The sequence below is a fragment of the Phocoena sinus genome, chromosome 1, assembly GCF_008692025.1.
Source record: "Phocoena sinus isolate mPhoSin1 chromosome 1, mPhoSin1.pri, whole genome shotgun sequence".
NCBI lineage: Eukaryota > Metazoa > Chordata > Mammalia > Artiodactyla > Phocoenidae > Phocoena > Phocoena sinus.
In genome coordinates, this window is record NC_045763.1 from 18,806,061 (window position 1) to 18,947,583 (window position 141,523).

The following is a 141,523-nucleotide window of genomic DNA, read 5'->3' on the forward strand; positions in this document are numbered from 1 at the left end:
AGCATGGGTCATGGAGTTGCTTCTTTAAGTTTTGGCTTCTTGTGAGGAAAATGGGATCATTGAGTAACTTTGGTCACTTTGTTAATGTGTGTGTCTGAAGCTTTCACTCATAGCGATATTGCATAGAGAGGGGTTTGGTGCACTCATTTTATCAATATTACCAGTGTTGCTATATCTACTAAACGCTTTAAGAAAAGAGTCTGGTTCACTGGGTGTTTGCATGGGGTAGATATCTTCTTAGAGACCGACTTGTGAACCTACACTGAGAAACCCCAATGCTTCCCAGCAGTTTATGAGCTCAGTGGAACAAGGTAAGGTCTTTTCCAGCATGAATCTAAAGAAGTTTTCCTTTGTTGGTCTTGAAAGTGGATCCACCAACCCAGGTGCAAATTGATGGCAGAAACAGGGAAGTGTACTGCCCTGCTGTGAATGATAAGATTTCACAAAACCCATAAGAGCTTGGCAGAAACTTACAGCTTTATGAGTGCTTTTGAAGATCTTTTTCGGGCTTGTTTTCTTTCTTTCTCTTTTTTCAATAATAGGGGTAAATCAGGATTATTTTTTATGCATCTTCTCCTGACAAGACAGTAGGAGTTCAGATTAGTTTACCTGTTGGAATTTCTGCAATGTTTATTAGCCAAAGGGGAGCGATTCAGGCCGCTTAATGTTTGTAGTGGCACGTATTTTAGCTAAATTTGTCTTTTATTGATAGAAAAAAAAGTTTCAATGCTTCTGAACTCTGGGGATCACTGAGACAATATAAACGGTCTTGAATTGGGAAGAATTTGGAGGTTTTTAAAAACAATCTTTCAAGTGAAATGAGCACCTCTGTTGTTTGACATAGAGAGGGTTGGTCTCCAGTGGGGATTAATATCACAAAGGAGTTTTTTAGCAACAGTGGCAGAAACAATATTTATGCATAGGAAGGCCTTAATTCTTCCAGGAAAAAACCCCACAAGACACTTTATTTAATTATGAAAGAGGACTGATAGAAATCAGCCCTGGGAAACTGACTGAACATCATTTGGAGGTGTGGGAGGGCTTACCTCATCATTCACCATCTTTATGGGCTGGCCTCATGGTGGAATAAGTTGGACGAAGTGAACTTCCTTGAATGGGTCATCCAGGAATCTACCTTATGCAGAAACAATATTACCTCTTTGTATATAAAACAAAAGTTAAAAAACTTAAAAAAAAACCACAACGGTGGGTTTGGCAGACAGGGTAATAAAAAGCCCCAGTCCAGTCTGATGTAAAACCTTCATACTTTCATCCAATTTAAAGTTTCCCTTTTTCCCAGGCTCAGAAGCCTGCAGAGTGGGGAGGACACATGTTTGGCATCTTCTCTTTTTCTCCTTTCCCTCCATCCCCACTCCCTGGGCCCTGTTTTGGGTCCCTCTAGGGCTGGGGCAGGGGGAGGGAAAGATTGTTTTTGGTGACTTCACTACTAATGACGTTGGTGCCAGATTACTACTGAAGTAGTGGAAATCTAAGGATGACTGTCCTGTGAGGTGATTTTGTGGATTTTTTTTTTTGCGATCCTCTCTCTGGGGACCCCCCTGCAGTTCCACAGAGTGGGGGATGCGGCCTCCGCTTGGCCACCCCATCTCAGTTCTGTGTTTGATGCTCTGAAATCCAACCTTTTATAGGTGATGTATCTGACCTCTGGCAGATGACATCTGACTCTCTGGGGTAGACTTCTTTGTGGGCGTCTCATTCCTGGCAGTTCCCCTGGGGTCTGCCCATGGAAAGCACGCACCTTTACCTTGCTGTCAGTCAGACTTCTCCCTGGAGATAGGTATTTTACTAGTTTCTTTTCTATCCTTCTAAGGATAGTCTGCGTTGTTTGTTTGTGGTGTCAGTTAACAATTTATTGTGTCTCAGCATTAAAGCCACTATTCATTGCCCTGCGTTTGACAGTTAAGATGGACCCCTGTAAATATTTCCCCTTTGCCAGCTGGCATGATAATCAGCCTTGTCTGTAGAGCATGCTTGGGGGAAACTGCAGGAGGAAGGGGGCTTCTCTTCAGGACCTCCGTGTCCTTTTCGTGCTCCTGTGATGCGCGGTGGCTAGCAATGTTCAGTGACCAGTGGTATGTGGGACAAACAGTCGTGCTCACGCTACTGAGTTTTAGAGTCACCCCTGTGGGCAGCTTCCCAGTGAGTTTCAGGGGCACCACGTGGGCATCTTCTAAGTGAGTTCTGTTGGCACCCACTGGGTGGCTTCCCAGCTATTCTTCTCCATTAAGTAGTTCCCTAGTGAGTTTTGTTCTCACCCAAGTGGGCAGTTTTCTGCTTGTCAGCCCTGGCCTATGGCATCTCAGCAAACCTCTCCCCCATCTAGTGGAGCAGCATCTTCTCTCATGAGGTCTGAATCTCTTCCAGATTTGTTCTTTCCTTGGGCGCTCTGCCTCAGTCCTATAGGTAAGGCCTGTTCCCTATATCAGCTATTGCTTCATTCTTGGGCATTCTCTTTACACCTTAGTCATTAATTACTCTAAAAGTCCTCTATTATTAGATAACAATACTTTACATTATGCTTTCCCAGTTCAAATTACTGTGTGGTTTCTGTCACCTGACTGGACCTTGACTAATACATTTGTCTTTTTCTTATTGATTTTTGGTAATTCTTTGTATCTGAATCTTAATACTATGTTATGTATTTGTTACATATCTTTCCCCAGACTCTTACTTATATAAAAAGTATGCATCTGGGGACTTCCTTGGTGGTCCAGGGGTTAACACTCCGGGCTCCCAATGCGGGGTGGGGGTGGGGGTGGGTGGGGCCGGGTTGGATCCCTGGTTGGGGAACTAGATCCTGCATGCATTCAACAACTAAGAGTCCGCATGCCACAGCTAAAAGATCCCGCCTGCCGTGACTAAAACCCGGTGCAGCCAAAATAAATAAATAATAAAAATTTAAAAGTACACATATGTATAATTTAACTAATTATAAAGAGCACACCTATGTATTATCCCTCCCAAGGTCAAGAAGTAGCACATTGTAAACACCCTGCAAGTCCCAGCCCACCCACCCCCCAACTGCCAATCACAATTCCATCTTCATCTCCCCTCCTCCCACTCCAGATAACTACTATCCTGGCTTTTTTTTTTTTTTTTTTTTTTTTGGTACGCGGGCCTGTCACTGTTGTGGCCTCTCCCGTTGCGGAGCACAGGCTCCGAACGTGCAGGCGGCCATGGCTCACGGGCCCAGCCGCTCCGCGGCATGTGTGATCTTCCCGGACCAGGGCATGAACCTGCGTCACCTGCATCGGCAGGCGGACTCTCAACCACTAAGCCACCAGGGAAACCCTATCCTGGCTTTTATAATAATACTATCCTTGCTTTACTCTAGACTTTTAGTACATCTCTGTGTGTCTGGATGTTAGCATAACTGACACAATCTTGGGCCCGTTTGGTTCCTCCTGTCCTTCCACTGACCCTACCTTGGGCTGTACTATGTAGCAAATCTCTTCTCTGTCGAGGGCTTTGTAGTTAATAGATAATGTTTAATGATTGTTAGGTCTGGGTGGCCTCTATGTGCCTAGTTCCCAAACAATGATGAAGACCTTGGCTGACTTACTCCAATGCTCAGCAGACTAGTTACTCATTCATAAATCTTGACTCAGGAGAGCACTCTGTGTTTCCAAGCATGTGCCCCCGTTCGCTAGGTTAACAATAAAATTGTCCCAGTGGCCCCTCTGTGCTGTAGAGCGCAGCCGTGAATGCTTCCGGCTGTCATCTGCCTGATCCCACTCTGTGAGCAAGTCAGCCTATAATACACTGACCCCCTGAGTGTATGCAGGGCCTGCTTCGTTTTTCAGTCTCAAGATACGCTCAGTTCAGTGGGCACTTCTCATTCTCTTTGTCCTCCAACAGTATGCATCCTCAAACAATGTAATTATGTTTATTTTTAGTTCTATATGAATACAGTCTTACTGGATGTGTTCTTTTTTTTTTTTTTGGCTGCCCCCGCGAGGTTTACAGAATCTTAGTTTCCCAACCAGAGGTTGGACCCGCGCCCTCAGCGGTGAAAGTGCCAAGTCCTAACCACTGGACCTCCAGGAAATTCCCTGAATGTGTTCTTTTTTTTTTGCGGTACGCGGGCCTCCCACTGCCGTGGCCTCTCCCGCCGGGAGCACACGCTCCGGACGCACAGCCCCAGAGGCCATGGCTCACGGGCCCAGCCGCTCCGCGGCACTTGGGATCCTCCCGGACCGGGGCACGAACCCGCGTCCCCCGCATCGGCAGGCGGACTCCCAACCACTGCGCCACCAGGGAAGCCCCGGATGTGTTCTTTTCTAACTTATGTTTGTGAGATTCATCCATGTCATTGTGTATAGTCCTAACTTATTGCTGTATAGCACTTCATTGTGTGAACATATAACATCTAGTGTATCCATCTTACTGGTGATGGACAACAGAGTTGTTCAAAGTTTTTAGCTATAATGAGCCATGTAGATATGAATGTTTTTGAACAAGTCTGCTACACTGGGCTCCTTCAACTGCTGGAGAGCCCCTCCCTGGCTGTTGTCTCTGCCTGCAGCATCCTTCCCCTGGGACATTCTCTACATGGCTGGCCCCTTCTCACATTTCAAGTCTCAGTTCAAATGTCAGCTTCTCAAAGAGACTTGCCTTGATAATGCCCCCTAAAATAGCTCCATCTTCACCCTTAATCTCTATCACCTCACCCCATTTACATGCTGCTATCTGAAATTGTTAGTTTTTTAAATTGATTTTTTTATTGTGGTAAAAATATGCATAATGTAAAATTTACCATTTTAACCACTTTTAAGTGTAGGATGCAGTGCCATTGTACATTCACAGTGTTGTGTAACCGTCACCACTATCTATTTCCAGAACTTTTCGTCATCCCACACAGAAACTCTACACCCATTAAATAATAACTCCCCCTTCCCTCCTCCTCTCAGCCCTGGGTAACCTCTATCCCACCTTTTCTTTTCTGGCCGCGCCATTCGGCATGCAGGATCTTAGTTTCCTGACCAGGGATTGAACCCATGGGCCCTGCAGTGGAAGCGCAGAGTCTTAACTACTGGGCCGCTAGGGAAGTCCATCTATCCCACTTTTTCTTTCTATGAATTTGCCTATTTCTAGGTTCCTCATATAAGTGGAATCATATAACATTTGTCCTTTTGTGTCTGGCTTTCAGGATACATTTATGTTGCAGCATGTGTCAGAATTCCGTTCTTTTTAAAGGATAAATAACATACCATTGTACGTAGGTACTACATTTTGCTTATCCATTCATTGGTTGATGGACACTTCAGAGTCGTTTCTACCATTTGGCTATCGTGAATAGTACTGCTGTGAAGTGTACAAGTTTCTGTTTGGGTCCTTGTTTTCTCTTGTTTTGGGTATATATCTAGGAGTGGAATTGATATTGTTTTTTTGTTCATTTGTTTATTATCTCCCTTTCATTAGACTATAGACCCCAATGCCTAGAAGTGTCTTACAGTAGGAGCTCAAAACACATTTTTGAAATGAACGAACTTCCCAGGTAAACTGAACAGGGCATTATAATAGTAACCTGCGTCATGGTTAAGAGGATTAAATGCCACATGTCCTAGCCCGGGGTGCTAGCATTTGGTCACAGTTCAGTTTACATTAACTCTAAATGAAGACTTCACTCAGCCCAAGTTCCTGAAGTTGATGACGGCTTCTATTTAACTCTCTGTTGCCAAAAAGATTTTTTTTTTTTTTTTTGACATTCTCCAATTTGCCCAGTGCCATGAGGGCATCAAATATCAAGATGCTCAAGGCCCTGCACCTGTTCTCAGGCAATTCACAATCTAACTAAATTCAGAACATAGTCTTAAAAGCAGAAACTAGAGGAACTGCTCAGGAAGTGAATTGACTTGCGTTTTAATGTTAATCAAATTAGTTTCATAATTAACAATGTGACTTGGGAGGCCTATTCAACATGGGTGAAAACAGACTCAGAACAAAAAGTTGTCCACTGTTTGTATTCTGCAACCTCTGATGATCCTAGTAGGATCCCAAGCCCTGGGCTGGAAGGTGACACCCGCCCTTCAGCTTTACACTTTGCCGATGCATATAGGGTGACAAGAAGTTGCTTAAACTTTTGCCAAACTACACTCTTATTTCACGCTCCTTGGAATTGTAATATGTGAATCTTTGGGGAAATCCTGGGTGGCAGGGGGAGGGGGAATGGAGAGATGAAGGAAAAGGAAGCAGGGACTGTTAATAATAGACTTTAAATGTTTCAAACCAACAAGTTATGATTAAGTGCCTGCTGTGTGCTTGCTACAGTGCAGTGAGACTGGGGTTGGGGGACAGAGAGGTGATAGTTTACTGCTGTTCTATCCTCAAGGAGTTTATGACCAAGATGGGGCAGATAGAACTCCTGGCTGAGAAATTCCCACAAGACAAAGATGTTAGTAAGTGCCGAGAGCTGAGAGATTTGCTGGTACAAACTTAGACTGTCAGGGTGGAAGGGCTCATTGAAATAATCTGATCTAGTCCCTCATTTTAGAGAGGAGAAACTGAGGCTCAGAGAGGGTGAGGGGTTTGCTTAAGACCACACAGCTAGACGATGTCAAAGGTAGGACTTGAACCCAGGTTTTCTGACTTCTCCACCAGTGTTTTTTCTATTGATCCACAGATGTCTCTGTTAATTGAACAGTCTAGCTTGGCTCTGTCCAATAGAGAGATAAAATTCTGTAACATGAACCATATATAGAATTAAAATATTTCTAATAGTCACACTGAAAAAAGAAACAGGTGAAATTAATTCTAACAACATTGTATTCAACTCCGTATATCTGGAATATTATGACTTCACCATGTAGTCAATATAAAAATTATTAATGAGCTATTTCATATTTTTCCCATTGTACTAAGTCTTAGAAATTGGTGTATATTTTATACTTCAGCACATTTCAATTTGGACCGGCTACATTTCAAGGGTTCACTGGTCACATGTGGTTGTTGGCTGCTGTATTGACCAGGGCCAGCTAGCCCTTTGAATTGAATGATTTATGTGCCAGACGTTCAGGGGAAATCTTGAAGAATGTTAAAGGTGTCATACGGACATCATGGTTTACAGTCAAAAGAGTCTTAGAGTTGGCATCCTGGGCTTTGAATCTTGGTTCAACCATTTGCTAACTGTGTAGTTTCTGGCTAATCAACTAATCTCCTTGATCTTCCTTTGGTTTACATCTACCAAAGGGCAGTTGTAGAGATCAGTTGAGCAGAATATATTAAAATATTTATGAATTATATGTAAATATATATGGATGTGTATATGTACATGTATGTATGTATGAAAATGATTTGCTAGTATAGCATCTGGTACTCAAAGTATTATTTTATTTCCTGAGAATACAAATGATTTGGAAATATTGTCATGTGCTGAGCACCAGATGGGTGAGACAACTTTATTAAGCATGTTTAGTATCCTGTGAGATTGGTACAAAAGCAAGTGGGAAGCCACTAAGGATGTCACAGGATGTTAGAGCTGGGAAAGCCAGCTCATCTGGTCAAAGTCAGGAGGAACAAATCTTGCTGAGTGGCCAGTCCCTTTGCCCATGGGGCCCAACCCCAGCTGACAGCCGCTGGAGAGATCTGAGCTCTTTGGCCAGCAAGCAGCATGCTTTTGTAATCTGCTCTGTTAACATATTCACTTCAATTTCGGATTCAGAATTAAATAGGCAAAGGCTTTGCTGGAAGCTGAATTGCCTCAAAACCCAGCTCCAACCAATCCTTTGAGAATGGAGAGGCTCACAATCACCCCGGTAGGTAGGCACACTTGTTTTCATCACTTGGCAGATGAAAAAACTGAATTCTGGAAAGGTGAAGTGATTGGACCAAGATAAGTGAGCTGAGATTTGAACCCACATAGCCTGCCCCCTGAGGCTGCTTTAGGGACTAGAGATTGTTATTGGAAAAATACCAAGTAAACTAAATGGTGTTAATTGCCTTCCCGTCTTTGGCAAGCAATCTGGAATCTACCACTTGAAGTGGTTCTGTTTTTAGTTCTTCTGGTGGTCACCCTACACCTCTAAAGATAGATTTGTGTGGTTACTTCTCAATGCATTGATTTTAGACATTTCTACTGACTTCTCGTTGTGGGTTATACAACCTCCAACCTCTTCCTGTTCTCATTTTTTTTTTAACATCTTTATTGGAGTATAATTGCTTTACAATGTTGTGTTAGTTTCTGCTGTATAACAAAGTTTGGATACAGTTATGTGCATTTGAGCTTCACAAACATCTTTTCTTTTCTGTCAACTTTCCACAGTTATCGTTTGATCTCCAAGAAACAGAGTTTACATATTTATCATTATGTAAATAGAGCCAAGTAATGTGCTAGGATGGCATTTTCTCCTCTGCTAGTTCAATGGCATTCAAGGAAAATACCCGCAGAGTCAATTTCAAATGGATTCTTCTTTAATACACATCACTGTTTAAAATCATGACATATTTTATTTTTGGATTATGTCTTTCCCATACAATTCCTCCCCCTCCCCTGATATTTCTGAGCCTCGAAGTTGGGAGAAGCTAATAAAAATTGCTAATCTTTTTTGAGCAACTGCCACACGCTGGGCACATTACAGAGTGCTTTACACATAATAATTAATTTAATCCTTACAGATACCCAAAGAGGAAAGTACAAGAGTATCTCCATTTTATGGACGAGGAAATTGAACCACAGAGAGGTTAGGTGGTGGAGTTGGGTTTTAATGCAGACTCTGCCTGGTGCCCATGTCCATATGCTTAACTACTATACTCTTCTCAAAAGGGACGTGAGTCATCTTCACCACATTCCTAATCCATTCTAGCTCCCTACGCACTCTGTGTATTGCTCCCCTGTTCTAATTTAGATCTGTTTCTTTAAATTTTTTTTTTTTTTTTTTTTTTTGCGGTACGCGAGCCTCTCACTGTTGTGGCCTCTCCCACTGTGGAGCACAGGCTCCAGACGGGCAGGCTCAGTGGCCATGGCTCACGGGCCCAGCCGCTCCGCGGCATGTGGGATCTTCCCGGACTGGAGCACGAACCCGCGCCCCCTGCATCGGCAGGCGGACTCTCAACCACTGCGCCACCAGGGAAGCCCTGTTTCTTTACATTTTGACCACGTCTTTCTTGTCCAACTATTAACATTTATTTTATTTTATTTTTATTTATTTATTTATTTTTTTTAACATTTATTTTAAATGGGCATGTTTGAAGGGCCATTATTTTGCCTTCCACATCTGTGGAAGAGGTCCATGCAGGTCCTAGAAGTGAGTTGGGACCATTTGGTCAGAGAGTTCTGGGTGCTGGGTATAGCATGCATAGTTTGGAAAGGGGAGATGTCACAGACTGTGTTACCATGTTCCCTTGGTTCCAAAGACTCCTTGGCCCATGGAGAGCGGTGCAGCCAGCAGAGGGTCACAGTGCCCACTAAAGCATGGGGCCCAGAGAAGAAGACCCTCTGGCCTGGGTCTAAGGCCAATACTGTTTTCTCCAAGTGGTTTTTGTTTTATTTTATTTATTTATTTTTATTTCTGGCTGTGTTGGGTCTTTGTTGCTGCGCTCGGGCTTTCTCTAGTTGCGGTGATTGGCGGCTACTCTTCGTTGCGGTGCTCGGACTTCTCATTGCAGTGGCTTCTCTTGTTGTGGCGCACGGGCTTAGTTGCTCCATAGCATGTGGGATCTTCCTGGGCCAGGGATTGAACCCATTCCCCTGCATTGGCAGGCGGATTCTTAACTACTGTGCCACCAGGGAAGTCCCTCCAGGTGGCTTTTAACAGCTTTTGAAAGTAAACTCATCCTCAAAGCTCAGTGATTTGCTACCACTGAGATGATTCAAAAAAATGTAACTTGAGTTCTGACTGTCCGGTTGCGGGCAACCACTTAAGGGTCAAACCTGCTGGACAGCCTCTGGAGTGCCAAGGCAAAGGGTGCCCAACCCTATCCAAAATCTGATCAGAGGCAGATGCCAGAAATCGCTGAGGCATTTCCCAGGAGGAAGGGATGCTCTGAGCAGCACATCCTCTTGGCCATGGGGACTCCTCACCTAGAAAAAAAAAAAAAAACCAACCAAACAAACAAAAAAAACCAAACAAAAAAACCCTAAAAATCTTACCTGAAGCACTGGAGAATAAACAAAGGCAGACAGATTCCAGAGAGGAGTCAACACCTGGAGGAAGGGAATGGCACAGGATGAGTTTCTCATTTTCTAAATGCCTTTCAGTATACTGCAGTCAGCACCATTTGAGGTGTTCAGTAGAACACCTGAAGTATTTCTGGCCTGAAAACTCAGAGGACAGAGTTGAGGGCAATCATAGCCACTGGAAAGTGAGGCGGAAATCTTGGAAAGGTGAGAGTCACAGGGAAGACTTCTTTTTTTTTTTTTTGCGGTACGCGGGCCTCTCACTGTTGTGGCCTCTCCCGTTGCGGAGCACAGGCTCCGGACGCGCAGGCTCAGCGGCCATGGCTCACAGGCCCAGCCGCTCCGCGGCTTGTGGGATCTTCCCAGACTGGGGCACGAACCTGTGTGCCCTGCATCGGCAGGCGGACTCTCAACCACTGCACCACCAGGGAAGCCCGAGGGAAGACTTCTTTATAAACTCTGTACAAATCTCTGGCCAACCTCTAAATTACACATACATAGGACAGACTACAAGCAGATCAGCTAAGGATAAAAGAAGTGAAATGACATTTGAGCACCTTGCCAAAAGACAATGTTTGTATTTTTAGTCCAACCAAGTTAATTACCTGACAAAATGAGCACAAAAACCAACACTCTGTAGTGGAAATATAACATAATCCAGGGTCTTCATAACATAATATTCAAAACGAAATCCAGAGTTATTTGACATACAAAGAAAAGGAAGACGTGATCCTTTTTCAAGAGAAAAGATAGTCAAAAGAGACTGACCCTGAGGTGACTGGTTAATGATTTTAAAGTAGCTATTATAGCTGTGCTTTTTGCTGTAAAGGAAAGTATGCTCATAATGAAAGAAAAGATAGGAAAAGCTTGATAGAGAAATAGAAACTATAAAAAAAGAACCAAATGGAAATTCCAAAACTGTAAAATTCAATATCTGAAATTTAAAAAGGCATTGGGTAGGCTTAAGTCTCAAAGGATCATGAAGTGAGGGTGTTAAGTAACATTGATGAGTGAATTACAAAAGCAAAATAAACAGGATCTTTGAACAAGGAAAACAGAGAATAAGGAGAGGGTAGTTCGGCAGAGACAGGGTGCATATCTGTGGTAGCTTTTAAAACATTCAAAAATTTTTTTTCTCTCTTCTGTTTAAAATGTAATGCAAGTTTATAGAGATTTTGAAAATGCAGATGAGAAAATAAACATCAATTATAATCCCACCACTAGAGAATTCACTGTCAACATTTTGATGTTTACCTTCTAGTCTTCTAAAATATATACAATTTTAATTTTCATTAAATAAGCTTACACTTTATATACTGTTTGAAATCTGCCTTTTGATTTTTTAAAAAGTTAATTCAATTTAATTTATTTATTTTTGGCTGCTTTGAGTCTTCGTTGCTGCCCACAGGCTTTCTCTAGTTGAGGCGAACGGGGGCTCTCTTTGTTGCAGTTCTTGGGCTTCTCATTGCGGTGGCTTCTCTTGTTGCAGAGCACGGACTCTAGGCAGGCGAGTTTCAGTAGTTGTGGCACATGGGCTTCAGTAGTTGTGGCTCGTGGGCTCTAGAGTGCAGGCTCAGTAGTTGTAGTGCACAGGCTTAGTTGCTCTGTGGCATGTGGGATCTTCCCAGACCACGGCTCGAACCCACGTCCCCTGCGTTTGCAGGTGGATTCTTAACCACTGTGCCACCAGGGAAGCCCTGCCTTTTGATTTTTAAAACCTATCCTGAACATCTTTTCATGCCTCTAAATATTTTTTTGCATCATTTTTGATGATGGCATACCAGTCATGATATGATCGGATTGTAATTGTATATAAAGCATATTAGCCTTATATTTTCCATAGAGATCACAAAAAGTTTTCTCATTTGGTTTTTGCTTTTTAGCTTTATGGTGAGCCTCTCCTTTCATCAGTTGGCCATGGCTCAATAAAAACCAGTCACCATCTTTCTGGGTGGCCATCTGAGAAATGGTATTTCCCATGTGGGCAGGGCCCATGTCTGTTTCAGTCGTCATTGTATTGCCAGCATCTAGCATAGTGCCTGGAGTGAAATAGCTACTCAATAAATATGTGTTGGATGATTGACTAACTTCTGATTTGTGTCCCTGAGGGGAAGGCCAGGGTACTATCAGTTAGTTCCCTTCCACTCCTGCCACGTAGCTAGTATGCTTTTGACCTAGTAATTCATGTCCTTTGACTCAGTAATTCCTCTTCTAGAATCTACACAAGAGAATTTTTCAGAGATGCAAGCAAAGATTTATATATGAGGATGTTCATCCCAGTCTCATTGACTAGTGAAAAATTGGAAACTATTTCTGGGAACATGGAAATGATGTAAGTTACATGATAGATAAACACTGACATAGGGTTTTGGAATGCTTTTTGGCGATGTGAGAAAATTTTTATGACGTCATAACATAGGAAAAAAACTCAGAATGTAAAATTATGTGTAAGACTTCTCATTCTGTTAAGACTGGTAGGAAATACATCAAAAAAAATGTTAACAAGTGGTGTGTGAATTGGGAATGCTTTTAGCTCACAGGATGGGAAAACCTGACTTATGGTGCCTTAGGCATAGAGGGATTTATTTTTCTCTCATAAGTTGCCTGGGGTCTGAAGGCCTGGCGTCAGCAGCATGGTGATGTTGGGCTGGCATCTCTGCAATCTGCTTTTTATGGTCACAAGATGGCTGCCCAGCTTCAGGCACCGTGTCCACATTTGAGGCAGGAAGGAGGAAGGGGGGTTGTCTGGTGCTTGCAGTGTCTGTCCCTTCTATTGAGAACATGAGCCTACCAAAGAGCCCCAGCAGATTTCTGTTTATGTCTCTTTGACCAGAACTGTGTCCTGTGGCTGCCCCCAGCTACAAGGGAGCCCGGGAAAGTGAATATCTCGTTTTCCAGTCTTGAGAGTGGAGGTGGCAATGGGGAAGGGTTGGAAATATCTGTTAGGCTAGTTAATAAACAGTGTCTTCCATTGCATTCATTTCTGGTTGGAGGGCTTATGGATATATTTTCTTAAAATTTGATTGAAGTATAGTTGACTTACAATGTGTGTTAATTTCTGCTGTACAGAAAAGTGATTCAGTTATACATATATATATTATTTTTCACATTCTTTTCCATTATGGTTTATCACGGGATATTGAATATAGTTCCCTGTGCTATACAGCAGGACCTTGTTGTTTATCCATCCTATATATAATGGTTTCTGTCTGCTAATCCCAAACTCCCAGTCCTTTCCTCCCCTCCCTGGCAACCACAAGTCTGTTCAGTTTATGAATATTTTTACTTTTCTTCTTTGTTCTCTTCTGTCTCGTCCAATTTTTCTACAGCAGCCATTTATCATTTCTATCATTGGAAGAATACAACAGATGCTACTTTAAAAATCCCTTGTGAGGCTGTGGACTCCTGTCTCTGGAAGTGTCTGTACTGTCATCAGTCAAAAAAGTGCGGAAGGAACTGTTGAATTCTGTGGGAGCTGGCTTAGTCCGTCTATCTTCCCCAGCAACTGAGACTACAGGGAATGGGTGGGTGGGGAAATCTGTCATTTTATTTCAATCCTCTCAGGCGCCACGCTAGCTACTCGGCAAGCGTCCCCTCATTTAATTCTCACAGCAGCCCTCCTTTACAGACGAGACACAGAAACTTTAAATTACTTAATTAAGGCACACATCAAGTAAAGCAAAGCTGGGTCTCAGATTATAGCACCAAGCGTTAAATCTGTATATTTCTGCCACATAGTAAGCTCATGAAACTTGTGCTGAACGAATGGTCAGCGAATCAATTGGATGTATAACGTTTTTTTTTAACTACAGCCATGACTTGATGATTATTTCTTGTAGAACATCTCTGTTACCATTAATTTTAATTAGTGTGATTGAAAAATAGCTGGCTGTATACATTGCCTGCCAGAGAGGAACCCTGTGCTCACTCGTCTGTAACTAATGTCCTTGACTAATTGCTGGATAAGTAACTCATATGACTTCAGATGAAAAGACTGCCAAGGGTTTGTCTCCCTTGGCAATGGAGTCTTTAAATATTTTTATTACGAAAAAAATTCCAAACATATACGAAAGTAGAGAGCATGGTACCCATATACCCATCACCAGCTTCAAGAATCATCAATGTTTTGCTAACTTTTTCATTTATTTCTCTTTATTTCGTTTATTTCTCTTCCTCTTACTTTTTTTTTTCTTCTTTTTTTAAACTGGAGTGTTTTCAAGCAAACCCAAAGTCTCATTTCGCCATGAACATTTCTATAATTGGAATGAAAAGGCTTTTGTGTGGCCCCGAGTTTCTCTTTCTTTAGATCTGCTATAGCACAGGAAGCGGTGATATAAAAGTCAGCCCAGGGGCACAAGGGTTTCTGGGAGGCCCAGGAGAGGAGGGGCACATTCCTCACGGGCTGTGCAATTTGTTTTGCTCTCAACCCAGGGCACTTCTTGGCTGAAACTCCTCCCGCCTCAGAATTGAAACTTTTCTCAAATGCTGAAAATAAACTATCTGGCTTCCTCTAGCTAGAGACATCTGGGAAGTGATGCTTCTGAAACTATTTTTGGCATGAAAATGTCACCCTGAGCTGCTGGAAGTGATTTGGAAGTTTTGAGGTATTGAAAGCATCTGATGAGAAGTGGCGGAGGCCAAGTGGGTAGAGGTTAATTATTACATAGGCCAGGCGTTTCCCATCAGGGTTCTTATTCCTCATGCTCTTCCTGTTTACGGCTCTCAGTTCTTTAGGCCAAGGATGGCACTGGGGTTGGTATGTGAAAGGTGGCAGAACAGGTGTGGGGAGGGGCGGCAGGTATGATAAAGGGGGAACACACTGGCTGGCTGGCCTTCCTTCAGCCTGCACGCCCTGCCTGGCTCCCTGGAAGTCCAGCGTGCCAGGAGATCCACGGAGGGTTCCTGGAGAATGCCAGGACCATGCGTTCGCTGATGGGTTTCACGAGATAAGAGACAAAGTTTCTGACTTTCTGAGTCCCATGCAGGGTACCAGGGATCAGGCTGGACCAGCTGAGATGCTTCCCAGGATGAGCCAGTAAAGAATAACACAAGGAGCAAGTGGGAATTGTAAATATGGAAGAATCAGAGGGGTCCAGAAATCGGGATGCTGGAAGTGGCCCAGGCCAGGGGCAGGAGTGGAGGCCACTGGGAACAGGCTAAGGAGAGGAGAATAAAGTCAAGGCCAGTGGTTCAGGCTGCAGAGGGTGAAAGACGTGAAGCTGTGGAGTCTGGCTTTGTCGGATGACGGTGTGCCCCCGCTACCTACCCTGGGATCAGGAAATATAGAATAGATGAAGATGGGAAAGACCCCTGGGGAGGTGGTTGATTCACAACTCTGAGCTGGTTTGGCTTACAACACTTCGGACACCAAATGCGTGGGTAATTTTAACACCAACAACCAGTTCTCCAAATATCCAGATACCAACTGGGTGTCCTACAATTCAATTCAATTTTTTTTTTTTTTTTTTTTTGCTGTACGCGGGCCTCTCACTGTTGTGGCCTCTCCTGTTGCGGAGCACAGACTCCGGACGCGCAGGCTCGGCGGCCATGGCTCATGGGCTCAGCCGCCCCGCGGCATGTGGGATCCTCCCGGACCAGGACACGAACCCGTGTCCCCTGCATCGGCAGGCGGACTCTCAACCACTGCGCCACCAGGGAAGCCCTTCAATTCAATTTTGACACTAACCACCCACAGGTAGAGTCAGACTCCACAAGGCTGTCACCTGTACTTCTAACCAACCGGCAATAAGTCGAGGGGTTCCCATGACTCCCTCCTCAGTCGATAATTTGCTGGAATGGCTCACAAAACTCAGGGAAACATTTTACTTACAGTTTCTGGTTTATTATGAAGGATACAAATGGACAGTCAGATGAATAGGTCGACAGGGCAAGGACTCGGGGAGTGTGGAGGGAGATCCTCTCTAAGTGCACACACCCTCTCTAAGCGCACCACGCTCCCAGCACCTTGATGTGTACACAAACCCAGAAGCCCTAGGAATCCTGTTGCTTAGCAATTTTTAATGGAGCTTTCAGTACTTAGGCATGATTCTTTAAATCATTGGCCAGTGGTGATTAACTCAACCTCTAGTCTCTCTCCCCTCTCCAGAGGGAAGTGGAGGTGGCTGGGGGCAGAAAGTTCCAACCCTCTAGTCCTGCCTTGGCCTTTCTGGTGACCAGCTCCCATCCTGAAGCTATCTAAGGGCCCCCAGTCACCAGCCATCTTATTAGTATACAAAAGACGCTCTTTTCACCCTGGAGATCCGAAGGGTTTTAGGAGCTGTGTGTCCCAAACCAAGAGCAAAGACGAGATATAAAATTTTTTAATTTTATCACAATGTCCTTTAGCAAGGTCCTTTCTTCCACCTGAGTGGCTCTTGGGGTTTACTTGGGATTAAGTGGGAGGAGCTAAGACAGAGAACAGCGAAAGGTCTCAGGGACCTCCATCCCCACTGCCCCACCCTAGACCTGCCCTGTCCACAGTCTTCCTAGGTAGGAGGTAGTGTCAGCTGAAAGGACCCTCAAAAATGACCTTTTAGACTTCTTGCTTTATAGATGGGAAATTGAGGCCCAGACAAAGGAAAAAAAAAAAAATGCCCAAGATCACACAGTGAGTGCTTGGCTTCAAGCCTGGGTATGTTTGCCTCCAAGACCTGCATAATCCTCCATACTCCTTCCCAGCCAGGGCACGGCAGGACACCTGGCCCCCTCGCCCCCCCCTCACTGAACACCTGGCCTGACTGCACCTGTAGCTGCTGGGGGTATAAGTTACCCATCATGCCTTGATGCGCGTGTAGGTGGTAAATGTAGGAGTGATTCATTCTACCTTTAAATTCAGAAATCATTTCAGAAATCAGAGGTGGGTGTTATATTTTGATGTTGGGAGTACAGATGAGTTTTATTTTCTCCTTCAACATTTTTAAGGTTTTCTGAAATTTTACAACAAACATCTCTAACTTTATAAACCCCACCCCTCCCAATCTGATTTTAAAAAAGAAGGAAACTGGAGGGTGGTGAAATGCCCAGCTCCGTACAGAGGTCCAGCAAGCAAGGCCAACCAGTATCTGTCCCGCCAGGCAGAGGCCCTGAGCTGGAAGTACTGAAGGTCATCCAACTCTCCAGCCTGGCATTCAAGGCCACCCAGGCAGCATCACCCCTACGCCTCACCTTTGCTCTCACCATCCCCTGCTCCTGAAATCTCTTCCCATGACCATCACCAAATCCAACTTATTTTTTCAGGGCCCAACAACCAATTCTGCTAGTTCCATGAAGGTGTTTTAAAGCTCACCTTCCCTCGTTGGGATGAACACCTCTCTCCCTCCTCTGACCACCAGTGGAACTTTATGTGGACCTGTTTTATAATCCTGATCATCTGACTTGTCCTGGAGTCATTTGCACCCAGGTCTGACTCTCCTCCTGGGCTGAGGTGTCCTTGGGGGCGGGGCCTGCATATTATGTATCTTTGTGCTCCCAATGCCATCCGCAGCCTGGCACAGGCTAGACTTCAAATGAATGTTCGTTGAACTTAAGTGAATTGAAAAACTTAAGTGAATTGAAAATCCAAAAGGGGGTATTGTGATAAATCCGTTTACGGGGGCGGGGTACATCAACCTCGGCACTATTGTCATTTAGGGTTGAATTCTATGCGGTGAGGAGCTGTTGTGTTTAGCAGCATCCCTGGCTGCTACCTACTAGACGCCAGTTGTGACAACCCAAAATTTGGACACCGCCAAATGCCCCCTGGGGGACAAAACCGCCTCCTGTTGAGTATCACTGGTGTACGGTTTCAAGGGTTTTCATAAACAATCCCTAGGAGGAGGAATTCCCACTTGATAGATGAGAAAGGCAAGGCTCATGGAGAGTTTAGAGTTGAAACAGTTTTGCACGTAGGTCTCCCATTCCAAGTCCAGTGCTGAGGCCTGGAGGCCTCCCAGAGCCCCAGCAAGGTCTATGCTTCTCCACTTTGGTGTAGCTACTCCCCTCCCATGTCCCGGGTCCCGCAATGTCCAATCCCCCTGCCCCGCCTCCGTGGCTTGTGCCAGGCTGTGAGCCACTGGTTGACCCTTGTAGTCCATGCAGACCAGACCTCAGGCTGTGCCTGAATCCAACCGTCACATCTTCAGCACCTTGTCCTCCTCCCCGTGCTTGAACACGCTGATGGTGACCTGGCCCTTCTCGGAGCCATACTTGTTCTTGACGAAGACACCGTAGCGCCCGCTGTCCTCACTGTTGACCCTCTCGATGGTGATGGTGACCTCCGACCCCTTCACCTCCATGTGGTAGCGGTCAAGGAAGGTGACGGGCTGGTCATTCTTCAGCCAAGAGACTTCAGGGATAGGATCTCCTGAGATAACGCAGGTCAGGCACAGGGTCTGTTTGAAAGGACAGGAAGGGAACGCTCAGTCCACCCGCTTGGAATAACCCTTGGTAAAGTGTGAAGGTTATAAACCTTCACACTTCCAGGGAGCTCCCAGTACAAGCTGCTCCTTGTGGTAAGTTCATTATGTGTGTTTTATTGTGACCCATAAAGTAATAACAGTAAAGGGAGATGTTTTACTCTAACCCCACATCCTCCATTCTCAACATTTCTACGGGAACACTTAACTAGTTAGACTGTCGGGCCTTTAGCAATTACCTGCCCCAGAATGGGCTGGACTTTGCTTTATTGCTTTTTATTGTATATTTCATTATGATTTTACCATGCAAATAAGGCTAGATTGCTTTTTTCTTTTTGCGATACGCCGGCCTCTCACTGTTGTGGCCTCTCCCGTTGCGGAGCACAGGCTCCGGACGCACAGGCTCAGCAGCCATGGCTCACGGGCCCAACCGCTCCGCGGCACATGGGATCTTCCCGGACAGGGCCACGAACCCGTGTCCCCTGCATCGGCAGGTGGACTCTCAACCACTGCGCCTCCAGGGAAGCCCGGCTAGACTGCTTTAATATAAAGATTTAAGAATTGAGTTTGAAAATCCTCAACAGAGCAATTCTCACTGCAGAGGCACTCTAGTGTAATGGCCAAACACTCAGAGTCTGGAGCTGGGCTGCCAGGCTGTGAATCTCAGCTCGGCTCCTTTAAGCTGTAAGACCTTAGGTAAGTCCCTTAACCTTTCTGGGCCTCAGTTTCCTCAGCTATAAAGTATGACTAGTAATAACACACTATTTCATGTGGTTGCCTTGATGGTTAAATAATGGAATAGTGCCTGGCACAAAGTAAGCAACGTGAAAACGTTAGCTATCATTTTCTAGAACATTAGACTTGAAAAACTTCAGTCCTGAAAGGGCTTTTTAGGTATCATCTAGTCAAACTCCTGTGGAAACTGAAGTTCACACAGAGAAGTCCGTGACACCCCGGGCCACCTGGAGAGATGGGGTAGAACTGGGGTGAGCACAGGCCTGTCACCCCCGCACACACACACGGGCCTGACACCAGGCTCAGTGTCTTTCCTTTATACTACATGTGACCAATGAGGTGTGGTCACTCGGCCAGACTCTGGTGCATCCAGCCCCTTCGGCTCTGGAATCCACAGTGCTGCACTGCTTCGTGCTCTTTGATGGATACAGGAGGGAACCCAGGGTGGGACTGCCGGCTGTGGGCTGGGGAACAGTCAGTACCTTATCTTCCATGATCGTGGCCACGTCCGGCAGGCCCCTCACCACTTTGGCACGATCTGGAAGGGAAAAACGAGACCCCCAGTGATGAATGTTTTCCTGCCAGCTGCTTCCCAGCAGCAGGTTCCACGAAGTTGAGGTTTATTTTGAAGCAATGCTTCTTTTTCTTTTTGCATCATTTTGGGTGGACATCCTTAAACTTGTATTATGTTACTTCCTTGCCTTTATAAACACAAGATAGGGACGTAGTGTGTTACTGTCATTGACCTGAGGTTATTATCATGGCTGGTGGTACCTGGAGGTGACAGTGACGTGCCCCTCCCCTGAGGACTGGGAGAGAAGGTGATAAGGTTGCTCTGAGCCTTAAACTGGCAAAATGCACACAACAGGTGTGACGAACCAGCTCAGGGAGTGAATAGGAAGGGAGCTTCCGGGACACTGACTCTGGTCAAGGGAGGGGACCTGGTGGCCATGGCAGCTGGGCAGGAAGAGACCGTGGTTTTAAATCACTAAGCAGAAAGCCAACGTGTCGCAATCGAGGCTGTGGGAACAGACCCTAGACCACGATCAGGGATGTGCAAAGAGCCTAAAGTGGCTGGTGTCTGTGCAATGGATGTAGGGGAGGAGAAGCCTGAATCAGGGTTGAAGGGGGAGGGGAAGGATGGCCCCAGAGATGGAGGAACTGTTGTGGGAGGAACGTTCACCAGGCCCATCATGGCGGGCGAAACAATCCACTTCCCCTGACTCTCAACTCCGCCAGCCCTAGCAAGCACAGGTGGTGAGTTTAGGCCCCTGTGTTAGGGTCCTGGAGGGGTGTCCTGTGCAGAGACTCGGCATTCCAGGATGGGGGGGCAGGTGATTAGGAGGTGTGACGGGCTGAGTCGGGTCTGCAGGCTGCGCTCCGCCCACCAAGGTGGCCGCCCGCTGCGAGGGCTCCTCACTGCTCTTAGACCCCAGACGGCCCCCTCCCAGATGGCAATTATGAACGGCCTGCACTTCCCGCCAAGTGGGGACACTCAGGGACAAGACGCCACATAGGGCTCATGCCCCCTCCTACCAATGGCCCCAAATGGTCAGTCTCCCTCCTCACTGTCAGGTTGAACGGGGCTGCTCTGCTCTGCTTCCCCTCATGGAAGGTCCTACACTGACCGGCTGGCTCACTGAGACCAGAAAGCCAGCCTCCTGGAACTGGGTGCTTTAGAACTGGTTGCGGGGACCCAGAGAAGCTCCAGTGCGTGGACCTGGTGGTCCCCCTGGGCAACTCAGAGGCCGTGTCCTGGATTAGATGAGGCCCTAGGGCCCCGACAGCCAGAACCAGCTTCAGCTTTGAAGTCGTCCCCTCCTGGGCCTCGCTTGGAAGACAGGGCCTCAGTCCTGTCTGCCCCTGCCTTTGGAGTCCCACCGACATCGGCCGTGTGCCTACTCGCCACCAGGTCCGCACCAGGCGCGTCCACATCCACGGTCTCAGGTATCCTCGGACTCCTCATCCACCTGTCTTCATGCTGCCACCATCTGGGTCTCCCGGCAGCTCTGTGACGGCCCAGAGCCACACAGACCCCATGGGAAACTGGGACTTCAGCTACCTGCCAGGAGGTGTGAGCAGCTGGGAAGCCGCCCCAAACTCAGAAGTGGAAACAACAGAAATATGGCTGGACTTACTCTTCTCGATGATGGCCAAGGCTCTGAAAAACAGAAATGGGAAAAAGCCTTGGTGTTTCATTTGTTAAAGGACAGTCCTGCCCGGGTAGTGGGGAGGGGGTGACGGGAGGAAGGTGGAGCTGTCCGGCCTCCCAGGGAGGGTCTTGTGCTCGTGCACCCCAGGGGCCTTGATCGCACTGAGAAACGCCGAGGAAACTTACTTCAGTCTCTGGTGCTCAGCCAGGGCGTCCTCAAAAGCTACGAGAAGAAAAAGGGGAAAAGGCGCGTCAGGGCATCTACCCCCAATCTCCCCCGCTCCTGCAACCCACAGGTATAGAGCTCAGCGCTGACTGTTCCCCCACTCTGTTCCAGCATTCTCTTGGGGCAGTGCTAGGATTGGCTGGGGAGATGGGAGCCCCCGCAAAAGACCATGGGGTTTTCTAAACAGGTTTCAATGAGGACAGACAGGTGGAGCGCTCACCTTGCCCCGAGAGATCAGCTGACAGCTGCCGGACTTCCTTCCCGGCCGCTATCTCTAGGGTGTATTTGCCCTTGTCTGAGTCTTTGGGGTCCAGGATGTGGAGCCAGATCTCATCCAGGGTGGTGCCAGCCCTCACCCGATCACCACTCTCCAGGCGTTTCTCTCTGAACGTGAGGGCAAAGAAATGGTTAACACAGCTCAGTCCGGGACGGGCTGCCTGCCCATCTCCAGGCACCCCTGCCCCAGACTCCGCTCCTGGGGTTTTGTTCCCAGATGTGTGAGCTGAAAGTGGTGGCCATCCATGAGATATTTGATATATATCTATCCACTCATCCACTCATCATTCATTCATTCATCAAACCTTGTGGCAGCGCTGAGTCTATATCTGTGACATGTCCTGCAGGCTGGGACTTTGAGGAAATGGTGCTCCAGGGTCAGTGACCACCTCCCCACACCCCACCAGTGGGAGCCACTTCCTTACTTCATCCTTTTCCTCATCGTAAAACCTCCCAGCATTTCTTCCCACAATCACTCTTATGTAATTCTTATAAACTATATAAATTCCTTTCCTTCTTTACTTAAATTTCATTCCTAAAGACACCTGGCCCATGTCAGTGTTTTGTCACAGAAGTGACACCTCTGGGCTTAGTCATGGGGCTCAGAAACTCTAGAGAAGGAGCTTCACTATTCTGAAATTCAGCTTGGCCTTGGTCTCATTCACATGACCAATTTGACTAAGTCCATCTAGCCTTCTCCATAGAATGGGTGCAGTAATGTCTGCTCCACAAGGCTGAGGTTTGCAAGTAAGAAGCACTGGGAAAATTCTGCTCCCAAACTCTCTGGGGTCACTTAGCTCCTGGCTGAGTCTCTGATACCTGATCCTGCCTTCAAGGCCTGGCCCTCAGTTAGTCGTCAGCCCCCCAGGTCCCTCTGCCTGCACCTCTCCCCTCAGTCTGGCTGCCTGAGTTTGCTAAGGCTGCAAAGACCCACAAGGGCACTTGACCATCTGGTTCTCCATCGTTCCTGCATCCTTCTCTCCCCCAGTTCCCAGATGGTGCTCTAAGACAGTGGTCCTTCTCTGGCCATGGATATTCTGGGAAAGTGATCTTAGCGCCAGGGTTCCCACCTTTCCTGGGGAGCCTCCCTTCTGTGCCTCTAACAGCTGTTCCCTGTCCCAGACTCCCTCTGTGGACAGCAGGACCAGTGAGAGACCCTGTCTCTGCCAAGCCCTTGGGACCGGGCTCTGAGGCGGGTGCTGGGCCCCCTCCAGCCTGGCTAGGGCTCCAGGGTAAGGCCAACCTACTTGTGGAACCAGGTGGTTTTCATGTAGCTCACGTTGTAGTACTTGACCCTGCTGAAGAGCCGGATCCCCTCCTCGGTCCCCTGGATTTTCAGTGGCGTCGCAGAGAGGGCTGGGGAGGCATGGGAGAAGGGTGAGTCTTCCCCAAGGCCCTTTGGGCAGCACATCTGGGGGGCAGCCAGCTCGCCCCTGCTTTGGGGTGTGGTGGGGGGAACACAGTGTGGTGAAGAGGCAGGAGCGTCTCCCCCAGTCTTTGAGGCTGGAAACTAAACCCACCCCCAGCAGCCAAGGATGGCTAGAGGTCCCCCGGAGGCTATGTGGCGTCACGGCAGTGCTGAGCAGAGAGAGGGCTTGCTTACCACCAATCCTGCCCAGCTCAGTGAAGATGGCATCCAGGGCTGGAGGGAGACAGAGGGAACGGTCAGCTGATGTAGGGCTCCCCTAGGGATGCACCAGGTGGGGCCGTCCTTGGAAAAGGCTAGCGGACCTTATGAGCAGCTCTCAGAACACAGGCTTAGGGGTGGGGAGGGGATCTGGGGCACTGCGTGACTGATGGGGCAGGGGGCAACACAGATGGAGGACGAATGGGCCGACATGACAGTCTTCCTGCAGGCTGAGATGACCAGTCTGGTGAGGAGCCTGGGGCCCACTGTGGGGGGCGGGGGGCAGAGCAGAGAACTCAGGCTCCGGGTCTTGAAGCCTGGGCTCGCTGTGGGATAGTGCAGTGAACATGGGCACCAGCGTCACACAGACCAGGCCCTGCCACTGACCAGCTGTGCAGCCGTGGGCAGGTCACTTAACTCCCCTGGGCCTCGGTTGCCCCAGGTGAGTATCCCAGACAGTTTCCCCACAGGTCACACTGCATCTCTTGGTTCAGTGTGAGGCCCTCCTGGCCCGTCTCTGATGTCGCCGCCTCCTACCTTCACCTGTGAGGTCCAGGATGGTGTTGTCCTCCCCTCGCTCATCGGAAACCTCTGCTCTGTAAACGCCCTTGTCCTCTTTGGAAAGCTGGAAAGAAGGATGTGAGAAGGCGGTGTCGGCATGAGTTCCAGAAGGAGTGATGGACAGCAAATCAGGAGGCCTGGGCTCTAGGCCTGCCCCTAACTCTCCTCCCTGGGCCTCAGTTTACCCCCCTGCGATGGGTGATCTCTGAGGCTCCTTCCAGCTCCAGAGCCCTTTGATCCCAAGCCCAGGGCTTGTCTGGGCCTGGAGGTGGGGCGCGAGGGGGAACTGAGGGCAGAAACAGACGCCCCGCATGTGATTCTCAGGCAGCTGCTCTGAGCAGAGCAAAGCGAGCCCTCCTAGCAGAGCTGGGCCGAGCAGGGCACACCCTCCACCAGTGCTGCCCTGTTTCCCGGGGGCCCTGGATAGAGGGACCTCTCTGCATCTCTCAGAAGGAAGTGTGCTTTCTTTTGCTCAGGACAAGGGGGTCCTTACTGGCACACGCTTGTAACACCAAGTGAAGCCCAGGTCAACACTCAGCAAAGCAAGAACTTGGGTCATGCTTTGAAAGCAAGGTCAGAAGTCCGCTGTGCCCTCTCATTACACAGCATCTCCTCCAGGGGCTGCGGGGGTGGGAGCATGTTATCTGCCTCCCTGTCCCCTCAAAGGGCCCCTCTCACCCCAACCATCTCTACATAGTGTGCCTTGAGGCAGGATTCAAGGCAGAAGCATCTCTTAACTGGGGTATCAAAGGGCTGAAAACCCCAACGGTCTTCTCCCCAGCCAAATTCCGGTGACAGTGATCGGAGAAACTTCCAGCCCCACTCTCAAGCTCTGTATCTTGGTATTTCAACCCTCTGAGCCTCAGTTTACTCATCTGTAAAATGGTGGCATAATCCTTGCCCTGGCTACGTACTGTAGTTGCTGTGAGGATCAAGGGAGATAACTCTTCGGAAGCCAGAAATTTCTGGACCAATAGGCTGGATGACTATGACAAGACTCAGTAGCTATTAAGCACCTACTTGATGCCAAGCCCTGTGTGAAGAGTTTGCACTGTGATGACAAAGGCCAAATTGCCATCGTCTTGGCCAGGATTTGGGAGAGGACCCTGAAATCATTATTTCCTTCCTAGTCTGCAAACCTGCGTCTGCCGCAGTCCTCCTTGGCACATGGTGGGGCCACAGAAATCAGGGACAAGGCAGAAAAACATTGAATATTTAAGAAAAAGCCTTGCATTTCTACCTTAACCAGCTCACGCCCCTCCAAGGGCCACGGGGAGGTCGTGGGTGGGAGAAGTGAGCTCCAGGCCCTGTTTTGCTCTGCCCAGACCTGCCTCACACGGAGACCGAGACCGTCTTCCTGTCCTGAATCTCAGGCTGCGGGGGCAGGAAGGAATCTCTGAGAGAGCATCCCTCTGACCCGCTCGTGTAACAGATGAACACTGAGGTCAGAGAAGGACAGTGACTTGCCCAGGGCCATGCAGTCAGCGGCAGGGCCAGGACTGGAATCCAACTAAAAGGAAAAATCAGTATTACTGAGCCTGTCTTTATTTAAAGTTTTGGTATTGTTTTCCCTCAAGGTCTTTATTTTGGGGCATGAATTTTGATTCTTAAAAATATTGCATGAAATATTATTTATCTTGAGTACTGAGCCTTTCAGCGCTTCCTGAAAGTTTGTGCGTGAGGTCAGTGCCTCACTTGCCTCACCCTGGTCCTGACTCCCTGCCCAGTGCTCCTGGCACTGCCTGGAGGCTGTGAGCCCTGAAGTCAGAGCTGCACTTACCTCTTCCATACAGAGAAGCCCTGCTCCAGTCTGCGGGTCGTACTGACCATCTGGGAACTCTTTCTTCTGGAAGAACCACTGGAAGCGGGTTTCTTTCTTGGTGTTGGTCACCTGAGGAAGGTGGGGAGTGAGGAGACTCCTTCAGGCTTTCTCTTTTAAGTGAAGACTCAGTTCATCAGAACCCTTTTTTTTTTTTTTACAAACATGACTCCCCCCCACCCCCAGGCTAAATCTCAGCCAAACTCTTCCTCACACCATATGTCTCCTCTGATGGTTTCTGGACTGGGGACTTGTGCTAATGCTATTCCCTCTGCTTCTTGATCCCTTTCCTACCCTACTTTTTCTTGTAAATGCCTGTGTCACCTCCTCCAGGAAGCCTTCCTTTATGCACCCCAGAGTGTGCCCCATCGTGAGTAATCAATTTCCTGCATGTCTCCATCACAGCAGGAGCTATGCTGTTTTCGCCACGATCTTGCTTTGGACTGTGGGATCTTACAGGCCTAAGGAGACCACTTCTTCACCCTTGTATGCCCAGTGTTTGCAGAGTGTGTTACACAGAGCAGGTACTTAGGTTTGCTGAATGGATAGGCTTCTGGGAGTGAGCCCTTCCCTCCCCCAGTTATCTAAAAGGCTGCAGGGTGCTGAGAAACAACACCCGCTTTGAAGTCAGGCACATCCGGTTAAAACCTGGGCTCTAGACCCGGCCTGTTACCATGTAGTCTTCCGCTAGTTCCCCCCTTGGTCTTTCATCCTAAAGTGGGGATTGTAACACCTCTCTCACAGATGATTGTGAGGCAGATGAAATAAAATAATGCTCTGAAGTGCTGAGAACAGTGTCTGGCAGGGCTACTAACAGACACAGGGACTACCGCTCAACCTACAGAGCCCTCACCTGCCCCCAGACCCCCTCCCAGAGCAGCTGGGAGTTCTAACTCAAGGCTGACTCAGCGCACTAATTCACACTAACTCTGCTCCCTGGGCTTTTGTTTTCCAGTTAAATGCAAAATCCCTGGGGCTACTTCCTCTGCTTGGGATCACACCAGCACAGGGTGTGGAGTTGCAGGGAGTGGGGCAAAAGACAGCCACGGGGCTTGGGGACAACCACAGGTCTTGCCCCACGGGGCCTGGGGGCAGGGCTGGAGGCGGGGGCGGGGCTTTGCCTTGCACATCAGCAGCACTTGGCAGTCCTCGGTGACCTTCCACTGCAAAGGCTCCTCGAAATACGGACCTATGAGGGCAAAACAGCACGCCCAGCGGTCAGAGCGCCGGGCTCGGCCCGGGCGCCACCTGGTTGCGAGATAGGGGAAAGTGGCTGGGGAGGGGCACCTAATGACTACTGGCCCCTCGGATTCTGGGATTCCGACCCCACGAGGGAGGGGACTGGGGGGAGGCATCTGGGAGGCATCTAGGGTGCAAAGTTTAGGACGCGCACTCTCAGGGTTGGGCAAGTGCTGCCTCGTTCTGGCACAGGGACAGCGCTAGATCAGATGGCAGTGGCCCTCCCTCGGGGGGTCCAGCAGGCGGAGGGATCTATTAATCCATTGGCCCAGCGGTTCCCCGGTGGTGTCTGCTGGCCTGCTGGCCGAGGTGTTTGAACTTCGCCCCAGCAGTTCTTACCCTGCTTTCTCTTCCAGTCTCTTCTCTTAGCATCTGCCTCCCTTAAAAGTTTGTCGAACTCTGTGAACACAGAGGGGGGAACGGGTGTGAACCAGAAGGAGCGCAGGTCCAGAGGAGGGCGTCAGGATGGATAGAGACGCCCAGGCTGAGAGCTGAGGCCGGGGGCATGGGGCAGGGCGGGGGGCAGGGCACAGCTGACCGTCATCCACCAGAGCCAGGGTGATCTGGTTCTTGGCTTTTCCGTCTTGGAGCTGAGCAGTATACGACCCTTTGTCGTCCTCAGTCAAGTTTTGGATGATAACTTCCACCAGGCCCTTCTCTCGGACAAAATTGATTTTGCGGTTCTGGGGAGAACAAAACCCGAAAGTCTTTCTGCCCTTTTCCAGTCCCAGGGAATTTGTGCTGTGGGGTGCAAATCGGGGCGTGGTTGGACTTGGGGGTAATAAATGCAGAGTTAGAAGCCTTCAGAGACTGGGGAGGGGGCCCAAGTTACCCCTCTCCTGTGTATAGACTGGGCTTTTCCCACACCCGGCCCCTGAGAATACCCTGGGGCCCGGCAGACACTGCAAAGAGTCTTACGTGCTTGTATCAGTTGCAATTAATAATAATCCCCAACCTCCTACTGTGCCATGTTTTTTGGTTATTTTCTACTTCTTTTGCAATTTAATATAAAAAAATTCCCCATAAAACTATAAAGGATAATATAAAAAAGCCTGTGTACCTGCTACCCACCCAGAATTAGCACTTATTTACTCTTTGTCACATTCTAACAGTTTTCAAACGTTTTATTTTCCACATTTAGGGTGTATGTATGATTCGAGAGAATCGTCTAGTTTGATTTTTCTATAGCGGCACCTGCTAGTATCAGCGCTGTGTACCAAGGGTCCAGACTTTGTTACCCTGCCTCTACCATGAGCCAAGGTCATGCTTAATCTCTGTGCAGAACTTTCAAATCTATTTTTTTTCCAATTCCTCCTCCTGATTCTGGGGCAACCAACCCCATTGTACTGATGCAGAAACTGAGGCACAGAGAGGTGAAGAGACCTGCCCAAGGGCACACAACCCACAGGAGATGAATATGAGTCTTCTGACATCTAGCCCTGAGCTCTTCCTCCTCTGTCAGAACCAGCTCCCCTCTTTATAACACATATTTTTTGATGGTCATCTGGAGATGAAATTCACAAATAAGATCTTCTCATGATTGAATCTCTCATGAGAGATTGCACTCATGTACATCCTCATGAGTACAAGAAGAACAGGAAAATGAATGAAAGCATAGGTAATGTGGCTAATAGAATAAAAACTCTCTATTCAGTGTATATTGACACTGCAAAAAAAATTCTTTGTGTTTATATCTCAGAGTTAGGGTCTAGGCTTGGGTAATTATAAGCATGACTGTAGGTTTTTCACCTTACAAATGTTTGACAGGACAGTGAAGAATTGTGGGAGGCATGGGAAGTTCTTTGTGGGAGTGTTCCTTGCCTTGGCAAGTGTCTAGCATCCCTACCACCCACCCCCCAGGTAATAAAATCCAGGTGTCCTCACCCCCCACCCTATCACTGTGACAGCCAAAGCTGGTGGCCGTTTCTGAGAAGTCTGCTAGGGGGAGGTGCAGCCAGTGGAGACTGTTGCCTGTGAGACCACCTCCTGGGCCAGGAACCTCACTTAGGGATTCTGAGCCCCCAATTACCGGTGAGCTGAAGATTTCCTGCTCGTTGAAGATTAGATGCAGCTCAGCGGCTGGAGACAACTTTTCTACTTCCAGCCAAAGCCGCACCTCTCCTTGCTCGAGGATGTCAACGTTCCAGCCGGAGATCAGCTTGATCACTGGGAGGCAGAGGACAGGAAAGGGTGGGCAGGGAACACTTCTCCCCTCCCCCCTCCCGACAGCCCCACTTTGAGCACACTGTGGGCATTTAATGTGCAAAATGTTTCAGAGTCTGATGCAGACATGACTGGGGTGAGGGGCTGGGGAGGGTTTCCCACATTCAGTCTCCCTAGACTGAATTCATCTCAGGGAATTCATCCTCTTCCCACAGCTTTGAGGTCGTGCTTCTCACCCTGGCTGGACACTGGATCCCCAAGGACTTTCAAAAACCAGTGTCTGGCTCCAGACCCAGAGGTTCTGATTTGTTTGGGGTGTGGCCTGGGCATTGGGATTTTGAAAAGCTCCGGGGGTGATTCCAATATGCACCCAAATTTGCGACCCCTGCGCCAGGGCCTGCAAAAGCTACTCCTGGCCAATGGAGGGAAGCAGGGGTTTAGAAGACCCACAATCCAAGAAGAAAAAACCAGCCACTCTGCCCTCCCTTGCATTCCATATGCTCTCTGCTGGCCGCTCTGTTCCCTTCATGGACTGAGGACTCCCTGGGTCTCTGACCTTCCAGCCCCAAGACGTCCCCATCCTTTGCCCCCCCACCCCCCCACCCCCCCGCTAGTTTCTGGCTCTTGGCTGACTCAGCCCTGCTCAGAACACCCCGGTGGGCCTGGCGGGACTGCCCGAGGCTGCTGGCTTGGACCACTTACCTGGGTTTCTAATCTCATGGCTCAGCTTCTTCAGCCTGCTCAGCTCTGGGACAGGGAGGAGCAAGGAAGAAACCAAAGAGAATGACATACCCGGGCCAGTGGGGCCTGTGGAAGCCGTCCTAGCGTCCACACTGGGTGAAAGTCCCGAGAGACTCGGCTTGGGGTCACTTGGCTACTGAGGGGTTGATGATGACCACTGTAGGCCTTGGCTCTGGGGCACTGAGGGGGCTGCGGGGGCTGCCGCAAGCCACCCTGAGGTTGCTTATTTTCCTGTCCTTCAAGACCTGATCAAGTGCCACCTCCCCAGAGAAGCACCTACTGTGTGCCAGGCTCTGCGTGATCTCAGCCGTCCTCACACCATGCTGTGGGGTGAGCATTACTGTCTGTCTCCTGAGGCCCCTTGTTAACCCACTGAGCCATACTGTCCCAGCATCTGAGGGTCTGTTCTCCCCACTGAGCCATATTGTCGTATCTGAGGGTCTGTTCTCCCCCACTGAGCCATACTGTCCTAGTATCTGAGGGTCTGCTCTCCCCACTGAGCATTTCAGTCTGCATGTGTCTAGGACAGGTCAGTAGAGTGCTGTCTCACTGCTAACTGCTTCTTTGTGTTAGGTTTGTCTCTTCTGCTAAGCTGAGCTCTGGACCTGCATGGTATCTGGCACACAGTATGTGCTCAATAAATACGTGTTGCATGAATGAATTGGCAGGGGCAGGGCTCATATCTCATTTCCTCTTATAAGCTCCAGAGTCCTTAGCATGATGAGTCTGGACACATGGCAAGCATCCAGTCCAAAAAAAAAAGCAGACCCCATTACTTTCGTGGATGGCTTTAGTTTGCATGGAATCATCTAAGTATATCTGCATAACAACATTGTTTCACTTAGGACGGCAGGGATTATAATCCCCCTTTACAGATGAGGAAACTGAGGCCCAGAGAGGTGTCATGACTTATCCAAGGTCAAGGAGCCAGGAAATTGTGGAACTGGAATTGCACTCTGGACCTGCCAGGCTTCTGCTTCCTGACAAAATCAAAGGGCCTCCAGTGCAATCATCAGGCAGGACAATGGGCTGTCCCAGTTGCTATGGAGACAGCAGAGGGTGAGTCTCATAGATGACCGCTGAGGCCCGGCATCCCCTCTCTGGTTTACCACAGTCCCCACTGCTCCCTTTTGCCATCCTCATTCCTCAGACCGACTGCCATTTGCAGTTTATCATTCTACTTATGCTGTTGTTTTTCTTAGGCTACGAAAGGAAGTGAAATAATTCACTGGTACCTTTGCTTTTTATCAAAAGTAGATAAAGTAAAGAGAGAGACAGGAAGAGCGTGAACTCCATCAGGCAGGGATTTCTGCCTGTCGAGTTCACTGATGTAATTCAGTGCCCAGGACAGTCTCTGGCATATGGTCGGTGCTCAGCAGATATTTATTCACTGGCTGACTGACTGAACGGGTGAGTGAGGGCCTACTTCCCTGGAAATCTCTGCTTTACTCATTATTATTGCTTCTTGCTGGCCTCTGGGGTATCTGTGCTTGGGACTCCGTGTCTGGGTCGTCTCTCTGGGGAGGTGGCAGTGGAACAGGGGCATCACCTTCCTCCGTCAGCGTGTGGCTTGCTGAGATTTCTTCGTCAGCATCGGTGACCACCACCGAGTAGGTGCCCAAATCCTCGAGGCCAGGTTCTTTCAGGATGATCTTGGACCTGCAGAGACAGGAGGGCAGAGGCTCTGAGAGGGGCCGTGTGCCCTGGAGGCCTGGGAGCTGGGGAGTCTCGGTCGGCTTTGCAAGCCCTGCACCCTAGCCCAGACTCCGGCCAAGCCAGTAAGCAGGGGTGGCAGCCTCCTTACACCTCTTTGGGGTCCCCCGCCCAAGGCACGTCTGGCCTGCCACCTTCAATGGTCCTCACTAGCCAGGCTCTCGGGAACAGTCTTCATACTGGCCACATCCCCCAGGCCTGCCTCTCTCCACAGGGCTCAAGTCATCAGCTTTGTCTCCCGCTGGACGGGGCCAAGGCCAGAGCTGCTGGGGGTGGAGGAGGGAGACCTGGGGGCACTTGACATCCTAACCCCTCTTTTACCGATGAGGAAGCTGACCCCAGAGAACTTGCAAGAGCAAGTCGCTGGCACTCAGGCTAGAAACCAAGTCCTGAGCGTCTCCTCGGAGGCACACACATTCCTTACAGAAAAAGGATCTGCAAATGAAGGGCACCGTTTCAGCGTCTCCAAGGCACTCTCCCTCACTTCTCCCCAGGTGGCAGTCAGCATCCTTCATGAGAGACCAAGCAGTCCTCTCAAGCTCGTTATCTGGGGGTCCGGCCGGATGGTCTCACCCACGAGCTTCTGCCCACTCATCCGACAACGTCTGGGACCTGTGGACGAGTCGTGCTGCCCCTCCCCTCACTTACTTGTTAACTTCCTCCTCGACCTTGACCCTCTGTGGGTCCGGCGGGCCCTTGTAGTCCTTGGACCACTGAAACTCCGAGGAGTCAGGGGCCTCGGGGGCTTCGAAAGCCATGTAGATAAAGCCCTCATCATCCACACCAACCTCGATCTCCCGAGCATCTGAGGGCAGGATCCAATGGAGGGCAACAGACATTTAGAAACAATAAACCGGGTCAGCTCCCTCCCCTGCTTAACCCCTCCAGTGGCTGCCCATTGCTCTTGAATAAAATAAGAAACCCCAGACTCCTTGCTGTGGCCTCCAAGCCTTCTCAGCTCGAATGTCACCTCCTCAGACTACTGAGGCTAAAGTAAAGCCCACCCCACCCTATCACCCTGTTTCACTTCCTTTATAGCACTTATCACTGACTTTTTCATCGTTTACTTGTTTACTGTCCATTCGTCCTGCCCCTCCCCCCACCAGCGCAGGGACCTTGCTTTCTCATCCCTGCCATGTCCCCAGTGCAGTGTGGGTGTCACCAAATACTTAATGAATGAATAATTAAAAGAATGGAAAAGAACACACTTTATAGTGAGGAGAGCTGAGTGATTCCATCGGATACTAGCTGCGTGACCTGGTCATTTAACTTCTCTGAGCTGCAATGAAATCAGTTCTAAAGTGGGGACAGTGACGGCTCCCTCAGGGGCTTATTGGGAGAGCCAGACAGTGTAAGGACCCAGCGCAGCACCTGGCGTATGTGGTAGGAGCGGACCTCGGGAGCCGTGACTGCAAGGCAGGCAAAGCCACACGGCATATCTGAAATACAGTTGGCTGTTCTTTTAGATATCCACGAAGAGTTGTATGAGTTTAAGAATGTGGCATGTAAAGGATGGAAGACCCATCACACGGAAGGAAACCATATGTTCAAATCTTGGGATCCCACAGAAATAAACGAGAGTGTGGACGGGAGAGAAACAGGCAGGAAGGAATGAGGGGCAGGAAGGTGTGGCGGGGTGAGGGCCCAGCAGGTTCTGTCCTCCTGCTGCAGACAAGCGCCCTCCCCCTGCCCCTACCTGGCTTGTCCTCCAGGAGTATGGGGTCGGTGGGCATGGACGGCTGCCCTGGGCCCGCTGAATTCACAGCCTGTACATGGAACACGTAGGTCTTTCCTGGCTGTAAGTCAGAAATCTGGGGGAAGGGAGGGGGCAAGAGTGAGCACCGAGGATGGCAAAGACCCACCCTTCCTGCAGCCCTGGCCACGGGCTGCAGGGGACCCCCAGGAGGGCCAGGCTGCCCTGGGGGTGGGGGGCAGGCTAGGGGCACATTGCTCTCCTGAGTTCCAGCTTCAGGTGAGCCTCTCCCCTGAGATTACCTCCCACGCTGTGATGCCTGGAACTCCACCTGCTCGGAACTTAACGCATCATCAGCCTCTCAACAAGAAAACCCTTTCTCTTCCTGCGCCCCCTGCCTCTCCTCCATCTGTCTCCCTAGAAAGAAGCTTGGTGATCATCATCTTTGACATCTTTTTCTTGAGCCCTACACATCTAATCACCGAAGTTCCCATTTTATTTCCCTAACGTTTCTTGAATGTGGCCTGTGTCCCAGCCACGCCTTTGACTGCAGCTTTATTTCTTCTCTCCTGGATTAGTCCAACAGTTTCCTAAATGGCGCCTCTGCCTCTAGACCCTTCTTCCCGGTCTATCTTTCCCTCTGCCAATGTTTCCAAGATGGCAGTCTGAGTACACTTAACTCTTTCAGTGGCCTTCAGGGTAAAGTTCAGATTTCGAGGCTTGGTACCTAAAGCCTTCCTCATCCGTCCATCCTCAGCCTCCTGTCCTCTTCTCCGCACCCCCTTCACTCCCTGACTCCTCAGGGTCCCCCACGCATCACGTCGCTTCACGCCTCCCTGCCTTAGCCCTTGCTGAACCCTCTGCCTGGAACACCCTCCCCTTCTCTTGGTCTAACAACAACAGCTCACCCTTGGCCACTCAGCTTGGCCAGGTGGGACGAGGCCAGGAGAGGCCTCTTACCTTCCTCCTTGGAGCTCCCAGAATCCCTCGGACCCTCCTTGATTGTACGACACACAGTATTGTAATTGCCTGTTCCCTAAGGACTGTGACTGTAGCTTTTTACATCTACAATCTAGTTCCAGATCTGGCACTAAGTAGGTGTCCAGAAGTGTTGAGTGAATGACTGAGTGAGTGAATGCCGGCCAACCACCCACATGCGGAAATGGTGCCAAGTCACCGAGGCTCCCCCACCCTGGGCCAGCCTGCCTGAGGAGCAGAGGGACCATCCATCTTGTGTGGCTCTCTCAGGCCAGCTGTCCAGCACTGGCCGACTCTACTGTAGAGAGCCGGGCCCTGTGGGGGTGGAAACTGCACATCTCAGAGCATTCCATGGGCTGAAGCTTGCCCTTCTTCATTTGGTCTTTTTTTAAATAAATTTATTTATTTATTTTTGCTGTGCTGGGTCTTCGTTTCTGTGCGAGGGCTTTCTCTAGTTGCAGCGAGCAGGGGCCACTCTTCATCACAGTGCGCGGGCCTCTCACTGGCGTGGCCTCTCTTGTTGCGGAGCACAGGCTCCAGACGCGCAGGCTCAGTAGTTGTGGCTCACGGGCCTAGTTGCTCCACGGCACGTGGGATCTTCCCAGACCAGGGCTCGAACCCATGTCCCCTGCATCAGCAGGCGGATTCTTAACCACTGCACCACCAGGGAAGCCCTTCTTCATTTGGTCTTAGATAGCTTTAATGTTATTGTTTCAAAAGGAAATATTTTTATTTTTTTCTGATTATGAAAGAAATTCATGTTTGTTGGAGGAAATATTAAAGCAATAGAAAAGAATATAAAATGAAGGGGTAAGGCTCTCCTGGCAGCCCCATTCCCAGAGATGGCCAGAATTGACAGTTTTGTAAAAATCCATTTAGACTCGCAAATGCACGTAAACCATGCAGAAACGTGACATGTGCCACATTCTGCTTGTTAGTATCTTCTTTCCACATTGTTTTGGGCCTCTCAAGCCTGCTTTCTTTCCTCTTGGTGCTAACAGAGTGCTAACGTGTGGTCTTGAAACCCACACACCCTCCTGCCTGCTGGTGAAAGATGCCTCAGGAAAATGAGGTGGAGAAGATACTCCCTCTCTCCCTAGAGCTGCAGAAGATAAAACCTAATACACATCACAGAACTTTCCTTACAAACTTTCCTTAAACAAAGAAGGCCTGTGAGACATGCTGGCTTCAGAGATGGACGCTGTGAAGTCTGTGATCCTGATGGATTGTCTGTTAGTAATTTGTGTCTGCTAAGAATGCTTCAATGGACACCTTTGTTTTCTGACATGACAAACATGTGTGAGTTGTCTTTGTTATGCCAGGAGAGCATTGTTTGCGCTTTCCCTTCTACACGAGTGCAAGTGAAAACAACCACCACAGGTGAATAAAACCAATGATTCTGCTAGATTTCTTATTTATCCAAAGAGTTTAGAGTTTGCTTCTCATTTAAATGAAGAAACGCATATATGCCTCTATGTTCATTAATATACAGTAGATATACATGTTCTAAATGTTATCTAACATATAAATATCCTGCTCTGTATTGTGCTTTTTTTTTCTTAGCCACATATGGTGGATATGTTTTTATGTCACAACATGCACGTAGCTCTACCTCATTCTTTTTTTTTAATTTTTAAATTTAAATTTTTAATTTTTTTAGCTCTACCTCATTCTTTATATTATTGCCACTCCTTCAGCTACTGTAGCCTTTACACTCACTGACACTGAGTCCACATTAAGGATACACTGTGATTTATTTAAGCAAACCCCCTACTGATGGACATTTAAGTTGTTTCCAAATTTTGCCTTTATAAACAACGCTACAACAAGCATCACTGTCCTTAGGTCTTTGCACACTTGACTAATTATTTCTCTACAGTTCAATCCTAGAAGCAGAATTCCTAGCTCAAGGGATGTGCATATCCAAATGGTAATATACCTTGCTGATTATAAGTGCGGTTTTAAGGAGGAGTCTGCACAGCATGGAACAGGTTAAGACCAACCACCGGCCAGACCTACTACCCACTCGCTGTGTGACCCTGGCTAAGCCACTCCCCCTCTCTGGTCCTCTGCTGCCATTAAGTGAGGGCAGTGATCTCTGAGGGTCGTTCCAGCTTTGGTGTTCTGTAGTCCTGCCATATCCTGTGGCAGGGAAGGCTTAGGGCGGGCCCATCCTTCATCAGAGGATGAAGGGGCAGGGACTCACCCTCAGGTGGGTGCCAGAGACGGGGTCTGGAGTGACCGGTTTCCATTGCTCAGAGCCTTCCTCCTGGACGCTCAAGCAGTAGCCTGTGACCGGTCCGGCCCCTTGGTACAGTGGGGGCTCCCACATCAGCATCAGGGAGGTGGCCCGCACTTCAAACGCCCGCACGCCATACGGGGGTCCTTTGGGAAGACAGGGTAGAGAAGGAGATGGATACCCAAATGGCCAGCCAGCCAGTCAGGCAGTGGGCAGGTGGCGAGTCAGCAAGCTTGTCAATCTTTCAGTCCCAGCCAGGCCTGGAAGTGCCTTCTCCGGACATGGTGGGGACCTGGCCGGCCTTGGCTTCATGGCAAAGCTCGCTCTGTGTCTGAACTAGAGTTAACTCTTCAAAGTGTGCTCAGTATCACTTCCTCTGGGAAACATCCTTGACCCTCCCCATCCCTGTCCCAGACAGCATTAATCTTTCTAATCTCTTTGCCATTTCAGTGTTTAATGTAGAAGCTCAGGGTGTGGACTCCAGAGTCAGATCACTGGGGTTCATGTCCCAGCGAACACCATTTTTCAGGCTATGGGGACTCTGAGCAAGTTACTTAGCCTCTATGTTCCTGTCTCCTCATCGGTAAAATGGGGATAATACTAGTTCTTATAAAATAGTGCTGTCGTGAGCATTAATGACATAACTTATGCAAAGTGTCAATACATAGTAAGTACCCAACAAATAGCAGTTGTTTATAACTGTCGTTGTCTAAAGCATCACGCGTAGGGATTATCTGCCATTCAGGTCAATGTTTTGTGCAGAAGACAGAACTGAGCTGAACAGAATGATGGAAGGTTGTCATCCTTCCTTCCTAAGGGGGAGATGAAGGGCTAGTTTGTGAGAAGGCTGATGGTGCTACAGGAGTGGTGCAGAGGGGGACCAACCTGCCCTGTTTGTCCAGGATTGGGACACAGGACTTGCGGTGGTAATACTGGGAAAGTCCTGGGCAAACTGGGAGGAGTTGGTCACCTAGCAGTGTGCCTTTGGGGTTTGAGATTGGTCTGTGTTGAGAATTGGAGCTCAGATGGGGTGTTGAGCTAGAGGATAATTTGGATGGGGGTACAGGGCCAGTCAACGGCCAAGGTCAGGGCTCTTGACTTGGCAGAGTTAAGACTGTGTCAGAGGTTACAGGGGGCAGGGGTCTGGGGTTTGGGACCAACAGAGCAAGCTTGAATGCACAGCAAGCCCGGCGGTAGCAGTCATCTGTTTGTTAGTTTGGGGGAGGGGAGGGGTGGGCAGGTGCTGGGCTTTGGCACCTCCCAGCCACTCACCTGGCTGAGGCATCGTCCACTTTTTGCACTCAAACAGGTTGCTGGGTGCCGACAGCTCTCCGACACCAGCCCAGTTTACTGCCCGGGCACGGAACTCATAGAAGTGGCCTTCATGAAGGTCACTGACCTTGAAGAGCAAAAGCACAGACTGTGAAGGCTGAGGCTGGGGAGGCAGGGGATGAGGTTCACAGCAGGAGGTCTATAAGAGCTTCATGTAAGACTGGTCTGCACTTGACAATCAGCTGGATTATCGAGGCACCAAACCTGAGGCCTCTCTCAGCCTCAGGACCTCCAACCCTGACCCCCACTCTCCACCCACACAAATCAGGACACCAGGCCAGTGGCCGCATTCCAGCCTCACCTTGCACATCTGGGTGGGGATGGGCTGCTGGTTGACCGAGTGCCAGTCCAGTTGCTCTGAGTCATGTTGGTCCAGGAAGTAGCCCAGGATCTTGCCCCCTCCACGCCGCTTAGGGGGTTTCCACCCAATGACCATATAATTTTCCCCACAGTTCAGAAGGGTGAAGTCATATGGAACAGATGGTGTAGCTACGGGGAGGCAAGGGGGTGAGGGCCACTGCTCCCGAGGGGCGGCTGGACTGGGCGGTGGGGCCTGAGGGAGGCAGCGAGCCTCCCCCAGTGGGTGCCCACCCTGCTCTGGGGCACGGACTTAGCCAGTAGCGTCCACTGGTAATGCTGACTCAGCTACGTGCAGGGCAACTGGGCTTCCGAGCTGGGCAGACTTCACCCCATGGCCTCATGCCATTGCTACTTCCCCCCCAAAGGAAGGGGTGGTCGGGGTCAGCACCAGATCCCCTGAGAAGGCTTCTGCCCCATGGCCTCTGGAGCTGGACCCTCCAAGAGGTGGTCGATAAGCCCCCTGCTCTCTGCTCAGCCCAGGTCTGTCCCCAGAGGTGTGCAGGCTGCACCTGCCCCTTGGACTTACCCAGAGCCTGCTTGACCTTGACGGGTTCGGTGGCGGCTGAGCTCTCCCCAACTCCAGCCTCGCTGACTGACCTGATACAAAACTCATACTCCTTCCCTGTCCTCAGCCCGGGAACTGTAAACCTGGGAGAGAAATGTACAGCCTTCAGGAAAGACCAAACCAGCAGCATGGAGACATTCCTGAACTTTCTAAAACAACCTTGTGGGGATAAGTGGCCACCAGCGTGGTAGGAGTTGAGGCCTCAGTTCTTGCCTAAAGACCTTGCCCCTGCCCCCAGAGTGATGCCTGCCCCCTGGAGGATGAGGTCCTTAAGGTTTTAAAGGATGTAGCTTCCAGAGCCCATCATTAAGGTGCGAATATGCTGGGAAAGTTACCAGTTGAAGGCCCAGGTAGCCAACCCCTAAACTGATCAACCTGGTACATCTCTAGGACTTTGGGCCTCGTCCTGGAAACATAACAAATGGCTCTTCTGATCTGTACGGATGCTGTGACTAAAGCACAGAGTCCTTTTAAAGACCTCTGAATTATCAGCCAGAGACATACAAGGACACTCTGGCTTACATTTTTTTTTTTTGCGGTATGCGGGCCTCTCACTGCTGTGGCCTCTCCCGCCACAGAGCACAGGCTCCGGACGCACAGGCTCAGCTGCCATGGCTCACGGGCCCAGCCACTCCATGGCATGTGCGATCTTCCCGGACCGGGGCACGAACCCGTGTCCCCTGCATCGGCAGGTGGACTCTCAACCACTGCACCACCAGGGAAGCCCCTGTCTCTTCTTGATAAGATCCAAACTGTGAACCTCTTTTTTCCCTTTTCACTTATCAACATTTTCCTGTAGCAAATCTTGTTCTACAGGGAGCTTCCCTCGGCCAGTTGACCCCGAGGAGTTGAATGTTGGAATGTCAGAGGGGCCTTTATGGATCAAACCATTCCGTTTCTTCATTTTACAGGTAGGGAAAGGCTTCCCCAGAAGGAATGGGGTGAGCCAAGAGCACACAGCCAGTTAGGAACAACCTGGACCGAGCCCGGGTCTCCCGAATCCCAGCGCAGCACCTGCCCGTTCAGTATTCATTCATTCAGGTCTCTTTTGAGCATCTCCTGTGAGCCAGGTTCTGAGGAGCTCATGGAACGGTGGTGGACCAGACCCTACCTCGCAGCTGAGCTCCCTTCACACCATCACCCCAGGCAGCACTGCTGGGCAGCAGTGTTTAGCCTCTTTCCAGCCCTGACACATGTAACCGATGACATGCACACATGTGATGTACCAGAGGATCACGCCACACCCCCTGTCCTCCCCTTCAGGGACGGACATCTGAATGTAAGTCAGGGGAGTGATGTCATCCTAGGGATAACCTGGACTCCGAGCTCATTTGTCCAAAACCCAATTAATTATTCTCCAACTGGAGAACTTTAGCAGTGACAAAGCATGAGTGACCGTGAGGCACGGTGTGCCAGAGGGGCACCAGGTCCTGTCCCCTTTTCTGGGTGAGATAATCTTGGGGCTCGCAGCCCAGGGTGAGGGGAGCCCACAGGTGTGCTCAGGGCCCAGCCGGTCGTCTGATGGAAAGGGAAGGGGGGCTGGGTGTCACCACCTGAGCCCCTGCCCCCACAGAGCCTCAAAACGGAGAGAAGTCATGAGTCCAGAAGCCTCGAGGCTTCTGCCTGTGAGGACCGGGGCCACCGAGTGAGGAGGGAGACACAGAGGGGAGTGGGAGTGGCATAGGCAAGAGCACAGGAGTCTGGGCCGAGGTTCAGAGAGGGCGAGTCTCTGTGCAGGGGTGCCCGGCGAGTGGGGGGTGGGTGTGGAGCCTGAACCCCAGCTGCCCTGGCTGCAGTCTCTGCCTCTCTGTCTCTAAGCTCCTGGAAAGACAAGACCTAGGCACTCACCAATACCTGCAAACAGCACGGTCCTAGTGAGCGTTGCCACAAGAGAGGCTGTCTGGGCCAAGCGCACTTACTAGCTAGGTGAGCTGTGGCAAACTCCGTAACTGCTCTGTGCCTCGGTTTCCTCATCTGTACAACGATAATAGAAGTAATAGTCCTAAGTTCAGAGGATTGCAGCCAGAACTGAATGACCTAATATATGAAAAGAACTTAGAACGGTGCCCAATGCCCAACCGCGCCGTGAACGGCAGAGGCTTCATTATTATTACGGCCCTGCCCTAGGGCAGGAAGGGGGTGGGGGCAAACTCACCTGCTGCCCTGGATGGGTTTGTTGTTAACTGTTTTCCACTCAGATGATCCTGCCTCCCGGGAGTAGATGTAATAACCCAGGAGCTCTGGGCTGTCTTTCACAGGATCCCAGGTCAGGGAGACAGAGGTCTGTGTGTCTCGGAAAGCTTGAACTTGAGTTGGAGGAGGGAGAGTGGCTAAAAATCAGAAGTGTGGACTGAGTGAAGATGCTGAGTTACACGGCTGGGGAGGGGGAGGCACGTGGGAGAGGCGGGGAGGTGCGCACATGGCAATCAAGGGGTCACGTGCGTTGCAGACATGCCCTGGGGCTTTGGGCAGCTCTTCCCTAGTCCCAGAGGTGTCCTCCAGACTCTTGTATTCTGAAAGTCTTCTCTCATCTTACCTCCAAACATCTCCGCTTCCTCACTAAAATCCCCATTCATTAACCCTACTATCGCTCTCTCTCTCTTAGAAGTCACCAGATCTGACAATTTTCCTCAGCCTTATCTTTGATCTCTAGGAAACTTCATTTTATTTCCCTTTGAAACTTTAACTTTCATGGCTCCCTGAGACTATGCTCCTTGAGGTAGGGTTTGCCATGATGTGTTAAATGGACAGATTTGGATGGATGGAAGAATGGATGGATGGACGGATGGATGGATGGATGAACGGATAAATAGACTAATGGATGGACAGGTGGATGAATAGATGGATAGATGGATGAAAGGATGGATGGATGGATGTCAGATACAGGACCTTCCTAGTTCTCTTTTTCCTTCTCAAACTTCTTACACATCCTTTTGTGGCTCCCTCTCTTTCTTGCTTTTGTTTTTTTTTTTTTTTTTGTGGTACGTGGGCCTCTCACTGTTGTGGCCTCTCCCATTGCGGAGCATAGGCTCCGGACACGCAGGCTCAGCGGCCATGGCTCACGGGCCCGGCCGAACCCGTGTCCCCTGCATCGGCAGGCGGACTCCCAACCACTGCACCACCAGGGAAGCCCTCCCCCTCTTTCTTTTGTCCCCACATGTGGGACTCCTCCAAGTGTCTGCTCCTTGACTTGCTCCATTTTTCTCCTCTTTTCTCATCTCAAGTGTCCACCTATTCCCATGTCTTCAGCCCTCACCACTCTGCAGGTGACTCCCCAGGCTTTACCTCCAGGCCTGCTCTCTCTCCTGAATTCTAGAGCCTCACTTCCATTTTTCCCTGGACACCTCTCCTAGTGTTCTGGTGGTGCCTCAAAGTCAACAGGCAGAGGCTGAACTCAACATCAATCCAACATAAATCCAGTAACTACTGAGTGCCTGCTCTGAGCCAGGCTCTGCACTTGGCCCAGGGGAAGTACTGAGAAACAGACTTGGGGTCCTGGGCTCAGGAAGGTCCTGTCAGCAACTTCAGCCTGTCAGGTTGAAGACAGTGTGACAGTGGGTGAAGGTTGGGTGGTGGGAGAGGGTAGAAGGAGGGCACTCAGGGGCCCCATGTGTCCAAGAGACCTGATTCGACCCGTAGGCAAGAACTTGAGCTAAGGGCATCCATGTATGGAGTAGTACTCACACACTAACATCATGATTTCAAGACCTGAGGCTATGTTTGTGGTATAATGTTAATTGTAAAAGGTAGAATGCAAAGCTCTACACGTGGTTTGACTGGACTTTCAGAAAGATGCATTGGCGTGCATGCGTCAAAGGCCAGAGGCCCAAGCGCCTAGATGTTCACAGTGGTTACCCTTGGTCAGCGGGATCCTGGGGTGGAGGGAATTCTCTTCCCTCCCTCCCTCCCTCCCTTCCTCTTTCTCTCTCTCTCTCTCTCGCTTCTTTTGTATTTTCCCATTTTTGTACAATAACTTCACTTTCATAATACAAGTAAATGTCTTTTCTTTTTTCCTCTCCTCCCCTCCTCTCTCTTCTTTTCCTCTCCTTTCCTTCTCCGAACTGTACCAGAACCTTGCCCTAAGGCTACCTTGTGGTCCAGAGATGGCCCACATCCAGTCACAAACCAGTCACTGGCCGGGCCCCTGAGTCAAGACTAAATGTTAACCAGACCAGAATTAAAGAAAAACTCCATTTGCCCACCAACCTATTTATACTTACTATGAATATATATATATATATATTTCTTTTTTCTACATTATTGAAACAGTACAAATCTAGGACTTTGAAATCTTCCCCAGACAGGCCTTGCAGCATATCAGGCTCTTCTCAGATGGGCAGTGCTACAGCTGGGTTCCTTAAAGGACTAGTTGGTGATGGCAGCTGCAGGGAACCTTCTGATCTTATCAGAATCCAGAGGCCTGAGAGGAGAGAGGGAACCCCGGGAAGTCAGGACCAGGATGGAGCTGCCGCTGGGAGACTCAGGAAGGAGCCACAGGTGGGGGCGATAACCAGGCCTTCAGAACAACGGGTTTGGCAGGTGAGGACACCAACGTTCGCAGCTCAGAAATGACCTGCCCAGGCCCACGCTGTGCTTCAGATGAGAGGGGCCCCACCTGGTGAGGCAGATTGGGGTGGGACCAGGGAGAGGGCCGGAGGCCTGCCCAGGGGCTCACTCCTGGCTGCACAAGGTGGGGTCAGGCCCTGGTTGGAGACGTTTAGAACTGAGGGACCACTTGGTCACACTCAGATCCTGTGCTGGACCTGGCTGGATCCTGCAACCTGTGAATTGTTGATCTAGAAAAAAATGTCTATACTTTCAAGAGCCTCTTGCCCAGAGAAATGTATCAATAATTCTTGATGGTCTAAAGTTTTACAGGCCTGTGATCATGTTGCTTTTCAGCTTCGTGATAGGTAGAAGTGGTGAAGGACAGAGAAACGAGCACGGCTGTGTCCCTGCAGCCATGGGGTCCCGAGCCCCGGATGCTGACAGCCTGGTCTGGCCTGGCCTGGCCCCACCTCCTGCATCACACAGGTACCTGGCTTCCCCCTCAAGGCGATGGGCTCGCTGGGCTCCGAGGGATCGCTCATGCCGTACTGGTTTATCGCTCGCACTCTGAAGACGTACGACTTCCCTTTCTCCAGATCCGAAAGGGCGAATCTCGGGGATTTCACAGGCGTTTCTGAGTTGATGGCCTCCCAGGTGCCACTACTTATGACCGACTGTGACAAGGGAGAGAAACTTGCCTTTGGTTAAGTGGTTGCCTTCCCACATATGCTCTCACTAACTTTTATCCTTGGCCCAGGCTGCCCCTCAACACCTGAACTCTGGATCCACCTGCCTCCGTGACGTCTCTACCTGGATGCCCATCGAGCATCTCACATTCAACAGAACTGACCCTGGAACTTGCCCCCCTGCCAATGCAGCCCACATCGAGTTAGTGGCACCCGTCCTTTCAGCTGCTCAGGCCAGAACCCTGGGAGCCATCCTGGACTCTTTCTCTCATTTCTCATCCCCCGAAGATGCTCTGTCAACAAACCCAGTTGGCTCTACCTTCGAAATTTATCCAGAGTCCAACCATGGCTTATCACCCTCATGCTCCCCTCCACAACCTTGATCCAAGCCACCATCGTCTCTCACCTGAGTTATCTCAATAGCCTCCTAACTGGTCTGCCTGTTTCTACCTTTAACTCCCTTCAGTCTTTTCTCCAAATGACAGGCAGAGGCATCCTTTTACAACACAAGTCAGATCACATCCGTGTCTGCCCAGAGTCCTCCCAAGCCCCGCATCTCCCTCAGAGTGAAATTCTCCATGGCTTGACTCCTGCCACCTGTCTGGCCACATTCCATGCCCCCCTTTGCCCACTCACCAGGCTCTGTGTCCCCCGGCTGTTCCTTGATGGTGCCAGGCCCAATCCCTGCCTCTGGGCCTTTGTACTTGCTGGTCCCTTTTCTTGGAATGTTCTTCCCCCAGAAATCTCTGGTTTGCCCCTCACTTCCTTTGGATCTTTACTCAAAACTCACCTTCTCAGAGTGGCCTCCCCGCACCGCCCCCCTATGAAAGGTCAGCAGCCCCTCCCTCAACACTTCAAATCCCCTCCATGCTGTCCGTCTTTCTCCTAAGCTCCTACCATTAGCAAATGTGCCAAATACTTTTTGGATTCATCTTCTTTGTCATCCACCCCTTATCCACCCCCTACTCCAATCTCAGCTCTGGAGGCAGGAGTTTGTCTGTTTTATCCACCACTGAGAACGGTACTGATGCATGAGAGGTGCTCAGTCTATGTTTGTGGGATGAATACATGAGTAAATGGATGAATTCTCACAATAACTCTGCAAAGTAAGGGTTAATTACCCCACCAATGAGGAAATTCAGGTTCAGGAAGTTTTGGTAACTTGGCCAAAAGTCACGCATCTAATAGCTGGCATATTTGGTATTTAAGCTCAGGTGTGGGTACCCCCAAACCTGCTCATTCTACACAGCATCAGGGGCCCCAAAGGCAGCCATAAATCCTGTGTCTCTGGGTAGATAGAGGGTGAAGAGCCGAGGGTGATGCAGGTTAATAAGGCACCCAGAGGCCACTTCTGCCGAGTCTGGGTGTGAGAGTTAAAACCTAGAAGCCCTGGGGGGACCCACTGACCCTGCCCTCTCTGTGCTTTTCCCTCCCAAGGCCCACCTGGCTGTCAGTAGCCTAGAACCCAGGTAGGCTAAGAAATCGCTACAAAAACCAAGGAACACGGCTGAGCACCCACTGTGTGCCAAGTTCTGTTCTAAGTCTTGATGTGCTTTAGTTAATTTGATTCTCACATCAACCCTATAAGATGTACAATTATTATGTCTATTTCATGGAAGAAGAAACTGAGGCACAGAGAGGTTAATTTTCTTGCCCAAGGTCACACAGCTAGTAAGTAGCAGCGACAAGATTAGAACCCAGGCAGTCTGACTCCAAGGTCTTAACCATTATACTCTATAGCCTCACAAAACAGATCCTCCATTATCCATAGCTTTCCCATGTCAGAGAAATAGGATCACCTGTGAATGTGCAGAGAGGCCCATCTGGACAACGAGAGCTACAGACTCTTCCCTGGAACCTTTTTATTCCTTGATTCACTAAACCTGTACCGTCCACCTGCCATGTGCTGGGTACCGTGCTGGACCCAGCGAGTAATGAGAAGGTAAACCCGGTGTCTTCCTTTAGGGGGATCAGAGGCAAGAGCATCTCCTTGGGAAGGGTTTACAGTCCCAGGGCTGCGGGCCCTGGCTATGTGCTGCTTTTATTTCATCCTCACAGGGTAGGGTCTCCATTCTATGCTGGAGGAAACTGAGGCTCAGAGAACTTAGCAAAGGAGCTCACACAGCAGAAGTCAGGAATGGAATGGATCTTAACACCATGCTGTTTTTTACTCTGCCACAATGCCTCCCCTCCACTGTGAAATCCATTTCACATGAGCTGCCCCCCTCCCCAGTCTCCTGCCCCTACTCTGCCCCCAGGGAGAAACGCCTCCTGGTGCTACCCACCTCCACCCCCCATGCCGTGTATGTGCTGTCCGTCAATGACCCTGGCAGGTGGGCACCATCCTGGCTTCCCTCCCACCTTGGCCCTGGCCAAGGTTAGGTGTTCAACCCGATGTGTGACCAGGTGCCAGATAGACTTGGGGTGTGGGTGTATGCAGGACATGGTGGATCTACTGTTGTTATTGTCTGTGTCTCTTAATTTTGTGTATTTCCGTGAACAGCTTCCGGAACTGCCATCAGTAACTGGCCTCTCAGGGCTGGAGGGAACCTCGAAAGGTCATTTAATCCACCCCCCTGCCTCTGTGCAGGGCTATGCTCAAGCCTCCCAGGCAGGAAATTCTCTTCAGGCCTCCCATGGGACACTGTTGGGGTCTCCCAGCGCCTCCCTGAACACCCCCCCATGTCCTGGTAACACAGCGCGTCTGTTTCTCAGGCCGGCCTGGGGCTGGGGCCCTTGGGGTCTCCGTACCTTCTCCAGGAAGTACGTCAGTGGGGCTTTGCCCCGGGGTCTTGGCTTCTCCCAGCCCAGAACCACATAGGCCTCGTGGATCTCGCTGGCGTGGACATTGGTCGGGGGCGAGGGGATGGTCACGAAGTCTGGAATCAGAGCCATCGGGGGGGGGGGAAGATGTGTGGGCTGTCGGAGACCCCAGATCTCAGCCCCTCACTTCATTGAGGAGGGAATTGGGGCCCAGAGAGGGGCAGGAACTTGCTCCAGTCACCCAGCAAGGCCGGGCAGAGCCAGGGCCAGAACCCAGGTCTCCCCACGTCCTGCCGGGACTTTGCCCGATGTCTACTTCCTCCGCGAGGGGCGCAGTCGCCCACCAGAGAGCCTGGCCCCTCAGCCTGGATCCTGCCCGTGCTTGCCTCCCCGCACCCTGCACAAGACAGCTTCTGCCTCTGGGTTCAGTTTGTGGCCCAGAGTTTCCAGAACCGCAAAGGGGGCTGGAGTTTTGAGACAAAGTGTCAGGAGGTTCACACGTACCTTCAGAATCATCTGTGCTGACCGTGATCGTTTTTCCTGTATCAAAGGGGATCTCTAGTGGGGAGAAGGGAACATGTTAGGGGAGAACTAAGGGGTGCAGGGTGTGTGTGGTGGGCGGGCTCAGCAGGCCACAGGGAAGGGCCTGCCCCACTCTGGGTGCTGATTCCTCCCCTGCTCCTGGTCCTGGCCTTCTGGCCCCTCACTGTGTGTCCTCAAGCAGGTCCATCTGGGCCCCAGCGATCTCAGGGGTCCAAAGTGCAGCACTGCTGCTCTTGGACCCCAAAGATGCTCTGTCCTCTCGGGACAGAGAGAAGTGATGGGGTCAGATCCCTAGGGCACAGCAAATACAAATCAGGCTGACTCCTCAGAACTGAGGGGGCTGTGTTCCCCCCGCCGTCCAGGCTGGGGGCTTCTGAGGCAGGACAGTTTTCCTCCTTCAGATTAAGGGCATCTGAAGAGGGTGCTGTGGTTTTACCCCAGATTAGCATCTTGTGTGGACAGGTTTGTGTTTCTTCCATCAGACGAGCTGTACCTTCCCCCTCCAGCTAGGGGTTGCTAAGGACAGCACTGTGTCTCCTCCATCAGATTAGGGGTTACTGAGGGCTGGACTGTGTCTCCCCTCCTGGATCAGGACTTGGCATGGGGGCTGTGCGCCTGTCTCCTGCGTGAGGCAGTCCTGAGTATGCCCTGACTGATGCTCTGGAATGTCCCTGCAGGGCCTCTGTGCCCACCTGTCTTCTTCTGGGCTTCCTCAGGGTCGCCCATGGCAACCGGTTCTGAAGCCTTGGAGGGGATGCTGCTGCCCGCTCTGCTGACGGCTCTCACCCGGAACCGATAGCTCTGGCCTTCGACGAGGCCCTGGATTGGGCACCGACAGGTCCCGCCGGGGGCCTGGTGGCAGGGCACCCATTGTTCGGACTCGCCCTGGCACCTGTGGGAGAGAGGCCTCGGCTGCAGCCCCTGCCCATGACTCACATCTTCCCAGGGTGGGCCTCTTCCAGGGCCCTTCCCCCGCCCTGGGCTGCCGGCCCAGCTCATCTCTCTCCATTTAAAAGCCCGGTTCCAACCTCGGGCCCCAGGAGGCCTTCTCACCATCCTCCACCAAGCGCGATGCTAATCAAAATAGCTAGTGCCTTTCATGGAGCTTTCCTGCGTGTCTGGAGCCATGCTGTGTCCCTCCGTACCTGTTATCTCGTTTAATCCTGATGGTCCTCACGGTTAGGTGTGATTACCTTCACTCTACCAACGGGATCCGTGTTTAGAGAGTGAGATGACTTGCTCAAGGTCACATGGCTTGTGAGTGGACGAGTTAGCCTTTCCCCAGGGGGCTGTCCACTCCCTGTCGGAGTGCCTTCCAGAGTGACCCTCGGAGTCTGGGGTCTCTGTGCCCCCCTGGGTGCCACTGTCCTCAGTACTGGCTGGATGGGGCCATGTACCTCAGTCTCCTCATCTGTAGAATGGGGCACTAGAGAGTCCCCCTTCCCCCCTTAGATAGGGATTGTTGTAAGGATTCGAGTGGCTGGATTAGCTTACCTCCAGCTAGGGCCTTGGAGCTGGCAGCAGGTGAAGGAGGTGGGATGTTCTAGGCCTCCCCTTTCCTGGTGTGCCCCCTCCCTCCCGCGTCAGTGCTACTCTGTCTCCGGCACTCAGGGAGGACAGCATCCACATGTGCTCAGGTTTCAAGCGCTGATGTTTGCCCCTCCCAGTGGCAGCTCCTGCTGTGAAGGGTCTAGAGGGCAGCGGCTGACTCCAGGGGCGGACACCCTTCTATTGCCCCTAAATAACACATTTACCTCCTGCCCTATTCCAAGGACAGGCATGGGGGTCCCTCTTTCCTGTGGCCCCCACGCTTATCCTCACAGAGCCATCTACACCCATGGGCTCTGCCACTGAAGAGACCGACTCACAGCTCAATGGAGTAGCTGGTGATGGGGTTGCCACGGGTGTCGCTGGGCGGGGTCCACGTCAGGATGAGGCAGTCCCTGTTCACGTTCAGGCATCGAACATTCAGGGGGGATCCTGGAGCCCCGGGCTTCTGGGCTGCAGCATCTGAAGCCCGGGGTGGGCGGGGGTGGGAAGAGAGTGGGGGGAGGCTCTTCCCGTCAATGTCCACTTGGCGACAGACCCCCTCCCATTCTCACCCCTCATCCTCTTCTCATTCACCACCCCCCAGGGGCTCAGTTGGATCTCGAGGAGAACGACCTGAATAACAACCTCTTCCTTTCAAACAACAGCATCTGGGGGTAGGGGTAGGGGTACCGTTTATTAGGGGCCCATTCTACGCCACACACCTGAACAATTGGCATAATTAATCTCTGAGTCCCGGCGCAACCCCCCATCTTGCAGGTGGGAAAACTGAGTGTCATAGAGAAGTGAATTACCCCAAGTCACCCAGCTAGTGAAGTGGCAAAGCCGGGAGACAGAAATCAACCAGGACTAGAATGGTCCCAGCCCACGATCAGCCCTCCCTCTCCAGCTGGCTCCGCGTCTCAGACTCTCAGGCTGTGTCCCTTTGGAGGGTCATGGGATGCACAGGAATTCTTAGAGAGACTCTACCCCAGCACCCCCAATATATAGCATGGAAACCGAGGCCTCAAGGAGCAGGGACTCGCCCAAATGTCCCACAGCAAATCGGTCAAGGCAGAGCCCCGGTCCCCCACCGCCCCCTCACCTCTCACAAACACATAGGCGCTCTGCTCCCGGAGCCCAAAGGGCGAGGGCACCTGGACCGTGTAGAGACCCTCGTCCTCCTTGTAGGCGCAGGACACCTTCAGGGACGCCTGGCGGTCTGCGTAGAGGATCTGCCGGCGGCTGGAGGACTTCAGCAGCCTCCCTGCAGAGGGAGGGGTCCAGGGTGAGCTCGTGGGGGATCTGGGCCTCACCTGGGAACCCACAGATGCTCTGGGGGTCTAGGCAGAGGTGAGCTTGGCCTGGCTAGAGACTGAGGCTCTGCTGGGTAGTTGGGGAGAGGGTGGTGACCTCCAGGACTCTGCCAAGGTGGCCTCTGAACTCTGCTCGGCAGAAGGCTTGAGGTGGGCGGGGCGTGGCAGGGCCCGGCCCAGGGAAGGGGCTGGGGCTTCAGTGAGGTAATGAGGGTTCAGGGAAGTGGTCAGCGGCTGGGTGAGCGGCTCGGTAAGGAGTCGGAGGTCCTGTGAAAAAGTGGGAACAAGAGAGATGGGGCCCTGTGTGAGGGTCAGGGGCTCATTGGGATGCTGGGGGCTCGAGAAAGGAGGTGGGGCTCGGTGGGCAGGGGGTGTGAGCTTAATGGAGGGAGGGGACTCAGGAAAGGGGTAGGGGACTTACTGAAAGAGTCGGGGTGCCAGTGAGGCGTGTGGGGACTGGGAAGGTGGGACCTTAGTGCGGGGAGGGGGAAGGGGCTCTGGGGCTCTAGGCCTTGCCCCGCGGTCCTGCTGTCGCACCATCCTGCTCTTTGTGCCACGCGAGGGCCCCTCCCTCCTGCCAGCACCTCTGTTCCGGAAGACCTGCAGGTTTGGGAAAGCTCTTTGCCTGTTATCGCAGCTGTTTCTCAGGGCTCGCGGCTTTCCCACTCCTCCACTCCAGCCCCCAGCAAGGGCAGCTTCCCCAGGCTCAAGCTCTGGGGTGTCAGGGGGCTGTACTCCTGGCCCTTTGGCTGCAGGCCTGGTCACGAATGGGGCAGGAAGCCCAGCTGTTCCTCCCCTCCCTGGCTGACCGGCCTCCCCCAGCCCTGGCCCATGACCCGCCGTGTACCTTCCAGCTCACGAGTAGCAGTTATGTGCCTGCACCTACAACCCTGACTCTGAAAAGCCCGAGGCAATTGTCACAACCTGCCCTGACCCTCCTCAGGCTGGCCTGCTCCTGGCCTTAGCCTCTGTTCTTGTTGCTTCAAATGTCACCACTTACCTCTAGGGTGCCGATGTCGAGCCCATAGATATAAAGGGCTGGGCTGGTGCCTGACCAACCACAGGCTCTCAACGGGCAGTGTGCAATTGTGTTCTGGATTCCTGCTTCCTCCTGGATGGACAGCCCCTTGAGCTCATGCATGTCTGTTCCTAACCCTGCCCCAGCACCCAGCACAGGGCCTGGCACCACGGGTGCTCGGTGACACTTTGCAGGGTGACTTGATCTGAACCCACCTGGCTGTGCTCTGCTTCCCTCTACCTCATCGGCACCCATCGCCCAGCTTGTACCAGTTAGGGGGCGGGCATAGCTGAGTTCCTCTCTCCACCGGGGGTCCCAGGGGTGGGGATGGAGCCAGGGCTCTAGTCCCTCTCTGGCTTCCACCTCTGCCTCTGCAGGTAAGGGGCCAGGACTAGGGGTCCTCACCATCTCGGAACCACTGGATGTTCTGCTCGGCGTCTAATACATCTTCAGAAAATAGGCAGGACAGGGAGAAGGATTCCTTCTCACGGGCGAAGACTGGTTTCAGCACCGATGTGAATTCCACGTTGGAGCCAAACATCAGTCCTGGGTGGGAACAGAAATTTAGGGCAGAAGTCTTCTGAGGCTGCCAGCTTAGCCTGGGGCGTAGATGCGAGTGAGGACCCTTCTGGGGTGTCCCCGCTCCTCTGGGTCAGGATTCACCGTTTTGCAGGTGGTGTTAACAAAGAGAAGAGGGGGCCTGATCCTGGGGGCCGGGGGTGGGGAAGAGATTTCTCTGGGTGGGACCAGATGAGCTGAAACGGCAAATACTGGTTTGTCTCTTTGGATTTGCCTTTTTCTCATCCAGTCTTGGCCACTGTCAGTGCAGCGGCTGGAGGCAGCTCTGGGGTGCCTAGGGACCCCAGAAACCAGTCTACAGGTATGAACAGTTTATAGGCAAACCACATGTGGACATCCCTTTGTGGGCAGTGGATGGCTATATTCTAAAGGGGACTGTTGGGGGCCCTGACGAGGAGCCCCAGACACCCTCCTCCCTGAAGGCCCATCCCTCCCCCAGCCTCCTTACTTTTAAAGATCTCCGAATCGAAGCCAGCATCCTTCCCCAGGTAAGCTGAAAACCCAGAGCAAATGGAGTTGGAGAAGGCTCAGAGCCCACGTTCCTACTGGATTTTGGAGGCATGGCCTTTGGTCATGGGTTTGAATCCTGATCTGGCAGTGGCTCCCCCTTCAGCTTGGGGAAAGTTCCCTAGCCTTTCTGTGCCTCATTTCCTTACTGACTCCTCCCTGATGGTGGCGGGGGTTCGGAATACATGAGTTCACATGAACAAAGCCCTCGGCAGGAACCTAGCATACAGTCAGTGCTCAATAAATGGTGGTTTCCTCCCTTTACCCAAATCCACCGCCAGAATCAGTCCTACAGGTGGAGCCTGGTCAGACTGGGATTTCTGGTGGGTCCAGGGCAGCGCTAAGAGAGCCTCCTGGAGGCTTCAGGGTGGAGTCCAAGGTGGTGTGGACACGGACCACCAGGGGACAGTGAGAACGTTTTTATTCACATAGCGTGTACCACGTGCCACTTATTAACTCGTTCAATCCACAGCAGCCTGGTCTGTCGTCATCATTATCCTCTCATACAAATGAGGAAACTGAGGCATAATCACATAGCGAGCACCCCAGCAGCCTGAAGCCAGGACGTGACATTGGTCGCTGGGATGGCCTTGATGGAGGAGGGATGGGGATATGTGGATGAAATGATGGGAAGGACGGGCGGACAGAGGAAGGCAGGGCCTGAGGGCCCGATGCCTGACGTTGCAATCGACTCTGGGCACTGCCTATAGGGACGGCTCAGATTCCACCCAGAGAGCCTGGCCTGGCAGCGGGGACAGCTGCCTACCAAGAGCGATTTGGGGAACAGGGCAGAGGTGTGGAGAGGCTGTGAAGGACAGTTTAAGGAGGTCCGATGAGAGGCTGGCCTGTCTGCTGCTCAGTGTGTGTGTGTGTGCGTGGGTGTGTGCGTGGGTGTGTGCGCACGAACCCACACATGTGCAGCTTCTCTCGGGGCCCTGAGGGCAAAGCCTCGGGCTCTAAGGTGTGGCCTTCTGGGCTGGGCTCGGCCCTGGCCATGGGGTCTGGGGAGGGAGGGTTAGCCTTCCCCCGAGAGCCCGATCCAGCCAAGTTTTACCTAAACCATCTCATTTAATCCACAGGAGTATCTGAGGGAGGCGGAAGGATGCCCCCTTTGCAGGTGGGGAGGTCAGGTAACTGAGACGGCACCCAGGCTCACACGGCCGGTCAGCGCCAGAGGCAGCATGTGGACGGGGGCCTGGCAGAGTCCTGAGTGTCTCCTCTGCCTCACGCTGTGATTAACCTCCAGGAGGGACCTGAGCCCACTGGGGAATATGTACCAGAAGCCAAAAGGGGCAGGGGGGGTCAGGAGGGGACTTGGTAGGACTCGGCCTTTGCCCCTGAGGACCGCTGGTAGCCAGGCCGCCCTCCCAGAGGCCCTGAGCTGGATCTGGACCCAAGCCCAGCTCGATGGGCTGAGCATATGCTCTTTGGGCACAGGCAGGTGGGGTCCCCTTGAACAGGGACGTAGGTGGTACAGTCTGAGGGCGGAGGATCTCACTTGCTCTGAAGGCCCTGGGGAGCGGGAATCCCAGTGGCTGCCCTGGTCACCTGATCCCAGACCAAATACCCCTGGGCTGAGTGTCCCTCCCCGAGTCTGACGCAGACTCAAGTCCTCATCTGCTCATCTAGGGTTTGCTGTGGGCTTTCTGGCCTGTTGGTGATGGCAGGACTCACTGCGGACAAGGACTTTGGCGAAGGAGGAGGCCTGGCCGTAGGCGTTCTTGACCATCACTGTGTAGGTGGCTGCGTCCTCAATGGTGCATCTGAAAAGCAGGGAGGGAGAGGTTCCCCCTGAGACGGCTGGGCTCCACGGGAAGCTCAAGTCCCCGTGCAGGTGGGGTGTGGGGGGAAGGGGGGGTTAACAGGAAGGCCTGGGGAAGGACTTCAGGCTCTAGGTCAGGGCCTGCCTCTGAGAAGCTGGGGGCCTTTGGGCTGCCACTGTCCCTCTCCACGCCTCCAAGTCCTCCTTTGAAAATCTCAGGATGTAGCAGCAGCCTAAACCACCTCAGGTGAAAGTGCTTTGGAAATATGATTGTTATCAGAACACTTAAGCTAAGTGACTTGTCCAGAGTCCCAGAGCAACTGGAATTCAACCGAGCTTCGAGGTGACGAGCCCTCCCCCAGGCACGGCCTCTGGCTCTATCAACACCTCCAGAGCAGAACCCTGGAGCTGGAGTTGCCCCAGGTACACTGCCAGTCTGTGCCAGAACTGGGCCGGATGCCCAGGAGTTCTCAACCGCAGGCCTGGTTTTCACCACCAGCCAGGCCAGCCTTGTCTTGTTCCCAGTGGAGGCTCGGGCCAGCTCCATCCCAGGGCACCATGGTGGCAAAGAGGGTAGATGGTAGGACACAAGTCACACATCCAACCCCATCAGCAAGCAGAGAGGCCCCTTGGTGCCCCCTCACCTCCCCTGGCTGCTCAGGGCAGGAATCCCTCTCGTTTCAAGGGCCCGGTTCCATGTGTCCCTCCAGGCTGCCCAGCCCTGCATGCTCTCCCCAACTGTGCAGCCCACGGGGCGCCTCCCTTTGTAGCCTTGGATGGTCAGGTATTTATGTCCATGTAGCCTCACTTTGCTTCTCGAGGGTCCTGTTCATATTTGTGTCTCTGAAGCCCGAGTTGCTTGAGGTGGAGGGTTTGGTGTATTGGAAAGAACCCAGATGGAGAGAACTGACTCAAACCCAGGCCCTGCCCTGTACAGGCTGCGCAAGACAGTTAATCTTTCAGAGGCTCAGTTTTCTCACCTGTAACACGGACAGAACAACGCTTCCCTGCGTTGTTGAGAATGGTGGTGGGCATTATCAACCATATGTGTAAAGCAGCAAGCACAGGGCTTAGCACCGGGAGGAATTCAACACCTGGCAGCTCGTACGCATAATGCACACTTCGGGGCAGACTGTGCTCAAATTCTCACTCCATACATCCTGCCTCTTCTTTTAAAACCATGCTTAAGACTCACCACCTCCTGAAAGGCCTACCTAACTCTCTCCTTCCAGCTGCTTCCCCTTGCACGTGTGTGTGTGTGTCTGTGTGTGTGTATACGTGTGTTTTCTCTCCTCCAGAAAGGAGCTCTCCCTGCGTGCCTAGCTCAGCATTCATTCAGTCCTTGCTGCTAGCCTCTGAGTCCAAAATTTTCACCGTGTATTCCAAGGCTTTAGAATCACATGGGGGTGTTTGTTAAATACAAATGCCTGGGCTGCACTTCAGAACTATTTAATCTGACTCTCTGAGGGCAAAAGGAGGGTACATCCCACAAATCAGTATTTTAACAAGCACCCCAGATACTTCTGAAGATGAGGCTGACTTGGTTCATAGCTCTGAGGAAGGGTTTGGATTCATTGCTGTGGCCGTGGTAGTGCTAGGACTGGGGGCCATGGGGCTCTAGGGCTCATGGTCCTACCTCCTAATCTCCAGTGTCAGCAGTCCATAGTTATTGGTGATTCGGTACTTTCCGGCAGGGAAGAGGCGGAGATCAATTCGCATGTCATTTTTGTACCTGTAGAGACACAGTGGTGTGTGGAAGGCAGTGTGATTCTGTGTGGGAAGGATCCTGAGCCTCTCAGACCTGGATTCCAACCTTGGCTTTGTGCTGCTTACCTGTGTGACCCAGGGCAGCACTTTCACTGCTCTGAACCTCAGTTTTCCTCATCTGTGAAATGGGAATAATAACTGCACTGACCTTGTAGGGTTGTTGTGATGATTAAATGGGATAAGATATGTAAAGCTTGAAGGCTGTACATATCACTGGTCCCCAACCTTTTTGGCACCAGGGACCGGTTTCGTGGAAGACAATTTTTCCACAGACCGGGAGGCATGGGGAGGGGGATGTTTCAGGAGTTGGGAACCCCTGCTGTAGATGCTCAAGGGTTCATTCTCTTCTGGAGGGCGAGAAGAGGGAGCTGTCATTAGGGGTATCTGCCCCTCCCCCTACCAGTGGTATCCCCCAAGGACCAGGCCCCAGCTTTTCCTTCCTCTCTGAAGGGGGTACCAAGGAAAGTTCCCTATCCCTACATTCTTGTCAACCTCAAGGACAACAGTTCTTGATCTCAGTTCTTTTTTTTTTTTTTTTTTTTTTGCGGTATGCGGACCTCTCACTGTTGTGGCCTCTCCCGTTGCGGAGCAACAGGCTCCGGACGCGCAGGCTCAGCGGCCATGGCTCACGGGCCCAGCCGCTCCGCGGCATGTGGGATCTTCCCGGACTGGGGTACGAACCCGTGTCCCCTGCATCGGCAGGCGGACTCTCAACCACTGTACCACCAGGGAAGCCCCTGATCTCAGTTCCTGTTAAAATCACTAGAGGAAGCTTTAACAATCTCCATGCTCAGAGTCTGAACGTAAGCCTTTGAGAATTTGCACCAGAAACTGCTCATTGGTCTCCAGTAGCCATTCTCCCTCTTATTCTAAAGTAAATATAACATGTTTCTTAGCCTCTCTTTCTGCTAGGTGTGGCCATGTGACTAAACTAAGTCCTGTCAGCAGAAAGTAAGTACAAGCTTCTGATGACATCCTTTGCCCCTTTTCCCATCATCTTTCCCTCCATTCTGCGGCAAGAATATGGCCATGAGGGCTGCATCTCGAACCAGGAAGGCCTGTGCCCTGAAGCAGTGTGAGGGAACAGGCCTGCGTCCCCGAGGAATCTGTGGTGGAGTTGCCATAGCAGCCCTACCCTGTCTACATCAGACATTTACACGAAAGAAAAAAAAGATCTATCTTATTTAAGCCTTTAAAAAAATCTCCATGCCCAGTCTGAAGGCCAGATCAATGAAATCAGAGTTTCTGGGCATGGGACCTGGGTATCAGTAACTTTTAAAATTTCCCAGGTGATTCCCGAGCATGGCCCCGCAGATCGCCCCTCCCCGCTCTACCCTGGATACTTCCTTTTGTTTTCTGTGAACTCTGGGGTCTGGTTTTATCTGCCACAGACACTGAACAATGAGCTGGCCTTGTGTCTGTCCACAGCCCACTGGGGTATGTTCTGGAGGCCTGAGGAGTCGGGGCTGGCGAGTGAATGTCTGTGAAAATTAGCTTGCTGTGTGACCTTGGGCAAATCAGTCCCCCTCTCTGGGCCTCTGTGTCCATGAGAACTTTGCATGAAAAGTCAGCCCCAGTGGTGGTTGAGTTCAAAGAGGAGGCCTTGGCCAAGAGAGGGCACCCCAACCTCAGTACATCACCTTCCTTGGACAGCAACCCCCCCCACCCCACCCCGTTTGTCTCCATGGCAACCAAACAGTGCTGTGCCCACGCCCCACTACACAGCCCCCAGGCTGTGACCTCTTCTGAAAGGAGCCCAACTAAGTCTCCTGTGGGGAGGATGGTGCCTAATCTGCGTGCCCAATCTTTCCACATCTCCCAGGCCTGGGGGCCAAGGTCAGCACCCCCACCCGCCAGCTGTCAGGAGCATTCCAGACAACTCAGCCTGGCCAGCTTTCTGTCTTTCCCAGAAAAAGCAGCAGCTGCAGCTCTGGGCACAACCTGGGCAGCCAGAGACATGAGGTCTCATTTTGCCCCCCTCTGGGCTTCAGTCTCCTGCCTGTACGGCAGGCCCTTGAAGGATGAGGCTGAATGGCAGCCAATCATAAAACAGCATTAAGTGAGACAGCTAAGATGAGGAGGTACCCAGCCTAGAGCCTAGCTCAGAGAGGCCCACATAAAAGAGTGAGATTTTTATTATTTTTCTAGGTTTATTTTTCTCCTACATATTCTGGTGTTTTTTTCCCCCCTCCCCACCTTTATTTTTTTAATTTTTAATTTTTTTGGCCATGCAGCTTGTGGGATCTTAGTTCCCCCACCAGGGATCGAACCTCTGCCCCTGGCAGTGAAAGCGCCGAGTCCTAACCACTGGCCAGCCAGGGAATTCCCCATATTTTGGTGTGAGATTTTACTTTTGAAGGCTACTTGGCCTGGGAGAGTGATTCTGACATTAATGAATTGTGGCCAGGGCCCACTTCTGCAGTATAAACATAGCCAGCCTGGGCCTTGCCTAACTCGCCCTGAAGTTGCCCCTGCATTCAGGAAGTGCTCAATAATTGGTGAATGAATGGACTCGCCTGACAAGCCTGGGCAGCCAGTATCTTCCTGCTGACCGGGGGGCTGGGTCTCTATCAGGGCCTGGGCAGAGCTCTGGAGGCCAATCCCAGGATGATGTGTGGCCCTGCCGGAGGTGATTGATGATGGGAAACCAGATCCCAAAGCCAGGAGCCCCGGGGGCCACCTGAGTCCCTCTGGCTGGAGGTGGGCCTGGCCTTGGCCTCTGCCACTTACAAAGAATGCTCAGCTCCTTGTTGTGGCAACCTTGCTGGCAAGGGTGGAAACAAGACTCCCTCCCAAGAGGCTCCATGGCATGGCTTAGATGTGGGCCTCAGTGCCAGGGCAGGGCAGGGCTTAGCTGCCAGGCCAGGCCAGCTGAGCAGCTGACCCGCACTTAGCCCAGGCTGGCTGTTGGGAGCGGTCCTCCTACCGGACTGCCTTGGCTCCCAAGGAATTTGAATGAATGCCACCCGGCAATGACCACCCCAAGGCCACCTCCCTCAGAACACTTTTCTTGACTGCTCTTGGCCTAAGCTCTTTTTCTTTCTCTGACTTCTGAGGCATTATATATGCTTTAAGGAAAAAAAAAAAAAAAGAAAGAAAAGCCAACTGTATGATCACTTTCCTACTCTCCACCCCCACCTCCACCAGGCCCATTCAGGAGGCTCCTGCCCCTGCCCGCTTCCACCAGCAAGGCTTCGACTCTGTGGTTCTGTCACGGGTTCACTCCCAGGAATGGCACCTCCTGCTTTCCCAGCACCTTTCAAGTTCTGAGGGCTTCTACGTTGTCGTGGCATTAAATCCTCACCACGTGCAAGCCGGACGGGAGGTCTTCAACCCATTTTACAGAACAGGAAATGGAGGCAGGACCAGAGAGGTTAAGAGCCATAGTTGAGACCACACACCAAATTGGCAGAGAGAGAGCAAGGCCTGAGCTCCTTCTCACTGCAGGGCTCCCACCCTCCCTGCCTCCCCCCATCTTCCTGCAGCCCCAGGGATGTCTAGCTCAGAGCAGCTGCCTTCACATGCCACCAGAATCATATTTTTACAAGCGCTGGCTCCCCAGGCAGCCCAGACTTCTAGCCCCAGGCTGGCTGGGAGGCAGCTAAGAATAACCCCTCTTGAGCCTCCCCAGCAGCTGCTGCTCTGTTTGGGGAGGGCAGAGCTCAGGGTCTGTGGGTCTGCAGCTTTTCTAAGGCGGCAGGAACTTCTAGGGGAGGGGCCGGGTCCCTGGAAGGGAGGTGTTGGGTGTAAGGAACTCACACTCAGGGAACCCCCAGAGGCCCAGAGCATGGGGGCAGGGCAAGGACCCCTTCTCTCCTGCCCCCCGGGGGCTTACCAGGTGACCTGGGGTGGAGGCGAGGCCTGGACGGTGCAGGTCAGTAGGACCGTGGTGTGCTCCCAGACAGCGTGGGAGCGCAGTGGGATCCAGAACCAGGGCCCGCGTCCGGAACACAGATCCCTCAGCTCCTTGGCCTCCCGGACCTTCTTCTCTGTCTGGAGGTGGGAGGGGGCCTGTGACTTCTGTGAGCCGGGGCACCACCTCTCCCCAGTCTTTGCTGTTACCTTTCCCCCGACACCCAGGCTCTGGAGTTGGGCCCACATGGGCTAGAGCCACGCACCCCCCCACCAGCGGCTGAGAGGCAGCGTGCCACAGAGGGCAGGGCGTGGGGTCAAGGCCAAATGCTGCTACTTACTAGCTGTGAGACCATAGGCCAGTCCTCCATTTCCTTATCTGTAAAATGGGGATGATAATAATATTCCCCCACCCTCCTGTGGGGTTGCAGTGAGGATTAAATGAGTTAATATGCGAAAAACATAGGCACTGATAACACCCATGTAAGTATAACAGCTATTGTTGTCCTGCCCAGGGAGGGGGTATGGAAGTGGCTTCAGATCCCTGACATTTGTTAAGAGTAGCATTCCCTGAGGGTCTTCTGTGTTCTAGGCACTGGGAAAGTGACTTTACCAGCTTGATCTCATTTACTTCCCACCTCGACTCCAAGCATTGGTACCACATACACCCATTTTACAGATGAGAAAACCGAGGCTCAGTTAGAATTATTGCTTGACCAAGGTCACGCAGCTAGAGGGTAGGGGCACTGGGATGTCCAGCTCTTCTTGAGAAGGGGGTAGGTTGAGTTGGATGGCGTGTGATGGGTCTCAGTTTTCAGGGCCCTGGAGGCCCCAGCCCATCCCTCTCACCCGCCATCTCAGCGCCTTCCGGTCTCGCCTCTGGCGCAGCAGCCACTGGGTCCGTAGGAAGGCGATCTCCGTCCTCTCCCACTCATTGCCGAAGCCCACCCGCTTCTGCCCTCTCTCCTCCAGCTGCACGGTGCTGGTCTGGCGCCTCAGCTGGGCCTCCCTGTGGTGACGGAGGCCGTCAGGGGTGGAGACTCTGGGGGTGGTGATGTGGGGACGCCCTGGCCCTGCCTTCCCCACACCCAGCACTGCCGGCCACACTTAAAGCTTCTTGAGGACAAGGGCGACTCTTAATCCTCTCTTGCCTCCAGAATACCCTGCGTGGGTCTGGCTTTTAGACGGCGTAGTGAATATGATTGATCCAATTCACAAGGCTCTTTCACAAGCCATGGTTCCTCTTGTTTTCACTGCAAGCAGGTGGACAGGTCTTAGTCTCCCCATCCTACAGGGTAGGGACCTGAGGCTGGGTAACCTGCTCCAGGCCAGCCAGGACCAGGACCCAGGCCTCCTGATGCTCTCAGGCTCAGAGGCCTTCCCATCTTGGGCCTCGTGTCCAAAACGTGGGCTGCTTTCCTTGTTCCTCCTCTCCCCATCCCCGCCTCCTTCCCCGCCACGGAAGCCGGGTGGTGAAGTACAGACCCCCACCAGCCTCTCCGCCGGGGATGCTCCCTCACTACTGCCTGAGGGCTCATCCAGAGGGTGGTGCAGCGGGCCTTGTGGTCAGTCAGCCCCGGGCTTAAACCTCTGACTAGCCGCTTACTCTAGATGTGTAACTTCGGGCAGGTTCTTTAAGCTGAGTGTGGGAGCCCAGTGGGGAGGCAGAGGACTGGACAGGACGACCTCTTCCCAGCCCAGGGCTCTCTGGCAAGGTCACCTGACTTACCACGACGTCTCTGAGGAGGCCGTCAGAGCCAGGGCTGCTGCGAGGGCGTAGTCTGCCGCGCTGAACCGATACTCTTCCTCGCTGCCCCCGGGAAAAGAGAGGTCATGGCTCCTGCAGGTTTGGCTGGGGGTCTGGCTGGGGGATCCATCCTCCTACCTCGGGGTACTAGCAGGCACCCTCGTTCCTCACACCGGGCTCTCAGAAAGCAGGGCTGTGCCTGTCTCCTCAAACTCAAGTACACAGAGGTCAGGGCTACGCCTCCCCCCGCAGACCGGGGCCCCCAGAGAGCAGAGCTGTGCCTCCCCGGCGGACCGAGGGCCCTGGGGGAAGCGCAGGGGCCGGAGTGGGTCCCCGAGGCTCCCACCTGCTGTGGAAGGTCCGTTTCCGCGTGGAGGAGCCCATCCGCAAGGTGCGCTGCTGCTCAGATTTCTGCTCTTCCTCGTGGCGGTGCTCCAGCCTGTGCATCGCCACGGCCTGGGGTGCCCGGGGCTCCCCCATACCTCCTGGGCTCGGAGGCAGAGTCATGGCTGCAAGAGCGACAACCTGCCGAGCCAAGGTACACGGTCACTCCACCAGGCGTCCACCCGCCCCTTCCCCGTGGGGTCCGCCAGCATCCCTGGAGGTTTGCCGGTAGGGGTGCTCTCTCCCGTGGGCAGACAGGGGAGCTCAGGCCCGATGCGGGGGGACCCGCCCCAGGTGACAGAGGCAGGCTTTGCGCTCTCAGCCTGGCTTGTCCACCACTCCATGTGCTGCCCCAGCGGCTCCCGGCTTCCAGCGGCACCTGCCCCCATCGCCACCCCCCGCAACATGACCTGGGCAAGGCCCTCCCTTCTCTGGGTCTCAGCCTCCCAGACGGTGAGGGATTGAACACTCTGATGTCCGGGCCGCGGAGAGGCAGGCGAGGAGAGTGGTGGACCCCCAGCTAGCTAGCTCTGGGTTCTTTGCACTAAATCCTTTCCCAGATCTGGGGTGCGGTGTCACCACCAGGCCTCTGAGGGCCCTCTGATGCTGAAGCTCTAAGATGCCTGGTGGAAGCCCTGGAATGGCTTCCAATCCTCCTCCAGGTGGGAATTCGGGGCCAGGCCTCCGACCTGGGAGGCACTGATGTAGACCCTGGGCATGAAGGCGGAAGCAGAAGGGGGGCCCACCCCCTCAGCCCTCTCCTGTCTGCTTCTATGAGGTCCGGCTCTGCCCTGTCCGTGCCTCTCCCTCGGGGCCTGCTGGCTACGGCGGAGTGTGTGTGCGGGACTGTTTTCTGACCTGGGTGTGAACTTGCCCGTGGGGGACCATTTCTCTAAGTCCATGATGTGGTAGGTGGGCCCGCTGACCTCATCAGAGATCCTTGGCCTAAAAGGGCCTGTTTGGAGGAGTCAGGGGGCTCAGGCTGCCCAGGGTCAATTTTACTGGGGTTTGATCCTTCCGGTTCCTATAAGTTGGCTCACTTTGGGCATCCACAAAGGACGCCCAAGGCAGACTGGCTTGCTGCAGCGTGTCCGCCGAGACCAAGGCTGCCCGTGAGGCTCCTTTGGCCTCCTACAGTGACCTCGGCTGAACACAACGGCACAGTCACCCCTTGGGCTTCCCATCCGCTTCCTCCTGAGAAGGAGGGTCTGCCTGCACCCAGAGAATGACTGGCCTGCCCTTTCTGTTCCTTCCTCCTCACCGCCAAGGAGAGAGCCGCTGGGTACCACCCTGCGGAGGGAGGCCCCCGGCTTTCCTGGGACACGTGGCCCCGGCCCCAGCAGCTGAGGGTTAACGTTCCCTGGCATCAGCTGCTGGCTCCCTTCCCCGGATGCTCTGTTCCTGATTGGCGCAGCAGGGCGGGCCTGGCGCTCATCCCTGACCTCCAGGGCCGCCTGCAACCAGACCCCTGGCTTTAGCGGATGAGCCGTCGATTCTTTTTAAAGCGATGACTGAGGCTAAGGATTAGGCAGCAAGGAGATCGCAGCTTCCCAGTCCTGTCCCCAGAGTGCCGTGTGCCTGCTGCGGAGGGGTCAGCAGGGTGTGGTCGGCCAGAAAGGGAAATCGTCCCCTGTGCCCGCCCCGGAGGGTGCAAAGCCGCGGGCCAGGGGTCCTGCTGTGTGACTTTCCCCACCCACTCCACTTTCCTCCCAAGCCTCAGTCTGTCTGCCGCCCACCCCCAGCCCTGTCCCGCCCGGTCCCCTGACAGCATCCCTCAGTGAGAAGGGGCAAGGAGGCCTCTCCTATTCCTCAGGAGTGGAAGAGACGCGCACCAAGCACAGTGACTCAGAGCCCTGATGGCAGAAAGCTGGGTCCTGTGGGCGGGAGCGGAGACACAGCCTGCCCAGCCTGGGATGTGCTCTTAATGCTCCCACCAGCTTCCGAGGCTGGAGTGCTGGCTTCGGTTTCGTACCAGCGAGCCCAGGCTGGATGAACGCCCTCCCCACCTTGCCGTGCGGCCCCTCCGGGCTTGCGCTCATCCCCTGCCTGCCGGTCCGGCCAAGCAGGGCTCTGTCAGGACTGCTCTAGGTTTGCTGGACCTGCTGGTTCAACCTGGTCCCTGCTGATGCCTGCTTCCTACAGGAAAGCCTCCACTTCTCAGGGCATCCCCAAGTGATGTGTGTGTGCGCGTGTGTGTGTTTTGTAGCTTTCACATCACAGAAGGCTCAGCTCAGAAGACCCAGGGCCACACAGAACAGTGTGATGGGGCAGAGGTTTTTTTCTAGAATCCCCTCTCATTTCCACTTGGGGTGATACCTAAGCACATGTATACTTTTGCTTTCCAAATCTCCCAGGATCCTTTCCCAACACACACACACACACACACACACACACACACACACACACACACTCCACTTGCCAATGGAAAGCTGAGGGTCTCATTACCTGGAGGTCTCCCTCCCCACCCCTGATCCCTGGAGGTGACTCACAGAAGCAGCCGTGCCCGCTTAGTGTCTCTGGGCAGAAGATTCCAGAGGATGAGAGGGTCCTTGATTTCTTCTTGCCCTGGACTCAGCGGGGACCGGGAGAAGAATGTGATCTTGGAGCCTGCACGGGCCTTAAATATAGCAGCGCTGAAGCAGTGTGATGATAATGGATGAGAACTATGCGGGGGGGGGGGTGCCGACAGAGGGAGGGGCCGTTCCCTGGGTCCAGCATTGCCAAGATGGCAGCAACAGGTGGAGCTGTCCCCACCCCCACCCCCTCCCAAAGACAGCTCCTCCCCTCTGCTCCATCCCCACTGCAGTGGAAAGGAGCTCATAGCTCAGGCCTGGTTGTATGGAAAACAGATCAGGGGAGGTTTTCTCAGCTGCTGGGAGCTCTGATCTGAATTCTACCTCCCCCCGCCCTGCCCACCACCGTGACAGGTGCTTTGGGGAAGACCCTCAGCTTCTCTCATCTGATTCCCCTTCTGAAAATGGAGATAGTGAGGCTGGGCCCCCAGACTTTGTGAAGACATGGAAGGGGTGTGACCTAAAAATGAGTCTTCAGTGCTCATAAGTTATCACTGGCGAAAATGGAAGTGGGTTTCTTCTCATCTCTCTACAGAGCCCCCTGCAGCAGCTACTGACCAGCCCCGCCCGGCCACAGTGGGGTATGTGCGAGGGTGTGTGCAGGGGTGTGACACAGGCAGGACAGGAGGGGAAGCCTTTTCCTCCTTCACTGTCCAAAGTTCTCAGGCTTCCCGAGTGGCCACTGTGGGAACTTTCTTCCCCATCTTTGCTCGCCCTGCTCCCATCTCAATTTTTTCCCCTCATGTTCATTCATACCTAGGCCTGGTGGGCACTGAGGATGCAGAAGGGAAAAGGTAAGATGCTGACGTTAGGAAATAAGCCCTAATCTAGACGGGGAGACAGGCAGTTATGAGGAAGGTACACCTGAGCCAGGTCTCGGGGGATGAGCAGGTTTGGGGGAGGCTGTGCCCCAGTGCAGAGACACAGCTTCCCTCCTGGCCTCCTCCTGGGACCTCAGGGGGGGCCCAGCAGTACTGTGCCTGTCATTCTTCCTAGTGCCTTGGGGACCCCTCAGGAGAGGGTGTTGGGGAGAGAATGCACAAGTGAGCTCTTCAGACAAAATCTCAGTCTCCTAAAAGGGAACCCTCATGCACTACTGGTAAGAATGCAAATTGGTGCTGCCGCTATGGAAAACTGTATGGAGGTTCCTTGAAAAATTCAATAGAACTACCATATGATCCAGCAATTCCACTCCTGGGAATATATTTAAAAAATGAAAACATTAATTCGAAAAGACACATGCACCCCAGTGTTCATGGCAGCATTATTTACAATTGCCAAGATATGGGAGCAACCTAAGTGTCCATCAACAGATGACAGGATAAAGAAGATGTGGTGTATGTATACAATGGAATACTACTCAGCCATAACAAAGAATGAAATTTTGCCATTTGCAGCAACATGGATGGACTTGGAGGGCATTATGCTAAGTGAAATAAGTCAGACAGAGAAAGAAAAATGCTGAATGATATCACTTATATGTGGAATCTAAAAAATAAAACAAACTAGTGAATATAACAAAGAAGAAACAGACTCACACATATAGAGAACAAACTAGTGGTTACCAGTGGGGAGAGAGAAGGGGGGAGGGGGAAGATAAAGGTAGGGGATTAAGAGGTAAAAACTACTGTGTATAAAATAAATAACCTACAAAGGTATATTGTATAACACAGGGAATATGCAATATTTTATAATAACTATAAATGGACTATAACCTCTAAAGTTGTGAATCACTATATTGTACACCTGAAACTTATGTAATATTGTACATCAACTATACTTCAATAAAAAATATTAAAATAGGGCCTCCCTGGTGGCGCAGCGGTTGAGAGTCCGCCTGCCGATGCAGGGGACACGAGTTCGTGCCCCGGTCCGGGAAGATCCCACATGCCGCGGAGCGGCTAGGCCCGTGAGCCACGGCCGCTGAGCCTGTGCGTCTGGAGCCTGTGCTCCGCAACGGGAGAGGCCACAACAGTGAGAGGCCCACGTACCGCAAAAAAAAAAAAAAATAATAATAATAATTAAAAAAACAATTCTCAGTCTCCTGCCCTATTTGAAACCCCCTTCCTATGCATCTCCCTTCCTTCCTGGATGCAGCATTAAGAGCATCTTTGGGTGGAGACCATTTGATGGCTCTCTCCCATTTTTTTTTTAAATTTATAAATTTATTTATTTTTGGCTGCATTGGGTCTTCGTTGTTACACGCGGGCTTTTCTCTAGTTGCGGCAAGCGGGGTGCTACTCTTCGTTGTGGTACGCAGGCTTCTCATTGCAGTGGCTTCTCTTGTTGCGGAGCACGGGCTCTAGGCACGCGGGCTGCAGTAGTTGTGGCTCATGGACTCTAGAGCGCAGGCTCAGTAGTTGTGGCACGCGGGCTTAGTTGTTCCGTGGCATGTGAGATCTTCCTGGACCAGGGCTTGAACCCGTGTCCCCTGCGTTGGCAGGCAGATTCGTAACCACTGCGCCGCCAGGGAAGCCCTCTCTCCCATTTTATACCGACCCAACCTAGGAAGGGATTTCCAAGACACACATTTATACATTCATTGTGAGGAGTGAGTGTGAATCTGTTTTACAGCCAAGAGGTGTGGGCTTCCAATCCAGCACGAGACAGACATTTAAACTGGTTCTATAACCCCTTCCCCCCAAAGCAGCCTGATGGAGGTGCCCCCGCCTACTAGCTCTATGACCTTGGGCAAGTCACTTAGCCATTTTGGTTTTATCACCTGTGCAGTGGGGTCAATGATGCCTGCCTTGCAGTCTGATTGCTAAGATTCAAATAGGGAATGTGGAGCCTGTGGTGCAATGTCTGGCACCCAGCAACATTTGCTAAGTGAGAGCTCCACCAATAACTGCACGACTCTAGGCGTGCTGAGAGCTTTTTCTACCCCTCCTTCTGGGTGTGGGATTCCCAGGTACTCCATGTACCCTAACCCAATGATGCCCTCCCCCCTCCGGATGTGCCTTAATGAGAGCACAGCTAGCCCTCAGGCCATGAGGCTGAGCAGAGGTCATACTTGGAGGTATAGGAACCTTGGTTTAAATCCCAACCTCAGGACTTCCCTGGTGGTCCAGTGGTTAAGAATCTGTGCACCCAATGCAGGGGGCCTGGGTTCGATCCCTGGTCAGAGAACTAGATCCCGCATGTCACAACTAAGAGCCTGAATGCTGCAACGAAGATCCCACGTGCTGCAACTAAGACCTGGCACAGCCAGATAAATAAATATTAAAAAAAAAAAATCCCCACCTTTGGCACCTGTACTAATGGGGGGATCTTGGCCTCCTTTCTGGGCCGTTTCTTTATCTGCAAATTGTGTGCAAGCTCTAAGACAACAGGGAACTTGCCTGCCTGTCTTGTTCACTGTATCCCTAGCCCCAGGAACAGTGCCTGGCATACAACTGGGTCCTTGATATATGCTTTTTTCCTTTCTTTCTTTTTTTTTGGTCACGCCACGTGGGATCTTAGTGCCCCGACCAGGGATGGAACCCGTGTGTGCCCCCTGCAGTGGAAGTGCGGAGTCCTAACCACTGGGCCGCCAGGGAATTCCCCGTGTATGCTTGTCAAAAATGAACGAATGGGGGCTTCCCTGGTGGCGCAGTGGCTGAGAGTCCGCTTGCCAATGCAGGGGACGCGGGTTCGTGCCCCGGTCCGGGAAGATCCCACATGCCGCGGAGCAGCTGGGCCCGTGAGCCACGGTCGCTGAGCCTGCGCTCCGCAATGGGAGAGGCCACAACAGTGAGAGGCTCGCGTACCGCAAAAAAAAAAAACAAAAAAACAAAAAAACAAAAAAACAAAAAAACAAACAAAAAAAAATGAACGAATGAATACCTATCTTGCAGAATGTTTATGATATTCAAATGAGGTTAAAATGCGTGAAATGCCTGGTATAGTATTTAACTCATGGCTAGTACTTCTTAAATATTTCATTCTTTCTCCCCTCCTTTTCCCTTTCGTTGCCCTCCCTGGACTTATGAATATTACGGACGATCATTTGAACCCTATTCCACCTGCCAACCATCCTGAACCTCCACACCATTGTCTGACAGCAACCAAACTGTTTTTGGCTGATGGCCCCACCTGGTGGTCAAGTGGAGAACTGTCTGGTCCAGTGCGTTCTCCCACTACCTCCTTTCTCCCTGCTTTAGTCTCCCTTCCCTCCCTCTGCTGCTCTCACACTTTAGTTAATTCCAGTTACTGTTCTTCTCCTACTAGCAGGTCAAAACGCATCTTCCTTATGCCCCTTCCTCCTTAGAGTGGGAAGGGAAAATCAGCTGAGGGCCTGAGGGTGTGGGGATGGGGTCTCAGAGCTGTGTCCCTCTGTCCAGGCTGACACTCAGACTGGGGATGGGCACAGAGGGATCCAGCCTTGCCCTCCCGGACTCTGGAGGAGCCCTCGTCCCCGATAGCCCTATTCTCTGGGTGGAAATTCAGGCAACCCCTGTGTGTTCTTGGGGCTGGGGGTTTGGGAGGCCAGGGATCTGTAGCCATCCCAGGTTGAAATACCACCCCTTGTTGCAGCTCCCCAACTCCCACACAGGGGAGGAGATGGGGGTGGCTCTAGGGGGATGATTTGAGGCCACAGGATAGGAAAACTATTGGTATAAGAGCATGGTTCCCTCCACTTGCCTAAGAGGAATCATCAGAGTTTACTGAGAAGCTGGATTCCCCAGTCGCTATGGGTTCAGCAGGTCTGGGCTAGGGCTGAGGAAGCTGTATTTTTAGTAAGCTCCTCGGGGGATTCTCATGGCGAGGCAAGTTTAGGAAACCATCTTGGGCAAGAAACCCCTCTGAGCCACATTTTCCTCCTTTGTAAAATATCTGTAATTCGGCCTATTAGGGCAGGTGAATGGAAGAACAAGCCAGCGAGGACAGGAGCTTCCCAGCAGCGGGGTCGAGTTCCTCCTCCTCTGACTTCTCCTCGTGCAGCCACTGCTGGACTACTATTCGTTTGCTCCTGGGCTGGGTTCTGCCTGCCTTGGAGGCAGGTGATACCTCGCAGACTCACCTTTCTCTGGACTGCGTGGGGCAAGGCTGTGGAGAGTCCTGGTGGTGGAGTCAAAGCCTAGGACACTCAGGAATGCCAGCGTCCCAGTCCAGCTCCGGGGCCCTGGACACTCTGTCCCCTAGCTGGTAGCCTGAGCTGCCTGCCTGGGAGGCCAGAGACCTGAGGGGGTACGCAGCCTGGTGGGGACAGGGCCAGCCTGAGGAGGGTCACAGGACCCAGAGAGTCATGGACTGTAGGAACGACTGTTGCCCCAAGGAGCTTAGAGAGCTTTGTGGCCTGTGAGTTGGAAGAGGTGTTTATGGCTTTTAGTAAAAAATCCTCTGATACCCTGGCCCTCTCACCTGGTGAGAACAGTACAACTATTAAGCTGTTTTCCATGACTAAACAAGGTGAGACAGTCAACCTTTGGCCAAGTTCACCCTGAGTGACAGGAAGCAGGCTTGTTTGTAGTTTGGGGGAAGGGAGCAGTCATTAGGGCCAACGTAGCAGCTGCCAGGAGGAGAAAGGGCTGGGGGTGTTGGAGAGGGCGGTCCCTCCCTCCGCTATGGAGATATTGGGTCTAAACCAGTGACCCTGAAGAGATGTTAAATATTAATTACAAACAGATAAGGACAGTGCTCCCGGGTGCTGTGTCGCAGGGAGGGGAGGGGTGAAGAGGAGGGGGCACGTACTGGGTACAGAGGAGGGAGGGCATTGCACGCTCCGGAAAGGGTCTCACTGGGGCAACTGGACTTTGATGCTGTTTCTCAGAAATGTTCAGACAGGGCTTTGGGACAGGATGGGGTTGGAGGCACTTGCCCCTTGGGGACCCCATTGGGGCCCTCCCCTCCTGATGCCCCAGGAGTCTCATCCTACAAGAATCCAGACTGGTGTGGAAAGTTCCTTCTCTTGATGAAGACAAAAATCGCTAGGTTTGAGCTCCCGCTGTGTCACGGCCTCAGTGGGGGCCTGTGGGGGGGAGCCCCTTCTCCTCTCTGGGCCTCGGTTCCCTCATCATAGGGTTCACGAGAGACGCAGTGATACAAAGGATGTGACGGCGTGCTGAAAGCTCGGACAAGGACCCTGTGCCAGGGCAGGAGGACAGGGTAGCCCTGTGCTACCTCTGGTGGGGTGTCGGGGAGGAAGGTCCCCTGAGAATGCTGCTGCCACTCCCAAAACAGCTTCCACCTATGAACTCAAGGAGAAGGTTCCATTTGTCCCTGGACCCTGTTTCCTGCAATCCCTTCCCTCGCCCCCTCCTAGACAGTCCAGCTCCTTCAGCTTGGCCTGGAGCAATCCTGAGGAAATCAGGATAATTTAAGCCCATGAGAAAATGCCTGATTCAAAATCAAGCTGAATTGGGGGAGTGGGTCACTCCTGTACTGTCCTATTTTTTTAAAAATCACAACAGGAAATACTACGGTTTATTGGGCACTGCCCATGAGCCAGGCGCTATGAAACACTCTGCCGGCATTGTTTAATTTCATCCTCACCACAACCCTGTGAGGTCAGTGTTATTATCCCCATGACACAGATGAGGAAACTGAGATTTTGAGCCGTGATTCATTTGCTTGAAGTCACATGGCTTTTAAGTACTAAGTCCGGAATTTGAACCCAGGTGGGCTGAATCCAAGGCTGAGTTTCCAAAGTTGTGAAGTAGGTACAGTTTGTAGTTGTGTCTCCTTCAGTTGCCCCATGGCCCCGTGTTCCTTTCAAACCCCGCTGCCAGGATAGGGTCTGAAACTCCTGCCGACAGAAGGGGCTTCTGTGTTCTCCCTCCCTGGTGGACCTGCATTTCACTTGGGATAAAGCTTCTAGCAGAGGCATGAAACTGAAATGGTGCAATTCCAGGCAGCAGCCCTGGTCGGGGATGAGCCGCAGGCCGCACCCCTCCCTGGAATCTTGCCATCAGGCTGCTTCTGGACTTAGCAGAAGAGCAGGTTGTCCTGGTTCAGCCCGGTCTGCTATGAGGTGTCCTTTTTCAGGCTCCTTTTCTCACCTTTGGGGAACCACAGAGGAGGCAGAGGCCTCACTCTGCTGAACTAGATTATGAAAGTGGCCAGGAATGAAGAGAGGTAGGCTCACGGAGAACTCTGCGTCCAGCGTGTTAGGATCCTGGGCCCTGGATCTCCGGGAGGTCCCCCACATTAGCTCCTGCACTCTGACTGCCCGTCCTGCCCTGCAGAACTTGGCGGGTACATGCTCATTGGCACTCGCTCGTTTGTATATGATGCACTTCTGTAACTTCTCTGGCTGGAGCCCTTCTCATGCCTTTTTCTCCAAAGGGAGCTCAGCCATGGCAGGGGTCCGGCACCCTCCTTCTGCTGGTTCCTCGAGGGCATTCACCGGGGGCCGGGCTGCAGAGTGCGCAGTGCCGCTGGGTGCGGGAGTGACGGCCAAGGATGCGAGGTGAGGATGGGGACAGGAAGAAGCCCCAGGCCCACTCTGTTCCCGCTCAGGTCTCCCACTGTACCGTCAGGGCCAGGCCTCTGAACAGAGAGTCCAGCTCCACGGGCGACTCCAGGTCTGGGGCCCGAGGGCCTGGGCTCTGGGCCTCAGTCTCGGTTGTTGGACCCTCATCACTGGGACACACGAGGGACTCCAGCAAGCCCCAGGGACTCGGACCCTTGTCTGTGGGGGAACATGGGCGGGAAGGAGTCTGCAAAGGGAGGGACACGGGGTGACCCTCGATCTGGACAGAGGAGAGGAGGGGCAGCTGGCCCTTTACGTAGCTTCGTGTCCTTGGCTCTCCTCTGCGTACGACGTCAGAGTCAGGTTCTCTGTCCGTGTGAACCCCCAGATGCTGGTGGAAGGATTTTACTTCTTGGGGGTCCTCCATAGCCAAGGAGGTCACCTGCTGCAGAGAAAGGCCACCCGGGCTGCAGCTTCCAGCTGGTGCCTCTTTCTGGAGCTGACCTTTAGTTCCGAGGTGTTTGGGACCAGAGAGGGTCATAGGTGGGGAGTCTCTGCCAGAGCCTTCCCCGCATATCCCGTAGGAAGGAGGCCAGCTGTCCGGAGTGGCCTGAGGGGTGTAGGAAGGAGGCTGGGCCTCCGAGATGGCCTGGGGAGTGTAGGAGGGGGGTTTCGTTTGGGGGGTTACCTGAGGTGCATAGGACAGGGGCCCGCCCTCAGGGGCAGCCTGGGGGGCATAGGGCAGTGGGGGGAGTGTCTGGAGAGGTGGCCCGCCAGAGGGCCGGAGGATGGAGAGGTCCGGCTGCCCAAGGTAGGCGACCTCAGACAGGCCGTGTCGCGGTGGGGCTCCTGGAGGCTCGATGGGCCCGGAGACCTTGACTTGGGAATACTGGACAGGCTGCGCCAGGCCGCTCGGGCCACTGAGGTCAAAGATGGGGCTTAAGATGTGCTCCTGGATGAACTGCAGAGGCTGGAAGGTCAGTACGTGCTGGACATCCTGTGCGGGGAGAACAGTGTGCCCGTTAGGGTGTGTTCAAGCTCCCCGAGGGTGCCGTGCGTGCCGCGGTCCTCCGCAGGGCTGGGGGTGGAGGGGAAGGGGTAGACCACCTGGGGGCTTTTCCACGATGTGTGAGCCCTGTATCCCTTCCCGGGGATTCCTCTGAGTGCTGGAGCCTCTGTGAAGGGACAGGGCTCCCGGCCTGTTAGCTGAGGGCCGCTTCCAGAGTCTGGTTGTCTAGGGAGAGCGGGTAGGCTGTGGCTTCTCTAGGAGGCGGGCACTCTGGAAGCAGCTGGCTCGGGTTTGGGGTGCCCTTGGGGAATGCTCTCCAGGTGCTGGCTCAACTGCTCCTGAGCTCTGGGTCCCTAAGGGCCTCACGTGGGGAGAAAGGTAGGGAAGAATGGGGGACAGGGGCGGCCCGGAGAGTTTTACAGGAAATGGCTCATCTGGTCTTTGACTTGGAGGGGCGGATGGGCGTGAGCCGTCTCTGCGAGCCCCAGACTGTGCAGGCTCTGCAGCGGGCATGGCTGCTTTAACGAAGGTGCAGCTCTGGTGGCCAGACTTGGGCTGCCGATGTGACGTGTATGGTTTGCAGGGGTTTAGTTTAAAAAAATTAGTTGCCAAGATTTGAACCATGGGAGATTTCACATTACAATCTGGAATTCTGACTTCGCTGGAGAAAATGTGAAGATGTGGCAACAGTGGGCCTGCGATCCCAGGTGGCAGTACCTGGGCTGCCGGTTCAGACAGGGTGTGCGCCCCCTTGAAGCCACGTGGGTTTCCTATTCCACGCCTTGTCTTCCTTCTCCCTAGCTCTCTTCCGCACACCGGGGGAGTTGCCAGCCACATCTTTAGGTTGGAGGGAGAAATGAGGGAGAGCCGGGGTCCCGGGGCCCGTGCCCTCCCCTCGGCCTCTCCATCCTCCCCGGGGCCCCTGCTCACCAGGGAGTTGGGAGGCGGAGGCGGCTTGGTGATGTATCTGTAGCTCAGGTAGCAGAGCACTGCGACCAGGAAGCCCATGGAGAACAGGAAGGCGCCGGAAAAGGAGTAGGTCCACGTCTGATCTAGGTGAGTAAGAGGTCAGAACGGGAAGGGTGAGGCTGCCATTGTGGGTACTGCCAACATGGGCCTTTTCCTCCCCTGCCTCTCGGGCCAGGCTTGGGAAGGCCTCTCCTACCCCCAGTACTTACAGGGCCCGGGGCGAGGGCACAAATGGAGGGCCACACACCATACGTCTAAATATTCGGAATTTCATCATGTTTTTACATTGTTAAATAAAATACGTTCTGTGCTCCCACCTTGACAGATATACTTTTCATAACAACCCAGAAGGCTTGACTTTTGATTCTTGGACGCCTCGGGGTGCTGTGCGGAAAGGTGGAGGTGCAGGGGGAAGCTCCCGCAGGCCCAGCCTGGCTCCCGCCCACACCGCCAGGGGCCTCACGCCCAAGGATATGGGCTCATGGCCAAGCTCATCCACGCCGCCTACAAATACCCACCCGCTGGCCACCCTTTGGGCCGAGGGCCTAAAGATCAACAGAGTGTCTGCCCTCTGGAAAAAAGACCCAAGGAGGAGATCTGCCGAGACTGGACACAGGATCTGGCCATCTGTATAGGGAATTTCGGAGCTCACAGGTTCCATGGGGATATGGCCATGTGGACCTAAGGACTCTTCATCTTGCAGGGAGGGCCATGGCCAGAGCGGGGCTGGAGCGGGGCCCTCTAAAGTGCGGGGCTCATAAAAGGGTCCCTCTTGCCTGGGTCTAAGGACAGTTCTGCCTTCCTGGTGGGGGCAGGGGAAAGAGGCAAAGGGAGGGGAGATGTGACAATGGGAGGGGTCTGTCCTCCCCACCTGTCTACCAAGATCTGAGCTGGGAAGACCTCACTCAAGAGGGAGCCTGGGGAGGCACCACCTTTTTGAAAACGGAAGGAGAGGATGGCTAAGGGCTCTATGCTGAGCCTCTTCCCTATGGCCCTGCATCTTTGGGATGGGTGTGTGCAGCCAGGTCTTGGCATGACACACTTCCTGTCACCAATTCAAGTGGAACTGGTGAGTGGCTTGGTAAGGAAGAGGTAGCTGGAGTTTTTGTTAAAACTGGAGATTTGTATTACCTGGGGGTCTTGACTCTCCAAGTCACCCTCCTTCTGTTCCTGGCCCCTGTGTGGCTTCAGCTTGGGGAGTTGATCATCAGTTGCCAGTGACCTTGACAATGACTGTGAACCCTGGGAATTGCTGGAGCCTTTACTTCTAGCCCACTCCTCGCTCCTCCCCCAGCCCCTGTGGCTTGGGCCTCTCTCTTCAGCTTCCCACTTCAGCTTCCCACTTCCCCTGTCACATGTACTTCCACCAGGGAGAAGACAGGACCCAAATGTCTCTACATGACATGCCTAATGTAACTGGAAAACTGTTGTTCCCTGTACCAGGACAGGACAGGGACTTGGAACATTTCTGCCATTTCACTCACAGGGAAGTAGGAAGAAATAATGGAAGCAACACTGGAATGTGGGGTGTTAGAGGTCTGGCTCAGCCACTGATGAGACCCTCATCTTCTGCACGACCCTCTCTGGCCTCCATTGATTAATAACAGTACCCAGCGATGATTGAACTCTTACTACATGCCACGCACTGTGTGGGGTGCTCTACCAATGTTATCCCACCAAACAGATGGCCATGGGTGCTCACTCCTTACAGATAATGAAGCTGAGTCTCAGAGAGGTTAAATGACTTGAACAAGGTCACACAGCTACTCAGTGGAGAAGCCAGGATTGACATGTATAATTCCAAAGCTCATTCTCACAGCCACTACACAATGATGACTCCGTTTCCTCATCTGTAAAATTAAGATATGGGGTGAACCAACACACAGAGCCCTTTCCAGCATCAAGATGCTGGGATGGGGCTTCCCTGGTGGCGCAGTGGTTGGGAGTCCGCCTGCCTATGCAGGGGACATGGGTTCGTGCCCCGGTCCGGGAGGATCCCACATGCGGCGGAGCGGCTGGGTCCGTGAGCCATGGCCGCTGAGCCTGCGCGTCCGGAGCCTGTGCTCCACGACGGGAGAGGCCGCAGCAGTGAGAGGCCCGCGTACCGCAAAAAAAAAAAAAGATGCTGGGATGATGGTCCAACACATTCTGAGAGGTAGATAAAGGAGGGATTCTGGGCTCCAGGGATAAGACAGACCCCTGGATACACGGTCAAGGGCAGGACGTTTCATTATGATACGGAAGTAAGAGGAATAAATGTGCAGTAGAGGGGATAGGCTGTAAACAAAATTGCAAAGTGGTGATTACAGCCAAGGCTTCAGGATCAGATGAACTTAACTAGGTTCACTGACCAGCTGTGTGGTCACCGGCAAGTTGCTTAACCTGTCTGAGCCAGAGCTCCTCCTCTGTAAAAGGGGGATAATGCTATACAACTTGCAGGATTGTTATAAGGGTTCAATTGGGATAATATATGGAAAGAATTTAACACAGCGTTTGGCAATAGAGTAGGTACTTAATAAATGGTAGGAATTGTTATTAATATACTTGATTATAAAGGATAAGGTGCTTTCTATATGTCACCAAGAAATAGCCACCATGAAGTATGATTCATTTAAAAGCAGCTACAGTCTTAGAAAAAAATGATATATCATGACCTAGATCACATAAGGACAAACCAACAGAAGGATATGGGTGGAGTGGCCCACATGTTGTCAATAAGCAGGAGGGCAGGGGCGGGTCAGGAATGAATGACAGTTATCTAGAAGGTCCAGGGGAGAGTCACAAATCATATACACACTCCCAACTCAGTGCCTGTGAAGTTGGTTTCCTTTTTCTAGTTCTCTTATTGCCAAGTTCTATTCTGGTCTTCATGTGGCCCTTTCCCCGGGAAGGGCATGCCCCGTGCATAGAGGTCAGTGCTGGCTGTTCTTCCGCCAGGCATATCTTCCCATGAAAACAAATGCACTGGAACTCGGGTGGAGAACTCAGCCTCTTGTGGGCTTTTGGGGAAACCGATGAGCTGAGTTTCTGAACAAAGCTGAGAACCAGAACCTACCCTATGATGTTTCTACCAAGCTGCAGTTATACCCTCGGGCCCAGCCTCTAGCAGCTGCCTCGCTTCTATTCATCAGAACAGAAATCACCTACTGACATCATTAATCTAAACAAGATGACTAAGGTGGAGACTGTTTTCCAAATCCATCCAGTCCAATGCGATCGCTTTTTCCCTCCTCTAAACTTGGAGCATTACATTTCTATCTCTATGAAGATAAGCAGTAATAAAAACATCATGACACTTACGATGAGAGTTGAGTGGGATGGGACACCATCCCGCTGAGCCAATGACTCAAAACTCTTTCTATGGCAGTGCAGTGGTGAGAACGTGTTTTCTGGAATTAGGCCTAGTTCCATTCCTCACCACCTGTGCAATCTTGGGCAAGTTACTCAACCACTCTGAACCTCAGTTTCCTCAGTGGAACAAAGATGCTTCACAGAAGTATGAGAACTGTGCTTCGTAGTGTCTGGTCCCTGGTTGGCACTGCAGAAATGCTATTATGATCACTGTTATTTTTATTTGACTTTAGAAGGTACTGAGGGATCTTTGTTGTCTTCTCTGCTCTCCCGTCTGCAGATTATTTCCTGGGATCTCTCACTTGAGTTAACATCAAGGTGAATTTGCTTTGCCAGGATACACACGCAGCTTACCAGAGAGAGGAAATTCAGACATAGGCTGTAGGGTGGAGATTAAACATTTGCTACGATAACCCAACAGCTAACTCATTTATGAATAAACAAATGTTGATTTTAATAATACACTAGTGATCCTTCTGTGGTTTTCTAGAGCACTGCCAAGCCTCACTTTGGTTACAGGGGGGGAAGCACAGAGTCAAGGTTTGAATTCAGGAGTCCCAGTTCCCTCTGGCTTCAGCTGGACTTACCTGGCAGCGTCTTCGCTCGGTACATGTAGGGGATGCTCTTCTTGGACCAGGTTGGAACTAAACTCACGATGGTCCCAAGGAACTCCGTGTCAGGGGTCAGGCCAAAGAACTCGAATTCTCTCTGCTTGCCTCCAAGGTGCTGAATTTGACAGAGAACACAGAACAACATCTCTTACACACCAGCCTCTATGTGGAGGCCGCTTACACCTCTGCCTGGGTTACTGCACGTAGTAAAATGGTACCACCAGCCGCCCAAACCATAAACTGGTAGGTCAGTCTGCAGTGCTCCATTTCCATTCCCCCACCTTCTGCTTTCTCCCTAAATCCAATCAGATGCAAGCTTCACGCACTTTCACTTGGAACAGTGTCTGGCACATAGCATGCACTCTCTAAATACTAGCTGCTGTTATTATCACCACCACCATCATCAACACCCCACCATTCTTCCTTCTTCCAGTTCTCCTCTTCCCCCCCTTTTGAAAAATAAAATATCAAAAACTCTTTGAATATCCATCCCTCTCTTGTCTCCTCATTGCTTCTGCCTTAACTGGGCCTCAATATCTTTGGCCTGGACTCTTGCAGTGGCCTCCTTACTGGTCACCAGTCTCTGGTTTTGTCCCTGTCTACTTCCAAATTTATCCTGGCGCCACAGTGATCTTTCTAAACGATTAACATAATTACAAAGCTCCTCTGTTGAAAATCCTTTGATGGCCCGGGTCATATAACAGGTCCTTGCTCCCTTTGTACACTCTTCCCTCCCTAGAGCCCGCTTGGTCCTTTAGGCTCTGGTGATGTTGAATGCCCGTCGCTCCTGCAGACACTCTGCTTCTGAAGTAAGCCCTTGCTCCTTTGCATCTGCCCATCCTTCCGCTAGAGCTTCTTCTCAGTTCTTGCCCTCTTGTATGTCTCGAACCTCTCTGACCTTGAACTCTTCCCTCGGCTGCCTCATTCCATCATTCTGGTTCTCCTCCTACCTCTCCGATTGTTCTTTTACTGGTTTCAGCCCCTCGGTGTTGTTCTGCAAGTTTCACTCTTCACCCGTTCTTTCTTCTCTTTCCACATATTTTCTCACTTAGTGATCTTTTCTGGACCCGTGGCTCTGGTGATCACCAATGTGCGGATAACCCCCAAACTGACCTCAGTAAGAGCTATGGAGTTCCTGGCACACACCGCCAGCGTCCTGCTGGACAGCAGTCTGTGGGCATCTCTAACTTGACACGTCCAAACATCCTGATCTCCTCTCTCTGGGTCCTGCCCCATCTCCAACCCCAAACCCCCACCTGTGTTTGATTCCCTAATTCTGTTCATAATGTCTCTCTTGTTCTAATGTCCAAGGCTCAAACCTTAAAACCATTCTTGACAAATCCCTCTCAAATCCTTTGTATCTGATTACCCTGAAATAATCCATAAACTTTTCTTTAAAGGGCCCGGAGCTATGTTCTTGGGAGCTTAAAAGCTAAGAATTTTCTTTTTGGTCCTTTGCGTTTCAGCTATGCCTTCTCTTTTCCAGGCACATGGCAGCCAAGGTTTAGGGTTATTTGTTGTTTTTTCTTTTGAAGGGGGTGAAAGTGGGTGAAGAAGTGTATGAATGGATTTAACAGCTTATTGTTTTGTGGAACTTATATGGTTGAAATTAACCCCAGTAGAGTTGTCAAGGCCCCAAGAGTCCTCCTTCCCCGGGTGTTCACTGCCGCCCCCCTGGTTCAGGCCCTTCTCGTTTCCAGCCTAGTACCATTGCAATAGCCCCCCTGACTTCCCACCCTGATCACTCTTTCATTTTTACATTTGATCTCTCCTCTTCCTGCTCCCAGTAATTTATAGCTTCTATTGGACCAACCTTCCATAAAATAACAGCTATAAACTCTGGCCAAAATAAAAACTACCTATAGGCATTGGAAAGTAAGTAAAAGCAGGCAGATACCAGAGAAAGGAGGAAGGGAATGGCACTGCATGAGTTTCTCTCTCTTTTTTAATGTCCTGTAGCCTGGAGGCAGGCCCCCATTGACACCATGTGGAGTGGGTGAAACCTAGATTAAAAACCCTGTAATCTTACTGGTCTGAGTAACCAGAAGACAGAGTTCAGGGCAATCACAAAAGCTGGAAAGTGAGGGAGAAATCACAGATAGGAGAGGTTCATAGAGAGAGAGCCTGAATTCTGTGTATAAACTTTGCCCAAATCCCTGGCTGGTGCCTAAAGTATGCATGAGCAGGGTAGACTCCAAGCAGCACAGCTAAAGTTTCAACTGAACTTTACTGAACTGAGATTTTGGAGTTTGAAGTTCAGCCAAATTCACTGCCTACTAAGACAAAGAAACAAACAAAAATCGATACTCTTTGGAGAATATGACAGAATCCAGACATATCATTCACAATGTCCAGGATGCGTTCCAAAATTTTTAGACATGTAGAGAAAGAGAAAATGTAATCCATATTCAGGAGAAAAGACAGTTAATGGTGACCTATCCAAGATGACCAAAATGTTTGAATTATCAGACCGTGTTAAAGTGGCTAGTATAACTATGTTCAGGAGGTGAAGGAAAATGTGCTCATGACAGAATGACTAGGAATTTTCAGTAGCATAAACTATAAATACTAGAGACTATAAAAACTAGAAACTCTAAAAATTAGAGAATTTAGAACTGAAAAATACAATATCTGAAGTAAAAATTCCCACTGAATGGTTTTAACAACAGATTGGAGATGACAGAAGAGTCAGAGAACTTGAAAATAGAATCCAGAGAATTAAATAGTGGTGACGGTTGGACAACTTCTTGAATATACTAAAAACCACTGAATCCTACACTTTAAAGGGGTGAAGTTCGTGGTATGTGAATTATAGCTCAAATTTTAAAAAGGGAAAGACTGTCAGAATGCTGTCTATAAGAGATACACTTTAAATATAAAGGCACAGGTAGGTTGAAAATAGATGGATGTAAAAAGATATACAATGAAAATTATAAATATAAGAAGGCTAGAGTAACTATATTAACAGCAGATAAGGTAGAGTTCAGTAAAAAAAAGTATTAGTAGTGACAAAAAGGGACATTTCATAATGATAAAAGGGTCAATTCACCAGGAGGCGATAACAATCATAAATGTGTATGTGTCTGATAATAAAGCTTCAGATATGCACAGAATTAAAAGGGAAAACAGACAAATCCACAGTCAAAGCTGGAGATTGTAATAGTCTCAGCAGTTAAGAGAATAATAGACCTCCCCCAAATCAGGAAAGACAGAGAAGATATGAATAATACTATTAGCCACCTTTATCTCATTGATATTATAGAGCACTCCACCAAACACCCGCAAAATACATACTCTTTTCAAGTGCACGTGGAACGTTCACCAAGATAGCCCATATGCTGGGCCATAAAACAAGTCTCCGTAAAGGACTGAAATCATACAGACTATGTTCTCTGATCACAAACTGAATTAAGTTATAAATCAATAACAATAAAATATTCAAACGCCAAATATTTGCCAAAAATTAGTTGTGATAAAGACTCTCCCTGCTCTGTAATCTCTAATCGCTCCCCGACTACTGAAATAAATAAAGATTCCCCCATCCGCCCTCCTGACCTCTACGGCGTGGTCCCAGCCTGTCTTCTCAGGGTTAGCATTGCTCCTCTCCACCAGTGTTTCTCAAACTTCAGAGTGAGTAAGAAGCACTGGGCTGCTCACTAAAATTCAGATCCCAGGGGTGCAACGCTAAGGGGGCCCAAGAACCTGCATTTTATGTTTTTTTTGTTTGTTTGTTTTTTGGCCGTGAGGCATGTGGGATCTTAGCTCCCCAGCCAGGAATCGAACTCGCACTCCCTGCGTTGGAAGGCGAAGTCTTAACCACTGGACCGCCAGGGAAGTCCCCAAGAACCCGCATTTTAAACAAAGGCTGCAGGAGATTCTGATGCCATTGGTTTGGGACCATGTTTTGAGAAACTATTCTACATGTCCCTACGCTTCAGCCCAAATGGGCAGTTTTGTGTTTTCCAACAATATCCTAAGCGTTCCTGCTTCTCTCTCTGATCACTGTGGGACAGTGTAGGCCAGTGGAGCAGGCAGGGGAGGAATGTGGGCTTGGAACAAAGCTGGATTTGAATCTTGACTATGCTATTATTTGCTGAACAATCTTGAGGAAGTGACTTAACCTCTCTGAACCTCTGTTTTCTCATTCAGAAAATGGAGATAAGAGCAACTACCTCATAGGTTTTGTGGCGAAGATTAAATGACACAATAAGCATATATCACCTGGTACACCTCAGAAATTGATATCAGCACCAGAAAGTTTTCTGTTCTAGAGGTCTTTCCAGATCTCTCTGAGCTGACATCTCCTCTCTCCCCTCCCAGCCTCCATTCTGTCCCACACAACACTCTTATTTCCCTCTACCTATAGCTGTATGAATTTGAATTCTTGTTTTAACTCTCTCCCCACCCATTAGATTATAAGCTCCTTGAGTGCAGGAATAGTCATTCAATGTAATTATGAATTAGTGGCACACACGGCCGGGGGAAACACTACATATTTTATTTTTTGAATACAAAAACAAATGTATAACATTTGACAATTTATGCCTTTGCCTTCCACCTTTCAGTATTACTGATCTTAAGACACTGTCTGTATCCAGTTCCCACGGAAAGTGGAGAACCAGCAGAAAGAACTGCAGCAGTAGAAATGGATTCCAGCATTTTCCAAAGTGGACACCTGAGGATGTTAATAGAAGCTGTTCCCCTGGATGTTAGAAGGCATTAGGCAAGAAAAAAATACATGTAATGCAAAATAAAAGGAGTTTCTCTGATCAAATACATGCGAGAGAAGTTGTATTAAGCAAATTGAAACTGGAGTCTTGACTTTGCAGTACTTGTCAGAGGCTCTAGCATGCTATCGTGTGTGTGAATCTACAAGAGGTAGGCTGTAGACATGTTTTGGGAAATGCTGATTTATAGAACACATCTCCTTTCTACTTGAAGCAATGCAGAGAGGGAAATGGGTTTCTGAGACAGGGAAGGACCAAGGTGGCACATATATTTACCCTTCACTTACCATTTGGTAGGTGTGGTTGATGTGTAGATCTAAGTGATAGAACAGGTCCTGGAAGATGTCCTCCAGGGTTAGCCGGTGGCCATTCCCTGTGTGGATGGGCGTGTAGGTGGGATGGACAATCAACTGGATGGATCTCACCTTGGGGATACAAGTCACATCAGGTGGTTTGATGATAGCTGGAAAAAGGGAGAGAAAAAAAAGAAATGAAAAGTTAGAATCAGCCAGGAGTGTCTGAGAGGCTGCCTTGGACCTTGAGAAATGACTGCTTTCCACCCCCTCCCACCCCAACCCCAGCCATGCTTCTGAAAGCATCAACTAAATGAACAGGTGAGAAAAGAAGCAACTGGTGTTTGGGTGTAAACAAACACCAGTGACCAAGGGTGAGTGGGAAGAGCCCAGGGAGAGGGGCCCTGGACCCGTAGGCTGATCATACCCTTGTCCCAGCCTCCACACATCCCTACCTGAGTCTTCCGGGAGCACCTGCCCCCTAGTCTACTGGCAATGACAGCTTTGGGGACTGATGGTTCAACTACATATCCAAACAATGTTTGCAGTGCCCAATATTACTGTTTTAGCTTCAAAGGCCAGGCCTAAACTTCAACCTCTCTCAAGATGGAATTTCCAAATAACCAAACGACCTTGACTGGTTTATAGACCCCTTTGGGAATTTGAATGCTATGGTTTGAATGCTATGGCTCTTTTCTCCCCCAAAGTGTACATATACAAAAATCTTGCACTCAGTTTCAGGGTTTCATGAACCTCACTCCCCCGAAACTAATTTATAGAAAGTCCCCAAGACTCCACTGACCTCCAGGATTAAAAAGATCTGAGCTAGAAGAATGTTCGTTTCAGTGTTGTTTATAAAACTGAGTTAAGGGTCCTCCAAAAAGGAATTAGGGAAGTCAATTAGAGTACCTCCATAGAATGGATCATGTTTGCAGCCGTGAAATATTGTGTTGTGGAGAAATATTTAATGACATGGGCAAATGTTCACGATACCATCATATAAAAAACAACTAACCAACCAACCAGGTCACAAAAGAGTAGATACAGTTGCTAGTAGCTGTGGTTATGTTTAAGTGTTCAGATGAGTTGGGCCTACTTTTATTTTTCTTTGTGTGTTTCTATATTTTCCAAATTATCTACAATAAGTATGCATTAACTGAACAAGCCAAGAAACAATATAAAATAACTTGTTTAACTTTATTTTTTATTTTCTTAAGAAACCCTGTGGCTTTTAAATCAGTTAGTGAGCATCACCTACTTAACACGTGTGAGGAGTTGGGCAACTCATCCATCCAGCCATTCATCCATCCACTCAATCCTTCAGCAACTACGTATTGAGCATCTCCTACGTGCCAGGTGCTATGCTAAGGGCTGGGAACACAGGGGGTTCCGCTGCCACACACGCCCTCATGGAGCTCACTTTCAGGAAGGCAGGCAGATGATGTAGGTGCCAGCAAACCCAGTAACTGCAGATCGTGATCTGAGCTCTGAAGCCAGCGAACAGTCCATGGTGACGGAGAATAGCAGACGATGACCTAGTGAAACGGGGCTGTTGAGGCTGGCGGTGGGGATGCTCACGTAGGAGGTAAAGAAGCCGAGACCAAGACCAAGGATCGGAAAAGAGTCAAGGCAGGAGTAGGAGGACCGAGTTAGGGGGGCCTTGGTTGCACTCAAGTGGCAAGATTAAGGTGGTCTGAACTAGGGAGGTGGGGATGGAGATGGAGAAAGGTGAAAGACCACACTGGGGATGCTATCCAGTTGAGGGCGCCTTCCCTAAAAAGCCACATCCCTAACTGGCCCTGGGAGGCAGAGCCCTTCTGGGCCCTTAAGAGGCCATCCTTTTCCCGTCCCACACCCGTTGCAATGAGGGGCTGGCACTCACTGTGCTGCAGTGAGCTGAACCGGTCGGTCATCTTAGTAGCGGACTGGCCTCCCGCGTCGATGGCGGTGACCCGGGCGTAGTAGAAATCCGTAAGATTGCCTGTCTCCACGGTAAGGTTGCAGGATTTCCGGGTGATCCGCTGGCAGCCCTCCTTTGCCTGCCACTCTGTCTCTCCATAACTGTGGGCAAGGGAAGGGCCAGAGCACACCTTTCATGAACAGGCTTGGAACCAAGCCTGTCGTTTATTAATAATGGTAACGATATTGAATATTTACTTAGCACGTGTACCCAGGCCCTTCATGCGGGTGATCCTCACTACGGAGCTGTGAGGTTCATGCATTATTCTCCCTCCTTTTCAAGTAGGGGAGCTGGGGGTTAAGGAAGTAAAACTTGCCCAGGTGTTTGAGGTATGCATGCAGGGAACCAGGATGTGAACCCAGCCAGCCTGAGGTCACCTTCTGTGCACTGTTAGCCCCATTGACAGATGGGGGACCTGGGCCTCAGAGAGGGCAAGTGCCTTGCCACAGGATGAGGTGGCAGGACCAGGAATGGAACCCAGGTTTGCAGACTCCTGAGCCCATGTACCCTCCTCTCCTGCCTGGGAGAGGAGATGAGCGGGAACGGGGCGGGGTGGGGGCCCGGGAGGGGGTGGGAACGACTTTTCGTTGACCCAGTCTAACCCAGTATAAAGCAGTGATTGGGAGCTTGTTGTTTGCCAGGCACACGTGCTGATGAATGTCTCATGGGACCCACCTAACAACCCTATAGAGGAAGGTACTATTGCTGACTTCACTTCATGGATGAGGAAATGGAGGCTCGGTGAGGTTACCCAACCGCCCGGAGTTATAGGGAGAGAGCTGGTGTCCGCCCTCAGAGCCCGTACTTGTAACCATTATCCTAACCTCCCCCTGCAGAAGAAACATAAAGGAGCAGAGCTATGTCTGGGGGAGGGTCGCTGTGTGACCCCAGTCCGGGCGGGGGGCGTGGGGACATAGGAAGAAGGAAGGGTTTTCTTGGAGGGGTTGGTTCCAGAGCAGAATCAAAAGGGCTTGTGTTGGAGGGACGCCTACGTCTTGTACTGCACACTGTAGACGGTGTCTGGGGCACTCTCCGGCCTGCTGTCCCACGTCAGGATGTTTTCGAAGTTGCTGGACTGGAATTTCACGTGCTGAAGAAGATCTGAGGTGTCCTCAGCGAAGTGAGCTGCAGGAAGTGAGAGAAGGGTGAGCGGAAGGGCACAAAGACTCTGCCCCGGCCCTGTAGCAAGCTACCCCTCCCCCCCCCCCCCCCCCCCCCCCCCCCCGCCAGGGGCGAGCCAGCGCTCACTCAGCGGAGAATGTGCTAACTGACCAGCCCCGCTCCCCTTCACTTCTTTTTTCCTTGGTACTGAGCTATGATTCTCATTCCATGAAATGCGCCACTTTAGGGCATACAATTCTGTGGTTTCCTAACATATTCACAAAATTGTGCAACAGTTACAGCTAACCTAATCCCAGGATGTGCTCATCGCCCACAAAGAAACCTTGTATTCATGAGCAGTACCCCCATCCCTCCCCTCCTCCCAGCCTCAGCAGCCAATAACCTGCTTCCTCCATGGATTTGCCTGTTTGGACATTTCCTGTAAATAGAGGCATCCAGCATGTGGCCTTTTGTGTCTGGCTTCTTTCACTGAACACCATGTTTTCAAGGCTCATCCATATTACAGCATGAATTGGTACTTATTTCCTTCTATGGCTGAATCATATTCCACTGCGTGGATAGACCACATTCTGTTTATCTTCTCATCAGTTGATGGACATTTGGGTTGTTTCCACTTTTGGGCTATTTTGAATAATGCTGCTGTGAACATTTGTGCACAAGTTTTTAAGTGGACACATGTTTTCAGTTCTCTTGGGTGTACAGCTAGGAGTGGGATTTCCGGGTCGTACGGTGATCCTATGCTGAACTTTTTGAAGACCTGCCAAACTGTTTTCCAAAGTGGCGGCTGCACCATCTCCTATTCCCACGAGCAAAGTTTAAGTGGTGCAATGATTCCATATCCTTGCCAACACGTGCTGTTGTGTTCATTCATTTCTCAACACCGTCTGAAGTTAGCGTCCTCACCAATGGAATATTTTTTTTTTTTTTTTGCGGTCCGTGGGCCTCTCACTGTTGTGGCCTCTCCCGTTGCGGAGCACAGGCTCCGGACCCACAGGCTCAGTGGCCGTGGCTCACGGGCCCAGCCGCTCCGCGGCATGTGGGATCTTCCCGGACTGGGGCACGAACCCGTGTCCCCTGCATCAGCAGGCGGACTCTCAACCACTGCGCCACCAGGGAAGCCCATCCAATGGAATATTTTAGAGGTATTCAACTAAATGTTGACTGTCGAAGAAGTAACTTGCCCAGAGTCAGTAATTTCAGACAACGGTGGAGAAGATGTCTGTGAATTCCTGCCTCTCTGCTGCTTGAACCAATCCCTGCCCACCCTCCACATTCCTTCTGAGGAGGGCAAAGGCACCTTCCCCAGCCACACGGATTTCGTAGGAGGTGGATTCTGACTGAGGCTACATATGGGCAGCATGACCTTGGGGAAGCTGTTTAAGCAGCTAGAACTTCAATTTCTTCAGCTTTAAAATGGGAATAATTGGACTTACCTAAAGATAAACAATAATGACCACAGCAGCAGCTGACATGTCTGAAATGCACGTAAAGTGCCGGGCACTGGGCTAAGTCTCCTTATCAAATCCTCCTGACAACCTGATGAGGCAGGTACTATCATTATGCCCATTTAATGGATGAGAAAAACTGAGGCTCAGAGAGGCGGCCTGCAATGCCCATCACAGTGTTAGGCTGCTTGTGGGGTGGATACAATGGGGCAAGGAAGGGGCAGCAAAGGCCAGAGCCCCAAGAAGAGGAGCCGGAGGGGGCACTGCCCCCGAAGCAATCTTCATTGTAAATGAGAGCCCTTGATTTACAAATCTCTTCTCTCAGCCCTCCTAGCTCGGTCTCTGGAAAGGAAGAGAGCGCACGAAAATGGCAGCCGGAGTCGGCAGCTGGCTCTGCGTGTGCTCAGAGGTTGACTGGGGTGGGAAATAAACAGGTGCAGATCCGGTTCAGTCAAGGCCTTGAGGTCTGAGGGTACACGTGTCTTTGGTATGATGTGTGTACCTCCCTTCCCCCACTCCCCCGTGATCGTGTGCACCAGCAGGTCCAGAGTGTGAGGGAGTGGAGGGTTATTCACCCCTCCACCCCAAGTCTACATACGGTATTTCTGTAAGGGAGGCATTTGTGGGGAAGGGGAAGTATATTAGGACAGTCCAACCCTGCTGTGCATCCACATGTTAAACCTAAGGCCACATTCCTCTTTCAATCTGGGTTGACCAGGCCCAGCAGCTGCAGAACTCTTTGTGTTCCAGGCTTCCTGGAGCCCCCAGAATAGGGCCTAGGGCACCAGGGGGCTCCTTCTGCCTCTAGCCAATGTGATGGATGTGCTGCCGAGACTCAAGTTGTGGTATCTTGGTATCTTGTTTGGACCCGAGTCCGGGCAGAATTGGGGTCTGTTCTGGAGGGAGGGGCATGGGTTCAGGGCTGGGTCTTAAGTTGAGGGAGGGAGTGCACTTGAAGTCCGAGCTCAATGGTGGCTTTGGGCGAGGTGGTGAGGTCAAGGGCAGGCAAGAGAGAGGGTGGGATTTGAGAGAAGGCCAGGGTGTGTCTGGGGGTGGGCTTGGCTAGGGTCTGCTGTGGGAGGGTTGCTGGTTAGGGTCAGTATCCTGGGGGGGCATGTGGGTTTGGAGGAGGTAAGTGGCTGAGGTTGGGACATGCTCGGGTGGTGAAGGGCCCAGGTTGGGTGGAGGTTGGCACCACTTTTCAGGAGGGAACTCAAGTTGGCTTCCTGAAGTCGTGTGGGTGGACCTTGGCTGGCCCCTCTCTTTGAGGCTAACAAGATCTTCTGTCTCCTCTCGCCCACTCATTCCTTTTCCTCCTCAAATCCATCACCGGTTCCTCAGCCCACGTCGGTTCTGCACTTCCTGGGTGAAAGTCTACATTGTGAAATCGTGGGGAGATATGTATTGTCTAGAAACTGACAGCCTGGGAGATGTGATCAAAGGAAGTTTTCTCATTCGCTTGAAAAAAACAAGTCTATGTCAACTAGTTGGGAAGCTAAGGACAAACAAACAAAATCAGTTCAAACATGTTCTGGAATCAGCCTAAGAATGCCGGGGGTGAAGGCACCTGGGGCTCTAGAGTGACCTTACTGACTCCTAACAACCTCCTAAGGGCTGCTTCCCCTGTGTCCCCCATCGTAAAGGGCCAAGAGCCTCTAAGTCTTCCAACCAGAATGGGTGAGTGTCTGGAAGGACATGTCTTAGGTCTCTTGGGAGATGCATCAAGTCTCCCTAGATCGCAATGAGTCCAGTGTGCTGTGAATGTTCCGTTTGATGCCAGGGGGAGGACGGACTGGAGAGCCTGGCTGGCAGCTGGAAGCCCTGTGGACCTGGTCAGCACCTGCAGGGCACAGCTGTGGCCCTTTATGGCCTCCATCCTGCCCTTAAGGTAGAAGGGGTCTTGCAGAGGCCAGCCCTCTCCGTTCTTCAGTCAGGACTATGCGTTCACTTCCTCAGAGATTTCCCTGAATTTTTTAAACATCTCAGGGAGCAGAGAGACAATCTAGGATCTCATGCATTGGTCTGGAAGTTCTCCATAATGATACATCAAAACAATCCACTTTATTGGATTTGAAAACTGTGCCCTTCCGTCCTGTTTTCTCATAAGAGCTCTGGTCTTTTAAGACCTATTAATGCAGCAGACCTGGGCCCTCTGGGAGAAAATGCTCTTTCAGGTCTGGCACGAGGGGCTGGAAGAGGCCCCCTCAGGGGCGTGGAAGGAGGCAATGGCTGGACTCAAGCTCTGTCCTTCCTGACGCCCCCTCACCTCCCCATGTGAGGCCAGTGCCAGCCAGAAGCAGAGGAACAGAGGTACAGTTTCTACCAGAAAGCTTTGAGGGATCCAGGGATGTCTAACTCCCTTAAGCTAATTCTCCAACCACTGGAGGGGGGGGGATCCACACCCTCAGTTCAGACACGTGGCTGTATCCCCGGAGTCTTGAGGGTCAGTTGAGTCTCTGAAGAGCCCAGGGTCTGAGGGACCCTCTCGCCCTTCCCAGTAACCCGAGCTGGCATCTACTTCTCCAGGGAAACTCGACACCCAGGTCAGCCCAGCAGAGAAGAAATTGAAACTGGTCGTGCTGGGGCTGGATGCAGTCCTGGGGGAGGCGATTCTGATCATTGGCTCCTGGATGGGGGTCAGGTCTGACCACAGGGTGACCGGCACTCACCGACTAGGGATCCCGCCGCCAGGATGACCAGCAGCATCCTCATTGGGACCCGGCACACAGCCCTCTTTTGGTCTCCACTCTGGACTGAGCACAGAGGGAGGGCTGGGAAGCTTTGGCGCCTTGGCAGCTGGCTCCACCCAGGCATGAGGGCGGGGAAAGGAGGGGAAGGTGGGACCTGAGCCATGGGGAGCTGGGTACAAAGGTACCTGGCCCATTGCTTCGGAATTCCAGGTTCTGGGCGGGATCCAAGGGAGTTCCCTTCTTAGCTGCAGAAAACAGCAACAGTGACAGACTGGCTTGTTTATCTGGTCTGGTGGCTGATTCATCCCAAGATTCTTCAGTCCTTATTAAGGAACTGAGAGGCAGAAAACGTAAAAATAATCCAGGACATACAGCCTTATCAGAGAGCAGCTTGGCACTGGGTATCAGAAGCCTGCAACTTACAAATACCTTTTGCCTCACTGATTCCATCCTCAGGAATTCACCCTGAGGAAAACAACTGGAGCAGATGAAGGAGCAGAAAATATGTTGCGGAATGTTCCTGGTGGCAGAGGAAAAGCTAGACTCCTCGGCCTCGTTCTGGCAGGAGGAGATATAGGGTGTCTGCTGCCCCTGCTTATGCCGCGTATTAAAGCAGGTCCGCCATGCTGGATGCTTGAGGGTCAAGGGGGATGGGACTCCTCCTAGAGAGGCTGCTGGGGGTGAGAAGTCCAGGCACTCCTACACTGAACCTTTGGGGTCTGGGAACTGCAAAACGTTAGGAAAAAATGGAACAGAGATTTCAGTGACTCTTACTACTGTGCTAGAGATGGGGGCAAAATTCAGGAATGGGCCTTCGGTTTGTGACAATGAAGGCTCAAACTGCTCACCCAAGCTGTTCCACCATGTGGAGGTGTATCTACAGGGATAACATGAAATCCACTGGGATGGGTGTTTAGGAAATGATTTTCCTCTTCTTGCTGGGCCTCAAGAGAAGATTGAAGGGGCCTGGACTCTGCTTAGGGTAGACATGATCAGAGATCTCTGCCTCTGGGGAGAGTCTGGCCGGCCCCAGCCACACAACAGCAGGCTGAGTCCTATAGCAGGACAGCCAGACCCTAAGGGAGGCTCTAGAGGGCTTGGCTTTAGGATGTAGGAGGCCGTGATATCCAGGGATCTGTATTTAAGTTTTTCTTTTCTGTGTCGTAATTGTTTTCTGTCATCTCTGAGTCTTTGGCAAAGTTAGGCAGCATGGCCACATTTGAGCTGTGCTTTGGGGGAATTAAGGTACGATATTGTGCCAGTCCTTTCCTATTAATTGCAGGAAACTACATTTCCCAGGCTCCTCTGTCAATGGTTTCCTGTTAGGTCCAGCCAATGGGAGGCACTGGAGGATGGCCAGGGAGCTGGAGGAGAGAAGTCAGGGTATTTCTCCCCTTCTTCCTCAGCTCCGAGTGGCATCCCCTACAATGGCTGTGTCTCCTCTGGAGCTGCAGCTGCCTCCAGCCAGGCAGCTGCCACCATTTCTCCGTCAGGTGGCCTGGGCTCTGATAACAACATCTCCTCCTATTTTCCCCTTTAGCTCAAAGGACAGAGCAGCTTCCAGCTGTGGTGACTTTCTGGGCTGCTTCCCATCCAGGATTGGATTCTCAGCTCTTCCATCACCTGGGTAACAAGTTCCCCTTTGTGGAAGTCTTTTGGTTTGAAAGACTCAATGGGTTTCTGTGTTCCTGAATGGACTATGATGGATGGGGGGCCTTTGATGACTTTTGGGACAAAGGGGTGTGGGGAGATCATGGCCAGAGAAAGAGGTTACAAAATGCCAAGAAGGGCCCGTCGGGAGAGGTGCAGTCGCTGGAGCAAGCTGGGCTGGCTGGCCGAGAGGACAAGCTGCAAGCCAGCTTGTCTGGGTCTGTGGAACATGAGGTCTTCCTTGGGGACTCTCAGAAGCACCTGGAGGAAGGAACCTATGAAAGAACTAGGCCCCCCATAGTCATGAGGAACTATGATTGTGGGACTATTAATGACAAGGAAGACACCTGGATTTTTAAATTTTATTTATTTATTTAGGCTGCATTGGGTCTTCGTTGCTGCGCACGGGGTTTCTCTAGTTGTGGCGAGTGGGGGCTACTCTTTGTTGCAGTGAGCGGGCTTCTCATTGCGGTGGCTTCTCTTGTTTTGGAGCACGGGCTCTAGGTGCGCGGGCTTCAGTAGTTGTGGCACGCAGGCTCGGTAGTTGTGGCACACGGGCTTAGTTGCTCCGCAGCATGTGGGATCTTCCTGGACCAGGGCTTGAACCTGTGTCCCCTGCATTGGCAGACGGATTCTTAACCACTGCGCCACCAGGGAAGCCCCTGACACCTGGATTATTAAAGAACTTGGGGACATCCAGACATCATTTCTAATAGTGAAATGAATAAAAGTAAAAGAGAACAGCATCCATGTCTGACAGTAGGGGTTTGGCTAAATGCATAATGGTAAGTCCATCCAATGCAAGGCGAATGCAGCCTTCAAAATAACCCTGGAGAAAACTGTTTTGTGGCCCGGTAAAGAGTCACCATAGTTTGTTAAATGAAAAGAAGCATGGGGAATTCCCTGGCAGTCCAGCAGTGGTTAGGACCCTGCGCTTTCACTGCTAAGGGAACTGCTCGGGGAACTAAGAAGCATGGCACAAACTATGTACAGTACAGGCTCGTTAAAACACATACACACGTAGAGAAAAAAGTCTGAAGGATATATGTGAAAATATTCATGGAAGTATCTCTGAGTGGTAGTAGAATTAAAGGTATTTTTATTTTCCTTCCTTTGCTCATCTGCATTTTCTAAAGTTCTTACAGGAAATGTATTATTTTATACAAAGGAATAGTAAGGTGACTACACAAGACAAGTAGACTGAAGAAGTGCCTTTATATGGGCTGGACTCGTCTCTGGGGATGCCATTTCTTCTCCCTCAGCCAGAGTCCCTCTTCTTCAAAGCCAGCTGGGATGATTTCTCCTCTTGCAAGATGCTCGTGACAACTCCAGCCCACCACAGATTCACTCAAAAAAATCCTTCTAGAAGATGTGGTATATATATACAATGGAATATTACTCAGCTATAAAAATGAATGAACTAATGCCATTTGCAGCAACATGGATGGATCTAGAGATTATCATACTAAGTGAAGTAAGTCAGACAGACAAAGACAAATATGTGATGTCACTTATACATGGAATCTAAAAAAATAATGTTATTTACAAAACAGACTCACAGACTTAGAAAACAAACTTATGGTTACAAAAGGGGAAAGGTTGGGGTAGGGATAAATTAGGAGGTTGGGACTGGCATATACACCCTACTATATATAAAATAGATGATCAACAGGGACCTACTGTATAGCACAGGGAATGCTATTCAATACGCCGTAGTGACCTGTATGGGAGGGGAATCTGAAAAAGAATCGATATATGTATGTGTATAGCTAAATCACTTTGCTGTACACCTGAAAATAACACAGCATTGTAAATTAACTATATCCCAATATAAAAGAAATATTAAAAAAATCCTTCTAGAGCTCTGGTCTGTTGTGCACTTGGCATTGTCCAATATTTTTCTTCAGTTATGCTCACATTTATGACTGGAAAGAAGAGACTTGGGCGGGGGCGATGTGAGGCGCCAGCACCGTCTGCAAGTATCGGAGGGGCTGCTGCATGGAGAAGGGTCGAGCCCATTTTTGTGTAGCTACCCCTGAACAGGAAAACCAGGGTGGGTAGTAAGAGGACATATTAAGGAGGCAAATTTCTTTTCTTTTCTTTTTTTCAAAGATTTTTTGATGTGGACCATTTTTAAAGTCTTTATTGAATTTGTTACAATACTGGTTCTGTTTTATGATTTGGTTTTTTGGCTGCGAGGCATGTGGGAACCTAACTCCCCGACCAAGGATCAAACCTGCACCCCCTGCATTGGAAGGTGAAGTCTTAACCACTTGACCGCCAGGGAAGTCCCGCAAATTTCTTTTGATTTAAGGAAATAGCTCTCCCTACGAAGGTGTGGCTGCCTTTAGGATGGGCTGCTCTTGGTTGCGGGGGGTATTCAGTGAGAAACTGTGACCAGTGGTAGATGTTCCCTAGATAACCTCATAACCTCATTTATGGTCATAAATGTCTCCTTAGAAGTTTGAGTTGGTGGTAGTTTCTGAGGCCAAATTCCAAGGATGGGGGAAGTAAGGGCATTGCATCCTGCAGTTTAGGCTTTGAGGCTGGATTAGAGCTATTTAGAGGAGGCATATCCCATGAAAGGGCCTGGAACTCAAAGATGGGATCTGGAGTGGGGGATTCTGAGCCCCTGTTGGAATCTGGCTTCCACGACATCCATTTAGTGTCCAGAGAAGCCAAGGCTTGGAGTGGGGTGGGATGTGTCTGGCAACACCCAAGAATGGATGGGACTCACCCTGGAGGGATCAGCTCCTTGAGAGGGGCCTCCCACCCCTTGCTGATGGTTTTTCCCACCAGGAGAGTGTACTCTGAGGCGTTCTTGCCTTGGGATCCCCACCTTCCTCTCCTAACCCACTTCAAGAGGCAGTAAGGGGGAAAACAGACTGTTGATAATTTATAAATTGCAGTCGCATACCTGCATCCTATATCATCATAAACCAAGGGGTGGGGTACCCTGGGCTGGGATAGGTCCTGGCGCCAACCAGTATCTCTTGAGTAATTGATTCATGGAACTGACTCACTCATTTAGATAAAGTATAACCTCTAGTGTTTTTTTAACCCCCTCAAACTCCCATCGCTTTAGCCTAATTTTGTGCACACAGGAATGAGTCTCCCACTTCTGCCCCCTCCCTCACCATTTCACTCACTGAACAGCACTGATACCCCCTTGGAGCAGACGCTGGGTTGAGGGAGGACAGTCATCCACATGTGACAGGATCTGGGATCTGGGATAGAATCTAATGCAAGATCTCTGGCTGCTTTCTATGTAAGTCAGCCACAGCCAGCCCCTTACTGACTCCAATTCATATACCAGTTCACTCATTCATTCCTTCGTTCACTTATTTAATATCAAGTTTCCACCCTGTGCCAGATGCTGGTACCGGGAAGAAAACAGTCCCTTCCCTAAAGGAGTTCTCAGGATGTAGCATCCATTACCCCAACGCTGCCCATTCTCAGCGGCCCTGAGCACCGTGCTTGTAAGAACCTGTGCAATTGGCAGCCCTGCCATCCCACCACTGTCCAGAAGGTGGCAGCAACTGGCAAAGAGGAGCTCTAAAGGTGAGGCGGGCAGGACGAAGGCCCTTGGGGATCACCTGGAGAGGAAGTTCTGCCCTGGTTTCTGGAAAGGACCTACTGCACACCCATTCAAGGGGGCAGATGCCCCAACCTGACTACAAGCTGCAATATGAATTGGCAAGGATATTTGGTTATGAGTAATAGAAGGCTCTGAAAGTTGGCTTAAAACTAGGATGCAGGGGGCTTCCCTGGTGGCGCAGTGGTTGAGAGTCCGCCTGCCGATGCAGGGGACACGAGTACGTGCCCCGGTCTGGGAAGATCCCACATGCCGCGGAGCGGCTGGGCCCGTGAGCCATGGCCACTGAGCCTGCGCGTCCAGAGCCTGTGCTCTGCAACGGGAGAGGCCACAACAGTGAGAGGCCCAAGTACCGCCAAAAAAAAAAAAAACCCAAAAAACAAACAAAAACAAAAAACTAGGATGCAGGGAAGCCGAGAACAGGGCTGCAGCTGGGCCTCAGGAATGGACTGGATCCAGTCCATTTCTCATCCTGGAGGCTCATGTGGAGGTCCCATTCTCGTCTTTGTACCCTGAGCTTTCCTGTTCTTTGGAGTGGGAAATAGTGTCAGAGCCGGTTGGAACTTACTTGTTCCAGACCAAGCCAGCCAAGAAGACATCTGAATGCCAGGGAAAGGGACTTGTTGGATTAGCTCATCTTGGGTCTAGAGCCTGCCCTGGCATTAGTAAATGATGACAATCTGCAAGCACAGTTCTGGGCAGTGTGAAAATGAACAGAAACCTCATTTAAGATGGAGTTGGGAGGACTGAAGGGAGAACTCTCAAGCTCTCGCTGTCAATTGCAGACTCAACAGAAAGAGACATACCTTTGCATCTCCAACAGGAGGAGGGTTACTATTTTACCACCCAGCAGGAGGAGGAATTTCTCTTTGCCTGGCAACAGCCTAGCCAATAAGAGACTGTAGTAACTCAGCCAATGAAAAGCAGTACACTTCAAACTCCCAGTTTCCTCCAATAGACTCTGTGTTTATAATGGCCCCTCCCAACTAACCTCTTTTCCCCTATAAAGGAACATTTCTCTCCTTGTTCTCTGGACTTGCCTGTGGTTCACCATAGATTGCGTGTCCCAGATTGCAATTCTTTGCTGTTCCTGAATAAACCCGTTTTGCTGGTAAAATAACAGGCTGTTTTATTTTTTTTAGGTCTTCAGCTGTTACCTTGTGGGAGAATTGGTGGGACCTGGGAGACCCTCCCCAGTAGAGATCAACTGGAATGAGTTTGGGTTGCAAGGCTGCCACATAGGATTTTCTGTATCCTTCCATGGACCATTGTTGCAATAGGGTGAGCTGCCAGGTAGTAGGTACACCTCTGGCTTCGTTGTAGCACCCTTCTCATGTACTCAGCTTGATGGATTCCAACTGCAAGTACCTGCAGCTCCCTGGGAGGGAGTGGCTCTCTACACAGGACTGATGGGAGTTGGTGGATAAGCCTCTCAGCTCCTGTCCCTGGCAGGGGAACAAATCTGGAGGGTCCAACACTGAACTCCCAAAGCTCCCTAGGAGGACTGAACCCTAGTTGCCCAGAGCCATGACCTGTTTGATTATGCATCTGGACTGGCTTCCTCCCCTCCCTCTCTTCCCACTCCCCTATTGATGCTTTCTGGAATCACTGCACTGCTTTATACCCCACAATCCTCGCCTCTGGGTCTGCTGCTGGGCACCCAACCCAAGACCCTGTAGTCTTAACGGCGAGAAGAGTGGTGAGGAAACTTTGAGAAATGAGAGCACACGCTTTCCATTCAATTTTGCCCTTTTCTCTAAAAATAGAGCTCTTTATTTAAAACAGTTTGGGGTAGGCCCCAACAAACATTAGGAAATTATCTAAATATGACATAAACATAAAATTAGAAATAACTACAAATATCTTAGAACAATATATAATCTCCTCACTACCCTAAAGAATGGGAATGTTGCTTTCACCCAGGCATCACCCGCTCTGCCCCTGACATCTTTCATGCGTGGCCCTGGAGTTTCCACTATGCAGTTCCCGCCTGCTGGGGACATGAAAGGGCTTTGTAAACAGTTCAGTGCTGAGCACACCTGACAAATGATGATATTGAATGATATTGAATAGGATGCTCTTTCCTAAAGCTGCCCAGTTTTTTGTTTATGACTTAATGACCATAAAGGAGCTGGAGTTTAGAATTAATAGAAAGCTCAGCGTCTATTAGAATTAATAGAAAGCTCAGCGTCTGTCAGAAATTAAACTTTAAAAAAATGCTTAAAAAACACACAAGTTTTCAGAACAGAGATAAAGCGGTTCCTTCACACAAGCCTAAGACAATAGTGAGGATAGCTTTTAGTTATTTGGAATTTACTTCCACGAAGCAGCTCGGCTGGTTCCAGAAAGGACACTGGGCTTGGTCTGGAACTGGCCGTGAGCCACAGCCTTCCCCAGCTCCATGGTTCCAGTTTGTTTTTCCTCTTCTGTGCTCAATCACGGATGTAGACAAGCCTCATTGCAGGGAAACCCCTGCAGAAATGCATGTATGTGTGTGAGTCCCAGCAGTGGTGAAGGCCTCCTGCCAGCCTCGTGCCCCTTGGAAACCCTTGCCGAGACCTCAGTACTGTTTACATGGCCAAGGGGACGGGGGTTGGCCCAGCTGGCCAGAGACCGACAATGTCACCCTCAGAGACGTACACAGTAAGTCAACATTTTAGCTTCCTCGTTTGAAACAAAAGACAGGTGTTCAATTTAAAAAGGGGTTTGCTAACGTTTTCTTTAGCAGTTGAAACTCCTATGTACAATCTTACGTGGAGGGCCACTGGAGAAAATCAGGGCCCAGGGAGGCTGCTCTGGTTGCACTGCGGGGATCCTACAGCCCACGGCTCCCCCTGAGATTGAGACGCCTCCTGAGAAGCCCAAGGCCTTTTGGGAACACAGTTTGAGAACCCCCGGACCAGATGCCCTCGAGCTGCTTTTCCAGATCTTCCATTAATGTTCTACCCTCGCATTGGCTTCAAAACAACACAGCCAAAAACAAAAAACAAAAAACAACAAAAACACACAACAACACAGCCCCGCGGATAAAATGCTTATGAAGACGCTTTTGACACAAATGGAGGAACTTAAGTCCTGGCAGGTGAAATGGCAGAGCCAAGGATTGTTCTGATTCCTGTGGTCCCTGCAGGGCCACAAAACTGACAAAACCTTGGTCTAACGGGTGAAGACTCAGCTCTGCTCGTCCATATACTGGTGGGTGTAGGTTAATAAAGCGGTTGTGTGAGCACATCCATCACTACCCTCAGGTAAGGACAGTCACCTGTTTCCAGAAGACAGTGGTTTCTCAAAACTGGAAGAGGAAATGGGACATCTTTACAACCACAATGGTCACCTAAAGGGTCTGAAGTGCTAAGTTGGGGATCACGGGCCCAGGGGTCCGACTCCCTGCTGGGTTGCTACCCCACCACCAATTAATCAGACCCCCTAGAAGGTGGGCCATTTGGTATTTTCTTTGCTGGGAAAAGGGAGAGGGACCCTTGGCTGGGCTCCAGCTTCTGAGAACTGTTTCCTGACCAGAAGGCAGGGGTCAGCGAGGGCAGGAGGCAGGAGAAAGACTAAAGGTGGGAACTCCAGTCACTCTGGATTTAGGGTCACAGGTGGGAGATGCCCAGCGGTCCCCTCAGAGCCTGGGTGGATGGAGAATCCTACCAGCCACCACGTGGTGAGTGCCAGTGGTGTGGCAGGCATCACACGTCTCTGTCGGAACCCTCACCGTGCCCCAGGTGGTAGCTGTAGAAAGGAGACTCGGGTACAGAGAAGGAAGGTATCTCCCCTAAGGCCACACAACTGGGAAATGGCAGAGCTGGGATTTGGACCCAGGCCTCTTTGATAATGGAAACTGTGCAATGCCTGACTCAGAGACTGGGATTTGAAGGACCATGCCTTTCCTCTTCCTCTCCAACACCCTCAGCCAACTGGATTTTTTCTTCACTGGGGCCCACCCTAGGGGACTCATAAATCAGGATGCCGAGCCTCGGGGAGGAGGGAGCCCAGCGGGTGCTGGAGAGAGGCGTTGAGTCCTGCTACACTTGGTGTGCCTCCAGATTTCTTCCCTCCCCAAATCCAGATGGGCCCTTGTGCTGTCAGCCTTCAATGTCCCCTGTGACCTGACCTCGCCTGTTTCATGTTGTGCAGGGATGATTTTTCCAACTGGCCTGTCACCCCAGGGACAGTGGGGTGGTCTGACACCCAACCAACCTCTGACCTCCGCCCATCCCTGTCTCCACCCCTCTTGGCTCTCGGCCCAAAGCTCGAAGGTCATAGGACGGGATGGCTTCTGACTGCTCAACCTGGCGGACACCTCTAGCCAGGTTCCCCGAGGTGCCGTAAGAACCCGCGGCTGCCCCAGCGATGATGCTCCCAGGATTTCAAGTCTCGGTGGCATGCTGGGTCCCCAGAAAGCTCAGTAGCACCAGACTGGGAGGGACAGCTCACCTGGCCAAGTAGTGCCCCAGTGTCCTACCTCTGACCTCAATCCTCTGGAGGCTCTTAGCCCCGCAGCTGCTGTCACTGCTGTCCTCACTTTCTGATTCCCCCCCACCCTCTTCTTCTTCCTCGGGGCTGCTGTCCCAGCAGAAGGTCAGTGTCTGAAGAGAAACTGGGGGCTCCCTGGGAACCAGAATCAGCCCTGGTGACGGTAAGCCCCAGCCGACGCAGGAGGACGGGTTGTCTTCTGGGGGCTCTTCCAGGGAACTCGAGTCCTCGGAGAATTCGGGTGGTGGGAGAGGCTTCTGGAGCTCCTTCCCACCCGGTCCTCGGCCTGGCCTCTTCTTGGCCAAGTAGCCAGATGATCCAGCCTCGTCCCAGGGGGAGGAGCCCGCAGTGCTGGCCCAGCTTCCGTCTGAAGAATCGTAAGCAGAGGAGTCTTCGACCCGGACCAGAGGAGTCCAAGGCCCTCCTACCTCAGCATGCCCCGGGCTCTGGTGTTCCTGCCCCAGGAAGGGGGGTGGTTCAGTGTAGGGCTGGAAGCTGACACCGTCGTCCGTGCTCTCCTCGTCAGCCTCCTCCTCCTCCTCAGCATTGTCCTCTGATCCTGCCTGGACGGTGGCTGGGGCCCTGACTCTAGGGGTCAGCCTGACCCTTCTGGTCCATTCCTTTTGGGGACAGAGGATCAAGACATGCAGGCACTCTGGGCCACTGGGTTGAAAGGTTGCCCCAGGGTGTCTGTGTCCAGAGAGGTCCTGATTGGGGGAAGGGGGAGAAGAACAGAAAATTCAGCCTTTCTGGAAGAGTGACTGTTCTAATTTGGGTTCCCCTGGAAATAGACTCGAGACAAGGATTCAAATGTAAGTAGTTTCTTTGGGAAGTGATCCCAGGAAGTGTCAGCAAGGCCTAGCAGCTGATAGCGGGGTGTTATCAGGCAAGTTACCCCGAGGGCAGCTGGAACTTAGCCCTGCCAGGGACACAGGCCTCACCATCGGGTGAGGCATGGAGGGGTGGTGGCGGTGTGAATTCTCTGGTACATGCAGCTGGTGATGTGCACGGGCAGAGTGGACACCAGAGGCCAGAGAAAGCCTCCAGGTTTCAGGTGCCAGCTGCAGGAGGTCGAGCTGGTAACTTACCACATAATGGGAAGGCAGAGGGATAGGGCAAGGTACAGACCCATCTAACACAGAGGTTGTCCTTCAGTTAGTGGGAATTCCCTGCAGGTCCCATATCCAGGAACGTTGAAACACTCCCGTGTGGCAGGGACTCTCAGAATCCATCCTCAAAGCTCCCACCGGACCTGAGTGCCCACTGAGCCTCATCTACCACGGCCTCACTTTCCAGGCCTTCATCTGAACAAGTCTGACCTCTCCAGGCTTCCCCTGTCCCAGCTGGCCCCAGGTTCTAAGCAAGTGAGCTGGCAGACCGGTGGGGAAATTCCAGCATCTGCCTGGGCAAGACTGACCCTCGGTTAGATTGTGAATGAAGTGCTGGGATCCTTTTAAGATGTCCCCTTTAGGTGCCACCCTCCCGCCTCCCCTCTGGGCATCTCTCCTGAAGCATATTTGCTATTTTAATTTGGTGCCAAAGGAATGAATTACTAATGGTGAAAACTTAGACAGGAAGATAGATGTTTCGCAGTCTGGGCCATCTTGATATTCTAGCTGAACTATCTCTAAGTCTAGCTCCACTTCCTTGCTCTTCGACAACCCTCCCTCTCTGTCGCACACCCCCAGATTTGCCATACCAGGGCCTGTGGCATCTTTGCCTGATGAAACCAGGGGTTCCCCCTGAAGCTCTTCCAGATCACAGGCCCCGTGGCAACGACCAACAGCAGTGGCAGCAGAAGGGGTAGCAGTACCAGGAGTGCCCAGTTGGATCCTAGGAAGAAAAACATAATAACAACTAGAGAAGCAGGGGCTCCTGTCTATCAACGGCATCTGTGCTGTGGGCTTCACGTACATTATCCTATTTAATCCTCATCAGAATAAACCCATCCTACAGGGTGTGGAAAGCAAGGTTCAGAGAGGTTATGTAAGCTGCCCAAAGATAAAGTGAGTGGGGTGGAGCTGGGATTTTAATCGAGGTGAGTCTGTCTCTAGACTTGTGCTCTTAACCACCATATTATGAAGATCCTAACGCCCAGGGGAAAAGTCCCCACTTCTGTACCACTTTGCACACACCTGGGGCCTCCAGGAAGAAGCAGGTGGGCTCAGAGAACTTGCTGTATTTAGGGGAGCCAAAGGTGTATATAGTTCTGGCGCTGAGGCAGTGGTGTCCACTGGTGTCTGGTTGGAGAGAAATCTGGACTGGCTGGCCATGGGGAGTGGCTGGAAAACTGGCCTGTTTGGAGAGAGAAGCAGAGGTGGGTGGACCTGCTGGGGGGCACTGGCTCCATGTAGCCAGGACAGGGTGGGGTTGGCAGGACACAGCTGTGACTCCTACACCTTTTCTTGCATTAAGGCTTAAGCCTCAGGGAGCACGTCCCAACACTCTCTGGTTTCCCTTCCATGGAGTTTCGAGATAGAGATGGTCTGGGTTCAAAAGCAGCCCTGCCACTCAGGGTCACTCCCATGCACACCCCACCAGGGCCCACAGGCCCTCACTTTCAGGGACAGATGCCTTAGGCTTCCTGCCCTCAGGGCGTGTCAATCAATTAGGGCGGGGGCAGTGGTCACTCAGCCATTACAGACACAGAAAACTCTAGGGCTGCCTGTCTAACACAGTAGCCACTGGCCACAGGTGGTGCTTGAGCATTTGAAGTGTGGCTGGTACCAACCGAGATGTGCTCTAAGTGTAAAATACACACTGGCTTTCACGAAAAAAGAACATAAAACATCTCAGTAATTTTTATATTAACTACATGTTCAGAAGATAACATTCTATTGGATGAAATAAAACCTACTAGGAAAACAAATTCACTTGTTTCTTTTTACTTAATTTAATGTGGAACACTTAAATGACACGATGTGGCTTGCATTATGTTTCTACTGGACAGTGCTGGTTGAGAATATCTGTGAGGTTCTTGAAGGTGAGGACCACATCGGATGAAGATCTACCAGTGTATCTCTGGGATCCAGAGTGTGCAGGAGGTTAGCAGTGTGAGCGTTGGTTCAGTAAAAGACAGAATGGACAAGAACGGGGGTCCGTAGACTACAGCCCCATCTTTTTTTTTTTTTTTTTTTTTTTTTGTGGTACGTGGGCGTCTCACCGCCGCGGCCTCTCCCGTCACGGAGCACAGGCTCCGGACGCGCAGGCTCAGCAGCCATGGCTCACGGGCCCAGCCGCTCCACGGCATGTGGGATCTTCCCGGACTGGGGCACGAACCCGTGTCCCCTGCATCGACAGGTGGATTCCCAACCACTGCGCCACCAGGGAAACCCCCATCTTTTGTTTTAAATAGAGTTTTCCTGGAACACAGCTATGCCTGTTCATGTACCTATTTACTTATGGCTCCTTTTGTGTTACAGATGGAGTTGAATAGATGTGACAGACGATAAGGCCTGCAAAGCCAAAAGTATTTACTATCTGGCCAATAACAGAAAAAGTTTGCCAACCCCTGCCATAGATAAATATATACAGACATTCGCACACGCATACACAGAAACAAGTCTGAAATTGGATATACACCACATAGTTATTTGCGATCATCTCTGTGTACTTTTGGTTTTCTTCCTAGAATTTATCTGTATTTTCTAGGTTTTTTTTTCTAATGAATCTGGTGGCTTAACAAGTAGGCTAAGTAGGTTCTTGGAGCCTGTCATACTTCAGTCAGATTAAAAAAAAAAAAGGTTTCATAATTAAAAAAAAAATTAGGTAGAAAACTGCTGTTTATTACCTGTAATGTGCAGGGGAAGGATGTCCTGAACTTGGCCTCTTAGGGGGAGGGGGGCAGAGGTGGGCCACAGGCCACTCACACTGTGCAGAGTCAAGGGGTGACTGCCAGGAGTGAGGGGTATGCAGGGAAGGCTTCCTGGAGGAGGCTTTCAGGGCTTGGAGGGTGAAGAGCACTGGGGTTTGGTGGGAGAATGAGGAAGGGGACCCAGCCTGGGGGCATGAAAGGGGTTTCTCACCTCATTCCCGGTACCCTCTTTCCAGAAATACACCTCATAGCTCAGATCTGGTTGGGGCATGCAGTGGGGCAGCTGGTACGTGGCATTGACACTCAGGATCTCGTCTGTCCGGGTGAATACCAGGATAGGTGGGGCTGGCTCCACTGGCAGAAACAGAACAGGACCCATCAGGACCTTCTGGGGGTCACAGGGCATCCATCCCCCAGCCTCCAGGTAGGCCTGTTCCTCACCCAGCCCAGAGACAGTTAACCTTCCTTTACTCATGTCATCCCTTCCACTTGGGTGCCCTTCACATGTCACTGGTCTGTCAGCATCCTGTTCGTTTGTATTAGTTTTTGCTGCTGCCATAACATATTACCATGAGCTTAGTGGCTTAAATCAACACAGATTTATTATCTCTCAGTTCTGTAGGTCAGAGTCTGGGTGGGCTTGATGGGGTCCTCAACTCTGGGTGGAAATCAAGATGTCAGCTGGCCTGGGCTCTTATCTGGAATTTTGGGGGAGAATTCACTTCCATGCTCGTTCATGCTGTCAGCAGAATTCAGTTCCTTGTGGTTGTGAGGCTGAGGTTTATTTCTATGCTGTTGTTAGCTGGGACCCTCTCTCAGCTCCTGAGGGCACCTGCATTTTTTTTTTTTTTTTTTTAAATTTTGGCCGTGCTGCACAGCATGTGGGATCTTAGTTCCCTGACCAGGGATTGAACCCGAACCCCCTGCAGTTGAAGCACAGAGTCTTTATTGGACTGCCAGGGAAGTCCTGGCACCTGCATTTCTAATCACGTTGCCCCTTCATCTTCAAAGCAGAAACACCATGTTGAATCCTTCTCACACCTCAACTCTCTCCGATTTTCCCTTCTTCTACACCTCTTCTGCCTCCAGCTGGAGAAAGTTCTCTGCTTTTAAGGGCTCATGGGATTAGATTGAGCCCATTTGGATAATCCAAGATAATCTCACTACTTTAACACCCATAAACTTAATTAAAATCCCTTTTGCCATGTAATAGTAACATCTAACATATTCAGAAGTTCAGGGATTAGAGCATGAATATCTTTGGGGGAGTCATTCTGTCTATCATGGTCCTCCCCCTGACTCCTTGAAAATCATGTCCCTCTCCAGTACAACATACATTCTCCCCAACCCAAGGTACCCCAGGGTCTCATCCCATTACAGCATCAACTCAAGTTCTAAAATCTCATCATCTAAAGTATCTAAATCAGGTTCAGGTGAGACTTTGGGTACAATCCATTCAGTACAACTCCTGGGACACAGTTCCTGTCTATTTGTGGACCAGTGAAAATAAAGTACAAGTTATCTGCTCCCGATATAAGGTGGTGGGATAGGCGCTGGATAATAGTTATAGACATTTTGGTTCAAACAGGGAGAAATAGGAGGTAAAAAGGAGTCACTGGGCTGAAGCAGTTTTGAAATCCAGCTACACAAACTGTACTAGGTTTTAAGGCTTGGGAACTACTTCTCCTTGGCTTTCAGCACTGCTCTCTGGGCTCTTGGTTCCACCCTCTGAATCATCCTTCCTTTTCATGAAAGGTAGCTGGTATTTGCAGCTAAGTAGTTTTACCAGTCTGCTTCCTTCCAGTAGAAATTGGGGGACCAGTAGCCTTCTTTCTTTTCTTGTCCTCTCTGTCCCTTTCCGTTCAAGCTGGCAGTGTTTCTGCTGATATAAAATTCTCAAGAATTTTATGGGTCTCCTGTGGATGTCATGGGGACCCACTCCATTAGACAGAAGTCAGTTCCACAAATCTTTTTGAGATAAGCCCTTCTCTATTTTTGGCTTTAGTGGAGCTGGCTGAGGGATAACACTTCAGCTTTCTAGAGGCCCTTTGATTTGACTGAGGGAAGCTGAACTGTGTGTCATACCCTTAAATCTCTTCAAAGAGCCTTTTTCTTGACTAAACACTTTGATCTTTCTGAGGTTTTAGTAAATGATTGCACAACCACACACTTTGCTGTTTCTCTGTGTTACACTCTTGGAAGCAATTTCTTAACTTTAGTATCTTTTGCCATCTGTATAGGTTAAGAATTTCCCAAATCTTCAAGTCCTGGTCCCTTTTTGTTTATGCTCTTTCCTCAATTTCTCTCTCTCCTCCTTGCATTTTGCTGTGATTACCAAGAATAAACCAGGTCATGCCTTCAACACAACATTTATCAAATCTCCTTGATAAATGTCCAGATTCATCATTTACAAGTTCTGCTTTCCACATACCGACAGGACACAATTTTGCTAATCTTTTTGCCAGTATATAAGAGGCATTCCCCCTTCCTGAAATTTTCAATAACATATTCCTCACTTCCTTCTGTGAGGCAGTGCTTTTAGTATCCATACTTCTACTAACAGTCTGTTCGTGATGATTTAAGAATTCTTGAAGGAGATTTAGATTTTCTCTATGATGCTCCTCGCTTGCTTCTGAGCTCTCACTGGCAGAGTCTTTAATGTCCATTTCTAAGGACAGTCTGTTCAAGGTCATCTAGGTTTGACTGATGGTTTGAAGATGGTGGGGGCAGTGAGTTGAAATAAAGTGACAAGAGAAAATTAATACACCATTGTTCAAGATCCAGCTGAAATGCCACTTCTTCCATGCAGCCCTCCCTGAGTACCAGCCAGCAGGAGCTCTGGCCACACCGGTCATCCCTGTCCTGTGTTTGTGCTCAGGGAAAATGTGTGGCTTCCACAAGGTGCCACTACTTATGTGTTCAGGAAATATCCACGGGACACTGATATGTATTAAGCCCTGGGCAGGGAGCTGAGGGGAGTGGGGAGATGAGGCCTCCATAAATCTTGACCTCATGGAGTTGGAAGAAATTAGGGGGAAATGAAATGAACTACCAAAACTCAAGAGAGAACGTGACTGGGGTCACCACAGCTGAGGGCAGAAATAGGAGGGAAGGGTCGCTCAAGCTTGAGGTGCACTGCAGGACAGTCAGAATATTATTCAGGGAGGAGGAGGCAAGAAAAAGTAGCCTCCTTTCTGCATCTTTCCCTCTATTGCTCTAATTCTTATTCCTATTCATCCAGCCTCTGCAGTGGTTCATCCATCATTCTTCTAGCCAGACAGCCTTTCTGCCTGCCTTCCCATCTTTCTTTTCCTTTCTATCCATCCATCCATCCTTCCCAACTATGCTTCTTTTCTTTCCCATCCACGCATCCTTCTCAACCATCCTTCCTTCTTCCTAAGCATCCTGTCTTCCTTTCTTTCCAATTGACATTTCTTCCTTCCTATCCACCCTGTCTTCCTGTTCATTTATACTTTCTTCCTTCCTTGTATCTAGCCAATCAGCCTACTTTTCTACTCCTCCATCCTTCCTATCCATCCATTCTTTTCTTTCCATACATCTTTCCTTCCTGTTTTTCCTTTCTCCTCTGCCTCTCCTTCCCTGTTACCCTTCCTTCCCTTCCCAGGCAGCCAGCCTTCCTTCTGTACTCTCTACCCACTGATCCATCTGTCTGCCTTTCGTTCCTATCCTCCACTTCTCCATCCATACTGGCTCCTTCATGGTAAGCATTTGCCCATCCATCTAGCCTCCTCCTTCCCACTCATCCGTCACTTCTTCCCCATCCTCTCCACACTTCTTTTCTTCTTACCCATCCATCCTTTTCCTCCTTTCGTCCATCCAACCAGCCAGCTTCCTCCCATCCAAATCATCTCTTCTTCCTTCTCTGCCATTTTCTCCTGCCGTCCTTCATTAAGTCCCTTCCTCATGCCCCTTCAAGCCCTATTTTGTCCTCAAACATTTTGAGAAGCCTGGGTGGTAAGTTACAGATCTCAGCTCCATGAGGCTATTGTCTGAGTATTTATCCTCCCCTCCTTACTCCTGACCTGATCGAGCACCTTGTCCCAGATCAGAAAGAACCATTTCACATCCCGTGTCCATCACTTACTAGCTAGCAAGTTCCTTAACTTCTGTGAGTCTTGCTTTATTTATTTTTAAAAAATGGGGTGATGAAAATGAACCCCACAGGTCTGTTATGAGGATTAGAAATAAAATACATTGGGGGAAAAAAGCACTCTCCTCACTCAATGTTAACCCTGGTGATTTATGAAGGCTGTAAACATGGGGAATGTTTTCCTCTCTATTTTCATCTCCTCCCCCCCCCAAATTTCTACCGTGTACAGAAATTACTATTGCAACCAGAATGTTTAAAAATCGTTTCTTAAAGAGAGAGATTGAACATTTAAAAAGTAGGAATAAATATATAAGGTGTCTTGTGTAGTTCATGACCAAGGTTGTGCTCAAAAGAAGATCATGAACCTCATTAGTAGGAGGTACAAAGTGAACTGCTGGGACTGGTGAACTCCCCTAGCTCCCTGCCACGAAGTCAGGCTACTGGGACATGGGCCAGGGCCCGTGGCAGGTGGCCCCAGAGAGCTGCCCACTGCTTTGGGGAAGGGGGAGACAGATGGCCAGGATAGCAGTGCCTCTGAGCCAGGCTCCTGAGCAGACGGCCTCCCACAGGTCCTTCACTTACCTTCAAAAAAATAATCCATGGACTTGGACTCCACCCAGGGTGACCTGGCTCTGGGAGAAACTGCTCGCACACGCCCCTTGAACTTATTGCACAGGTCTTGTTTCTCCAGGCACATCAGAGAACACTGTAGCTCTTTGGTTCCTGCACACTTTTTTACTCTCCGCCACTGTTTGGGGGTTGCAGAGCTGAGAGAGGAGACAGGAGGGTGTGGGTCATGGATTCAGCCTCTTGGGGGTGAGAAAACTTAGAGAACATGTGATCACTCGTCCCTCCATCCCACCTGATCATCCATCCATCCATCTGTCCAGGCAGCCAGCCATCGGCTGAGACAGAATGACAACAGTCCAGTCAAGAGCTTGGGCTCTGGAATGATAGACAAGGGGGGGAACCCTGGCTCTGCCCCTCACTAGCTCTGGGACCTTAACGCAGGTCACCGTCCCTAAGCCTCAGTGTCCCCATCTGTCATGGCTCCCCCACAGGGTCGTCGTGCTAGTAACCATTTTCCCCACGTTTATTCATTCAGGCATTTATGGATTCCCCTGCCGTGTACCAGGCCCGGTGCCAGGCGCTATGTGGATGTCAGAGTGGAACACACAGGTCCATGACTACGACCTCCTGAGAACACTGAGGTCCAAAGGAGGGACCTGCGTGCTGGGCATTATTCTTGGGCAATCGGCAATTCATGACAGATAGGTCCTGCCCTCAGGAACTTACACTCTGGAGGGAGGGGATGAGAGACCATCACATCAACAAGATAAATCCAGGAGCTGGTAAATGCAGTGGTCATAGGGTAATGCGGGGGTGACTGCTCTCTGAAGCCGGCTCAGGAAAGGCCAGGAAGACAGTGCTGAAGCTGAGGCCGGGATGCTGAGAAGGGAGCCAAGAGAAGGCCTGGGGGAAGGAAACGCAAAAGCAAAAGCCTTGCAATGGGAAGGGACTTGATCTGTCCAGACAAAAACAAGGCCAGGGTGGCCAAAGCCCAGTGGACAAGGCTGGGAGAGGGTGGACAGACTGGATGTGAGGGTGGAGGGGGGTGGGCAGAGCAGGCAGGGTCTTGCCATCTTGGCAAGGGGTTCGGATTTTATTCCAAATGTCAGAGGAAGCTATCAGAAGGTTCTGAAGAGAGGAACTGAGGTCATCTAATTTATGTTTTTAAAATATCACTCTGATAAACTAGCTAGGAGGCTGCAGCAGTGGTCCAAGAGAGAATGGTGGGTGAGATGGCAAGAAAAGGTTGGATGTAGGATGCATTTTGGAGGTAAAGCTGATGAGACTTGCTCATGGATTTGATGTGGAATGTGAGGGAAAGGAGAATTGAGGACTCTTCCTGGATTTGGAGACTGAGCAACAGGTGACCAGAAAAGGCTGAGATACAGGTAGGCAAAGAGAACAGATCGGGGGGAAGAATTCCCCTGTTTTGTTTTTTGGTGAAGTTATACTAGGTAAACATCAACGAAAAAAGGAACTGGTGTAGGCATATTAATATGAGACAAAGTCCTCAAAGTCCAAAGCGTTAGTAAAGGTGAAAAGAACCACTACACAGTAGTGAACGATTCCACTTACCAGGAAGATATACAAATTCTAACTTATATGTGCCTATTAAATAGCTTCAAACTATATTCAGCAAAAATAGATAAAACTACAGGAAGAAAAAGAAAATCCACAATTACGATGGGAAATTTTTAATATTTCTCACTCAGTAATCAACAGCTGAATAAAGAAAAATTATTAGTACATATGTTAAAAAAATGAACAACATAATTATCAGAGTTCGTCTAATGAACATATACAGAACAAACAAGAAACTGGTTGAGCCACATACGAACCCTAAACAAAATATTATCAAAAGTATTAACAAAAATAAAGCAACTCTCAAATTTCAAAGAATAGGTATCTCTCAAACTATTTCCTCTGACTGCAAATAATCCAGTTAAAAATCATTAACAAAAAGAGAACTAAAGGAAGTTTGAATATTTTAAAATGTTTTAAAATGACTCATGGATCAAATATTTGCAAATGATGCAACCAACAAGGGATTAATTTCCAAAATATACAAACAGCTTATACAACTCAATCAAAAAGACAAACGACACAATCAAAAATGGGCAGAAGACCAAAATAGACATTTCTCCAAAGAAGACATACAGATGGACAACAGGCACATGAAAAGATGCTCAACATCTCTAATTATCGAGAGATGCAAATCAAAACTACAACAAGGTATCATCTCACACCAGTCAGAATGGCCATCATCAAAAAGTCTACAAATAATAAATGCTGGAGAGGGTGTGGAGAAAAGGGGACCCTCCTATACTGTTGGTAGGAATGTAAATTGGTGCAGCCACTATGGAGAACAGTATGGAGGTTCCTTAAAAAAATAAAAATAGAGTTCCATATGATCCAGTAATCCCACTCCTGGGCATATATCTGAAAAAGACCAAAACTCTAATTTGAAAAGATACATGCACCCCAGTGTTCATAGCAGCACTACTGACAATAGCCAAGACATGGAAGCAACCTAATGTCCATCAACAGATGAATGGATAAAGAAGATGTGGTATGTATGTATGTATGTGTGTGTATACATATATACGGGAATACTACCCAGCCATAAAAAAGAATGAAATAATGCCATCTGCAGCAACATGGATGGACCTAGAGATTATCATACTAAGTGAATTAAGTCAGACAAAGACAAATATCATATGATATCATTTATATGTGGAATCTTAAATAAATGATACAAACTTATTTACAAAACAGAAATAGACTCACAGGCACAGAAAATAAATTTATGGTTACCAAAGGGGAAAGGGGACTGGGGAGGGATAAATTAGGAGTCTGGGATTAATATATACACACTACCATATACAAAATAGATAAACAGTAAGGTCCTACTGTATAGCATACAGAACTATATTCAATATCTTGTAATAACCTATAATGGAAAAGAATCTGAAAAGGAATATATATATATATATGTATATATAACTGAACCACTGTGCTGTACGCTTGAAACTAACACATCATTGTAAATCAACTATACTTCAAACAAAAAGACAGGAGACTCAAAAATCACACATTGGAAAATAAAATAAAATGACTCATGGATCAAAGAAAGAATTATGATGGAAGTTAGTAAATCTCTAAAACTGAATGATCAAAAATATAACACAAATAAAAATTTATGAGATGTAGTTAAGCATATAGCTTTAAATATTTATAACAGGAAATAAGGAAGGATAGAAATTAATAAGCTAAGCAATCAACTGAATGAGTCAGAAAACGCATGCTAAAAACATAGCTATGAACAGATTGAAACTGTAAGCTACTACTTCAAAATGGATTATAAAAGACATTTTAAAATGATATAAGACATGGAAGAACAACACAAAACAGAATCAGAGAAACTCAGAAAGGAGATAACAGAACACAGGAGTCAGATAAGAAACAGTAACAACCACATTTCATAAACGAAGAATAAATTAGAAGAACAATGAGAGCAAATTAATACAGCAGATAATGCCTTAAAAGAAACAGAAAGTGAAAAGAGAGAAAGTTTCAAAAAATAAAAGAGAACTGGGGGCTTCCCTGGTGGCACAGTGGTTGAGAGTCCGCCTGCCAATGCAGGGGACACGGGTTTGTGCCCCGGTCTGGGAAGATCCCACATGCCGCGGAGCGGCTAGGCCCGTGAGCCATGGCCGCTGAGCCTGCGCGTCCGGAGCCTGTGCTCCAGAACGGGAGAGGCCACAACAGTGAGAGGCCTGTGTACCACAAATAAATAAATAAATAAAAATAAAAGAGAACTGAAATGTAAATGCTAAAGTGTGAAAACTTCTAGAAGAAAGCACAGAAGAGGATCTTCGTGACCTTGAGTCAAGCAAACATTTCTTAGGACACCGGGAGAAAAGAAACCTGATGTGTTAGTCTGCCAGGGCTGTGGTGACAAAATGCCAGGCTTGGGGGCTTAAACCACAGAAATGTCTCTCTCACAGTTCTGGAGGCTGGAAGTCCAAGATCAAGGTGTCTGCAGGTTTGCTCTCTCCTGAGACCTCTCTCAGGAGATGGTTACCTTCTCTCTGTGTCCTCACCTGGCCTTTTCTCTGTGTGTGAGCAGCCCTGCTGTCCCTCTTCTCATAAAGGCACTAGTTCTATGGATTAGGGCCTCACCCTTAGGACCACATTTAATCTTAATTACCTCTTTAAAGGTCCCATCTCAAAATACAGTCACATGGGTGTTAGGGCTTTAACATATGAGTGACTAAGGGGGGGAACACAATTCAGTCCATAACAGGGAATTATGAATTAAGCCGCTATGAAAGTTCGTATACAAGTCTTTGTTTGGACATATGTTTTCATGTCTCATGGATAAAGATCTAGGAGTAGAATCTGCGAAACTCGGTAACTGAATGTGTAACTTTACAAGAAACTGTCAAGCTGTTTTCCAAAGGGATTGTACCACTGTATTTCCCATCAACAATATACAGTCAGTGTCCACAGGGGATTGGTTCTAGGCCCCCAGGAGATACAGAAACCTGTGGATGTTAAGGTCCCTTATATAAAATGGTCTCGTATGTGCATATAATGTATGCACATCCTCCCATGTACTTTAAATCATCTCTAGATTACTTATGATACTTAATACAATGTAAATGATATGTAAATAGTTGTAAATACAATGCAAATGCTATGTAAATAGCTGCCAGTGTATGGCAAATTCAAGTTTAGCTTTTGGCACTTTACGGATTTATTTTTCTTTCTGGTTTTTTTTTTTTTTTTTTTTTTTTTTTGCAGTACGCGGGCCTCTCACTGTTGTGGCCTCTCCCGTTGCGGAGCACAGGCTCCGGACATGCAGGCCCAGCGGCCATGATTCACGGGCCCAGCTGCTCTGCGGCACGTGGGATCTTCCCGGACCGGGGCACGAACCCGCGTCCCCTGCATTGGCAGGCGGACTCTCAACCACTGCGCCACCAGGGAAGCCCCTGGATTTTTTTAAAAAATATTTTTGATCCATGGTTGGTTGAATCTGTGGCTGCAAAACCCCAGAATATGGAGGGCCATCTCCATGAGAGTTACTCCACATGTGTGTCTATGCTTAGGATCTTCAGACCTTTTAACTTTAACCATTCTAGTGAGTGTGAAGTAGTATTTCCTTGTAGCTTTAATTTGTACTTCCCTAATCACTAATGATGTTGAACATCTTTTCATGTGCTTATTGGCCATTTATATATCTTCTTTTGTGAAGTGACTATTCAAATATTTGGGGGGTGATTTGTCTTCTTATTTTTGAGATGTAGGAGTTCTTTATTTTGGATATAAGTTCTTTGTCAGTGTTTATACTATGAATATATTTTTCTCAGTGGCTGGCTTTTTCATTTTCTTTGGGCTTTTTTTTTCTTTTAAAGAACAAAATTTTAAATTTGGTGAAATCCAGCTTATCAGCATTATTGACTAAATGTGCACACACATCCCCCACCCAATTCATATGTTGAAGCCCTAACACCCACGTGACTGTATTTGGAGATGGGGCCTTTAAAGAGGTAATTAAGATTAAATGTGGTCCTAAGGGTGAGGCCCTTATCCAATAGGACTAGTGCCTTTATGAGAAGAGGAAGGGACACCAGGGCTGTTCTCCCACAGAGAAAAGGCCAGGTGAGGACACAGAAGGTGACCATCTCCTGAGAGAGGCCTCAGGAGAGAGCAAACCTACTGACACCTTGATCTTGGACTTCCAGTCTTCAGAACTGTGAGAGAAAAACTTCTCTTGTTTAAGCCCCCAGTCTGTGATATTTTGTTATGGCAGCCCTAGTAAATGAACACAGATTTTGGTACCATAAGTGAGGTGCTAATGTAACCAATATCTAAAATTGTGTTAGTAGCTTTGCAGCTGGGTAACAGAGGCTGAAAGAGTTTTGAGGTTCATGTGAGAAAAAGCCTAAATTGCCTTGAAAAGACTGTTCGTCAGAATATAGATGTTAAAGGTGATTCTGGGGTCATCCCAGTTGGAAAGGAGGAATGTCTTACTGGAAACTGGAAGAAAATTGATCCTTGTTATAAAGTGGCAAAGAACTTGACTGAATTACGTCCTAGTGTTTTATGGAAAATCAGAAGTGGAAAGTGATGAACTTGGATACTTAGCTGAGGAGATTTCTAAGCAAAGTGTTGAAGATGTGACCTGGTTTCTCCTTACTGCTTATAGTAAAATGAGAGAGGAGAGAGAGAGATAGAAGGAATTGTTAAGCAAAAAGGAACCAGAAATTGAAGATTTGGAAAATTCTCAGCCTATGCATGTTGCAAAAAATGAGAAAGCGTGTTCCGGAGAGAACACCAAGGTTGTGGCTGGAAAATCATTTGATAAGGAGATCGTGGGTGCAACTCACGGATTTAAGCAGCCACCTCAGTAGAAGCCAGGGATAGAGGTGGGATTATTACGTGTATCACCCTAATTCTCTTCACTGAAAATATCTCAGAGCAATAGTTCAGTAGTGATCAGACAGCTACACAGACTGTGTTCTTTAAAACCATTTCTTACCAAATGGAGATGTGGCTGATTTCAGGTTTTAGGTCAGGAATTGTGCAAATGAGTCTGGAACATCTTTTCGTAACAGATAGCAATAAAGATATCATGAATTACTAGGGTCAAATTCAAAGGACTCAGGAGCCAACCTGAAGAGACATTCATGGACTAAAGATGAGACCATTCAAGCTTCAATGAGTAGAATAAATTGCAATGAATTGAAACCATCACATATGTTTAACTACTTGAGTTCGTAATGATAATAAAAAAACAAGTCAATCACCTTTGGGACATGATAGGGAACCAGTTTGTTATCTTGAAAACTGGTAAATTAAAGGAAAACAATTCAAGCATTTATTCTGTCTTGCCTACATGAATAGTACCACTGAATATCAAACACTACATGAGAGGAAGCATCTCTTTATAAAATTAATTCCAGCTAATAAATGAAAAAATACCATTAGAATATCATGGTTTTGGAATCCTCGCAGGTGTTTCAAAAGCGTAAAAGGAAAGGAAAATATCATACAGGTCCAGAGGTTAGGCTTTCAATTCTTTCATCAATTTATCCCACCTCCGCTATGCCCAGCTTTGTGGCTTTGAGCAAAATACACTCTCAGTGCTTCAGTTACCTCCACTGTAGAGCAGAGTCACTGAATCCTTCCTCGTAGGGCAGTGTGAGATTAAATACATTTCATATATGGACACAGTGCAGACACAGAGCAAACACACAGGCCATGTTAGGTATTGGTATTTTCTGCCTCCTGATACAGTTCTATACCATTCTTTCTTTTTAAAGCTCTCTCACAGTCTGTCCTTTCCCAAGCCTGGCCCCCATCACTCACATCTGGATGCCACAGATGGAGGGACTGTAATAGAAGAGGAAGAGCACAAGCTTTGGGGTCAGACAGACTTGGGTTTTTCTTCTGGTTCCATCACTGGCTTCCTTGGGCAGGTCACAGCACCTGAGTTGTTTCCTCGCCTCTAGAACAGGGGAAATGCAGGGTCTGCCTGGTGATACTGGGAGGAAGAAGGGAAATGCTCATGCAAGGCTCCTAGCACTCAGCCTGGCACAGGGTGGGTCCTGAGTACGTGGCAGTCCCTTCTCCTTTCTGCTTCCTCCTTCTCACCAATTCTAGATTAATCCTCCTGAGTATCTGCTTTCATTAGCTTACTCTCTTACTAAAGAACTTCAGATGATTTCCATCTATGTGCAAAGATGGCAAATCAGCTTTCATTTGCAAACTCCTCTGCATCAGCAGTGGCTGCCTGGGCTGCCAAGTTGAGAAGGACTCCAAGACTCCGTGCAGGCTCCGTGGGGAAAAGGGTAATCATCTAGCGATGCCTAACACGGCTCTGCAAGAGATACGCCTGCCTCCCTTATCTGCTGGAATGCCAAGCACCTCATCCAGGCCCTCAAGAATTCCCTCACTGGGTCCTCACAGCTCCATCCAAGCTCTGCTCTGACTTTTCTCAAAGACCTGCCCCCACCCCCGGCAGGTCTTTCACCTGGGCGCCGTTCTCCATTAAGCATCATCCCCACCTCCAGAGCTTTATCAAACGCCCTCTCCCAATACCTGCTGCAGTCCGTCACCCGTGGACACAGAGAACCAAGCCCCTCCAGCCCCTGCCCACCTCCTCAGTCTCCCCCTATCATCCCACCAGCCCGGAGGCGCCCCTCCACCTTTGATAGGCCACAAAATAGGTCATGTTCTGGGGGTTGCCAGGTCCTGGGAGCCACGTCAGGTACACACTGAAGTCCCAGGAGAGCAGCGTCACGTTCTGGGGAGGGGCCAGACGGGGCCTCCCTGTGGTGGAGAAAGAGGCCATGAAGTCTGGAGCCATTCCGAGCAGTGCGGGCGGGCAGTCGGGTGCTCACCGAGTTTAAGAACCAGGAGTTATCTGGGGTGGCTTAAGTATAGGGGATGTGATGTAGGCTGGGAACCTGGGGTGTGGGATTCCAGTCACAGCCATGCCACCGACTGGCTGTACTGCAGCCCCTTCCCCTCCTTAGACCTCAGCAGCCCATCTGTGACGTGATGGGAAGCCCACCCTGGCACCTGAGGGTTCCGGCAAAACAGCGCAGCACAGGACCATCTAATAGATTCCTGGACTCCAGGAGGGAACGGCCCTGAGGGTCTCAAGGAGCAGAGGCTCTGTCTTGTTCTCAGCCATGTCCCCAGAGCCTGCCTGCAATGGTCCCTGGCACATAGTAGGTGCACAATAAAAATCTGTTGAGTGAATGAATGAATACTGAGATGACTTGGATTATTCCTAAGGTCTCCTAAGTGGTCTCCCTGCTTCCAACCTTGTGCCCACAATCCATCCTCCATATAGCAGCAAGGGTTAAAATGAAAGTCACATCACGTCACTCTTTTGTTTTAAACCTCCAGTGGCTTCTGTTTCATTCAAGGTAAAATCCAAAGTCTTTACAATCACCCACAAGACCCTACCCTATCCAACCCATGACTCCCCTTGCTGGCTCCTCTCCAGCCATTCTGGCCCTTTCTTGTTCCTAGAGCATGCCGGGCACACTCCCACCTCTAGGCCTTTTCACGAGCTGTTCCCTCCGCCTAGACTGTTCTCCCCACGGCTGTCCATCTGGCTCACTCCTCTGCTTCCTTCCCATCTTTACTCAGATGTCATTGTCTCGGTGACTCTTTCCCTGACCACCTCTCACCGGCCCCTACTTCCCTCCTTGGCACCTCCTCCCTGCTAACCCTCATCTTCTGAAATATGCATCTGATTACACAGCTGCCCAGTTTCTGCCCTTCCCTTGTCCTCAGAATAAAGTCTATGCTCCTTATCAGGATATGTGAAGCCCTGCCCAGCTTGGCCTGGCTGGGCCATCTCGTTGACCTCTTCCTGACAGCTCACCTACATACGTCACCAGGCTGCAGCCAGTCTTCCTTCTCGCCCTTCTCAAACCACCTCATTTTTCTGTGTGTCTTTGAACCCAGGTGTCTTTGACAGCGTGGTATTCACCATCGAATCTTTTAAAGACTTGATTCAAACGTCACTTCCTGACATCTTTCAGAAGTGGTGGTGATGCCGCGGGTGATAATAGCAGCTAATGTGTACTGTGCCCTAACTACGTGCCAGGCACCACACAAAGCACGTTACCTGCATTTCCTCCTTCAATCCGCCCCACATCCCTAGGAGGTAGGTACTAATTAGGATCATCACATTACAGATGAGGAAACTGAGGCCCCCTCAGCTAATAAGTTGTAGAAACAGAATTCAAATCCAGGCCTAGCCACCCCCAAAGTCTGAGTTTTTTGGGGTTTTTTTTTAACATCTTTATTGGAGTATAATTGCTTTACAATGGTGTGTTAGTTTCTGCTTTATAACAAAGTGAATCAGCTATACATATACCTATATCCCCATATCTCCTCCCTCTTGCGTCTCCCTCCCACCCCCTAGGTGGACACAAAGCACCGAGCTCATCTCCCTGTGCGATGCGGCTGCTTCCCACTAGCTATCTATTTCACATTTGGTAGTGTATATATTCCACGCCACTCTCTCACTTTGTCCCAGCTTACCCTTCCCCCTCCCCATGTCCTCAAGTCCATTCTCTACGTCTGCAAAGTCTGAGTTCTTGATCACACTTCCTCCCCTGGGTTCTCGTGGGGCCTGTTCAGCCTTATTCTTCCGACATCTATGGATCATTATTGGTCAAAGACATCTATTGATCACTGCGTGCCAGAGGGTTCAGAGAGGACTACAGCTCCACTCCTGCCCTTTAGGAGCTCATGGTCCCATGGAGAAGGCAGTGCCTTGAAGTGTCACATGGGTCATGATGGAAATCCATACAGGTTATAGAACGGCCTCAGGGAGGGAGGGCCCTTTCTGCTGGTGGTGCTCAGCTCGGCTCCACACCCCTGGCCTTTCAGACCACCCCACCCCGTGTCCTCTAGCTGGAACTGCGTCACCAGGGAGCCGATGCCAACATTGCCCCAGCTTCTGGACTTCCTAGCAGGTGGCTGGCATGAGGCCAAAATCCGTCTACAATCGTCTTATTTGAGGACAGGCCTCAATTCTGAGCTTGGCCACAGTGGAGAAATAGCAGCTAGAGTAGTTACCTCCTAATGAGCCTTCGAAGGGCGCCGGGCATCGGTGTGAAACTTTATACACAAAACCTCATTCAATCCTCAGGACAAACCACCCTGTGGGGTAGGTGTCATTCCCTTCCACAGAAGGCACTAGGCTCGGATACAGATGGTGAGTAATTTGCCTGAGACTACACAGCCAGTACGTGTGCGAGTCAGGATTAGAACCTGGATCCCGCTGCGCTTCACCCTAAACCTTCACACCATAGCTTGTGTTGTGTACAGTAAATATTCCTCGGGTGTAAGGATAGCTAGGTCTAGACAGCAAAACTATTGAGTTTGATGGTGAAAAAGGGGTACAGAGGACCCCCTCCTCTCCTCCCTGCATAGGTACACTGTCCCATATCAGCTGCAGTAACACTGCTGCAAAGGCTCCAGGGGCTGGGGCATCCCTGAGCTGACCTGGGTGGGTGGACCGCCCTGTGCCAGCTGCCCATCCCACGGCCAAAGCTGGCCATGCTCACTTCAGCTTGTCTTCTCTGTTCTGTGTGTCTCACCAATGCCTTCCTTCTTGGGTAATTCCCCTTAATTGCTCTGAGCCTCAGTTTCCCCCTCTGAAACGGGAGGAAATAATACCTATCTTCTAGGACAGCTGGGTTGTGATGCTAAACTAGAATAATGTGGTGCCCAAGAAGTTGCTCAGACAAATGCTGGCTTTTAACCTTAGTGTTAGATGATGTCCAAGGGCCCTTCTAGCTCTTAAATTATTAGTCTAAGACTAGGGGCATATCCTGGGGGCATTTTTGGGTCCATCTCCCTGGATTGGTTGGGGTTTGGTGGTTGGTTCCTATCCCAAGGTATCTTGTACCCTGTCACCTTATTTACCAGTGAGAGCTCAGAAAAAAAGGTGGCTTGTTAGAATGACAGCACAGCACGGGCTAAGCTGGCACTCCTTCCCCTCAGGCCTGGGTGGAACTTCTGACACCCCGAGTCGGGAGGAAGGGGAGGGCACCCCTGGCGACAGCAGGGCACTTCTGCTTAATTTCCCCTACTAGTCAGGGTCTGTGATACTAATGCAGCGGATAGGGCTTTTAGGAAACCTTAAAAACCACTTTATAAACAAATGCAGCTGACTTTTGAACGGCCACTATCTTATTTTCTGTTCGTCTGAGGCTGAACTGGCATTAGGAAGCCGGATCAGCTCCTTCCCGGAAGGGAATTTCCAAGACCCGGGTCTGTTTAGTCCTCGGAAAAAGAAAACTGGTGCTGGGTGGGCTCTGCTAATTCGCACGGGTTGCGGCGCACAGACTGATGCCCAAGGCGCTCCCTCCCCGGAGCTCTGGGTCGGAAGGTGGGTGCGGACCGGATGGGGCACCCCGCGGCCCACGCCCACCCCGCGGCCCCGTGCCCTTACCTGAAGTGGACTGCAGCAGGCACAGGAGTAACGAGGCCCACCGCGGGGCCCCGGTCATGCCGGTCTTCTGTGGCCCAGGGTGGGACCAGGTCCCTCCTCCAGGCCCACCCAAGGCAGGTGACGCGACTGGCAGCCAATGGGAGGCCGGACCGCGGGCCCGCCCCTTCGGGGCCAGGACTGGGAAACTCCCGGGGCTTCCCTTGCGGCAGCCGGGCTCAAACCCTCCGGTAGCTCCCAGGGCCTCTACTTCATTTTGTTCTGCCCGATCCCGGGGGTGGGAGGTGAGGGGGTATCAGTAAATCCGTGTATGGAGGGAGGGGAGAAGAGGAAAACTGTTTATTATTAATAATCACAGTTAGGAATTCCAATACGAGACTTCTAACAGGACAGACGAGTTCAGGGCCAGTTTAAGAACGTAGTCTCAGGCACCATTGGCTGTATCCGAGAACGTTCTAAGTGCCAGGTTCTAAGCCAAGCACTTTCCCATATTATCTACTTTAACCCCCGCGAGAATCTGGTGGGTCTGTCGTGTTATTCTCTACATCCTTCACGCAGGGAGTGACAACCTCCAGAGCTTCACGGACTTGCTCCTGGGAAAGCTGGTCCCTCTGGTGCCAAAGCCTGTGGTGTGTTTGTTACCAGTCGCCTGAACAGGAATCGCTTTCAAATAGTGGAACCAGCCGCCCCACAGAATAGTCTACAGCCATTAAAAACGACGTTGCCAAGGCATATGTAGTGACTCAGGGATGTTTATAATAAGTACACTTAGCAGCAGAAAAGCAAGTGCTGAAATATGGGCCCATTAAAGAAATGCATGCCTATAGGTATGGGTAGTTTTGGAAGGATATACATCAATATGTCAGTGGTTGTTATCTCTCAGGGATGAGGGTATTTTTAAAAGGGTTTCTTCTTTTTGTTCATGTTTAATTTCTAAATTTAAGTAAGTAATCCTAAACTAAATTAGTCAAGTTAGTTTCTAATTAATATGTCTTGCTTTTCCAATAAGAAAAGTCACTTTATTCTAAAAGTCACTATAGCTCTTCTTTATTAAATATGTTCTTTTCTGTTCTTCCACAACTCTCAAAGGAGGTATTGCTTCCTCTTTTCAGATGAGGAAACTGACATTCTGAGACCCCAGAGAGCTCATGCAGCTGCTGGATTCTGGATTCAGATCCAGGCCCGTCTGACTCCATGGCCACACTGCCTCTGGGTAACTGCTCTGTTCATTCTCTGGGTCTCAGTGACGGGCCTGGTGACCGTTGGTCAGTTGTGACCCAGCCCGGCTATTAATATCTTTTTTAACAGATGAAACTCTGAGAGGTAACATTGCTTGCCCAAGGTCACACAGCTAGTTAGTGACAGGTCTGGGATTTGGACCTCAGTCTGGCTGTCCTCAAAGCCTGTGGGTATAAAACTTCTGCTACTCAGCCTTCTGATGGTTAAGGGCAGACAAAAATAAAACGTCCCAGTCTTGATCACTTCCTGATTTGCAAAGATCATAGCATTAAACTCTCACCAGTGCTGCAGTGCTAGCTTCCTCTTTGGTGGAAGCAGTGGTGCCGGTAAATGTTTAATGCCTGGGTCTTGTGGGGCAGGGGGAGGCCCTGCTTGGTAGCATTTGCCAGTTTCTGTGGTATAGATATCTCCACCAAGGTCAATTTCAATTTGAGGCCCTAAACACAAAGTTGGGAAGAAGTGCACACAATGGGCTCTCCTGAGTCTACGGGAGCCTGCTTCAACACAACACAGAGTTGGAAGAACCAGACCTGAGCTCTTCCATGTTTAGAACAAACCACATCCCAAGCCCTAAGTGGCACATGGGGCTCGTATTGAAGTCTCTGGTCCATAGCGTGAGACTCATAATCTCTTACGTGGCAGTCAAAGGTTTTTACAACGGGGCCTCCACCTACCTTTTGAACCTCCCTCCAGTTCTCTGTGCTGCACCCACACAGAGAGTCCTCCTGGAGTCTCTCTCTGTCTCACTCTCGCTCTCTGTCTCACTCTCGTTCTTTCTCGCTCTCCCTCTCTCATCTTTCAAACACTGTTTCCGGGATTCCCTTCCCAGGCTTATCTTTCCCCTAGTCTTCTAGACTTCTAGCCAACTCCTATTCTTGCTTCCTGTCTCAGCTCATGAGTCACTTTCTCAGGGAACCTTCCTTAACCCCTGACACTGGTTTGTTCCCAATCCCTATATATGTCTCCTTTGGCAGTACTTAATCACCATTTCACAGAAATCATTTTTCTGCCTTTAATATCTCTCCTCCTGGATATATCCTCAAGGCCTGGCACATAGTAGGTATTCAATGACGAGTGAGTAATAGACTTTTAATGTCTGGGGCTTAGTCAACACATTTCCAGATGCCCGAGACAACTCAGCCCCACTCCTGGCTCTTAGCTGGCAAGTGGTAATCACTCTGTAAATATTTACTAAGCTGAACTTGGCATATGACTGATAATTGAAAGACATCAGTATCTCTTCTGAAAGTATGACTTCACAGCCATACCTCCCTCCATAGATGGGATTTTACAATCACACCTCTTCCATTGACCCCGAGAAAAATGTGTAAAACCACATTACTGTATGATGAGTTACAGCTTCCCTCTTTCCTTCCTGGGCCAGCAAAGGGTCCAGGAATGTTGGATCAGTGGACATTGGAAAAGGTAGGTGAGGAGGAAAAAGCTAAGAGCCGACTGGGGCTCAGGTGTTTGGAGAAGAAGGAAGCAAGTTTAGTAGACAGCTACCATGACTATGAGATGAAGAGAGAGATGGAGAAAATGGAGTTTAAAACTTTTTGTTCTGTGTTAGGACTGGAATATGTTTTGGCTTTTTTTTTTTTTCAAGAGACTAAAGATTTTAAATGGGTTGAAACTACTGTTGTTTTGACTGCTGTTTTCCTTGCTCTTGTTTTAATGCAATGCTGTCGTGGGTTGGGGGGAGGCAGGCCTCAAAACGAGAACAGGAAAGCCCATTTTTATATGGTAGTATTACTGAAGACTTTATCCGTGGTAGGGACAAAAACCCCAAAATGGCTTAAGCCAAAAAGGAATTCTGCAGGCTCACCAGATTGGGAAATTCAAGAATGGATGTGAATTTCCATTCACATCCCAATTTGGGATGGCTCTGGTAGAAAAAGATTCTGATTGGCTTGGCTTGGGTCACATGCCATTCCCTGAACCAATCAATGTGGTCAGGGAGGATAGAATAGTCTTAACTGGCTAGTCTAGGTATTGTGCCCTGGGGTGCGAGGGATGAATGGAATACCCTGACTTACAGCACCTCCAACCGTGTGGAGTGGAAGATGGGCAACTCCCCAAAGAATGGATGCAGAGGAGACAAACAGCACATAGCCACTATAGAGGGTTACATATGAGGAGACCTCAGAGTTCATCCACACCAACCTGGAAAGATAGGCATCCAGATGCTGCTTGGAATCCTCCAGTGATGAACCCTCACTACCTTTCGGGGCTGTCAATTCTGTTTCTGAACAGTTCCAGTTGGGAAATTCTCCCTTAAATTGATCTAGCTCCTTGTAATTTTCGCCAGTCATCTGACTCTTCCTTTTGAGGCCTCCCAAAATAAAACAAAGCCTTCCTTTCCATGTCAACATTTCAAATGTTAAGGTCTCTGGAACATTCTTATTGGATTGTGCAGGGCTGACAGCCAGTTTCCTTGGGGTAAAAGCACCAGCCTGGAAATCTGGAGGCCTGAGCTCCAGCCCTCATTCTACCTTTAATGCAGAATAGTGGCCACCCTGGGAGCAGGTGTATGCTGTTCCCATTTTACAGATGATTATACCCAAAATTCATATTTGAAATCCTAACCCCCAAAGTGGTGGAATTTTGAGATGGTGCCTTTGGGAGTTAATAAGGTCATGAAGGTGGAGCCCTCATGAATGGGATTAGCACCCTAAGAAGAAGAGATACAAGAGAGATCATTTTTCTCTCGGCCATATGGGGATACGAGGAGAAGACTTCTGCCATCTGCAAACCACGAAAAGCGCTCTCAGCAGGAATAGAATTGGCTGTCACTTGATCTTGGATTTCCCAGCCTCCAGAGCTGTGAGAAATAAATGTTGTTTAAGCCATCCAATCTATGGTATTTTGTTATAGCAGCCTGAAGTGACTAAGACAGATACTGAAGTAAAGGGAGGCTAAAGGACATGTCCAAGGTCACACAATTGGAAATGGGGAAGCTGGAATTTGCAGCCAGGACCACATGATTCCAAAGCTTCCAGTCTTTATCACCCTATGGTCTTAAGCAAGTTACATCCTTTCTCTGGGTCTCAGTTTTCTCATCTGTAATTTGGGAACTTTAGTGTGCATTAGAGTCACCTGGAGGGTTTGTTAAACCACAGATTGCTGGGGCTCATCCCTAGAGTCCCTGATTCAGTGTTTCTGAGGTGGGGCCTGAGGATTTGCATTTTAACAAGTTCCCAGGTGCTGCCAGTCTGGGTTCCACACTTTGAGAACCACCATAGTAATTGATTCCAGCTCTAACATACAAGTTGCAGGGTGGGAGAATTTTTACTTTTCCACTTAGCTTGGCTTAGTCCTTTATTAAATGGTGTGTGTGTGTGTGTGTGTGTGTGTGTGTGTGTGTGTGTGTGTGTGTATGAGAGAGAGAGAGAGAGAGCGAGAGAGAGAGCGAGAGAGAGAGAAACAGAGAGCGCAGGCAGCAGGAACTTTGCTCCACAGTAAAGTTAATTGAAGGGAAATTCAAGAAGTAGGTAAATAAATGGGGATAATGTGGAGTAGGTGCCCAGTCAGATTTGAAGGGAATCAAAAGGAACAGGCTCAGAATCGTATAGGTTTTCTAATTATAATAATTCCACTTATTGAGCACCTGCTATGTGCTACTGCTTTCATTACTTCATCTCAGCTAACTCTTACAGCCAGTCTATAAGGTAAGTATCAATACTTATGCTTTGCCAATGGGAAACTGAGGGTCAGAAAGGTTAAGAAACTGAGCTAATGGGAATATAATAAGGTACAGCTGCTGTAGAACACATTCTGGTGGTTCCTCAAAAGGTTACATATACAGTTATGATATGACTCAGCAATTCCACTCTTAGGTACATACCCAAGAGAACTGAAAACATGTCCGCTCAAAAACTGTACATGAATGCTCAGAACAGCCTTCTTCATAGTAGCCCCAAAACTGGAAGCAACCCAACTTTCCATCAACTGATGAAAGGATGAACAAAATGTGGTATATTCATACAACAGAATGCTATCCAGTAATAAAAGGAAGTATGTATTGATACATACTACAACATGGGTGAACTTTGAAAACATTATGCTAAGTGAAAGAAGCCAGACACAAAAGGCCACATGTTGTATTCCACAGGCATATCCCGTTTTTTTTTAAATGTGGACCATTTTTAAAGTCTTTATTGAATTTGTTACAATATTGCTTCCATTTTATGTTTTTTTTGTTTTTTTGGCCACAAGGCATGTGGGATCTTAGCTCCCCAACCAGGGATTGAACCCACACCCCCTGCATTGGAAGGCTAAGTCTTTAACCACTGGACCTCCAGGGAAGTCCCTGTGTATCCCATTTATATGAAATGTCCAGAATAGGCAAATCTATAGAGACATTAAGTATAGTAGTGGCTGCCAGGGGCTGGGGGGAGGCAGGAGAATGGGGGAGTGGCTGCTAGTGGCTATGGGTGTTTTTTTTTCAGGTGATTAAAATGTTCTGGAATTGGTGGTGATGGTTGCAATGACTTTCTGAATATATTAAACATTGTACACTTTAAAAGGGTGAATTTTATAGTAGGTGGAGCTTTATCCCAAATAAAGAGGGGGTAAGCGTTCCTAAGGGTACACAGGTAGAGGGAGGTGGGGCTTTCCAGGTGCTCATGGCAGCCTGGAAAGAGGCCGTAGTTACCCATCTTGGCTCAACCCGTAATCTTTGTCTAGGCCCCTCCTCCTTCCCTTCTGGCCTCAACCTCTCCTGCTTCGGGCTGAGGGGCGCTGGAACATTCTGGCCCTGAGGTGAGAGGACTCCAAGTCTGGTGCTGTCCCATTCGATGGGCCCGGGCGGGGGCGCAGAGGGAGTGGGGGAGAAGGGGCAGGACCGCTTTCATCCGAGAACACCCTGTCCCTTTCCTGTAAGAACAGCCAGGCTCATTCCAAACCTGCCTTTATCGCTCCTTACCGGCCTGGGAAAGCCCCCAGGCACTCAACAGCGGTTCCCAGGTGTGCAGGCCGGCGGGCGTGCAGGGACCGAGGCTGCGCATGCAGAGACCCGGCGGCCCGCCCCTCCTTCTGGGAAAGTGGAGGCGGCCAAGCGGGCACATGAGGCCCCAGATCCGCACATCTCCGCGCCGGAGCCTCGGCTCCCACCCGCTTCTTCCATCCGCCCCCTTGCCGACCTACTGTGTGCTATATCCTCCTGGGGTCTCCTTCCTCCCTTTTATTCTTTCTTTCTCTCGTATCTGTTTATTTTTAATAATGAATTTTTAATTACACACGCAATAGATGAATACGTTTTCCTTTTAACACATAACCCTCTGTCCTTTCTCCTCTGCTCCCCCCCACCCATACACACCCAAGGTAACTGCTATGATCAGTTTGGGGGTGATTTTTCCTGAACCCATAGAAAATACATGTGTGTCTTTGTGCGTCGTTTTTATATACATCGTTTTCTATACATTGTCCTACTCTATCATTTTGCAACCTGCTCCTGGCATTTTTCACTCAACAAAACTTCGTAGAGAACTTTCCACATTGGTACATAGAAACCTTTTTTTTTCTTCATTGCTCAAAGTATTTCACAGTCTGGATGTGCCATATTTTATTTAACTGATCTCCAATTGATGGATATTTAGAACGTTTTTACTTTTTCACGATGACAAACAGCCTCCATGATCACCTTTGTACACCATGCATGCTTGGGCAGACGTTCCCTGGGGTAGATAACAGAGATGTAGATCTACTGGGTCACAGGGTGTGTACATTTCATAATTTAACAGATATTGCAAATTGCTCTTCACAGGACTGAACCAATCTGTTTCCTATCTGTAGTGTACATGAGATTCTCCTCTCCCCAACATCCTTCTCAACCTTTGATCTCGTCAAACTTAAATTTTTTTTGCCAATAGTGTTTTCTTACTGTTGTGCTAATTTGCATTTGTACAGAAGTTTTCTGAAAGTTCCCGGTTGCTGGTGTGGGGAAAGAACCCAGGAATTGGAATTAGGTGGCCTGAATACTAAACCCACTCTGTCAACATCTGCTGTGTGATCTTGAGCATACAAGTTACCTCTCTGATCCAGGGCATGTTCGTATACACGATCTCTCTGCAACCTGTATTTCTCTTGCTGCCTGAGAATCTTGGTTATAATCTTTCTTTTGGGTTCCCTGTTTCTTTGTTTCTGGGACCTAAGGTTTCTGGGTCCCCAAGGAACCCCTTCCTCCCTCTCTGCTCGCTGCCAGGACTCTGAAATGCATGGGTAAGGCATGGTGTCCAGAAGTTCCCATTAGAATGCACATATGTGCCCACCAGTGGACAAATCTTCAACTTGCCCATTCTTCACTGAATTCTGACCAGCTTGCAGCAGGCAACAGGGGCAGGACACCAGGTAGAAAGGACTTTATTATTTTTTTTTCTTTTGTAAAATTTTACTGTAGAAAAGTAAAATGCGCTAGGTGTAGAAAATTATAAAGAAAATTTAAAAAACACAATCTCATTCCCTAAAGAGACTCACTGCTGCCATTTGTGTGTCTATCTTTGATTTATGTGTCCATAGATAGGTATTTTTATACACATTTTGGTACTAGTTTTTCACTTAGCATTATATGATGAGCATGTCACTTAAAACCTGTTTTTAAATCTTAATTTTTTTTTTTTTTTTTACGACTGCTTTCAGAAAAGTTGTACCAATTTGGACTCCCCTGAGAAGGTGTGGATGGGTAAGCTTTGAAAGGAGCAGCGTGGCCCTCACCCACTTGGACACACACTCTGGTCTCTAAGGAACAGAAGGCTATCTGGGAGGGAACTCCTCTGAGAGGGCAGTCAGAAGAGCCCCAGGTGGGACCTCCACCCTTCAAGCACACTGGATCCCCCAAAAGCTTTCTTAGAAAATCAACTGCATTTCACAAGCGTGAGCACCAGGGGGAACCACACACCAAAAGAAAGTGACCCTGACTGTGAGAAGTTGTGTTGGACGGAGAGCTTTCTGGAAGCACTCCAAGGTAGAGAGAAGGCCATTTCTCCCAACTTCCTTGACATTCTCCTTACTGGACCTCCTGCACCCTCTGGAGAGGGTTACCCTCAGATGTGCCCATAGGAAGCTCTGGGAGTTGGAGCGGCACGTCTGGGAGCGCCAAGGCAGTGTACAGGATAGTGGTAGGAGCCTGGTCTGCAGCTTCCCCATTGTGTGTCTTTGGGTCAATTACATCACTGTTCTCAGTTTTTCTCATCTGTCGAGTGGGGGTGATAATTCCTTGTCCTTTTTTACTGTGTGTGTGTGTAACTTATGTAAAAGTAGTTTGAAAACCAGGAAGACCTATGGATTTCATCTGCAGTGTAGACTAGAGTGTAGAGGGTAAGGGTGGGTGTGTGTAGCAAGACTGGTTAGGTGGCTGCTATGTCAGTCCAGGGAAGATGATGATGCTGGGAGCTGTGGAGGTGATGAGCAGTAGTTGGATTCTGGATATATTTCAAAGGTAGAACCGACGAGATTTGTTGAAAGATTGGTTATGGGGTGTGAAAAGGAGAGAGGGTCAAGGGTGATACCAGAGCTTCTGGCTTGAGCAAACAGAGACCAGTGATGCCTGGTACTTAGATGGGGAAGGTGGTGGGAGGATGGCTCGGAGGTGTACATCAAGTTCTCATATTTGGACATGATACGTTTGAGATGCCTTTTAGGTCACTGAGTAAATGAGCGAAGATAGACGTCAGAAGATTGAGCCCTGGAACTTCCCTGGTGGTCCAGTGGTTAAGAATCCGCTTTCCAATGCAGGGGATGTGGGTTATATCCCTGGCTGGGGAACTAAGATCCCACATGCCTCAGGGCAGCTAAGCCCGCGTGCCGCAACTACTGAGCACGTGGGCCGCAATTACTGAGCACGCAGGCCACAATTAGAGAGCCCAAGTGCTGCAGCTACAGAGCCCATGCACTCTGGAGCCCGTGTGCCACAACTAGAGAGCCCATGCACTGCAACTAGAAAGAAACCTGCACGCCACAACAAGGAGCCCACGTGCCACAGCAGAAGATCCGCATGTCACAACAAAGATCCTGCGTACTGCAACTAAGACCCAATGCAGTCAAAAATTAAATAAATAAATAAATAAAAAGATTGAGCCCTAATCCCTTTCTTGGCAGTACTGAAAAAAATCACTCTACATAGTAGGTTAGACTATATCAGAGATGAAAACATACTTGACATACACTCTGCCACATCCCTTGCAGCATCCCTGGCGGACATCATTGATTCTTCATGACACTCAGAATCCTTCTCAACCCAGGGTTTTACCAGCCAAGTGGAGGTGATACAAAGGGAAAATCTCTGTATCACCCTTGGACTTGACAGGCGTGCCAAGAATGTAGATAATAAAACCATAGGTTTTTGAGTCAGAGAGACCTGGGCTAGAAAGCTAATCTTGCTACAGACTAACTTGAGATCTCAGAAAGAGTAATTTATCCTTTCTGCCTCAGTTTCCTCATTCGAAAAATGGGATGAATTATAATTCCTATTTCATAGGTTTGTTGTGAAGGCTAAATGAGATAATACAAGAGGTGTACTTAGCACAGCACCTGGGACACAATCAGCAATCCAGAAAAGCAGCAGCAGCAGTAATAGTTACTGGCCTGTATTATTCCAGCTTGAACATTCTAGAACATATCCCCCTTCCTTGCTATTTCTTACCTCCAGGACAGAGATGTTGTAATGCTGGGGCTTTCCAGCAGGAGGCACTGTTGACATTTACATCTCTATTGCCCGCAGAGATTCAGGAAGTGGGGAGAAATTTCCTCTGGAAGAGTGTCCTCCAAGGACTGTCCTGGCGGCCATTTAGATCCCTTTTTCCTGGTACAATAAACTGAGCTCTTTGTTCCTCCCAAACAACAGTGTCTCAGCTTTCTTCACTGAGTCTGGTCCTATTTTCTCAGATACGGTTCCTGGCCTCCTCCTGCTTACGGATTCAAGCCAAACCATTGAACCTGGCATCCCAGACCCCAGCCAGCCTCTCCTCACTGTCTGGCCTCCCAGCTGCTGCTGATTTCCCCAAAGTGACCAGGCGTGTGCCGGCGGCCTTCCTTTTGCACGTTGTGTCCATTTGGAATGTGTCCCATGTCCTCTCTCTTCCCCTCAGCTCTGTAGAAACCCTTTTCCCAATTCTTCCTCTTCCAAGCAGGAGAGAGATGGAGGTGGGTTCCACTAACCCTACTGAGCGGACGGGACGGAAGCCAGACACATGTTCCATGAACCGCCCAGGCTCGGGTCATGGGCGAGCTCAAGGAGAAACCAGAAGCCGGGTCTCCCCAGCCTCAGGCTTGAGTGAGTCACTTGCCACCCAGACCTCATTCATCTTCAGACTCAGGCTCTCATTTGGCCTGTGATGAGCACCTGTGACTTGCCAGGCCATGTGCCCGGAGCTGGGCTAGCCTGAGATGGAAGCAGACCCTGTGCCAGGCCTCAAGGGGCACGGCCCTGGGGGGGGGGGAGCGAGACAGCACTGCAGTGGGCCATGACAGTGCAGAGCAAATGTGCTATAACGGAAGGACGGGCCACCAGGGTGCTGGGAAGGGGGTAATTTCTGGATGCCTGTGGTAACCCTCCACACTAGAGCCTCACCAAAGCACATGCCTGTTTTAAAGGGTCCATTTTGGGTCCAACTTTCTCCACACTCAATGGACAAAATGGACTCTTCCTCAAACTCCATATCCCTTTCTTGGCCAAATATCACCTCCTCCCTGCTGCCTTTAGCACCCCCAACACAGGCACACACACACACACACAGAGACACACACACACACACACACACACACACACACTGCCGCTTAGAGTAAGATGACCTCGTGGGAAGGCCCTGGAAGAGGGCCAGTCAGCTGGGAAGCAGCCTCTGAACCCGCACTGCTTTTTCCCACCCCTCCTGCTTCACTGCCCACTACCCCCATCCACGGGTCCCCTCCATGGTTTTGCATCCAAGTCCTAGAAAGTATCTGTCCCCAACCTTTATCCCTCTCCACTGGCAACCCCAGTTTGTACACAGGAGATGCCAGGACTTATGGCCTGCTGAGCTACTGCATGCCTCTGCCACCTGCCTTCCCTCCCTCCGTGTATGAAAGCTGCAATCTTTGGCCATGTGCTTGTTACACAGAATGCCACCAGTAAGTCATCAGCTGTCATGATAAACAAATGAGAAAAAGAAAACAATGAACAAATGAGAAAAAGAAAATGGGAAGCGGGCCGCTTCTCAGGGCTCTGGTGCCCCAAACCACAATGACACACCTGGTGGTTTTCGGTGGAAGGCGGCATGTCACATGAGTCAACTGAGTTGGGTAGTAGTTATTCTATACGTTAACAAAAATAATTTCTTTACTTCTTTTTAAAAATTAAATTAAATTAATTTATTTTTGGCTGTGTTGGGTTTTCATTGCCATGCGCGGGTTTTCTCTAGTTGCAGCGAGCAGCGGCTACTCTTCGTTGCCGTGCGCAGGCTTCTCATTGCAGTGGCTTCTCTTGTTGCGGAGCGTAGGCTGTAGGCATGCGGGCTTCGGTAGTTGTGGCTCGTGGGCTCTAGAGCACAGGCTCAGTAGTTGTGGCACATGGGTTCAGTTGTTCCATGGCATGTGGGATCTTCCCGGACCAGGGATCAAACCTGTGTCGCCTGCACTGGCAGGCGGATTCTTTACCACTGTGGCACCAGGGAAGCCCCTCTTTATTTCTTCACAAAAAGATACACATTAGCTGTTAGAAAAATTAGGAACTAGACATTTTAGATACAACAAACTAAAAGCAAAGATGTATGGGTCACCCCACCATGTAGAAATGATCAATTCCTGGGAATTACACACAGATCACACACGTTTCTTTTTTTCTTTTTCTTTTACACAATGAACTCTTACTGTAGACATTGTTTTAGAACCTGCCTTTAAAAAAAATTGAGCAATATATTGTGAGTGAAAATAGCTAACACTTGCTGAGACTGACTCTGTGTCAGGCGCTGTGGAAGCACTTTGCATGTGGAGTTGCATTTAGTCCACCTTGTGGGGTTGATCATTTACTGCCCTATGTTACAGATCAGAAAATCAGAGTTAAGTGCTCTTTCGACCCTAAGAGGCAGTTAAAAGACCAGCCTCACAGTTAAGAGGCCTAGCCTGGGAGGCGGGAGGTGAGATTCCAGCTCATTTCCCTGGTTCAGGGCCTCAGTCTTCTCATCTGAGAAATGGGAGTACAGGGCTGGAATGACCTTCCCCAGTGGAGGGGGGCTGAAGACCCCTTCCCCACTTTCAGAGGCCACCTCCTCCGAGGCCTCACTTTATCATCTGCCTGAGGCTGATGGCAATCACTAATATTCACTGAGCCACCTGCCAGGCCATTCTAAGGACCTTGTTTAATTCTCCCAACAGTCCTTTTAAAAAAAGGTCTGGGTTATTTTTATCCCCCTTTACAGGTGAGGAAACTGAGGCACGGAGAGCTAGACTGCCTTGCCCAATGTCATTCCATGAGTAAGGAGCAGTGTCAAGATTCAAACCCAGATCCATCCAGCCCCAGACCTGTGTTCTTAATGATTCCCAGTAGCTTTCCAATGTTTCCTCACCCACGGAAAAACAGACATTTCACATCCTAACTCAGTAAACACACGTGATATCAAAATTTAACTGGAATACAGATTTCATGAGCTAAAAACATATCCGTACCACGTGAGATGCTCTCAATATTGTTTTACTCTTTTTTTTTGCGGTTCGCGGGCCTCTAGCCATTGTGGCCTCTCCCGTTGCGGAGCACAGGCTCCGGATGCGCAGGCTCAGCGGCCATGGCTCAGGGGCTCAGCCGTTCCGCGGCATGTGGGATCCTCCTGGACTGGGGCACGAACCCGTGTCCCCTGCATCGGCAGGAGGACTTTCAACCACTGTGCCCCCAGGGAAGCCCTCAATATTGTTTTTTCTAGTCCACAAAGAAAAAAAAATCCTGGCTGCAGCAGCTACATTGGGCTCAAAATGGGTCGTGACCTGTAGTTTGAAAATCATTGCTTGTGCTGTCCCTTCTCTGCCCCAGGGAAGGCCTTTTTAATGGGTTCAAGGTCTTTCTCATTTGATCCTAGGAAGTAGCCAGCACAGGCACTGTGACCCTATTTCAGAGAGGACGGAACTGAGCACCAGAGAGGGGTAGGGCAGTTCCTGCCGGGGGTACCCAGAGAGCTCTGGGATTCCCATGTAGAGACAGGTCGAGGCAGATTTGGGCCAGTTGACACAGCAACTTTATTGAGCACCTGCTGTTTGCAGGGTGTCACATACCTTACAGCACAAGGTTTAGGTCAGTTAAACTTCTCGGCAAGCCAGGTGTGGGGGGAGGTTAGGAATACCTTGTTACAGTTGAGGCAACTGAGGCTCAGCGAAGTTGAGTGGCTTGGCTAAGGCCACACAGCCCGTTAGAAGCCAGGCCTGGTTAGGGTCCCTACTTTGTTCCCGGAACCAAGCTCAGGGCCTGAAACCTAACAGACACTCAGAGAATGTGTCCCTCTGGCTGGCCCCAGAGCCCTCTCCCTCTGCCAGGGCTCTGTGATTTCTGCCTTGGCCCCCTTTCTGGGAAGCACGGCCCTGGTCAGGGCTGGCTCCAGGGTAGTTCGGGGCTTGCTGGGGTTCCACCTGGGCAAGGGTCCCTGGGGTGCGTACTCTCTGCTGAGTTTCAGTTCCAGGTCCCTACATGCGCTCCTGGCCCTGCCCTGTCAGCTGAGAGGGAGGGATTCAGACCACTCCCCAGGGCTTGGGGTGGAGGAGCCCTGCCAGCGCCTGTGCTCACTGGGCCTCTCCCACTAGCCGCTCCCTGCTCACCTCTCACTCCCAGACCCAGCTCTGGGGCCTCTGGTGAAGCCCAAGCCCTCTCTGGTCCTGCCTCCAGCCTGGGTCGGGGTCCCACTCCCAGGGCTCCCTCCTCGGCCTGCACTTTCCCTTGGGGGAGAGACTATGGTGAGAGGGTTGAGCCTCAGGTTTGGTCCCCGGGGCTGAGGTCATGCTTCCCTGGTGGAGAAGAGCAGACACGGAACCTTGCACTCTCCGTCCTTTTCGGGCTGTGCATTGTCCCTGCCCCAGAGGAGGGAAGGAGGGGACCCTGGAGTCCTAAAGCTAAGCCTCCCTTCCCAGAGCAGGAAGCGGTCTCCCTTCCCAGAGCAGGAAGGGGACCCACGCCCTAGCAGGAAGCCCAGAGCTGACTCAGGAGGCGGTTCTAGACCTGGGAGGGGAGGAAGCCAGGGCAGAGCGCCAACAGCTGGGCTTTGACATGGCTCTGCATGGTGTGGAAGGTGCCAAGTGTTCAAGGGGAGTGCCATTTTCACCTCCACCCTTCTCCCTGCCCATCTGGGCCTCACCCCTCCTAAAAAAGAGCTGGCTCAACACTCCCTTCCTCCAGGAAGCCTTCCCGGGTTGACCCCACCTCACACTACCTGACATCACTTTGCATCTTCCACGAGGGAAGGAGGTGAGACTAAGACGAGCATGGTGTAAACTCGCTGTCCATCTGGGAGCTTACACATCTCAGAAGGCTTGGTCCGCCTTCCATGTCATGCACAAATGATGGGTCCCTCTTTGAAAATGACCCTCAGGACCAGTTTGCAGATGAAACATACACACACACACACACACACACACATACACACACACACACACACACAGACACACAAGTACATCTATCATCTATCATTACTTGATCATCCTATCTTGTTTTTGGCCAGGAAGACTAGATGTTTCCAAAGTGAATTCTGGATGATGCCCATCGATGTTAACCCACCCACCTGACTCTCCTACCAGAACAAGAGAGTCCCGTGGTCAGATAGATTTGGAACCCTGAGATTTAGGGGTTAAACAATGCTAATCTTATTTCTGTACTGCAGGCTTTCAACGATCTTTCACTAGTCAATGCACATAGTGAATCTCCAAGGATCTGCAGTTTCCCAAATGTACTTGACCTTAGAATTTTTTTTTATAGTGGAGCCTCTCATGGGCCTAGAGTGCTACTGGGCACCCTTTGGGAAATGCTGGGATATAGAATATTCTAGAAAGGGCAGACCCAGCTGAGCAATAACTTATATCAACAATACAGCATACTTCCATGGATGGAGGGCTTACTCTATGTCAGGTTCTGTGCTAAGCCTTTATGTGATAAATCTCAGCAAATTCTCAAAACAACTGGTGAGATGAATATTATTCTGGAAGCAAAGAGGGCTATCTAAGTCATCTGATGGGCTAATTCATGATAATCTCCCAAGCTATGGATTCTGCATTATCTGGAGTGATATTCAAAATATGTACCAACCTACATGGCACTGACCAATTTATTGGAGATCTTATTTCAAATGACAAAAGCAAGCAACATTCCTCATGGATGACTTTTGCAGAGGGCTGCACAAACCAGGAGCTGCCTCTGCCCCCTGGGTGGCCTTGGCCATTACCTTCTCGGTGGGAATGGCCTAGGCCATTGGTGAATGAGCTGCCTGCCCACTGCCCACCGGTCAGTCCAGGGGAGGCCTGGGTCTCCTAACCAGAGCAGCACCGCCTCAAGGCCAGTCACCTGGAGACGGGGGCTGGCCAGGCTTGCCACCCACTTCCCAGAGCAAACAACTGGATGTGATCCCCAGAGGAGTGGTGCATACAGCGTGCTCCCAGCTAATGGACCCAACATGCTAATCACTGCCCAGATGAGGCCTAGTTAATTACTGACCAGAGAACAGAGGTGATTGAATCCTTGGCATACACTCCTGCCCTTCGACAGTCTGGGGGTCTTTGCAGCCTGGAGGCCAGTTTCTTTGCCCACCCTGCGAAGGGGCGCGTTCACCATTAACTCTGGCAAGAGGGAGTTGGTTCAGTTCTCTGGGTGTTGAGACCTTGGGATGGGAGCCCTGGGGAGCCACAGGAATTTTTTCTGCATGGCCGAGAAGAGAAGCTGCACCTGCCCATCTCAGTTGGCTTGAGGTGTGACCTGGCTTCAGAGGCAGAGGTGTGGATGGCCTGGGTGCTCTGAGAAGTGCACGATGGGCAGCACGTGTGGCCGAGCCCCGGCTGGGCCTGCAAGGCTCCCTGGATAAGTCACTTTTCCTCTCTGGCCTCAGTGTTCCCATCTCTCTGATGAAGGTTCTGGAGACATGATTGCTGGGGTCCCTCAGCCTGCTTTTTGGCCCTGCCCCCATTGTCTAGCACTGCCCCATTCCTCCCTCTGCCCCTCAACCAATACCCTCTCGCCTAACTAGACCCTGGCCTGTGTCTACCCTGACCATTCTCCTCTCTCCTCTCCACAAAGCCCTCTCCACTTTCCTTCTCCCAGGCAAATGCCTGATTAAACTCCCTTCTCCTCCATGAAGTCTAAAGTACCTCCGGCTACACCAGCCCTTATGCGTCTCATTCTCTCCAATGGTTCCCACATGTGGAACCACAGCCTCTGAACTTCTCCCAGTTTTCTGGAAGACTGACAGTGGCTCACACTATGCGTCACTGCCTACGTGCCAGGCACCGGAGTAAACCTCATTTGAATGTTAACTCATTTAATCTTCATGACAACTCTGCTCTTATTCCCAATTTACAGATGAGGAAGGTGAGTCCAGATTGGTTATGTAACCCGCCCAGAGACACACAACAAGGATGTGTTGAAGCTGGGATACAAACCCAGGCAGTGTGGCTCTAGGGCTGTGCTGTCCAGTAGGGGAGGCTCCAACCACATGTGGCTATTGAGCCCTGGAAGTTAAGTTTAGCCTGAACTGAGATGTGCCGTAAGCATTCAACGCACAGCAGGTTTTGAAGGTATGCTATGACACAAAGGATGTAAGATATCACATTAAGATTTTTTGCATGGATTACATGGTGAAATGTTATTTTAGACATACTGAATTAAATAAAACAGATCATTAAAATTAATTTCACTTTTCTTGTTACTTCCTGATGTGACTACTCAAAAATTTAAAATTATATATGTGGCTCATATATATTTCTATTGGGCAGTGCGGCTCTAAATTCTGTGCTCAGAATCTCTGTGTTGAACTGTCTACTTCTTGGGTGAAGCGAGTGGGGCAGGTGAGGAGAGTGGTGATGGTGGTGATGGTGATGATGAGGATGGTGATGGTGGTGGTGGTGATGTTGGTGATGGTGATGGTGGTGATGGTGATGGTGGTGATGATGGTAATGGTGTTGTTAGTGATGGTGATGGTGGTGATGGTGGTGGTGGTAATGGTGATGGTAGTGATGGTGGTGATTGTGGTGGTGATGGTGGTGGTGATGGTGGTGATGGTGATGGTGATGGTGGTGATTGTGGTGGTGATGGTGGTGATGGTGGTGATGGTGATGGTGATGGTGGTGATGGTGGTGATGATGATGGTGATGGTGGTAATGGTGATGGTAGTGGTGGTGATGGCGATGGTGGCGATGGTGGTGGTGATGGTGGTGATGGTGATGGTGGTGGAGGAGGTAAGGACAGTGGGATGGAGGTGATCGTGGGGTGGTGATGGATGAAGCCATCTCATTTATAGCATCTAATATTTTAAAAGAAACATCTATTTTTCTTAAAAAAACATCCATTGTAAAAAATAATTCAAACAATAGAGTGAAAATCTCCCTCTATTCTTTTACTTCAGAGATTGCCAGTGGTTTAGTGGGGTGCAATCTTCCAGCCTTTCTGTAAACAGAAACATGAGGAGGATATAAACTTAAAAAATTGATGGTTTGAATTTGTAGCAGCATGGATGGACTCGGAGGGCATTATGCTAAAGGAAATAAGTCAGATAGAGAAAGACAAATACTGTATGATATCACTTATATGTGAGATCTCAAAAATACAACAAACTAGTGAACAGAACAAAAAAGAAGCAGACTCACAGATATAGAGAACAAACTAGTAGTTACGAGTTGCAGGGTGGAATACAGGGATGGGGGAGGGGGAGGTATGTGTTATTGGGTGTAAGATAAGCCCAAGGATGTATTGTACAACATGGGAAATATAGCCAATATTTTGTAATAACTGTAAGTGGGGTGTAAAAATTTTTTAAATTGATGGTTTGATAATATATATGCTGTTCTGTAACCTGTTTTTTTTTCCTCACTTAGCGATGTATTGTGTCTATTTTCCTCTATCAGTACAGATGAACTTAATTCATTCTTTTTACCAGCTATATAGTACCATTGCATGGTTCTGTCCAAGTTATTTAACAAGCCCCCTATTAGTGTCCATTTGAGTTGTTTCTAATTTTTACTATTTTAAGCAGTGATACAATGAATATCTTGTACACTTGGTCTATCTTTGAACTTCTGTGCCAGCATTTCTGTAGGACTGATTTGTCACAGCAGAGCTACTTCACTGAGCTGTCTACACAGTTACCATTTTGCTCAGATTGCCAATGGCCCCGCAGAAACTACCCTCCAGAACACAGCACATGCAAGTTCCTGCCCCTCGTTGTAGCTTTAGCAGCTTTTGCTAGGATGTGTGTAGAACCTCTCAAATGTCTTCCCACATTCACCCTGCTACCCTCCAGTTTTTCTCCTCACAATAGCCAGAGATGCCTTTTCAAAATACAAATCTGATCATGTCATTACCTGCCACCTCCCCCAAGAAAGCCCCTTTGAGGTCACACTGCCCTTGGGTTAAAGACAGAATCCTTCCAACACCCTAGAAGGTCCTGAAGGATGTGGCCCCCACCCACCTCCCCAGCTCCTTCTGCTGCATGTTCCACTCAATCTCTGCAGCCACACCGGTTCTCTTTGAGTGCCCTGCATTCTCTGTGTTCCTTCCCACCTCAGGGCCTTTGCATGAGCTTTATCCTCTGCCTGGAACACCCTTTCCAGCCCTCATTCCACCCCTTCACCTATTTAACTCCTGCTTATCCTCCATCTCCCAGCCCAAATGGCACTTCCTCAGGGAAGCCCTCCCTGATGCACCCCCAGACTAGGGTCTCAGAGGACACCCCACCCCCACTCCTCACTACTGATGAGCGCACATCTGTCTATGTGATTATCCTCCTCTTTGAAGGCCAGGGATGCTCCCCATGGCGCCCCCACATCCCAGCACAATGTCTGGCTTCCAGACATTCAGTAAAGATTTGCTGGATTTTTTTTTTTCTTACCACGTGCTTGTTCATGAAACCCTAACCTGTATAATGTGTTCTTGTTTGACCCTCCCTGTGACCTTGCAAAGCCATTTTACGCAGAAGGAAACTGAGGTTTTGAAGAGCAAACTGCTTTGGCTAAGATCCCTCAGCAGGTAAATGGTCGGGCATGGGATTTGAACCCAGCTCTCCCACCGATACCTCTCACACCTCGACTCTCCTGGGGCTCCCATTCCTTCCTTTACTATCTGCAGAAAATTCCATCTTTTTTAAAAAAAATAAATTTATTTTTTAATTTATTTTTGACTGCATTGGGTCTTCGTTGCTGCACGCAGGTTTTCTCTAGTTCCAGCGACTAGGGGCTACTCTTCGTTGTGGTGTGCGGGCTTCTCATTGCAGTGGCTTCTCTTGTTGTGGAGCACGGGCTCTAGGTGCACGGACTTCAGTAGTTGTGGCATGCGGGCTCAGTAGTTGTGGCATGTGGGCTCTAGAGCGCAGGCTCAGTAGTGGCGCAACGGGCTTAGTTGCTCCGCGGCATGTGGGATCTTCCCAGGCCAGGGATCGAACCCGTGTCCCCTGCATTGGCAGGCAGATTCTTAGCCACTTGAGCCACCAGGGAAGTCCCAGAAAATTACATCTTTCTCATTTTTCTTTTGCATCTATTGCTGATCTTCCATCTGGGCTTTCATGGTTCTGAACAATCAGAGAGTCACAGCCAGTGTTAGAGGTGAAAGGGTCTTGCAGGTGAAGCTCAGGTGCCTCATTTTCCTCACAACAGAACCAGGGTGCAGAGAGGGCCTGCGACCGGCCTGCCATGACCCTCCTCGGAGCTTCTTCATTCCCTAGTGAACAGACACACGCTGAGCACCTGCTCTACTTCAGTGCTGAGGACACGGCAGGGAACGAGACTCAGTCCTTGATCTCAAGTTGCTGACATTCTACAGGGGAAAGACAATCAATAAACCTGATCATTTCAGAATACGAGAGGTTTTATGCATTTTTTTTTACAGAATAAAAGGGACAGCGAGTGATTATCCGTGGTGGTTGTAGAGGGTCTCTCCGAGGAGATAAGACATAAATGACGGGAAGGAGGGAGCTATGGGAAGTTCTGCGGGGAGAGCATTCCAGAGAGAGGAGACAACGTAGAAGGCACGGACAGCAGGGCCACATGCTTAGCGCTCGGTGAGCAGGAGTGACGGGGGAGGGAAGGGGGTGTTGATGCAGAAGGAGAGGTGAGCAGGGACCAGATCAGACAGGATCTTGAGGTCATGATGAGAAGTGTGGCTTTTATTTCTAGTGTGATGGGAAGCCAGGGGGAAGTTCTGAGCAGTGGAGCCATACAATCTGATTTATAGCCTTACAATACCACTCTGGCCACTGTGTGCAGAGGGACTGTGGAAGAGCAAGGGTAGATGGGAGAGTGGGTTAGAAATGATTGGTGATTTGGACTGGACTGATGGGAGTGGCAAGAAGTGGGGTCAGATGTGGGGTACATTTTGACAGCGGACCTACAGGAGGTGCTGATAGATAGGATGTGAGGCATGAGGGAAAGAAGAATGACTCCTGGACTCTTGCCCTGAGCACCACTTGCTGGGCTGCAGAGCCCGGGGAATGATCAGGGATGGGGTGATGATCAGAGTTCGGTTTGGGACAAGTTTGAGATGCCAATGAAACATCCAAGTGGCCCAGTGAGTGAGCAGGTGGATATATGAACCCAGCCTGTGGCGGGGGTCTGAGGAGGTACACACTTGGAAATCATCAGCTTAGAAGCGGAATCAGGGAGGTTACCTGCCTCCTGATTCCTGGCCCGGTCCTTTTTCCACCGTTTCTCTCTCTGTCTGGCCCTTTCTTGCTTTCTCAGCTTCCTGGCAGATCCTCCCAGGAGCAGGCAGACAAGGTGGGCCTCTGGGGTGACACAGAGCTCTGCCCTCTGTTTTCCCCGCCTGCCCTGGCCCCGTTCCTTTGGCAAACAGCCC

At 50.1% G+C, this 141,523-nt stretch overlaps 3 protein-coding genes across 4 annotated transcripts; all 3 read right to left on the reverse strand.

Annotated features, from left to right (window-relative positions):
• Positions 1-18,064: 18,064 nt before the first annotated feature.
• On the reverse strand, positions 18,065-62,069 carry MYOM3 (myomesin 3). The gene is made up of 36 exons (XM_032646285.1): positions 61,909-62,069; positions 61,545-61,625; positions 60,665-60,824; positions 59,799-59,956; positions 55,833-55,928; positions 54,109-54,197; positions 52,376-52,420; positions 51,754-51,894; positions 50,120-50,281; positions 49,356-49,497; positions 48,180-48,379; positions 47,449-47,502; positions 46,933-47,060; positions 43,986-44,169; positions 41,103-41,277; positions 38,909-39,030; positions 38,324-38,511; positions 37,963-38,089; positions 36,658-36,836; positions 33,477-33,591; positions 32,429-32,585; positions 31,617-31,726; positions 30,029-30,073; positions 29,193-29,329; positions 27,702-27,846; positions 27,503-27,562; positions 27,046-27,113; positions 25,886-25,996; positions 24,082-24,169; positions 23,521-23,559; positions 23,165-23,273; positions 21,862-22,025; positions 21,602-21,638; positions 21,402-21,424; positions 19,746-19,801; positions 18,065-18,504 (listed from the first exon to the last, which is right to left on the reverse strand). Exons 1-36 carry the CDS (start codon positions 62,067-62,069, stop codon positions 18,244-18,246), a joined length of 4,317 nt encoding a protein of 1,438 aa, XP_032502176.1. The 3' UTR covers positions 18,065-18,243.
• Positions 62,070-70,919: 8,850 nt separating this feature from the next.
• On the reverse strand, positions 70,920-90,148 carry IL22RA1 (interleukin 22 receptor subunit alpha 1). The gene is made up of 7 exons (XM_032624289.1): positions 90,069-90,148; positions 85,825-85,957; positions 84,755-84,933; positions 82,867-83,042; positions 77,829-77,967; positions 73,852-73,973; positions 70,920-72,909 (listed from the first exon to the last, which is right to left on the reverse strand). The coding sequence occupies exons 1-7, from the start codon at positions 90,109-90,111 to the stop codon at positions 71,956-71,958; spliced, it is 1,746 nt and encodes a 581-aa protein (XP_032480180.1). The 5' UTR covers positions 90,112-90,148; the 3' UTR covers positions 70,920-71,955.
• Positions 90,149-97,065: 6,917 nt separating this feature from the next.
• Positions 97,066-120,394, reverse strand: IFNLR1 (interferon lambda receptor 1). 2 transcript variants are annotated; one of them, XM_032610557.1, is made up of 7 exons: positions 120,298-120,394; positions 116,519-116,642; positions 108,318-108,502; positions 103,836-103,978; positions 101,946-102,105; positions 101,510-101,643; positions 97,066-100,517 (listed from the first exon to the last, which is right to left on the reverse strand). In XM_032610557.1, exons 1-7 carry the CDS (start codon positions 120,353-120,355, stop codon positions 99,768-99,770), a joined length of 1,554 nt encoding a protein of 517 aa, XP_032466448.1. In that variant the 5' UTR covers positions 120,356-120,394; the 3' UTR covers positions 97,066-99,767. The 2 variants fall into 2 exon arrangements, with proteins under 2 accessions (XP_032466448.1, XP_032466459.1); XM_032610568.1 differs by lacking the exons at positions 116,519-116,642; positions 120,298-120,394 and adding an exon at positions 114,850-115,029.
• Between the last annotated feature and the right edge of the window lie 21,129 nt (positions 120,395-141,523).

What these genes read in the sequence shown, in the direction of transcription:
- MYOM3 (XM_032646285.1), bottom strand. Translation starts at nt 62,069, where the DNA reads ATGACTCTGCCTCCGAGCCCAGGAGGTATGGGGGAGCCCCGGGCACCC. An exon ending in TCCCCACCCAGATGTGCAAG is followed by an intron (nt 38,090 to 38,323) that starts GTGAGGCTGGAA and finishes TTGCTCTTCAAG; the next exon opens with GTCAGTGACCTTCATGAAGG. An exon ending in GTGGACGATGCCTCAGCCAG is followed by an intron (nt 36,837 to 37,962) that starts GTGAGTGGCTGG and finishes GTCTTCCCAAAG; the next exon opens with GACCCCCGTATGGCGTGCGG.
- IL22RA1 (XM_032624289.1), bottom strand. Translation starts at nt 90,111, where the DNA reads ATGAGGATGCTGCTGGTCATCCTGGCGGCGGGATCCCTAGTCG. An exon ending in GGCGGCGGGATCCCTAGTCG is followed by an intron (nt 85,958 to 90,068) that starts GTGAGTGCCGGT and finishes CACTTCCTGCAG; the next exon opens with CTCACTTCGCTGAGGACACC. An exon ending in TACAGTGTGCAGTACAAGAC is followed by an intron (nt 84,934 to 85,824) that starts GTAGGCGTCCCT and finishes CCTTGCCCACAG; the next exon opens with TTATGGAGAGACAGAGTGGC.
- IFNLR1 (XM_032610557.1), bottom strand. Translation starts at nt 120,355, where the DNA reads ATGACCGGGGCCCCGCGGTGGGCCTCGTTACTCCTGTGCCTGCTGCAG. An exon ending in CATGGATTATTTTTTTGAAG is followed by an intron (nt 103,979 to 108,317) that starts GTAAGTGAAGGA and finishes TGTTTCTGCCAG; the next exon opens with TGGAGCCAGCCCCACCTATC. An exon ending in CTTCTTCCTGGAGGCCCCAG is followed by an intron (nt 101,644 to 101,945) that starts GTGTGTGCAAAG and finishes TTTTCTTCCTAG; the next exon opens with GATCCAACTGGGCACTCCTG.